Consider the following 109,137-nt stretch of genomic DNA (forward strand, 5'->3'; position numbering starts at 1 on the left):
TGACTTTGTGTGTATTTATGCATGTATGTGACTGTGTGTGTATTTATGCATGCATGTGTGTGTGTATATATGTATGTATGTATGTGACTGTGTGTGTATTTATGCATGTATGTATGTATGTATGTGACTGTGTGTGTGTATGTATGTGACTGTGTGTGTATTTGTGCATGTATGTATGTATGTGTGTGTGTATGTATGTATGTGACTGTGTGTGTATTTGTGCATGTATATATGTATGTGACTTTGTGTGTATTTATGCATGTATGTGACTGTGTGTGTATTTATGCATGCATGTGTGTGACTGTGTGTGTATTTATGCATGTATGTGTGTATGTATGTGACTGTGTGTGTATTTATGCATGTATGTATGTGTATGTATGTATGTATGTGACTGTGTGTGTGTATGTATGTGACTGTGTGTGTATTTGTGCATGTATGTATGTGTGTGTGTATGTATGTGACTGTGTGTGTATTTGTGCATGTATGTATGTGTGTGTGTATGTATGTATGTGACTGTGTGTGTATTTATGCATGTATGTATGTATGTGTGTGTATGTATGTGACTGTGTGTTTATTTATGCATGTATGTATGTGTGTGTGTGTGTGTATGTATGTTACTGTGTGTGTATTTATGCATGCATGTATGTATGTGTGTATGTATGTATGTGTGTGACTGTGTGTGTATTTATGCATGCATGTGTGAATGTGTATGTATGTGACTTTGTGTGTATTTATGCATGTATGTATGTATGTGTGTGTGTATGTATGTGACTGTGTGTGTGTATGTATGTGACTGTGTGTGTATTTGTGCATGTATGTATGTGTGTGTGTGTGTGTGTGTGTGTGTATGTGACTGTGCGTGTATTTATGCATGTGGTGTGTGTGTATGTGACTGTGTGTGTATGTATGTATGTGTGTGTGTGTGTATGTGACTGTATTTATGCATGTGTGTATGTGACTGTGTGTGTATTTATGCATGTATGTGTGTGTATGTATGTATGTGACTGTATGTGTATTTATGCATGTATGTGTGTGTGTGTATGTATGTATGTATGTGAATGTGTGTGTATTTATGCATGTTAGTGTGTATGTTTGTAGAACCAGCAAATTACAGACCTTGTTACTACAGCATGGGGGGAGGGGGTAAACAGTGTCAGTATACAGTACCACTATATACAGTACGGGGGGTCTGGACCATGTCACAGACTGCTGTGGTCACTTTATAAAGTACTGGGGCGGGTAGGGTCAGCCCAGCCATCTCACCGGAAGATTACAGACTGTCATTGACTCACTATATACAGTACTGGTGGGTTAAACGGTGTCACTATATACAGTAATAGGGGGTCAGACCATCTCACAGAATGTGGGCACAGGGTACATCCTTTTGCAGACATGTAATCTGATTCACATTTTTTTGTGTGTTAAATGTTAAAAAGAAAAAAAAAAGGTATGTATCAAATTCACTTTTTGGGGGGGGAGCGGGGGGGCCCTTCTTAGATTCTTGCACTTGGGCCCTGTGGTTTCTAGTTACGCCTCTGGGAGTAAGGAGGGTATTGCCGGATTCTGGAGGGCACAATCACCCCAGAGCCTGTAGTCAGCGATTATGCAGAAGGTAGGAAACTCCAACATTCATAGGTGATCAAAGTAACATGAATGATCTTAGTAACCCCTTGTAAACAGAGCTCTGGGAGGCAAAGGGTTGTGGCGGGAGTGGGCGTGGACACTGACTTGGAATCTGAGGACAGAGTGTTTGGTTGGACAGTGCTTATATCTGACAGTGCTGTATAGCAATATACAGTGTAGATGAAAACAGCACCACTGAATGAGTGCCCGGTGTATAGGGTAAACTGCAATAGCCCTTCAATATACCATGAAAATACAACGTTTCACCAGCACTTCTTATGGAATAATATTATCTTTATTTAAGACACATTAAAAGTAGCGACGTTTCGGGGATTAACCCCTTAGTCATGCTATCTGTTACATGCAATTAGTTCATCACTTTTAAACACTTTCTTGTTCGCGCCAAACCCTTCCTTGGGAGGTGCCTTAGCCCCATCTAGTGGCTGTTTATTTTCATTACACTTTGTAAAATTCACCATGACTCTGCTATGTAACCAATTTAAAACAATGTATCACCATGTATGTCAGTCAGGCAGTATGGCAGCTTTCCTCTTGTAACACTAAATTATTTTTGCGCCTGATGTTAGAGCGATGTTGGCTCATGCGCTCTCTTGTCTTTTGTGTGGCAAGAGAGTGCATGAGCCAACATCGCTCTAACATCAGGCGCAAAAATTTAGAAGCCCCTTTATCAAAACATTTCATAGAACAGGGTCATAACATTAGCCAGCTTCGTTGGCAAGTGATTGAACAAATTAAGGTTCAAAGAAATGGAGCAGACAGAGAGAAACTGCTAAAACAGAGGGAAATGTGGTGGATATACCACATGGACACATTAGCTCCCAAGGGGTTAAATCGAGACTTTGATCCCTCTTGTTTTCATTAAACAAACAATAATTTGGCATCACGTAATTAATTGGTATCATAGTAAATAAAGTAATAATTCTCTGTATAAATTGTATATATAAAAAATGTAAATAAGAGTTATAAAACAGGTATAAGTCCGCAACAATTTAGTGTTACAAGAGGAAAGCTGCCATACTGCCTGACTGACATACATGGTGATACATTGTTTTAAATTGGTTACATAGCAGAGTCATGGTGAATTTTACAAAGTGTAATGAAAATAAACAGCCACTAGATGGGGCTAAGGCACCTCCCAAGGAAGGGTTTTGTGGCGAACAAGAAAGTGTTTAAAAGTGATGAACTAATTGCATGTAACAGATAGCATGACTAAGGGGTTAATCCCCGAAACGTCGCTACTTTTAATGTGTCTTAAATAAAGATAATATTATTCCATAAGAAGTGCTGGTGAAACGTTGTATTTTCATAGTGCTGTATAGCAGATGGACATAAGCAGATTCTATGTAAAGTTGGATCTGCTAATGTTCGTCTGCTATACAGCACTGTCAGATTCACACTTTAAGACCACACACTCCTCAGATAGAATTCCAAGTCAGTGTCCACACCCACTCCCGGTTTAGCTGCTTGTTCACTGCTGGTATTGTAGGTGAGACTTACACACTGTACAAAGCGATCATAAAAGACCACAATGTTTGCAATAGTTTTGTGCCCTCTCCTCAAGTTTGGGAAAAGTGTCACAGTGCTAAAATGATAAAAGACTTTTAATAAGACATCTGTAATTCCTAGATAAGTATAAACTTTGAGTATTGATGTAATGTGGAGTAAAGGGAGCCATGAAAGGAAAGGGAGGGACTGAAGGCAGCTACAAGTGCGGTGAATGGATCGCAAAATTAATTACATTTGAGCTTTCTATGTTCACTATATTTGAACTCTGTGTTCACTCCAATTTGGTATTTGTTTGCATTATTGTTTACCTGCCAGGTGGCTGGCTCAGCTCAGGCCTCTCAGGCAGCTGGCGTGTGACTGGGGTCAGACAGTGACCTGTTTATACTGATGTTATTTATTTAGGAGAGCGGGGCTGACTTTCTCAGCCTTAATTGCTAGGTTCACACTAGCTCTCCCCCCTGATTTAGGTGCCTATACTAGGGTCCCACATAGGTAGACTACTTCCACCAATCCCCCTCCCACTCACACACCCCTCCCCTTGTTATACCCCACCCCTATCCTTATCTGAGTATCTACACTCAACAACCCCACTTTGGTATACGTTTTCTCTTCCCCAGGGTTGTGACCTTCCGGAGAGCATATGGCTCACCTCAGATTCCTCACACACAATGTTAGGGGACTAAACACCATCTCTAATGAGAAAGTATGGGTTTTTCGATATTTGGCGGTCACTCCATCCCTCGGAGAGAGATTATACCCACTTCTCTAATCCGCATGCCACTTATTCGAGACTTGAATACATTTTCTCCCACGTGGATACCCTTGATATGGTAATTCGAGCCTCCATCTCTATCTTGCCCTGATCGGATCATGACCAACTACTAATTGATATACATTCCTGTGAAGTAGCCAAGACCAGGCCTTCCTGGAGACTCCTCCACCACATCCTCTCAGACATCCCTTTTAGGGAAGAACTGAGAAAGGAAATTATGTTTACTATTAAATCGAATAGGGACCCCCAAATCAGGGATGATATCATTTGGGGGGCATTTAAGGCCACCATAAGAGCGGAAGGTCTATCTCTATAACAAGCTCACTGCAAACTAAGGGAACTGGAACAGCGCACAACTGACACGCTAGGTCTGAGTGACAAAATTAAAGAAATTAGGCTCCATATAGGTCAGATTGAATTCAAAAAGACCAAAGCCAATCTCCTTAAACTTAAACAAACTATGTATACCAAGGGCAATAAAGCCGATACTGTCCTAGCCAATAGACTTAGGCAGCGGGCAGGCGCCTCTCGAATCCATGTTATTAAGAAAGGAGATAAAAGCTTCAGACTTCCATCCCAAATAGGTCAGCAATTTGGTGATTACTATTCGTCGCTGTATAATATTCGGGATAAGGAGTCAACTACCCCTGCCTCATCTGAGGCGATAAGCTCCTTTCTAACCTCTCTACAACTTCCCTCCCTTAACACAGACCAAAAAGAGGCCCTTGATACTCCCTTCTCGCTCCAAGAGATATAGCATGTCATCAAGTATTTAAAGCTCCCAGACCTGACGGGTATACGGCAATCTTTTATAAAACTTACACCCAGGAACTATCACCGCTGCTGCTCCGTTTCTTTAATCTAGCAAACACTGAAGGCATATTTCGTAAAGAGTTCCTCGAGGCGACCATAATTACGATCCCTAAACCTGATAAAGACCATGCACTTTGCACAAACTACAGACCGATCTCTTTGATTAACTCGGATATCAAGATTTACTCAAAATTGCTCGCAAACAGAATTTCTAAATTACTACCAGACCTCATCGATCCCGATCAGGTGGGTTTTATCCCAAGTAGGGAGGGCCCGGATAATACTAGGAGATTGTTAAATATTGTTACGGAATCCAACAGATTAAATAGGCCCATAGCAGTAATTTCCCTCAACGCTGAGAAGGCATTCGACTGGGTTTGCTGGGTGTACTTATGAAAGGTCTTAGATACCTTTCAATTCCCGGCACAAACGATCCTGGCCATCAAAGCACTTTACTCTCACCCTATAGCCTCGGTTAGAGGACTTGGATTCAGTTCAATCCCTTTCCCCCATTACTAACGGGACGCGCCAGGGGTGCCCCCTTTCTCCGCTGCTATTTGTTCTAGCAATAGAGCCTTTGGCAACTCAAATTAGAAAAGACCATACGCATGAGGGAGTAACTATCCATGGAAAGACCTATAAGGTGGCACTTTTTGCCGATGACACCACAGTCTTTTCCTCCAAACCCTTACAAACCATACCCAGACTCTTAGAGACCTTAAGTAGTCTTTCCCACTTTAAGCTTAACCAACACAAAATAGAGATATTCCTGAGGGGTTTTTCTGAGGAAGTGACCAAATATATACAAGATAAATATGTTTGTCATTAGGACCTCCCATTTCACACACTTAGGAGTTAAGCTATCGCATGATGTCCCTACAGTTGTTAAAGCTAATTATCAACCCCTTTTGTCGGAACTTAGATCCCTAAAACATAAATGGAATTACAAATCAATATCATGGCTAGGGAGAGTGGCAGCCCTTAAAATGAGCTTTCTGCCTGAGTTGACTTATTTATTTAGGTGCCTCCCGATCCGAGTCCCTAAACACACTTTAATTAAGTTCCAAAGCAAATTCACCAGATTTATATGGCAGGGCAAGCCCTCAAGAATAGCACACAAAACCCTTCAATACTTAAGAGATCATGGGGGAGCGGCCTCTCCATCCATAACCCGATATTTTGAGGCGGCGATGCTCACGCACATCTAAAAATGGGGCGTCAATGACTCCAACAGTAAGTGGAGGTCACTAAAACAAGCCTCGTTACCTCACCAAGTTTTCTTGAAAGAACTTATATGGACCCCCCCACACACTAGCAATCAACAATATTGTCATAAAAGAATGCCTAGCCATATGGGAACAGCTTAGGCACTATAAACACATTGCGCCTCATCCTTTCCCCATCACCTCTATACCTGGTCTCCTGACCAGACTACCTGATTCGCACGCAGCCACATGGGTAAGACTGGGTATTGTAAGAGTTGCAGACATGTGGTCACCCTCCCAAGCAGACTTATTTACTACACTTGACCAACTTAGAGCCATAGCAACGATCCCACCTTACTTAACCTTCGAACACACCAGGGTAACCAGCTTATTGTCCAGTTGGGGGTTTCAACCCTCTTCAAATCGTCAACTCACTCTCTGGGAAATCAGGTGGAAGCAGGGGCTCCGACTAGGGAAACCTATGTCCGACCATTATAATTTAATGGATGGCGCAACACCAGATGATAAAGCCCCTCACATTTTAAAATGGGAACAAAAACTCAACATATCCATATCTAGTAAAGACTGGCAGCGCACGTTCACACTATCAGGCCTTACATTGTGTCACCATATATGAGATGTACTTTAAACTCCTCACCCATTGGTACTACGTCCCAACAAGATTAGCCAAACTGTTCCCCTCCACCACACCCCTCTGTTGGAGGAACTGTGGTCAGACAGGCGATATGACTCACATTTGGTGGGACTGCCCCAAGATTAAACCGATCTGGAGTGCGTGTTTTTCCCTACTAGCTAGTATAGGGATAACATTAACTAGAACCCCGGAGATAGCCTTACTCCATATAGATACTTGTGGTTTGTCTAGGCATCAAGGATATCTATGTATCTACCTTTCCTCTGCAGTGAAGCTCTCAATAGCCAGATCCTAGAAAAGGATAAACCCCCCGGCATGGTCTGACATAATCAAGCTTATGGAATTCTTGTACTCAATGGAGAGGAATATTTTCTTCTCCGGTGGAAAAATAGACCTATTTGAATTGATATGGGCTGCATGGAAATCCAGGCATGACACCCAATGGCTCCCGAGCCTGGATGCTTAGGGTCCACCACATCCAGATTTGAGAGACCTCCCCATTCCCCTACGTTTACACTTGTCAAGAGTTTTACTACAATCAATCTACACCCCCCCCCCAGATTAACCTAAACAGTATGTTGGACGATAAATATCGGTTTTCCCGATCCCTCCCCCTACCCCCTTCCCCCCTCCTCTTTTACCCCTCACCTTTTATCTCCACCCCCAACTGGATCACATTCACATGTTATATCATATTCCTACAGTTTGTAGCCTGCGTCTATGGATATAGCCATGTAATTTTAAGATTGATTTAATGACCTAACCCAAAAGTGGGTTACATGTCTATTCTTCTTCTTGTCCTATTTCTTATCATTTTACTAAGTTTATGTACTGAGTGGAGCACCGAAAGGTGCAATGTTACTTATTTACTTTCGCCTAGATTTAGAGTTCTGCGTTAGCCGTCCAAACCAGCGTTAAGGGCTCCTAAGACTGGTTTTGGCCGCCCGCTGGTATTTAGAGTCAGTCAGGAAAGGGTCTAACGCTCACTTTCCAGCCGCGACTTTTCCATACCGCAGATCCCCTTACGTCAATTGCGTATCCTATCTTTTCAATGGGATCTTTCTAACGCTGGTATTTAGAGTCTTGGCTGAAGTGAGCGTTAGAACGACAAAACTCCAGCCGCAGAAAAAAGTCAGGAGTTAAGAGCTTTATGGGCTAACGCCGGTTCATAAAGCTCTTAACTACTGTGCTCTAAAGTACACTAACACCCATAAACTACCTATGTACCCCTAAACCGAGGTCCCCCCACATCGCCGCCACTCTTATAAAAATTTTTAACCCTTAATCTGCCGACCGCACACTGCCGCAACCTACATTATCCCTATGTACCCCTAATCTGCTGCCCCTAACATCGCCGACACCTACATAATATTTATTAACCCCTAATCTGCCCCCCCCCCCAACGTCCCCGCTACCTTACCTACACTTATTAACCCCTAATCTGCCGACCGGACCTCGCCGCTACTCTAATAAATGTATTAACCCCTAAAGCTAAGTCTAACACTAACACCCCCCTAAGTTAAATATAATTTAAATCTAACGAAATAAAATAAATTTTATTAAATAAATTAATCCTATTTAAAGCTAAATACTTACCTGTAAAATAAACCTTAATATAGCTACAATATAACGAATAATTATATTGTAGCTATTTTAGGATTTATATTTATTTTACAGGCAACTTTGTATTTATTTTAACTAGGTACAATAGCTTTTAAATAGTTATTTACTATTTAATATCTGCCTAGTTAAAATAATTACAAAATTACCTGTAAAATAAATCCTAATCTAAGTTACTATTAAACCTAACACTACACTATCAATAAATTAATTAATTAACTACCTACAATTATCTACAATTAAATCAACTAAACTAAATTACAAAAAAAACAAACACTAAATTACAAAAAATAAAAAAAGATTACTTGAATTTTAAACTAATTACACCTACTCTAAGCCCCCTAAAAAAATAACAAAGCTCCCAAAATAAAAAAATGCCCTACCCTATTCTAAAATAAAAAGTTAACAGCTCTTTTACCTTACCAGCCCTTAAAAGGGCCTTTTGCGGGGCATGACCCAAAGAAAACAGCTCTTTTGCATTTAAAAAAAACATACAATACCCCCCCCAACATTACAACCCACCACCCACATACCCCTAATCTAACCCAAACACCCCTTAAAAAACCTAACACTAAGCCCCTGAAGATCTCCCTACCTTATCTTCACCACGCCGGGTATCACCGATCCGTCCAGAAGAGGGTCCGAAGTCTTCATCCTATCCGGCAAGAAGAGGTCCAGAAGAGGGTCCTAAGTCTTCATCCTATCCAGCAAGAAGAGGATATCCGGACCGGTAGACATGTTCATCCAGGCGGCGTCTTCTATCGTCATCCATCCGGCACGGAGCGGGACCATCTTGAAGCAGCTGACGCGGATCCATCCTCTTCTTCCGGCGACTCCCGACGAATGAAGGTTCCTTTAAGTGACGTCATCCAAGATGGCGTCCCTCGAATTCCGATTGGCTGATAGGATTCTATCTGCCAATCGGAATTAAGGTAGGAAAAATCTGATTGGCTGATTGAATTAGCCAATCAGATTCAAGTTCAATCCGATTGGCTGATTGGATCAGCCAATCAGATTGAGCTCGCATTCTATTGGCGGATCGAATAAATTCATTTCTTTCATATTGGCAAGAGTCCATGAGCTAGTGATATATGGGATATACAATCCTACCAGGAGGGGCAAAGTTTCCCAAACCTCAAAATGCCTATAAATACACCCCTCACCACACCCACAATTCAGTTTAACGAATAGCCAAGCAGTGGGGTGATAAAGAAAGGAGTAGAAAGCATTTTTTTATACAAAAAAATCATAACCACCATAAAAAGGGTGGGCCTCATGGACTCTTGCCAATATGAAAGAAATGAATTTATCAGGTAAGTTCTTACATAAATTATGTTTTCTCCCTATGACATATGGGATATCAATACCCAAGATGTGGAGTCTTCCACTCAAGAGTCACTAGAGAGGGAGGGAATAAAATAAAAACAGCCATATTCCGCTGAAAAAATAATCCACAACCCAAAAAAATAAGTTTATTTTCACTTTTGAAAGAAAAAACTTAAATCAAAAGCAGAAGAATCAAACTGAAACAGCTGCCTGAAGAACTTTTCTACCAAAGACTGCTTCCGAAGAAGCAAATACATCAAAATGGTAGAATTTAGTAAATGTATGCAAAGAGGACCAAGTTGCTGCTTTGCAAATCTGATCAACTGAAGCTTCATTCTTAAAAGCCCACGAAGTGGAGACTGATCTAGTAGAATGAGCTGTAATTCTCTGAGGCGGGGTTTGACCCGACTCCAAATAAGCTTGATGAATCAAAAGTTTCAACCAAGAAGCCAAGGAAATAGCAGAAGCTTTCTGACCTTTCCTAGGACCAGAAAATAAAACAAATAGACTAGAAGTCTTCCTGAAATTTTTAGTAGCTTCCACATAATATTTCAAAGCTCTTACCACATCCAAAGAATGTAAGGATCTCTCCAAAGGATTCTTAGGATTAGGACATAAAGAAGGGATAACAATTTCTCTACTAATGTTGTTAGAATTCACAACCTTAGGTAAAAATTGAAAAGAAGTCCACAAAACTGCCTTATCCTGATGAAAAATCAGAAAAGGAGACTCACAAGAAAGAGCAGATAGCTCAGAAACTCTTCTAGAAGAAGAGATAGCCAAAAGAAACAACACTTTCCAAGAAAGTAGTTTAATGTCCAAAGAATGCATAGGTTCAAATGGAGGAGCCTGTAAAGCCCTCAGAACCAAATTAAGACTCCAAGGAGGAGAAATTGACTTAATGACAGGCTTAATATGAACTAAAGCCTGTACAAAACAGTGTATATCAGGAAGTATAGCAATCTTTCTGTGAAATAAAACAGAAAGAGCAGAGATTTGTCCTTTCAAGGAACTTGCAGACAAACCCTTATCCAAACCATCCTGAAGAAACTGCAAAATTCTAGGAATTCTAAAAGAATGCCAGGAAAATTTATGAGAAGAACACCATGAAATGTAAGTCTTCCAAACTCTATAATAAATCTTTCTAGAGACAGATTTACGAGCTTGTAACATAGTATTAATCACTGAATCAGAGAAACCTCTATGACTTAGAACTAAGCATTCAATTTCCATACCTTCAAATTTAATGATTTGAGATCCTGATGGAAAAACGGACCATGAGACAGTATGTCCGGCCGTAACGGAAGTGGCCAAGGCGGGCAACTGGACATCCAAACCAGATCCGCATACCAAAACCTGTGTGGCCATGCTGGAGCCCCCAGCAACACAAAAGACTGTTCCATGATGATTTTGGAGATCACTCTTGGAAGGAGAACTAGAGGCGGGAAGATATAAGCAGGTTGATAACACCAAGGAAGTGTCAGCGCATCCACTGCTTCCGCCTGAACATCCCTGGACCTGGACAGGTATCTGGGAAGTTTCTTGTTTAGATGAGAGGCCATGAGATCTATCTCTGGAAGCCCCCACATCTGAACAATCTGAGAAAACACATCTGGATGGAGAGACCACTCCCCTGGATGTAAAGTCTGGCGGCTGAGATAATCCGCCTCCCAATTGTCTACACCTGGGATATGTACCGCAGAGATTAGACAGGAGCTGGATTCCGCCCAAGCAAGTATCCGAGATACTTCTTTCATAGCTTGGGGACTGTGAGTCCCACCCTGATGATTGACATAAGCCACAGTTGTGATATTGTCTGTCTGAAAACAAATGAATGGTTCTCTTTTTAGTAGAGGCCAGAACTGAAGAGCCCTGAGAATTGCACGGAGTTCTAAAATATTTATTGGTAATCTCGCCTCTTGAGATTTCCAAACCCCTTGTGCTGTCAGAGACCCCCAAACAGCTCCCCAACCTGAAAGACTCGCATCTGTTGTGATCACAGTCCAGGTTGGGCAAACAAAAGAAGCCTCTTGAACCAAATGATGGTGATCTATCCACCATGTCAGAGAGTGTCGTACATTGGGATTCAAGGATATTAATTGTGATATCTTTGTATAATCCCTGCACCATTGATTCAGCATACAAAGCTGTAGAGGTCTCATGTGAAAACGAGCAAAGGGGATCGCGTCCGATGCTGCAGTCATGAGACCTAAAACTTCCATGCACATAGCCACTGAAGGGAATGACTGAGACTGAAGGAGCCGACATGCTGCAACCAATTTTAAACGTCTCTTGTCTGTTAGAGACAGAGTCATGGACACTGAATCTATCTGGAAGCCTAAAAAGGTGACCCTTGTCTGAGGAATCAAGAAACTTTTTGGTAAATTGATCCTCCAACCATGTTTCCGAAGAAACAACACTAGTTGATTCGTGTGAGATTCTGCAGTATGTAAAGACTGAGCTAGTACCAAGATATCGTCCAAATAAGGAAACACCGCAATACCCTGTTCTCTGATTACAGATAGTAGGGCACCCAGAACCTTTGAAAATATTCTTGGAGCTGTTGCTAGGCCAAATGGAAGAGCAACAAATTGGTAATGCTTGTCTAGAAAAGAGAATCTCAGAAACTGATAGTGTTCTGGATGAATCGGAATATGAAGGTATGCATCCTGCAAGTCTATTGTGGACATATAATGTCCTTGCTGAACAAAAGGCAGAATAGTCCTTATAGTCACCATCTTGAAAGTTGGTACTCTTACATAACGATTCAAAATTTTCAGATCCAGAACTGGTCTGAACAAATTTTCTTTCTTTGGTACAATGAATAGGTTTGAATAAAACCCCAAGCCTTGTTCCTGAGGAGGAACTGGCATGATTACCCCTGAAGACTCCAGGTCTGAAACACACTTCAGAAAAGCCTGAGCTTTTACTGGATTTACAGGAATGTGTGAGAGAAAAAATCTTCTCACAGGAGGTCTTACTTTGAATCCTATTCGATACCCTTGAGAGACAATGCTCTGACTCCAATGATTTTGGACAGATTTTATCCAAAAATCCTTGAAAAACCTTAATCTGCCCCCTACCAGCTGAGCTGGAATGAGGGCCGCACCTTCATGCGGACTTAGGGGCAGACTTTGGTTTCCTAAATGGCTTGGATTTATTCCAATTTGAGGAAGGCTTCCAACTGGAAGCAGATTCCTTGGGAGGAGGATTGAGTTTTTGTTCCTTATTCTGACGAAAGGAACGAAAACGGTTAGAAGCCTTAGATTTACCCTTAGGTTTTTTTATCCTGAGGCAAAAAAACTCATTTTCCTCCAGTGATAGTTGAAATAATAGAATCCAACTGAGAACCAAATAAATTATTACCTTGGAAAGAAAGAGATAGTAATCTAGATTTAGATGTCATATCAGCATTCCAAGATTTAAGCCACAAAGCTCTTCTAGCTAATACAGCTAAAGACATGGATCTAACATCAATTTTGATAATATCAAAAATGGCATCACAAATAAAATGATTAGCATGTTGCAGTAAGCGAATAATGCTAGATATGTCAGAATCCAATTCATGTTGCGCTAAATTTTCCAACCAGAAAGTTGATGCAGCCGCAACATCACCCAAAGAAATAGCAGGTCTGAGAAGATGACCTGAATATAAATAGGCCTTCCTTAGATAAGATTCAAGCTTCCTATCTAAAGGATCCTTAAAGGAAGTGCTATCTTCCATAGGAATAGTGGTACGTTTAGCAAGAGTAGAAATAGCCCCATCAACTTTGGGGATCTTTTCCCAAAACTCTATAGATTTTTCTGGTAAAGGATACAATCTCTTAAACCTTGAAGAAGGAATAAAGGAAGTACCTATCTTATTCCATTCCCTAGAAATCATATCAGAAATAGCCTCAGGAATGGGAAAAACACCTGGTGAAACCACAGGAGGTTTAAAAACAGCATTTAAACGTTTATTAGACTGAACGTCAATAGGACTGGTTACCTCAATATCCAAAGTAATTAACACTTCTTTTAATAAAGAACGCATATACTCTATTTTAAATAAATAAGTAGATTTGTCAGTGTCAATATCTGAGGAAGGATATTCTGTTTCAGATAGATCCTCATCAGAAGAGGATGAATTATTATGTTGTTGGTCATTTGAAATTTCATCAGCTAAATGAGATGTTTTAAAAGACCTTTTACGTTTATTAGAAGGTGGAAATGCAGACAAAGCCTTCATAATAGAATCAGAAACAAATTCTTTAAAATTTACAGGTATATCAAGCACATTAGAAGTTGAAGGAACTGCAACTGGCAATGTACTATTACTGATGGATACACTATCTGCATGTAAAAGTTTATCATGGCAACTATTACAAATGACATTCGGTGGAATAATTTCTACAATTTTACAACAAATGCACTTAGCTTTGGTAGAACCGATGTCAGGCAGCAATGTTCCAGCAGAAACTTCAGAGTCAGGATCAGATTGGGACATCTTGCTCAATGTAAGAGAAAAAACAACATATAAAGCAAAATGATCTATTTCCTTAAATGACAGTTTCAGGAATGGGAAAAAATGCAAAAGCATAGGCCTCTTGATAGAGAAGAAAGCAGGAGGCAAACATCAATGGGGTATTGAAATAATGAAAAAAATTTGGCGCCAAGTATGACGCACAACGTAACATAAACTTTTTTGGCGCCAAAAATGACCGGAAATGACACACTTGCGTCACTAATGACGCCGCCGTGTGAAAGGTCTCGGCGTCACGTATGATGCCGGAAATGACAAAGTTGCGTCATAAACGTATATTTTCGCACCCAAAAAGTTTGCGCCAAAAATGACGCAATAAAGTCTAGCATTTGACGCACCCGCAGGCCTAACACCCGCAATTGCAAAAAGTAGTCAAATTGAAAAAAGACTAAACCCCAGGTAAGAAATAAATTTCTTAAAGTGTTTACATTCCCAAATATGAAACTGACAGTCTGCAGAAGGAAATACATGAACCTGACTCATGGCAAATATAAGTACAATACATATATTTAGAACTTTATATAAATGCATAAAGTGCCAAACCATAGCTGAGAGTGTCTTAAGTAATGAAAACATACTTACCTGAAGACACCCATCCACATATAGCAGATAGCCAAACCAGTACTGAAACGGTTATCAGTAGAGGTAATGGAATAACATAATTTATGTAAGAACTTACCTGATAAATTCATTTCTTTCATATTAACAAGAGTCCATGAGCTAGTGACGTATGGGATATACATTCCTACCAGGAGGGGCAAAGTTTCCCAAACCTTAAAATGCCTATAAATACACCCCTCACCACACCCACAAATCAGTTTAACGAATAGCCAAGAAGTGGGGTGATAAGAAAAAAGTGCGAAGCATATAAAATAAGGAATTGGAATAATTGTGCTTTATACAAAAAAATCATAACCACCACAAAAAAGGGTGGGCCTCATGGACTCTTGTTAATATGAAAGAAATGAATTTATCAGGTAAGTTCTTACATAAATTATGTTTTCTTTCATGTAATTAACAAGAGTCCATGAGCTAGTGACGTATGGGATAATGACTACCCAAGATGTGGATCTTTCCACACAAGAGTCACTAGAGAGGGAGGGATAAAATAAAGACAGCCAATTCCTGCTGAAAATAATCCACACCCAAAATAAAGTTTAATAAAAAACATAAGCAGAAGATTCAAACCGAAACCACTGCCTGAAGTACCTTTCTACCAAAAACTGCTTCAGAAGAAGAGAATACATCAAAATGGTAGAATTTAGTAAAAGTATGCAAAGAGGACCAAGTCGCTGCTTTGCAAATCTGATCAACTGAAGCTTCATTCCTAAACGCCCAGGAAGTAGAAACTGACCTAGTAGAATGAGCTGTAATCCTCTGAGGCGGAGTCTTACCCGATTTAACATAGGCAAGATGAATTAAAGATTTCAACCAGGATGCCAAAGAAATGGCAGAAGCTTTCTGGCCTTTTCTAGAACCAGAAAAGATGACAAATAGACTAGAAGTCTTTCGGAAAGATTTAGTAGCTTCAACATAATATTTCAAAGCTCTAACAACATCCAAAGAATGTAACGATTTCTCCTTAGAATTCTTAGGATTAGGACATAATGAAGGAACCACGATTTCTCTACTAATGTTGTTGGAATTCACAACCTTAGGTAAAAATTCAAAAGAAGTTCGCAACACCGCCTTATCCTGATGAAAAATCAGAAAAGGAGACTCACAAGAAAGAGCAGATAATTCAGAAACTCTTCTGGCAGAAGAGATGGCCAAAAGGAACAAAACTTTCCAAGAAAGCAATTTAATGTCCAATGAATGCATAGGTTCAAACGGAGGAGCTTGAAGAGCTCCCAGAACCAAATTCAAACTCCATGGAGGAGAAATTGACTTAATGACAGGTTTTATACGAACCAAAGCTTGTACAAAACAATGAATATCAGGAAGAATAGCAATCTTTCTGTGAAAAAGAACAGAAAGAGCAGAGATTTGTCCTTTCAAGGAACTTGCGGACAAACCCTTATCTAAACCATCCTGAAGAAATTGTAATATTCTCGGAATTCTAAAAGAATACCAAGAAAAATGATGAGTAAGACACCAAGAAATATAAGTCTTCCAGACTCTATAATATATCTCTCTAGATACAGATTTACGAGCCTGTAACATAGTATCAATCACAGAGTCAGAGAAACCTCTTTGACTAAGAATCAAGCGTTCAATCTCCATACCTTTAAATTTAAGGATTTCAGATCCGGATGGAAAAAAGGACCTTGCGACAGAAGGTCTGGTCTTAACGGAAGAGTCCATGGTTGGCAAGATGCCATCCGGACAAGATCCGCATACCAAAACCTGTGAGGCCATGCCGGAGCTATTAGCAGAACAAACGAGCATTCCCTCAGAATCTTGGAGATTACTCTTGGAAGGAGAACTAGAGGCGGAAAGATATAGGCAGGATGATACTTCCAAGGAAGTGATAATGCATCCACTGCCTCCGCCTGAGGATCCCGGGATCTGGACAGATACCTGGGAAGTTTCTTGTTTAGATGAGAGGCCATCAGATCTATCTCTGGAAGCCCCCACATTTGAACAATCTGAAGAAATACCTCTGGGTGAAGAGACCATTCGCCCGGATGCAACGTTTGGCGACTGAGATAATCCGCTTCCCAATTGTCTACACCTGGGATATGAACCGCAGAGATTAGACAGGAGCTGGATTCCGCCCAAACCAAAATTCGAGATACTTCTTTCATAGCCAGAGGACTGTGAGTCCCTCCTTGATGATTGATGTATGCCACAGTTGTGACATTGTCTGTCTGAAAACAAATGAACGATTCTCTCTTCAGAAGAGGCCAAAACTGAAGAGCTCTGAAAATTGCACGGAGTTCCAAAATATTGATCGGTAATCTCACCTCCTGAGATTCCCAAACTCCCTGTGCCGTCAGAGATCCCCACACAGCTCCCCAACCTGTGAGACTTGCATCTGTTGAAATTACAGTCCAGGTCGGAAGAACAAAAGAAGCCCCCTGAATTAAACGATGGTGATCTGTCCACCACGTTAGAGAGTGTCGAACAATTGGTTTTAAAGATATTAATTGAGATATCTTCGTGTAATCCCTGCACCATTGGTTCAGCATACAGAGCTGAAGAGGTCGCATGTGAAAACGAGCAAAGGGGATCGCGTCCGATGCAGCAGTCATAAGACCTAGAATTTCCATGCATAAGGCTACCGAAGGGAATGATTGAGACTGAAGGTTTCGACAAGCTGTAATCAATTTAGACGTCTCTTGTCTGTTAAAGACAGAGTCATGGACACTGGAAACCCAGAAAGGTTACCCTTGTTTGAGGAATCAAAGAACTTTTTGGTAAATTGATCCTCCAACCATGATCTTGAAGAAACAACACAAGTCGATTCGTATGAGACTCTGCTAAATGTAAAGACTGAGCAAGTACCAAGATATCGTCCAAATAAGGAAATACCACAATACCCTGTTCTCTGATTACAGACAGAAGGGCACCGAGAATCTTTGTGAAAATTCTTGGAGCTGTAGCAAGGCCAAACGGTAGAGCCACAAATTGGTAATGCTTGTCTAGAAAAGAGAATCTCAGGAACTGAAAATGATCTGGATGAATCGGAATATGCAGATATGCATCCTGTAAATCTATTGTGGACATATAATTCCCTTGCTGAACAAAAGGCAATATAGTCCTTACAGTTACCATCTTGAACGTTGGTATCCTTACATAACGATTCAATAATTTTAGATCCAGAACTGGTCTGAAGGAATTCTCCTTCTTTGGTACAATGAAGAGATTTGAATAAAACCCCATCCCCTGTTCCGGAACTGGAACTGGCATAATTACTCCAGCCAACTCTAGATCTGAAACACAATTCAGAAATGCTTGAGCTTTCACTGGATTTACTGGGACACGGGAAAGAAAAAATCTCTTTGCAGGAGGTCTCATCTTGAAACCAATTCTGTACCCTTCTGAAACAATGCTCTGAATCCAAAGATTGTGAACAGAATTGATCCAAATTTCTTTGAAAAAACGTAACCTGCCCCCTACCAGCTGAACTGGAATGAGGGCCGTACCTTCATGTGAACTTAGAAGCAGGCTTTGCCTTTCTAGCAGGCTTGGATTTATTCCAGACTGGAGATGGTTTCCAAACTGAAACTGCTCCTGAGGACGAAGGATCAGGCTTTTGTTCTTTGTTGAAACGAAAGGAACGAAAACGATTGTTAGCCCTGTTTTTACCTTTAGATTTTTTATCCTGTGGTAAAAAAGTTCCTTTCCCACCAGTAACAGTTGAAATAATAGAATCCAACTGAGAACCAAATAATTTGTTTCCCTGGAAAGAAATGGAAAGTAGAGTTGATTTAGAAGCCATATCAGCATTCCAAGTCTTAAGCCATAAAGCTCTTCTGGCTAAGATAGCTAGAGACATAAACCTAACATCAACTCTAATAATATCAAAAATGGCATCACAGATAAAATTATTAGCATGCTGAAGAAGAATAATAATATCATGAGAATCACGATTTGCTACTTGTTGCGCTAGGGTTTCCAACCAAAAAGTTGAAGCTGCAGCAACATCAGCCAATGATATAGCAGGTCTAAGAAGATTACCTGAACACAGATAAGCTTTTCTTAGAAAGGATTCAATCTTTCTATCTAAAGGATCCTTAAACGAGGTACCATCTGACGTAGGAATGGTAGTACGTTTAGCAAGGGTAGAAATAGCCCCATCAACTTTAGGGATTTTGTCCCAAAATTCTAACCTGTCAGGCGGAACAGGATATAATTGCTTAAAACGTTTAGAAGGAGTAAATGAATTACCCAATTTATCCCATTCTTTGGAAATCACTGCAGAAATAGCATTAGGAACAGGAAAAACTTCTGGAATAACCGCAGGAGCTTTAAAAACCTTATCCAAACGTATAGAATTAGTATCAAGAGGACTAGAATCCTCTATTTCTAAAGCAATTAGTACTTCTTTAAGTAAAGAGCGAATAAATTCCATCTTAAATAAATATGAAGATTTATCAGTATCAATCTCTGAGATAGAATCCTCTGAACCAGAAGAGTCCAAAGAATCAGAATGATGGTGTTCATTTAAAAATTCATCTGTAGAGAGAGAAGATTTAAAAGACTTTTTACGTTTACTAGAAGGAGAAATAACAGACAAAGCCTTCTTTATGGATTCAGAAACAAAATCTCTTATGTTATCAGGAACATTCTGCACCTTAGATGTTGAGGGAACTGCAACAGGCAATGGTACATTACTAAAGGAAATATTATCTGCTTTAACAAGTTTGTCATGACAATTATTACAAACAACAGCTGGAGGAATAGCTACCAAAAATTTACAGCAGATGCACTTAGCTTTGGTAGATCCAGCAGGCAGTGATTTTCCTGTAGTATCTTCTGGCTCAGATGCAACGTGAGACATCTTGCAATATGTAAGAGAAAAAACAACATATAAAGCAAAATTGATCAAATTCCTTATAAGACAGTTTCAGGAATGGGAAAAAATGCCAAAGAACAAGCTTCTAGCAACCAGAAGCAAGATAAAATGAGGCTTAAATAATGTGGAGACAAAAGTGACGCCCATATTTTTTCGCGCCAAATAAGACGCCCACACTATCTGGCGCCTAAATGCTTTTTGGTGCCAAAAATGACGCCACATCCGGAACGCCGACATTTTTGGCGCAAAATAACGTCAAAAAATGACGCAACTTCCGGCGACACGTATGACGCCGGAAACGGAAAAAGAATTTTTGCGCCAAAAAAGTCCGCACCAAGAATGACGCAATAAAATGAAGCATTTTCAGCCCCCGCGAGCCTAACAGCCCACAGGGAAAAAGTCAAATTTTAAGGTAAGAAAAAATGTTAAATTAAAATGCATTATCCCAAATATGAAACTGACTGTCTGAAAATAAGGAAAGTTGAACATTCTGAGTCAAGGCAAATAAATGTTTGAATACATATATTTAGAACTTTATAAACAAAGTGCCCAACCATAGCTAGGAGTGTCACAGAAAATAAGACTTACTTACCCCAGGACACTCATCTACATATAGCAGATAGCCAAACCAGTACTGAAACGAGAATCAGCAGAGGTAATGGTATATATAAGAGTATATCGTCGATCTGAAAAGGGAGGTAAGAGATGAATCTCTACGACCGATAACAGAGAACCTATGAAATAGACCCCTTAGAAGGAGATCACTGCATTCAAATAGGCAATACTCTCCTCACATCCCTCTGACATTCACTGCACGCTGAGAGGAAAACCGGGCTCCAACTTGCTGCGGAGCGCATATCAACGTAGAATCTAGCACAAACTTACTTCACCACCTCCATCGGAGGCAAAGTTTGTAAAACTGATTTGTGGGTGTGGTGAGGGGTGTATTTATAGGCATTTTAAGGTTTGGGAAACTTTGCCCCTCCTGGTAGGAATGTATATCCCATACGTCACTAGCTCATGGACTCTTGTTAATTACATGAAAGAAATAAGAGTATATCGTCGATCTGAAAAGGGAGGTAGGAGATGAATCTCTACGACCGATAACAGAGAACCTATGAAATAGACCCCCGTTAGGGAAATCATCGTATTCAAATAAGTGATACTCCCTTCACGTCCCTCTGACATTCGCTGTACTCTGAGAGGAATCGGGCTTCAACAATGCTGAGAAGCGCATATCAACGTAGAAATCTTAGCACAAACTTACTTCACCACCTCCATAGGAGGCAAAGTTTGTAAAACTGAATTGTGGGTGTGGTGAGGGCTGTATTTATTTTTTATTTTTTAAAATTCTTTATTTCTATCCAACAGTGTGCACAGAGAAACCAAATTACATAACTTTGCACCACGCAGGGCTAGATATTATACATTTGAATACAGACCATCTATTGACAATAAACAAAACTTGCTACTACCATGCGTCCATAATATATCTGTACATGCCTATGGGCTTTTTATAATTATATTTTAAACAAAAACACCCTAAACATACTAAACAATAATATAAATAAAAATCCTCTCTTAATGTGTGAATATCATCCTTTTCATATCCTTTGGATAAACATGTGTTATCAGTAAGTTAAACAAGAGAGAAAAAAAAAAAAAATTAATTCTCTCTCTCTCCTTACCCCTCATCCCCCCCGCCCGCCTAGCCCTGGAGACCCCTGATTAACTGACCCTGAATTTCCATTATCAATATGGGATGGGCTTGAATAGTTATTCCCTGATTATCTACCCTCCTATCTACTCCACTGTTGGGGAAGGATGCTTTTTAGAATAAGTAATGTGAACTCCGGGGAGTTTTGAATTGGAGATATAAATTGAATTTGTGCAGTTAGTGGCCAGTCCCTGATAAACTTTAGCCATTTGTAGAAAAAGCTTTTCAGTCTATGTTCCGTGCAAGTCTTCATGTTGAAAAGCTCCATTGTCATTTGCAGCTTTATAGTATCTATAAATTCTTTAAAACTAAGGGGTCTTGTAGATTTCCAATATTTAAATATAATGTTACGTGCTACCAGTATTGCTGTATTTATAAGCAATTTATCTGCTTTTGGGGCCACTTCATTGCAGAGGAAGAATACATTAACAGGCGCCAAAGAGAATCTGGTCTGTAAGTATGGCATAGCCACAGACAATGAACAATATCTGCTTTTTCAGCCCTACATTTATAACATTTACACTTACACTCTGTTTTTGCCCATTTATTTATTCTATCCGGCGTCAGATAGTAGTTATTCAACAATTTAAATTGTGATTCCCTGAAACTGGTAACCGACGTAGCTGCTTCTACAATGGAAATGCTATTTTTAATATCCTGTATCTCTATATGTGGAAACAATATATTTACGTATCTTTTGATGGATTCAAGGTGAATCGCCCCCGCTTTTGCACGTAATAGGTTATACCATACTGAGATAGACCTTTTTCCAGCTTTGTACAATTTAAGAGCTGATTCTATTTCCTGCCATCCCCTATCTGTACCAGCTAATTGACATAGCTGATAATAATAGCTTCTGCATTGAAGGTATGCGTAATTTTTTTTTGACACTAGCTGATATTTATACGCCAATTCTGCAAATGTCAGTATAGATGATGAACCATCTTGTCTAAGTTGGAACCAGTTTATTAAACCTCTCTCTCCAGACTTTAAAGATCGGATCATATATGCCCGGAATAAAATCAGGCATGCCCACAATGGGGCTGTATTTAGAGATTTGGAATTGCTCATTCAGGGTTGAACAATATTTCTGCCAAGCCCTGATGATATTCTGAATCGTTATTAACCCAATGACATTACTTGGCATTTTTTTTCTATCGATATGTAGAACTGCCTTGAGATCAAATGGTGATATTAGTTCTGACTCAAGCTTATAGTATGTAACGTAGTCTCCCTCCACTAACCAATCCGCCGTAAATTTAACCATTGCCGCTAGGTTATAATCTTTCAAGCAAGGAAGCGTGAGGCCGCCTTCTTGTCTTCGTTGCACCATCCTGCTCATTGCCAAGCGAGGTTTGGCCTTATTCCATAAAAAATAAGCTATTGATTTATTATATTTTTGGAGGTCTGTCTTTGTTATAAATAGTGGGAGATTCTGTAGTAAAAATAGAATTTTAGAAAATACAATTGTTTTGATTACCATTATCTTTGCTGATAGTGATAGATTGTATCTATTCCATTTTGCTAGAGCCTCCGGCAGTCTCTCAAAAACATTTTCATAATTTAGTCTGTACCAATCATGTGGATTCTTGCTAATATACAGACCTAGATATTTTAACTGCTCTACCTCTTGAAATCCATGGTTAGAGAAGCTGCGATTATTTTTTTGTATCCAGAGTAGTTCTGATTTATTTCGATTTACCTTATATCCAGAGAATTTGCTATATGCATCTATTATATTTAAACATTTTGGTATACTTTCTGGTGTATTATATAGAAACAAGATCAAATCATCAGCGTATAGTGATATTTTTACGCATTGTTTACCAATTCTGGCGCCTACTAATTCCTGTCTCAGGAGAATTGCCAAGGGCTCGAGAGAGATATTAAATAAAAGTGGTGACAGTGGGCAGCCCTGCCTTGTCCTCTTTTGAAGTGTTATATATTGAGATAGTTCAGAATTTACTAAAAGTTGTGACCGGGGTTTATTATAGATTAACTTAACCAGGTTAAGGAAATTTCTGTGCAAGCCAAATTTATCTATTGCCGTAAATAAATGATCCCAGGTAATAGCATAAAATGCTTCCTCTGCATCTAAACCCGAGGGCCAAATCACCTTCACACTTTTTCTTATATCTGTAGTTTTTATTGTAATAATAGTCTAAAGCTACAAGGATACGTCTAATGTTTCTTACTACATTTCTGCCAGGCATGAAACCTGCCTGGTCCTGATGTATAACTTCTCCAAGCACTTTTTTAAGTCTTTCTGCAATTATGGCCATCAGTAGCTTGTAGTCTACATTCAGTAGAGAGATCGGCCTATATGACCCAAGTTCATCATGGCTCTTACCTTGTGAATCAGTGTAATAATCGAGTCTGTGAAGTAATTGGACTGTTTATTATTGTTTATAAAGTATTCATTGAATAATTTTTCTAATGTGCCAATTATGTTTATTTTCATACTTTTGTAAAATTCGGCTGGTAACCCGTCCGGCCCTGGTGCCTTATTATTTTTCAGATTTTTGATGGCATTGTAAATTTCAACTTCCGTTATTCTTTGATTAATTTTATTGAGAGATTCACTCGAGATCTTAGGTATTTTAATTGTTTGCCAAAATTCTACTTTTGCAGGTCCGTCTATTTTTTCACCGGTGTATAGTTTTTGATAGTACTTAAAAAATGCCTGTCTAATTTCAGATGCCTGGGTGCAATGTCTGTCTCCTTCTCTTACACTTGGGATTATGTTTCTGTTATTTTTTATTTTTCCCATTTTAGCCAGGTGTCCCGCAGAAATGCCAAAAGGGTCTTGAAATGTGGATTTGGTTTTCAAGTCTGCAGAAGCCCAGCACTGTTTTAGGAAAATTTCTCTTTCGGCTTTTGCCTTGTTATACTTGTCCCATGTTGTCGATTGGGGATTATTCAAGTACGCATTATTTGCATTCTTCAGATGATTGGCTAGCTGTAACTCACGAGCCTTGTTTTTTTTTTTAATCTTGGACATATATGCTATGATCTCTCCGCGAATTACAGCCTTCCCTGATTCCCATAAAATCTCAGTTTTTTCAATAGATGTAACATTATCTTTTACAAAGTTTTTCCATGACATGGCTAACCAGTTACAAAATTTGCTATTATTACTCATGTATTTTGGGAAAAAAAATCTATTGTTATGTGGTGTCTTTCTAAGTTTTATTTCCATACCTATAATAGCATGATCTGATAGAATGATTTCATTGATTGTAGATACTACATCATATTTAAGGGCAGACTTATCGACCAGAAATAAATCTAGACGAGAATTTTTTTTTAAATGCTCTGGATTCGCATGTATAATTACACTCGTCTGGATGTTGTATTCTCCATATATCGTGTACCTCTAATACTTTTATAAATTTTCTAAATAACTTGGCTTCCTGTCTATATACTTGCATATTTTTCTGCCTATATCTATCTATGGCGGGGTTCAGTGTCATATTAAAATCTCCTACAATTATCAGGTTTTGTCCTCGTTATGGAAAAAGTTTTTTTTCCAAGTTATCCCAGAATTCTTTATCATGTTTGTTTGGGCCGTACACATTACAGAATGACCATGTAATTTTATTTATTCTTATCTGAATTATAATATAGCGCCCTTCTGTATCAATGTCGCTATTAATTGTCTCATATTCTAGATTTCTGTGGAACAGAATTGCCACCCCTCTACTACGTTTTTCACATGGTGTTGCTATAATTTCCTTTACCCAATTAACCTTAAGTTTTTCTATCTCTGGTTTCTTTAGATGTAGTTCATGTAAGAACATGATACCTGCTTTTTGTTTTTTAAGAAATTTAAGGATGTTTTTCCTTTTAATTGGGGAGGTAACCCCTCCCACGTTCCATGAGGCTAAATTCACTCTATCCATATACCTTTAAAATCCATATCTTGACTGATCAAACCATGCAGCAATAAAACCCCTAAAAAGAAAAAGCATGGGGGACCAGGGAAGATTCATAAAAACAAAATGTGGGGGAGAGGGAGAGGGGAGAGGACAAAGGAGAGAGAGAGAGAGAAAAAAAAAAAATTACCCCTACAAATAACACAACCTGGGGTCTGGGGTACGTTCTCCCACAGAACTCCCAAGGAAAAAAACAAAACAACATTATTTATTCCAATTCCTTATTTTTGATGCTTTCGCTCCTTTCTCATCACCCCACTTCTTGGCTATTCGTTAAACTGAATTGTGGGTGTGGTGAGGGGTGTATTTATAGGCATTTTGAGGTTTGGGAAACTTTGCCCCTCCTGGTAGGATTGTATATCCCATATGTCACTAGCTCATGGACTCTTGCCAATTACATGAAAGAAATTAGGGTTTATTTTACAGGTAAGTATTTAGCTTTAAATAGGATTCATTTATTTAATAAGATTTATTTTATTTCGTTAGATTTAAATTAAATTTAATTTAGGGGGGTGTTAGGGTTAGACTTAGCTTTAGGGGTTAATAAATTTATTAGAGTAGCGGCGAGGTCCGGTCGGCAGATTAGGGGTTAATAAGTGTAGTTATGTAGCGGCGATGTTGGGGGGGCAGATTAGGGGTTAATAAATATAATATAGGGGTCGGCGATGTTAGGGGCAGCAGATTAGGGGTACATAGCTATAATGTAGGTTGCGGCAGTGTACGGAGCGGCAGATTAGGGGTTAATAATAATATGCAGGGGTCAGCGATAGCAGGGACGGCAGATTAGGGGTTAATAAGTGTAAGGTTAGGGGTGTTTAGACTAGGGGTTCATGTTAGGGTGTTAGGTGCAGGCTTAGGAAGTGTTTCCCCATAGGAAACAATGGGGCTGCGTTAGGAGCTGAACGCTGCTTTTTTGCAGGTGTTAGGTTTTTTTTCAGCTCAAACTGCCCCATTGTTTCCTATGGGGATATCGTGCACGAGCACGTTTTTGAAGCTGGCCGCATCCGTAAGCAACGCTGGTATTTAGAGTTGCAGTGGCGGTAAATTATGCTCTACGCTCCCTTTTTGGAGCCTAACGCAGCCCTTCAGAGAACTCTAAATACCAGCGTTATTTAAAAGGTGCGGGGGGAAAAAAGACACGCGTAGCTAACGCACCCCTTCTAACGCAAAACTCTAAATCTAGGTGAATGAAAATCAAATAAAAAATATTTATATAAAAAAAAGGTAACCACTGTGATTGTCACTTATAAGGTAATCACTGTGACTGTCATTTATAAGGTAATCACTGTGACTGTCATTTATAAAATAATCACTGTGACTGTCATTTATAAGGTAACCACTGCAACTATCATTTATAAAGTAATCACTGTGACTGTCATTTATTAGGTAACCACTGTGACTATCATTTATAAAGTAATCACTGTGACTGTCATTTATAAGGTAACCACTGTGACTGTCATTTATAAGGTAACCACTGTAACTGTCATTTATAAGGTAATCACTGTGACTGTCATTTATAAGGTAACCCCTGTGACTGTCATTTATAAAGTAATCACTGTGAGTGTAATTTATAAGGTAACCACTGTGACTGTCACGTATAAGGTAATCATTGTGACCGTCATTTATAAGGTAACCACTGTGACCATCACTTATAAGGTAATCACTGTGATTGTCATTTATAAGATAACTACTGTGACCGTCATTTGTAAGATAACTGCTGTGACTGTCATTTGTAAGGTAACCGCTGTGAATGAACATTAAGAATAAGAAAGCTGTGAGTGTCATTTATAAGGTAATCACTGTGACTGTCATTTATAAGGTAATCACTGTGACTGTCACTTATAAGGTAACCACTGTGACTGTCACTTATAAGGTAACCACTGTGACTGTCACGTATAAGGTAATCATTGTGACCGTCATTTATAAGGTAACCACTGTGACCATCACTTATAAGGTAATCACTGTGATTGTCATTTATAAGATAACTACTGTGACCGTCATTTGTAAGATAACTGCTGTGACTGTCATTTGTAAGGTAACCGCTGTGAGTGTCATTTATAAGGTAACCGCTGTGACTGTCATTTATAAGATAACTGTGACTGTCATTTGTAAGGTAACCGCTGTGACTGTCACTTATAAGGTAATCACTGTGACTGTCATTTATAAGGTAACCACTGTGACTGTCACTTATAAGGTAATCACTGTGACTGTCATTTATAAGGTAACTACTGTGAGTGTCATTTATAAGGTAATCACTATGAATGAACATTAAGAACAAGAAAGCTGGAAAATGTACAAGGCTGAAGTTGTCTTCTTATTTAGTCAGCTTCTTATTCTGCAACTGATTGCAATTTGCAAAAAGAAAATTTATGCTTACCTGATAAATGTATTTCTTTTTAGACATGATGAGTCCACAGATTTCATCCTTACTTATGGGATATTCACCTCCTGGTCAGCAGGAGGAGGCAAAGAGCACCACAGCTGAGCTGTATATATAGCTCCTCCCTTCCCTCCCACTCCAGTCATTCGATCGAAGTTAGGAAGAGAAAGGAAAAGCCAAGGTGCAGAGGTGTCTGAAGCTTACAAAAATTAATAACCTGTCTCAGAGAACAGGGCGGGCAGTGGACTCATCGTGTCTAAAAAGAAATAAATTTATCAGGTAAGTATAAATTTTATTTTTAAAGACACGATGAGTCCACGGATTTCATCCTTACTTGTGGGATACAATACCAAAGCTATAGGACACGGATGATAAGGGACAAGACAGGAAACCTAAACAGAAGGCACCACTGCTTGAAGAACCTTTCTCTCAAAAACAGCCTCAGCTGAGGCAAAAGTATCAAATTTGTAAAATTTAGAAAAAGTATGAAAAGAGGACCAAGTTGCAGCCTTGCAAACCTGTTCCACATAAGCTTCATTTTTGAATGCCCATGAGGAAGCTACAGCCCTTGTGGAATGAGTCGTAACTCTCTCTGGAGACTGCTGTCCAGCAGTTTCATATGCAAAACGTATGATACTCTTCAGTCAGAAAGAAAGAGAAGTAGCCGTAGCCTTCTGTCCCTTACATTTTTTCTGAGAAAACCACAAACAAAGAAAAGACTGACGAAAATCCTTAGTCGCCTGCAGTAGAAAAAGCACGGACCACGTCCAAATTGTACAGAGTCGTTCCTTCTAAGAAGGATTAGGACACAAGGAAAGAACAACAATCTCCTGATTAATGTTCTGATCAGAAACAACCGTAGGAAGAAATCCTAATGTAGCACAAAAAAACTACCTTATCGGAATGGAAAGGTAAGGAGACTCATACTGCAATGCCGAGAGCTCTGACACTATACAAGCAGAGGAAATAGCAACAAGAAATAAAATTTTCCAAGATAACTTAATATCGAAGGAATGCATAGGCTCAAACGGAACCCCTTGAAGAAGTTTAAGAACTAAATTCAGACTCCATGGAGGAGAAACTGGCCTGATCCTGACCAAGGCCTGACAACATGAATGTACATCCGAAACATCCGCCAGATGCTTCTGAAACAAAATAGATATTGCCGAGATTTGACCCTTTAGGGAATCAGACAATAAGCCTTTCTCCAAACCCACTTGGAGAAAAGACAACATTCTAGGAATCCTAACTCTACTCTATGAGTAGCTCTTGGATACACACCAAAGAGATATTTACGCCATATCTTATGGAAAATCTTTCTAGTTACAGGCTTGCTAGCCTGAATCATGGTCTCTATGACCGAGTCAGAAAAACCCCGCTTAGACAAAAATAAGCGTTCACTCTCCAAGCAGTAAGTCTCAGAGAAACTAAATTAGGGTGAAAGAAAGACCCTTGAATTAGAAGGTCCTTCTTCAACGGAAGTCTCCACAGTGGCAGAGATGACATATCCACCAGATCCACATACCAAATCCCGCGAAGCCAAGCAGGAACAATGAGGATCACTGATGCACTCTCCTGCTTGATCCGAGCAATGATCCTAGGAAGATGCACAAACGGAAGAATTTGGTATGCTAGACTGAAGGTCCAAGGAACTGCCACAACATCTATCAGTTTCGCCTGGGAATCCCTGGACCTTGACCCGTATCTCGGGAGCTTGGCAGTCTGTCGGGATGCCAAGAGGTCTAATTCCGGCTGACCCCACCTGAGAATCAGACTTGAGAACACTTCCAGTTGGAGTTTCCACTCCCCCGGAAGAAAAGTCTGCCTGTTCAGAAAATTCGCCTCCCAGTTGTCCACCCCTGGGATATGGATCGTCGACAGACAACAAGAATGGGCACTGCATGTGTGAGCTACAAAATCTTTTGAACACTTGAGGGAAAAAATTCTCAATCCCCTTATGAAAGTTCTCTTTACAACATAGATGAACAAGGAAAGAGATTGGTAGTTGCAATAACATAAAGGAGACACTTTGTATGGTCTATTGATTCACATATGGATGAGAGCCAAATAAAAAAATGTAACATCTTTAACCGTTACTGTTTCTTTAAATTCTAAAGAGTAACTTCTTTATTTAAATTGGCTGCATAGGAAAAACAAGAGGCAGATAAATGTAAACCCCCTCTGCAACTCGGCTGAACCCAGCTGTGGCGTCTGACAATCCTTCTATGCAAATTTGTGACTCAGCTGAAGCACTTTCATTTTAATCGCAAACACTGACATAAATTCTGAGGTCCTTCCGATAACTGGAAGCATTAAGAAAAAAGGGTGCTGTTCCCCTGTTCCTTCCGATAACCGGAAGCTTAGGAAGGAATGCGCAACTAAACTGCCGCCAAATAAGCTCCGCCCCTCGTGGGCGTTTAAAAGGTTATCTCAAGGTCGCCATTATTGTCTTTGCTAAGTTACCGGGATAAATAACAAACCGGGCAATCTTTCTCCCTTCTTAGGTAGTTTAACTATTGCCATGGAGCTTAATATGTTAAATTAGTAGAACAGTACCGTTGCATGTAATTCGCATCCTGCAATAGAGTACAGACAAGCTCCGCCCTCCGTGGGCGTTTCAATAGTCAACTCCCGGTCTTTTAGCCATTGATATGGGAGAAATAACTGACTGAGCCGTTACAGATTAGGAAGCTGCATGGTCCGTTATCTAACAGAAAAAACACCCTAACACTGAGTCTCTGGATTACAGTACATCGAACTCCTTTGATAAATGTTAAAAGGGAATCCCCCTCACACAGAGCTTGTGCATTACAGCTCATATGAAATCTCCCGGTCGGTTACCTATTAGTGAGAACCGCCAGAAAAGAAGAGTCACAATTACCCCAGTGCCTTCCATACTGCCCAAGTAACCCCTAGCACGCTAGGAGAATATATTTCTGCAACCCCTAGAAGGAGCCCATTATTACATGAGGTCTGAATATAGAAAGTAAAGTGCTCCAACTTATTCTGAGTTTTCTTACCCCCAGAAATAAAGTTAGCACTTACCTCATCTTCTGCCTGGCAGCACGGCAGTTTCCAGGTGTGAGAGGTCCTCTCCCTCCCATGGACCTGCAATTAAACAAGATTCCTGAGTAAATACACCTCAGGTTTTCATCAGTATAAGGGGAGCAACAGAATATGGGAGGCGCAGTGAGAATTATGTCCCACAAGTTCCCATTGCTTTAAAGCCACCAAAAGCTCTACTGTAGAGACTGATATGGACTACGGCTACACCCTAGAACAAAGCAGTACATCTTGCACTACTTTAAAAATAATAAACTCTTGATTGAAGAATCTAATCTAACACCTCACTTTACCTCTTCCGATCACCAACGTAGGCAAAGAGAATGACTGGAGTGGGAGGGAAGGGAGGAGCTATTTAACAGCTCTGCTGTGGTGCTCTTTGCCTCCTCCTGCTGACCAGGAGGTCAATATCCCACAAGTAAGGATGAAATCCGTGGACTCATCGTGTCTTTAAAAAGAAATAAAGATTTATAAACAAAATATCTAGCATTATTTTTAGTTTAAATAAATAATACACTTTCCAAAAACCTAAACAAACTTACATTTTATAAAAAAAAATCATCTTATATTGCAATAAACAGATGGCAAACATGGCACAATTTTGAGTAACTGATATTTTAAAAGGGTTAAAATCCTGTGGGCCACTCATTTTTATGTGGATATATACAGGGCAAGAGCCCCATCATACAACAGACATGTTAACAGCCTGGTCCAACGCTCTTTATGGCAAACAAATTGGTGACAACCTTGTCACTTCATATTTTTTGTAATCCCCCAAAAAAAGAAAACCCCTATTTGGCACACACTTAAACACATAGGTAGAACCGCAGAAAGGGAGCAAAAAAATAAAATAAAACTTAACTTTTACTGTCAAATCGTTGAGGCTCTAAGAAAGCCCAGGAGAAACGTGCGTTAGGCGTTCGCCTGTCTGTGAGTAATCTGGACATGGTTATACTTTATTTGTGTGCGCTCTGTGATTGATATACAGGTAATTCTGGTCATTCCTTAGTCACTGCAAGCCGTATCTTTTTCACAATAATTGTAAGCAGCTGCCTACCAAGAGATTGTCTGATAAGCTCCACCTTTCACCCACATATGTGGGTAGCACCAAATCATAGTCAGTAGTTTATTAGGGATCTTTTTCTATCTCGGTGGACATCTTACAATGGGCCTCTGACAGTGTTGGAATCTGCTTAATTTTGCAAACTTAGAGCCTCAACGATTGTTGTCTTATCTTGAAATAGACAATTGTAGTGTGTTTAATCCAGATGCTCCAATATTTGTATTTTAATATTTGACAGTAAAAGTTGTTTTTTTGTAAGGAATATGAGTGTATGGGTTATAGATGGAACCATAATTTGATGAATAAGGCAGTTCTATACCTATCTCATTGATATACACTTCATATATTTTACCTTTTCTGAATTAGTAACTGATATTTTAAAAGGGTTAAAATTCTTTGGGCCATTAATTTCTGCATGGATACATACACGGCGTCAGAGCCGGATTGGTCAGCCGGGATACCGGGAAAAATCCCGGTGGGCCGCCGGCTGACAGCTCAGCTGGGCTGGCCTGGACTCCAGGGCTCAGAGTCATCTGCAGCTGCTGCAGAAGAGCAGCAATTTTGATGTGCAGTGTAACTAATATATTTGGGTTGTTACGTTACTGACTGACTCTCAGATCCCTGCTCACTCTTACTGTGTGTAATTAAACCAGTCTAAAAACAATCCAATATTAACCCCCTCTCTGGCCAAGGCCGGTCCGCAGCGCTACGCTACCTTACTAAGTTACCGCAATGCATGAACGCAAGCCAAGCAATCAGACTGATCTGTCTGACTGTCAACCACACAGGCAGATCAGTCTGTCACTGTATGAGGGCGGCCAGGGAGGGACTCAGAGAGTAAGGAATGCGGAGGTGGGCCGGGTCGGCCCGGCTGCAGCTTACGTGACCCACGTGACATATTGTGGAGGGAGCCTCAGCCTGGGAGTCTGGGGCGCTACCAGCCAGGCTGGGGAGCGTGAGCATCAGCAACAAGCCTATTTGAGCTTCAGACAGTAGTTGGAGGAGGCAGCCTGGAGGCCATGTATGGTGTGGGGTCACACACGCAGAGGCAGGCAGGCAGGCAGGCAGCCAGCCAATCCATTCCAGCCAGAGAAGTGAGTATAGATTCGGAATCAGTACTGTCAGTCTGTCTCAGACTCTCTGTGAAGTATTCAGTGTCACTGTCAGACAATGAGTGAATAATAGAAATACCACCACCAGCTCGTGCAGACGGTGCAGCATAATTATAAATGTATGTAAAATTTAAATTATTAAAATTAAATTACCCTTGCTGTTTAAAAATAAAAAAAATTAATAGTAGTATTAACTGCTCAAATGTTATGTACTTAGTTTTGGCATTAATGGCATTGATTATAATACTACTACACCATCATTGCTGTGTGTGTGTATATATATATATATATGACTCATTGATCTTGTTTTTAGCCCCCATGATTTCATAATCCCCCCACTATATATATATATATATATATATATATATATATATATATATATATATATATAAAGACTAAGTGAATATAATGCAAGGAAACTGATGAACAGCCAGCAGTGAGTACTATGTTACCTTATAAGGTAATCACTGTGACTGTCACTTATAAGGTAACCACTGTGACTGTCATTTATAAGGTAACCCCTGTGACTGTCACTTATAAGGTAACTACTGTGACTGTCATTTATAAGGTAACCACTGTGACTGTCATTTATAAGCTAACCACTGTGACTGTCATTTATCAGTGACAGTCACAGTGGTTAAATTATAAATGACAGTCACAGTAGTTACCTTATAAATGACAGTCACAGTGATTACCTTATAAATGACAGTCACAGTGGTTACCTTATAAGTGACAGTCACAGTGGTTACCTTATAAATGACAGTCACAGTGATTACCTTATAAATGACAGTCACAGTGGTTACCTTATAAATGACAGTCACAGTAGTTAACTTATAAATGACAGTCACAGTGATTACCTTATAAATGACAGTCACAGTGGTTACCTTATAAGTGACAGTCACAGTGGTTACCTTATAAATGACAGTCACAGTGATTACCTTATAAGTGACAGTCACAGTGATTACTTTATAAATGACAGTAACAGTGATTACCCTATAAATGACAGTCACAGTGGTTACCTTATAAGTGACAGTCAGTGGTTACCTTACACATGACAGTCACAGTGATTACCTTACAAATGACAGTCACAGTGATTACCCTATAAATGACAGTCACAGTGGTTACCTTATAAGTGACAGTCACAGTGGTTACCTTACAAATGACAGTCACAGTGATTACCTTATAAATGACAGTCACAGTAGTTACCTTATAAGTGACAGTCACAGTGATTACCTTATAAATGACAGTAACAGTGATTACCTTATAAATGACAATCACAGTGGTTACCGTATAAGTGTCAGTCACAGTGATTGCCTTATAAATGACAGTCACAGTGATTACCTTATAAATGACAGTCACAGTGGTTACCTTATAAATTACAGTCACAGTAGTTACCTTATAAGTGACAGTCACAGTAGTTACCTTATAAATGACAGTCACAGTGATTACCTTATAAATGAGTCACAGTGATTACCTTATAAATGACAGTCACAGTGGTTACCTTATAAATGACAGTCACAATGATTACCTTATAAATGAGTCACAGTGATTACCTTATAAATGACAATCACAGTGATTACCTTATAAATGAGTCACAGTGATTACCTTATAAATGACAATCACAGTGATTACCTTATAAATGACAGTCACAGTGATTACCTTATAAATGACAGTCACAGTGATTACCTTATAAATGAGTCACAGTGATTACCTTATAAATGACAATCACAGTGATTACCTTATAAATGACAGTCACAATGATTACCTTATAAATGACAGTCACAGTGGTTACCGTATAAGTGACAGTCACAGTGATTACCTTATAAGTGACAGTCACAGTGGTTACCTTATAAATGACAGTCACAGTGATTACTTTATAAATGACAGTCACAGTGATTACCTTATAAATGACAGTCACAGTGGTTACCGTATAAGTGACAGTCACAGTGGTTACCGTATAAGTGACAGTCACAGTGATTACCTTATAAATGACAGTCACAGTTTTACCTTATAAATTACAGTCACAGTAGTTACCTTATAAGTGACAGTCACAGTAGTTACCTTATAAATGACAGTCACAGTGGTTACCTTATAAATTACAGTCACAGTAGTTACCTTATAAATGACAGTCACAGTGATTACCTTATAAATGAGTCACAGTGGTTACCTTATAAATGACAGTCACATTGATTACCTTATAAATGACAGTCACAGTGGTTACCTTATAAATGACAGTTACAGTGATTACCTTATAAGTGACAGTCAGTGGTTACCTTATAAATGACAGTCACAGTGATTACCTTACAAATGACAGTCACAGTGGTTACCTTATAAATGACAGTCACAGTGATTACCTTACAAATGACAGTCACAGTGATTACCCTATAAATGACAGTCACAGTGGTTACCTTATAAGTGACAGTCACAGTAGTTACCTTATAAATGACAGTCACAGTGATTACCTTATAAATTACAGTCACAGTAGTTACCTTATAAGTGACAGTCACAGTGATTACTTTATAAATGACAGTAACAGTGATTACCTTATAAGTGACAGTCAGTGGTTACCTTATAAATGACAGTCACAGTGATTACCTTACAAATGACAGTCACAGTGATTACCCTATAAATGACAGTCACAGTGGTTACCCTATAAATGACAGTCACAGTGGTTACCCTATAAGTGACAGTCACAGTGGTTACCTTATAAATGACAGTCACAGTGATTACCTTATAAATGACAGTCACAGTAGTTACCTTATAAGTGACAGTCACAGTGATTACCTTATAAGTGACAGTCACAGTGATTACCTTATAAATGACAGTAACAGTGATTACCTTATAAATGACAATCACAGTGGTTACCGTATAAGTGACAGTCACAGTGATTGCCTTATAAATGACAGTCACAGTGATTACCTTATAAATGACAGTCACAGTGGTTACCTTTTAAATTACAGTCACAGTAGTTACCTTATAAGTGACAGTCACAGTAGTTACCTTATAAGTGACAGTCACAGTAGTTACCTTATAAATGACAGTCACAGTGATTACCTTATAAATGAGTCACAGTGATTACCTTATAAATGACAGTCACAGTGGTTACCTTTTAAATTACAGTCACAGTAGTTACCTTATAAGTGACAGTCACAGTAGTTACCTTATAAATGACAGTCACAGTGATTACCTTATAAATGAGTCACAGTGATTACCTTATAAATGACAGTCACAGTGGTTACCTTTTAAATTACAGTCACAGTAGTTACCTTATAAGTGACAGTCACAGTGGTTACCTTATAAATGACAGTCACAGTGATTACCTTATAAATGACAGTCACAGTGATTACCTTATAAGTGACAGTCACAGTGGTTACCTTATAAATGACAGTCACAGTGATAACTTTATAAATGACAGTCACAGTGATTACCTTATAAATGATAGTCACAGTGGTTACCGTATAAGTGACAGTCACAGTGATTACCTTATAAATGACAGTCACAGTGGTTACCTTATAAATTAGTCACAGTAGTTCCCTTATAAGTGACAGTCACAGTAGTTACCTTATAAATGACAGTCACAGTAGTTACCTTATAAATGACAGTCACAGTGATTACCTTATAAATGAGTCACAGTGGTTACCTTATAAATGACAGTCACATTGATTACCTTATAAATGACAGTCACAGTGGTTACCTTATAAATGACAGTTACAGTGATTACCTTATAAGTGACAGTCAGTGGTTACCTTATAAATGACAGTCACAGTGATTACCTTACAAATGACAGTCACAGTGATTACCCTATAAATGACAGTCACAGTGGTTACCTTATAAGTGACAGTCACAGTGATTACCTTATAAATTACAGTCACAGTAGTTACCTTATAAGTGACAGTCACAGTGATTACTTTATAAATGACAGTAACAGTGATTACCTTATAAGTGACAGTCAGTGGTTACCTTATAAATGACAGTCACAGTGATTACCTTACAAATGACAGTCACAGTGATTACCCTATAAATGACAGTCACAGTGATTACCTTATAAGTGACAGTCACAGTGATTACTTTATAAATGACAGTCACAGTGGTTACCTTATAAATGACAGTAACAGTGATTACCTTATAAATGACAGTCACAGTGGTTACCTTATAAATGACAGTCACAGTAGTTACCTTATAAGTGACAGTCACAGTGATTACTTTATAAATGACAATCACAGTGATTACCTTATAAATGACAGTCACAGTGATTACCTTATAAATAACAGTCACAGTGGTTACCTTATAAATGATAGTCACAGTGATTACCTTATAAATGACAGTCACAGTGATTACCTTATAAGTGACAGTCACAGTGGTTACCTTATAAATGACAGTCACAGTAGTTACCTTATAAGTGACAGTCACAGTGATTACTTTATAAATGACAATCACAGTGATTACCTTATAAATAACAGTCACAGTGGTTACCTTATAAATGACAATCACAGTGATTACCTTATAAATGACAGTCACAGTGATTACCTTATAAATGACAGTCACAGTGATTACCTTATAAGTGACAGTCACAGTGATTACCTTATAAGTGACAGTCACAGTGATTACCTTATAAGTGACAGTCACAGTGGTTACCTTACAAATGACAGTCACAGTGGTTACCTTATAAATGACAGTCACAGTAGTTACCTTATAAGTGACAGTCACAGTGATTACTTTATAAATGACAATCACAGTGATTACCTTATAAATGACAGTCACAGTGATTACCTTATAAATAACAGTCACAGTGGTTACCTTATAAATGACAGTCACAGTGATTACCTTATAAATGACAGTCACAGTGATTACCTTATAAGTGACAGTCACAGTGATTACCTTATAAGTGACAGTCACAGTGATTACCTTATAAGTGACAGTCACAGTGGTTACCTTATAAATGACAGTCACAGTGGTTACCATATAAATGACAATTAGCATAATCCACTGTGAATGAACATTAAGAACAAGAAAGCTGCAAAATGTTTCGTTTTCAGACGACAAGGAAGTTGGTTTCTTATTCAAATTTTTTTGTCAGACTGCTTTAAATTGACTTTAAAATAAAAATATAGGTTTTATTTAAATAATAATATGATTGCTATAATGTAGTTACACAGAGGTGGAATCCCTTTATACCACAATTGGATATACAAACTGGAAAAAAAGGCATACGTGGGCACCAATACCAATATTACTATTTTGATTAAGTAACTGATATTTTCAAAAGGGTTAATGACCATCGGGCCACTGATTTCACTATGAATATATACAGGGTAGACCCCCCCTCCATGACATGCAATTGTTTGTAGCCTGGCCCAATGGTGTTTTGGGTACAGAAATTGATGCCAACACTGGCATTGGTGCTGTAATTACCATTTTCGAATAAGTAACTGTTATTTTTGAAGGGTTAATATCCACTGAGCCACTTATTTCACTATGAATATATACAGGATAGATCCCCCTCCATGACATGCAACTGTTTTTAGCCTGGCCCAATAATGTTTTGGGCACAGAAATTGATGCCAACCCTGGCATAGGTGCTCTAATTCTCATTTTTGAATAAGTAACTGATATTTTCAAAGGGTTAATTAACCATTGGAACACTGATTTCACTATGAATATGTACAGAGTAGATCCCCCTCCATGACATGCAATTGTTTTTAGCCTGGCCAATGGTGTTTTGGGCACAGAAATTGATGCCAACACTGGCATTGGTGCTGTAATGACCATTTTTTAATAAGTAACTGATACAAAAAAAAAATCAAACCAAAAAATGCAGACATATAATATTGTGACTTACGGATGGGGAAACATGGTCATTTCTAATCATTTTTAAATTAATAAATTAATGAAAAAGTTTTGATTTTGTAATAATTCTAGTTTTTATTTGTATTTCTACCTGTACTGCAGTATCAGTTGTCACTGGCTGATCACAGCTCTATAAAAAGGAGAGAAACACACCAGAACAAGAACACATTGCTTTATTGAGTGCAGGAACAGGCATCATAAAATAAAAACAACTGTAATAGATTTAGAAATTGCACTTTTCGATAAAACCGTTACAGATGAACAGGGAAATCCTACCCCCTACAGACAGTTAGTGACAACGTGTTCAGCCTGTTAGTCACACCTATGTCATGTGATAACTCATGGGATCATTAAAGCCCTGTGTTTTAGGTTATGCTTAGCCGGCTTATATAACCAGAGGGTGCAGACACATCTACAACAGAGGTCCTATCATCCCTGAGCTCAGAATGCACCTCTCTGACTTGACAATAACAGTCATACTGATTTAGCGACATATGCAGGGACGCCGATACCACACAATCGTGACATTATTTAGTTTGAATAAAGCTGTAATTTGCTTCTGTACTTTTCTGTTGATGAGACATCAGTTTCCTCACATCCTGCACAATTATTTCTCTATTTCTATTAATTTGAAACCATATTTTGGGAATTTACCAGGTTCTGAGCCAACAGCTATATATTAGCACAGGTATATTGATGACATTCCTCACCGCACCACTCTGACACTACTACCTCCGTGATGAATCACCTGGCTGGTACTACATATAGCATGGGTCTGAGCTTCCTAAAATTACTGTCCTCTCACTCAGACATTCTCACACATTATTTGGCACTTATTCTGAGGCTCTGCAAATGTCAGGACAATTTGAGAGTAACTCTTTCCTACATGCTGGAACAATTGATACATCTATTCAGAATAGCTTTGTTCTGATATTTTTCTTGTTTATGTGCACAAACGAGTAAAACATGAGCTATTTTTATCTGAAATAAGTCCTGTGATAAGAACGAGAGTCTGACTGCAGCATGTGACGGACATGACTCACCCTCTATATCATTCTTTGGATCCTGCGTCACAATTTATTGTGGCCTTGCTTAGTTCCTTGTTGTGTCAGCCAACACTGAGCCAACACTCCATACTGGCATCAGGCGATGGTTATTATAGAGTCCAACCAGTTAAATCTCTAAAGGCTTAAGATCAGGTCACAGTTCATCTCTAGTGCTACCTTGATGTGGTCTCTCAAACGAGGCCACGTGACTTCTACTTTTGTAGTCCTCCATGAGGCCAGCCTCTATAGAAAGCAGTCTTAATTGCTCAGTGCCCGTCAGGCCTTGATCCCTGAGATATCCTTGCTGGCAGAAGATGGGCAGTTTCCGGTGTGTGAGGGCAAAAAGGAAACATGATTCTGTGAGAGAAGACCAGAACAGACATTTATCCATGGTCAGATTTAAGCAATTAGTCCTTCCTACTCCAAACCAAACTTTTTTTTCTCTTACATTCCCCATAATAAATGTTTGTATTATTAGCACAATAAGAAGAGAGGTGTCACACGCTAACCCATTTACCTCCCCGCTTTCACCCATCCACCCCTCTCACCAGCATAGAAAGCTCTCAGATCCATCTGCAGACAGTTTTCCAGAAACCGACGGAGTGGCAGAACATGAGCGTTTGGTCCAGTCCAGTCTGTCAAGAAGTCCTCAACCACATGGTGTATCCTGTCAGGTCGCGGTAGAGGCCAATGCTCTGGGCGCAGCTTCATCTGCTGCTCTGAGTGGTTGTGAGGAGGAAAGAAACAGACAAAGGGTTATGGAGCAAGTTCTAGATATGGGCATTAGTTGCTACACAAGATAATATCACAAATGATTCACTTCTAATGAACTTAAAATGTCTAAGAAATAAACACTGTTGTGCTTATCTGTAACATCTCTAAAAAGACACCACAATATAGTTGGGCTTAAAGTGACACTACATTAAAAATTAAACTTTCATGATTCAGAGAGAGCAAGTGATTTACAACAACAACCATTTACTTCTCTTTAACCTGCTTTGTGCTTTTGGTATACTTTGTTAAGAGTAAATCTAGGTAAGCTGATAATAGGTCAGAAGCGTGCACATGTCTTTAGTAGTCTATGACAGCAGCGTTTATAACTATGTATGATATTGCTATAAACATTGTTGTAAACAATGCTGCCAGATTGCTAGAGGCACATGCATGCTCCTGAGCTCACCTAGGATTATTCCTTAAAGGGACAGTCAAGTCCAAAAAAAACTTTCATGTTTCAAATAGGGCATGTAATTTTAAACAACTTTCAAATTTACTTTTATCACCAATTTTGCTTTGTACTCTTGGTATTCTTAGTTGAAAGCTAAACCTAGGAGGTTCATATGCTAATTTCTTAGACATTGAAGGCCGCCTCTAATCTAAATGCATTTTGATAGTTTTTCATCACTAGAGGGCATTAGTTCACGTGTTTCTGATTGGCTAAATGCAAATCTGTCAAAACAACTGAAATAAGGGGGCAGTTTGCAGAGGCTTAAATACAAGGTAATTACAGAGGTAAAACGTGTATAATTAGAACTGCGTTGTTTATGCAAAACTGGGGAATTGGTAATTAAGGGATTATCTATCGTTTAAAACAACAAAAATTCTGGTTTTGACTGTCCCTTTAAGAGGAGAAGTCAGGGTAACACTGGTACTTATTTTAAACAACCACTGGTCTAATACACATTACTTTTGCCAGGACTGGTTTCTGTACCTGTTGGCAGCTGCCGGTAATAATAGACCACAGGATGCAGGAAGTTCGATTGCCAAGCAGCCCTGGCCTCCCCAATGGCACGGTCATAGTAAAACACATCTTTATCCGGCCCGGAGAAGTTTTTTCCATATTCCATTGTGAGGACAAACAGGCCTGTGTCATGCACCTCCCTGCCTGTGCTCTGTTCAAAGTCTGGAAGGATTCCTGCTGGTACCTCCTCCAAGTACTGAAAGTGCTGTGAGTCCCTGAAAACACCACGTAGCACATTACATAAAGGGAACCCTAGAGAACCGAAAGGCTCTTATGTAGCACATTATGTGACGGGAACCCTAGAGAAACGCAAGGCTCTTATGTAGCACATTACATGAAGGGAACCCTAGAGAAACGCAAGGCTCTTATGTAGCACATTATGTGAAAGGAACCCTAGAGAACAGCAAGGCTCTTATGTAGCACATTATGTGAAGGGAACCCTAGAGAAACGCAAGGCTCTTATGTAGCACATTATGTGAAGGGAACCCTAGAGAACAGCAAGGCTCTTATGTAACACATTATGTAAAGGGAACCCTAGAGAACCGCAAGGCTCTTATGTAACACATTATGTGACGGGAACCTAAGAGAACAGCAAGGCTCTTATGTAGCACATTATGTGAAGGGAACTCTAGAGAACAGCAAGGCTCTTATGTAGCACATTATGTGAAGGGAACCCTAGAGAAACGCAAGGCTCTTATGTAGTACATTATGTGATGGGAACCCTAGAGAACCGCAAGGCTCTTATGTAGCACATAATGTGAAGGGAACCCTAGAGAACCGAAAGGCTCTTATGTAGCACATTATGTAAATGGAACCCTAGAGAACCGCAAGGCTCTTATGTAGCACATTATGTGAAGGTAACCCTAGAGAACAGCAAGGCTTTTATGTAGCACGTTATGTAAAGGGAACCCTAGAGAAACGCAAGGCTCTTATTTAGCACATTATGTGAAGGGAACCCTAGAGAAACGCAAGGCTCTTATGTAGCACATTATGTGACGGGAACCCTAGAGAAACGCAAGGCTCTTATGTAGCACATTATGTAAAGAAAACCCTAGAGAACAGCAAGGCTTTTATGTAGCACATTATGTGAAGGGGACCCTAGAGAAACGCAAGGCTCTTATGTAGCACATTACATGAAGGGAACCCTAGAGAAAGCAAGGCTCTTATGTAGCACATTACATGAAGGGAACCCTAGAGAACAGCAAGGCTCTTATGTAGCACATTACATGAAGGGAACCCTAGAGAACAGCAAGGCTCTTATGTAGCACATTATGTGAAGGGAATCCTAGAGAAACGCAAGGCTCTTATGTAGCACATTACATGAAGGGAACCCTAGAGAACAGCAAGGTTCTTATGTAACACATTATGTGAAGGGAATCCTAGAGAAACGCAAGGCTCTTATGTAGCACATTATGTGAAGGGAACCCTAGAGAATAGCAAGGCTCTTATGTAGCACATTATGTGTTGGGAACCCTAGAGAAATGCAAGGCTCTTATGTAACACATTATGTGAAGGGAACCCTAGAGAAACGCAAGGCTCTTATGTAGCACATTATGTGTTGGGAACCCTAGAGAACAGTAAGGCTCTTATGTAGCACATTATGTGTTGGGAACCCTAGAGAAACGCAAGGCTCTTATGTAGCACATTATGTGTTGGGAACCCTAGAGAACAGCAAGGCTCTTATGTAGCACACTATGTGTTGGGAACCCTAGAAAAACCCATGGCTCTTATGTAGCACATTATGTGAAGGGAACCCTAGAGAAACGCAAGGCTCTTATGTAACACATTATGTGAAGGGAACCCTAGAGAAACGCAAGGCTCTTATGTAACACATTATGTGAAGGGAACCCTAGAGAAACGCAAGTCTCTTATGTAGCACATTATGTGAAGGGAACCCTAGAGAACAGCAAGGCTCTTATGTAGCACATTATGTGAAAGGAACCCTAGAGAACAGCAAGGCTCTTATGTAACACATTATGTGAAGGGAACCCTAGAGAACAGCAAGGCTCTTATGTAACACATTATGTGAAGGGAACCCTAGAGAACCGCAAGGCTCTTATGTAGCACATTATGTGAAGGGAACCCTAGAGAACAGCAAGGCTCTTATGTAGCACATTACATGAAGGGAACCCTAGAGAACAGCAAGGCTCTTATGTAACACATTATGTGAAGGGAACCCTAGAGAAACACAAGGCTCTTATGTAGCACATTATGTGAAGGGAACCCTAGAGAACAGCAAGGCTCTTATGTAGCACATTACATGAAGGGAACCCTAGAGAACCAAAAGGCTCTTATGTAGCACATTATGTGAAGGGAACCCTAGAGAACAGCAAGGCTCTTATGTAGCACATTATGTGAAGGGAACCCTAGAGAACAGCAAGGCTCTTATGTAAGACATTATGTGAAGGGAACCCTAGAGAACAGCAAGGCTCTTATGTAGCACATTATGTGAAGGGAACCCTAGAGAACAGCAAGGCTCTTATGTAACACATTATGGGAAGGGAACCCTAGAGAAACGCAAGGCTCTTATGTAGCACATTATGCGAAGGGAACCCTAGAAAAACCCAAGGCTCTTATGTAGCACATTATGTGAAGGGAACCCTAGAGAAACGCAAGGCTCTTATGTAACACATTATGTGAAGGGAACCCTAGAGAAACGCAAGGCTCTTATGTAGCACATTATGTGAAGGGAACCCTAGAGAACAGCAAGGCTCTTATGTAGCACATTATGTGAAAGGAACCCTAGAGAACAGCAAGGCTCTTATGTAACACATTATGTGAAGGGAACCCTAGAGAACAGCAAGGCTCTTATGTAGCACATTATGTGAAGGGAACCCTAGAGAACAGCAAGGCTCTTATGTAGCACATTACATGAAGGGAACCCTAGAGAACCGAAAGGCTCTTATGTAGCACATTATGTGAAGGGAACCCTAGAGAACAGCAAGGCTCTTATGCAACACATTATGTGAAGGGAACCCTAGACAACAGCAAGGCTCTTATGTAACACATTATGGGAAGGGAACCCTAGAGAAACACAAGGCTCTTATGTAGCACATTATGTGAAGGGAACCATAGAGAACAGCAAGGCTCTTATGTAGCACATTACATGAAGGGAACCCTAGAGAACCGAAAGGCTCTTATGTAGCACATTATGTGAAGGGAACCCTAGAGAACAGCAAGGCTCTTATGTAGCACATTATGTGAAAGGAACCCTAGAGAACAGCAAGGCTCTTATGTAACACATTATGTGAAGGGAACCCTAGAGAACAGCAAGGCTCTTATGTAGCACATTATGTGAAGGGAACCCTAGAGAACAGCAAGGCTCTTATGTAGCACATTACATGAAGGGAACCCTAGAGAACCGAAAGGCTCTTATGTAGCACATTATGTGAAGGGAACCCTAGAGAACAGCAAGGCTCTTATGCAACACATTATGTGAAGGGAACCCTAGACAACAGCAAGGCTCTTATGTAACACATTATGGGAAGGGAACCCTAGAGAAACACAAGGCTCTTATGTAGCACATTATGTGAAGGGAACCATAGAGAACAGCAAGGCTCTTATGTAGCACATTACATGAAGGGAACCCTAGAGAACCGAAAGGCTCTTATGTAGCACATTATGTGAAGGGAACCCTAGAGAACAGCAAGGCTCTTATGTAGCACATTATGTGAAGGGAACCCTAGAGAACAGCAAGGCTCTTATGTAACATATTATGTGAAGGGAACCCTAGAGAAACACAAGGCTCTTATGTAGCACATTATGCGAAGGGAACCCTAGAGAACAGCAAGGCTCTTATGTAGCACATTACATGAAGGGAACCCTAGAGAAACGCAAGGCTCTTATGCAACACATTATGTGACGGGAACCCTAGAGAAACGCAAGGCTCTTATGTAGCACATTATGTGAAGGGAATCTTAGAGAACAGCAAGGCTCTTATGTAACACATTATGTGATGGGAACAATAGAGAACAGCAAGGCTCTTATGTAGCACGTTATGTGAAGGGAACCCTAGAGAACCGCAAGGCTCTTATGTAGCACATTACATGAAGGGAACCCTAGAGAAACGCAAGGCTCTTATGTAGCACATTATGTGAAGGGAACCCTAGAGAACAGCAAGGCTCTTATGTAGCACATTATGTGAAGGGAATCCTAGAGAAACGCAAGGCTCTTATGTAACACATTATGTGAAGGGAACCCTAGAGAACAGCAAGGCTCTTATGTAACACATTATGTGAAGGGAACCCTAGAGAAACGCAAGGCTCTTATGTAGCACATTATGTGAAGGGAACCCTAGAGAACAGCAAGGCTCTTATGTAGCACATTATGTGAAGGGAACCCTAGAGAACCGCAAGGCTCTTATAGAGCAAAGGCATTTAGGGTAGTATTGGGGCAGGTAAGGTAGAATACAGACACCTGGGGTAGTATAGGGGCAGATAAGGTAGAATGCAGGCATCTGGGGTAGTATAGGGGCAGATAAGGTAGAATACAGGCACCTGGGAAAGTATTGGGGCAGATAAGGTAGAATGCAGGTACCTGGGGTTGTATAGGGGCAGATAAGGTAGAATGCAGACACCTGGGGTAGTAGAGGGGCAGATAAGGTAGAATACAGGCACCTGGGGTATTATAGGGGCAGATAAGGTAGAATACAGGCACCTGGGAAAGTATAGGGGCAGATAAGGTAGAATACAGGCACCTGGGGTAGTATAGGGGCAGATAAGGTAGAATACAGGCACCTGGGGTATTATAGGGGCAGATAAGGTAGAATACAGGCACCTGGGGTAGTATAGGGGCAGATAAGGTAGAATACAGGCACCTGGGTTGGTATAGGGGCAGATAAGGTAGAATACAGGCACCTGGGGTAGTATAGGGGCAGATAAGGTAGAATACAGGCACCTGCGGTAGTATAGGGGCAGATAAGGTAAAATACAGGCACCTGGGGTAGTATAGGGGCAGATAAGGTAGAATACAGGCACCTGGGGTAGTATAGGGGCAGATAAGGTAGAATACAGGCACCTGGGGTAGTATAGGGGCAGATAAGGTAGAATACAGGCACCTGGGGTAGTATAGGGGCAGATAAGGTAGAATACAGGCACCTGGGGTAGTATAGGGGCAGATAAGGTAGAATGCAGACACCTGGGGTAGTATAGGGGCAGATAAGGTAGAATGCAGACACCTGGGGTAGTAGAGGGGCAGATAAGGTAGAATACAGGCACCTGGGGTATTATAGGGGCAGATAAGGTAGAATACAGGCACCTGGGAAAGTATAGGGGCAGATAAGGTAGAATACAGGCACCTGGGTTGGTATAGGGGCAGATAAGGTAGAATACAGGCACCTGGGGTAGTATAGGGGCAGATAAGGTAGAATACAGGCACCTGCGGTAGTATAGGGGCAGATAAGGTAAAATACAGGCACCTGGGGTAGTATAGGGGCAGATAAGGTAGAATACAGGCACCTGGGGTAGTATAGGGGCAGATAAGGTAGAATACAGGCACCTGGGGTAGAATAGGGGCAGATAAGGTAAAATACAGGCACCTGGGGTAGTATAGGGGCAGATAAGGTAGAATACAGGCACCTGGGGTAGTATAGGGGCAGATAAGGTAGAATACAGGCACCTGGGGTAGTATAGGGGCAGATAAGGTAGAATGCAGACACCTGGGGTAGTATAGGGGCAGGTTACGAGCATTTGAGAGAGATCAGGAGCACCTGAGGTGGAGCATAAGCAGAAAAGTAAGGGGAAGGGGAAATATATGGTATTCCTTTTCTAGTGGACGGTGAGAAGATGAGGTGGTGCACAAGCACATGAGATAGAGGACAGGCAGGTGGGGTGTGCACAAGCACATGAGATAGAGGAGAGGCAGGTGGGGTGCACAAGCACATGAGATAGAGGAGAGACAGGTGGGGTGCACAAGCACATAAGATAGCGGACAGGCAGGTGGGGTGTGCACAAGCACATGAGATAGAAGACAGGCAGGTGGGGGGTGCACAAGCAGACAGGTATTGTTTGTATGGAGCTGTATGCTGCGTCCTGTCTCTAGTTCTGTCACATACATGGGTATATCCCTTTAAGTCCTTACAGACATGCCTATTTAAGGCCCCTCCTCTCTTACCTCTTTGCTAGGTAATTTGATTCTGTCAGTCTACGGACTCTTTCAGTGTTCTCATCTAGCCTGTGTTATAGTATCGATTGTGCAACAAAACTCTTTTGCTTTCTCAAAGGCAATATAACGGAAACAGAATTTATGCTTACCTGATAAATTACTTTCTCCAACGGTGTGTCCGGTCCACGGCGTCATCCATTACTTGTGGGATATTCTCCTCCCTACAGGGAAAGGCAAGGAGAGCACACAGCAAGAGCTGTCCATATAGCTCCCCCTCTGGCTCCGCCCCCCAGTCATTCGACCGACGGTTAGGAGAAAAAGGAGAAACTATAGGGTGCCGTGGTGACTGTAGTGTATAAAGAAAAAGAAAAAATTTTCAAACCTGATTAAAAAACCAGGGCGGGCCGTGGACCGGACACACCGTTGGAGAAAGTAATTTATCAGGTAAGCATAAATTCTGTTTTCTCCAACATTGGTGTGTCCGGTCCACGGCGTCATCCTTACTTGTGGGAACCAATACCAAAGCTTTAGGACACGGATGAAGGGAGGGAGCAAATCAGGTTACCTAAACAGAAGGCACCACGGCATGCAAAACCTTTCTCCCAAAAACAGCCTCCGAAGAAGCAAAAATATCAAATTTGTAAAATTTGGCAAAAGTGTGCAGAGAAGACCAAGTCGCTGCCTTACATATCTGATTAACAGAAGCCTTGTTCTTGAAGGCCCATGTGGAAGCCACAGCCCTAGTGGAGTGAGCTGTGATTCGTTCAGGAGGCTGCCGTCCGGCAGTCTCATAAGCCAATCAGATAATGCTTTTCAGCCAGAAAGAAAGAGAGGTAGCAATAGCTTTTTGTCCTCTCCTCTTACCAGAGTAAACGACAAACAAGGATGAGGTTTGTCTAAAATTCTTTGTTGCTTCTAAATAGAACTTTAAAGCACGGACTACATCTAAATTGTGTAACAAACGTTCCTTCTTTGAAACTGGATTTGGGCACAGAGAAGGAACAACTATTTCCTGGTTAATATTCTTGTTGGAAACAACTTTTGGAAGAAAACCAGGCTTGGTACGCAAAATAACCTTATCTGAATGGAACACCAGATAGGGTGGATCACACTGCAAAGCAGATAATTCAGAAACTCTTCTAGCAGAAGAAATAGCAACCAAAAACAGAACTTTCCAAGATAGCAACTTGATATCTATGGAATGTAAGGGTTCAAACGGAACCCCCTGAAGAACTGAAAGAACTAAATTTAGACTCCAAGGAGGAGTCAAGGGTCTGTAAACAGGTTTGATTCTGACCAAAGCCTGTACAAAAGCTTGTACCTCTGGCACAGCTGCCAGTCGTTTGTATAACAAGACAGATAAAGCAGAAATCTGTCCTTTTAGAGAACTCGCTGACAATCCCTTATCCAAACCTTCTTGGAGAAAGGAGAGGATCTTAGGAATTTTAATCTTACTCCAGGACAATCCCTTGGATTCACACCAACAGATAAATCTTTTCCATATTTTATGGTAAATCTTTCTAGACACAGGTTTTCTGGCTTGGACCAGAGTATCTATCACTGAATCTGAAAACCCACGCTTGGATAAAATCAAACGTTCAATTTCCAAGCAGTCAGCTGCAGAGAAATTAGATTTGGATGTTCGAATGGACCTTGTACTAGAAGATCCTGTCTCAAAGGTAGCTTCCATGGTGGAGCCGATGACATATTCACCAGGTCTGCATACCAAGTCCTGCGTGGCCACGCAGGAGCTATCAGAATCACCGAGGCCTTCTCCTGTTTGATCCTGGCTACAAGCCTGGGAAGGAGAGGGAACGGTGGAAACGCATAAGCTAGGTTTAACGACCAAGGCGCCACTAATGCATCCACTAGAGTGGCCTTGGGATCCCTGGATCTGGACCCGTAGCAAGGAACCTTGAAGTTCTGACGAGACGCCATCAGATCCATGTCTGGAATGCCCCATAATTGAGTCAACTGGGCAAACACCTCCGGGTGGAGTTCCCACTCCCCCGGATAGAAAATCTGACGACTCAGATAATCCGCCTCCCAGTTGTCTACTCCTGGGATGTGGATTGCAGATAGGTGGCAGGAGTGATCCTCCGCCCATTTGATGATCTTGGATACCTCTCTCATCGCCAAGGAACTCCTTGTTCCTCCCTGATGGCTGATGTAAGCTACAGTCGTCATGTTATCTGACTGTAATCTTATGTATCCGGCCTTCGCTAGATGAGGCCAAGCCCGGAGAGCATTGAATATCGCTCTCAGTTCCAGGATGTTGATCGGGAGAAGAGACTCTTCCCGAGACCATAAACCCTGAGTTTTCAGGGAATCCCAGACCGCGCCCCAGCCTGATAGACTGGCGTCGGTCGTGACAATGACCCACTTTGGTCTGCAGAAACTCATTCCCTGAGACAGGTGATCCTGTCTACTGGAGAATGCACGGTTGTAATGGTCTTAGATGAATTTGAGCAAAAGGAACTATGTCCATTGCTGCAACCATCAACCCTACTATTTCCATGCACTGAGCTATGGAAGGCTGCAGAATAGAGAGAAGAACTTGACAAGCGTTTAGAAGCTTTGACTTTCTGACTTCTGTCAGGAAGATCTTCATTTCAAAAGAATCTATTATTGTTCCCAAAAAGGGAACTCTTGTTGACGGAGACAGGGAACTCTTTTCTACGTTCACCTTCCACCCGTGAGATCTGAGAAAGGCTAGAACAATGTCTGTATGAGCCTTTGCCTTGGAAAGAGACGACGCTTGAATTAGAATGTCGTCCAGATAAGGTGCCACTGCAATGCCCCTTGGTCTTAGAACCGCTAGAAGGGACCCGAGCACCTTTGTGAAAATTCTGGGAGCAGTGGCTAGTCCGAATGGGAGAGCCACGAACTGATAATGTTTGTCCAGAAAGGCGAACCTTAGGAACTGATGATGATCTTTGTGGATAGGAATATGTAGATACGCATCCTTTAAATCCACGGTAGTCATATATTGACCCTCCTGGATTGTAGGTAAAATTGTTCGAATGGTTTCCATTTTGAACGATGGAACTCTGAGAAATTTGTTTAAAATTTTTAAATCCAGAATTGGTCTGAAAGTTCCCTCTTTTTTGGGAACTACAAACAGATTTGAGTAAAAACCCCTGACCTTGTTCCACAGTTGGAACTGGGTGTATCACTCCCATCTTTAACAGGTCTTCTACACAATGTAAGAATGCCTGTCTACTTATTTGGTTTGAAGATAAGTGAGAAATGTGGAACCTTCCCCTTGGGGGTAGTTCCTTGAATTCTAGAAGATAACCCTGAGAGACTATTTCTAGTGTCCAGGGATCCTGAACATCTCTTGCCCAAGCCTGAGCAAAGAGAGTCTGCCCCCTACTAGATCCGGTCCCGGATCGGGGGCTACCCCTTCATGCTGTCTTGGTAGCAGCAGCAGGCTTCTTGGCCTGTTTACCCTTATTCCAGCCTTGCATTGGTTTCCAAGCTGGTTTAGTCTGGGAAGCGTTACCCTCTTATCTAGAGGCTGCCGAGTTAGAAGCCGGTCCGTTCCTGAAATTGCGAAAGGAACGAAAATTGGACTTATTCTTAGCCTTGAAAGGCCTATCCTGTGGGAGGGCATGGCCCTCTCCCCCAGTGATGTCTGAAATAATTTCTTTCAATTCTGGCCCAAAAAGGGTCTTACCTTTGAAAGGGATATTAAGCAATTTTGTCTTGGAAGATACATCCGCCGACCAAGACTTTAACCAGAGCGCTCTGCGCGCCACAATTGCAAACCCTGAATTTTTCGCCGCTAATCTCGCTAACTGCAAAGCGGCGTCTAAAATAAAGGAATTAGCTAACTTAAGTGCGTGAATTCTGTCCATGACTTCCTCATACGGAGTCTCCCTATTGAGCGACTTTCCAGTTCCTCGAACGAGAACCACGCCGCTGTAGTGACAGGAATAATGCACGAAATAGGTTGAAGGAGGTAACCTTGCTGTACAAAAATCTTTTTAAGCAAACCCTCCAATTTTTTATCCATAGGATCTTTGAAAGCACAATTGTCCTCAATGGGAATGGTTGTGCGTTTGGCTAGTGTAGAAACCGCCCCCTCGACCTTAGGGACTGTTTGCCATATGTCCTTCCTGGGGTCGACCATAGGGAACAATTTCTTAAATATAGGAGGAGGGACAAAAGGTATGCCTGGCTTCTCCCACTCCTTATTCACTATGTCCGCCACCCGTTTAGGTATCGGAAAGGCATCAGGGTGCACCGGGACCTCTAGGAACTTGTCCATCTTGCACAAGTTTTCTGGGATGACCAGATTGTCACAATCATCCAGAGTAGATAGCACCTCCTTAAGTAATGCGCGGAGATGCTCTGATTTAAATTTAAATGTCACAACATCAGGTTCTGCCTGCTGAGAAATTCTTCCTGTATCAGAAATTTCTCCATCTGACAAACCCTCCCTCACTGCCACTTCAGACTGGTGTGAGGGTATGACAGAAAAATTATCATCAGCGCCCTCCTGCTCTACAGTGTTTAAAACAGAGCAATCGCGCTTTCTCTGAAATGCTGGCATTTTGGATAAAATATTAGCTATGGAGTTATCCATTATTGCCGTCAATTGTTTTATAGTAACAAGCATTGGCGCGCTAGAAGTACTAGGGGTCGCCTGCGCGGGCATAACTGGTATAGACACAGAAGGAGAAGATGTAGAACTATCTCTACTTCCTTCATCTGAGGAATCATCCTGGGCAACCTTACTATTTGTGACAATACTGTCCTTACTGTGTTTGGACGCTATGGCACAATTATCACATATATTTGAAGGGGGAACCCCATTGGCTTCCATACATACAGAACATGATCTATCTGAAGGTACAGACATGTTAAACAGGCTTAAACTGGTTAATAAAGTACAAAAACCGTTTTAAAACGAAACCGTTACTGTCTCTTTAAATGTTAAACAGGGCACACTTTATTACTGAATATGTGAAAAACTATGAAGGAATTATCCAATCTTTACCAAATTTTCACCACAGTGTCTTAATGCATTCAAAGTATTGCACCCCAATTTTCAAGCCGTTAACCCTTAAAATGTGGAAACCGGAGCCGTTTGCAATTTTAACCCCACTACAGTCCCAGCCACAGCCTTTGTTGTGACTTCAACTATCCCAGGGGGGTATTTCAAGCCTTCTAGGAACGTTTTCAGTGGACACCAGACCCTCTCACATGCATCTGCATGCACTGTACCTAAAAGAAACTGTGCAATAATGGCGCGAAAATGAAGCTCTGCCTAATACAGTGAAAGGCCCTTCCTGACTGGGAAGGTGTCTTAACTAGTGCCTGGCGATAAAAAACGTTCCCCAAATAATAAAAGTGTGAAATCCACTTCAAACTTTAAATAAAAACTTAAATAAACAATCGATTTAGCCCTTAAGAGTGTCCACCAGTTAATAGCCCATAATAAGCCCTTTATTCTTTCTGAGTCTAAGAAAATGGCTTACCGATCCCCATGAGGGAAAAATGACAGCCTTCCAGCATTACACAGTCTTGTTAGAAAATGGCTAGTCATACCTTGAGCAGAAAAGTCTGCAAACTGTTCCCCCCAACTGAAGTTCTCTCATCTCAACAGTCCTGTGTGGGAACAGCAATCGATTTTAGTTACTGCTGCTAAAATCATACTCCTCTTTTAAACAGAACTCTTCATCCCTTTCTGTTTCAGAGTAAATAGTACATACCAGCACTATTTTAAAATAAACTCTTGATAGAAGAAATAAAAAACTACAACTAACACCACAAACTCCTCACAATACCCGTGGAGATGCTACTTGTTCAGAGCGGCAAGGAGAATGACTGGGGGGCGGAGCCAGAGGGGGAGCTATATGGACAGCTCTTGCTGTGTGCTCTCCTTGCCTTTCCCTGTAGGGAGGAGAATATCCCACAAGTAATGGATGACGCCGTGGACCGGACACACCAATGTTGGAGAAATATTTATTTCCTCCTTCAGATTTCTACCTAACCGCCTCCAGCAAGTCACCGCTGTTCCTGATGTACAAGCCAAGCTCACGCTGAGGATTTTTCACAGCAGCCGTGACCTCATTCAGCGTGCACAACTATGCCTGCCCTCTCACAGGATCCGACAGCGGCTCAGAAGCTCCGGTAAAGTATAAACCTAACTTGCTTTATAATGCTGTCTCAGACTTCCTCTACATTATCGGCATCCAGAGATTCTTAACTTGATCCTTGCTACTTAAACTAACCAGTAAGCCTGAGCACGCCATCGCTACTATCAGCTGACACGCTTGTACATAATTTTGTTTCCTCTCTCTGCCACTGCTTGATTCTTCTCCTCCAAAGATGTGTGCCGTATTAATGACCTCTTTGCTTGCTACATAATATATCTGGATATTATTGCTCATTTCTGGGCACTCACTAACCAAGTTAATACTAACAATACAAAATAAGGACTTTGTCAAAGTGGGTAAACGCTACCTAAGTGGATATAACTTTGCTATTCTAATACTTGTTTCGCTTGCTATGATAACACTCTCTGCTTGTACATATCATAAGGACTTGTAAATACATCACAAAGACTTTGGATATCAAAACTTGCTATAGCTGTGTTTGGAACTATTTGGTGGTATAATTATTCCTACATAATTGTCTTTAGTAACTAATCTCGCTAAGACCTTGCATATCCTACAGCTTTGTGCAGATATTAACTGTGATACATCCATATTGTGCATCCTGTGATTCAATTATCCTTTTGTCATATATCTCCTTTATTACTGTTAAAATGACTATATCGTCATCCCCCTGTCTGTGAGCATAACAGAACTCTTTAAAGAACTAAGAGTTTGCGGTTTGGTGTGAGACTGGGTGGTTTGTCAGGAATATCTGAGAGATATAGCAGGACGTATTAACATATTCTCACAAGTTCGTAGAGATAATTTGCAGCATATAAATACTATTGTTGTTGATCTTTATGTTATGGGTTTGGTAAGTTCCCCCTGAAACGCTAATGGACGGTAGATTTAGCAGTTACCCCCCCAGACTAAACAAGGGCCCCCGTCTAACATGGCACGGACACAGACGGCTTGTGAAGTACATACTCTCCAATGATGACAACATCAGCAAGAACTCCAAACATCTGGTAGAGACCCGAAGCTTCATTCAGACGTCTCAGGAGCACATTTAAGAGCTGGGATGTTGGGTGATGGGTCACTGGCCAGGGGACATGGTGGTATCGCTTCTCCATTAGCCGGTGAGCAGCTCGAGCTGACAACAGACAGGGTCACAGGTCAAATAGTGTCACTAACTACAGGCGCAAGTAACAGACACCAGCGTCACTGCAGAGTGAGTGACACACAGGAGGGCGAGTGTGATCCAGTAACAGACAGAGACACACAGGAGGGTGAGTGAGATCCAGTAACAGACAGTGACACACAGGAGGGTGAGTGTGATCCAGTAACAGACAGTGACACACAGGAGGGTGAGTGTGATCCAGTAACAGACAGTGACACACAGGAGGGTGAGTGTGATCCAGAAACAGACAGTGACACACAGGAGGGTGAGTGTGATCCAGAAAAAGACAGCGACACACAGGAGGGCGAATGTGATCCAGAAACAGACAGTGACACACAGGAGGGTGAGTGTGATCCAGTAACAGACAGTGACACACAGGAGGATGAGTGTGATCCACTAACAGACAGTGACACACAGGAGGGCGAGTGTGATCCACTAACAGACAGTGACACACAGGAGGGCGAGTGTGATCCACTAACAGACAGTGACACACAGGAGGGTAAGATGAGTGTGATCCAGAAACAGACAGTGACACACAGGAGGGTGAGTGTGATCCAGAAACAGACAGTGACACACAGAAGGGTGAGTGTGATCCAGTAACAGACAGTGACACACAGAAGGGTGAGTGTGATCCAGTAACAGACAGTGACACACAGGAGGATGAGTGTGATCCACTAACAGACAGTGACACACAGGAGGGCGAGTGTGATCCACTAACAGACAGTGACACACAGGAGGGCGAGTGTGATCCACTAACAGACAGTGACACACAAGAGGGTAAGATGAGTGTGATCCAGAAACAGACAGTGACACACAGGAGGGTGAGTGTGATCCAGAAACAGACAGTGACACACAGAAGGGTGAGTGTGATCCAGTAACAGACAGTGACACACAGAAGGGTGAGTGTGATCCAGTAACAGACAGTGACACACAGGAGGGTCGGTGTGATCCAGTAACAGACAGTGACACACAGGAGGGTCAGTGTGATCCAGAAACAGACAGTGACACACAGGAGGGTCGGTGTGATCCAGTAACAGACAGTGACACACAGGAGGGTCAGTGTGATCCAGAAACAGACAGTGACACACAGAAGGGTGAGTGTGATCCAGTAACAGACAGTGACACACAGGAGGGTCAGTGTGATCCAGTAACAGACAGTGACACACAGGAGGGTCAGTGTGATCCAGTAACAGACAGTGACACACAGGAGGGTGAGGCGAGTGTGATCCAGTAACAGACAGTGACACACAGGAGGGTGAGGTGAGTGTGATCCAGTAACAGACAGTGACACACAGGAGGGTGAGGTGAGTGTGATCCAGTAACAGACAGTGACACACAGGAGGGTAAGATGAGTGTGATCCAGTAACAGACAGTGACACACAGGAGGGTAAGATGAGTGTGATCCAGTAACAGACAGTGACACACAGGAGGGTGAGGTGAGTGTGATCCAGTAACAGACAGTGACACACAGGAGGGTGAGGTGAGTGTGATCCAGTAACAGACAGTGACACACAGGAGGGTGAGGTGAGTGTGATCCAGTAACACACAGTGACACACAGGAGGGTGAGGTGAGTGTGATCCAGTAACAGACAGTGACACACAGGAGGGTGAGGTGAGTGTGATCCAGTAACAGACAGTGACACACAGGAGGGTGAGATGAGTGTGATCCAGTAACTGTGACATAGAAACAAATGAAGCTGTAGCACATCGCAGGGTCTAAGCTTTCAGGACCAGGTCAGAGGAACTTACTCACCTGTATAGCGGAAGCCGTGTATGAATCCTCCAGCAGATTGGCGGAAATCAATAGCATGACTAGCAGTGCCCACCACAAACAGCCCCCGGGTGTACCTGGCTTCATAGCTCGCCGTTAGCCACGGGTATTTCCTGTTTTGTTTGGTCGCCGGCTTTAGCTTAACAGACCTGAAAAGTAACGGTGTAAGAGACAAGAAAGGATTTGTCACATTGTCTTCTTTGAGATTAAAACACCTTGTTCCTGTCAATGTACGGAGCAGTTATTAGAGAATAAACAGTCAAATCTATTTCCCCCTAACTTGGTTCCTATGACCATTTAAATGTGCTGAGCCCGCAGGAAGGGCAGAGCTGCTTATTGTATGTCTCTATGTGCACAAAACCTAATACTTAAGTACTAATATGGTCATTGTGGGCGGAGGTTTCAATAAGCAAAACCAGCGATTTCATTTGTACGAATAAACCTGAAGGAAGATTCAGGACACAGAAGTGCAGTTTGTCACTCTGTTACACATCAGCTTTACACCTTGTGCAATGCACTGTCGTAAGCAAGCGCCGCTCTCAGATTACCTATTATTATTAGCACTTCATAGATCTCACAATTCAAAAAGTATCTCAGCTCTAATTCTCACTTGCTGTTCCATAAAAACCAACTTGTGACAAGAAATAATTCTGTAGCAACAACACAACAGCCAGTAGGAACAAGTACAGTACATAGTGCGGGTGAGTACAGGCACATAACCAACCAAGTACAGTACCGGCATATAACCAACCAAGTATGGTACAGGCACATATATAACCAGGTACAGTACCGGCACATAACCAACCAAGTATGGTACAGGCACATATATAACCAGGTACAGTACAGGCACATAACCAACCAAGTATGGTACAGGCACATATATAACCAGGTACAGTACAGGCACATAACCAACCAAGTACGGTACAGGCACATATATAACCAAGTACAGTACAGGCACATATATAAACAAGTACAGTACAGGCACATAACCAACCAAGTACAGTACAGGCACATAACCAACCAAGTACGGTACAGGCACATATATAACCAAGTACAGTACAGGCACATATTTAACCAAGTACAGTACAGGCACATATATAACCAAGTACAGTACAGGCACATATATAACCAAGTACAGTACAGGCACATATATAACCAAGTACAGTACAGGCACATAACCAACCAAGTACGGTACAGGCACATATATAACCAAGTACAGTACAGGCACATAACCAACCAAGTACGGTACAGGCACATAACCAAGTACAGTACAGGCACATATATAACCAAGTACAGTACAGGCACATAACCAACCAAGTACGGTACAGGCACATATATAACCAAGTACAGTACAGGCACATAACCAACAACAGTACGGTACAGGCACATATATAACCAAGTACAGTACAGGCACATAACCAACCAAGTGCGGTACAGGCACATATATAACCAAGTACAGTACAGGCACATATATAACAAGTAAATACACATAAATAACAAGTACAGTACAGGCACATAACCAACCAAGTACAGTACAGGCACATATATAACCAAGTACAGTACAGGCACATACTGTATATAAAAAGTAAATACACATAAATAACAAGTACAGTACAGGCACATATATAACAAGTAAATACACAAAAATAACAAGTATGGTACAGGCACATATATAACAAGTAAATACACATAAACAACAAGTACAGGCACATATATAACAAGTACGGTACAGGCACATATATAACAAGTACAGTACAGGCACATATATAACAAGTACAGTGCAGGCATATAAATAACAAGTAAATACACATATATAACAAGTACAGAACAGGCACATATATAAAAAGTAAATACACATAAACAACAAGTACAGTACAGACACATATATAACAAGTACAGTACAGACACATAAACAACAAGTACGGTGCAGGCATATATATAACAAGTAAATACACATAAATAACAAGTACAGTACAGACACATATATAACAGGTACAGTACAGACACATATATAACAAGTACAGTACATGCACATAAATAGCAAGTAAATACACATAAATAACAAGTAAATACACATAAATAACAAGTACAGTACAGGCACATATATAACAAGTAAATACACATAAATAACAAGTACAGTACAGACACATATATAACAGGTACAGTACAGACACATATATAACAAGTACAGTACAGACACATATATAACAAGTACAGTAAATACACATATATAACAAGTACAGTACAGGCAAAAATAACAAGTACAATACACATATATAACAAGTACAGTACAGGCACAAATAACAAGTACAATAAATACACATATATAACAAGTACAGTACAGGCACAAATAACAAGTACAATAAATACACATATATAACAAGTACAGTATAGGCACATATCTAACAAGTACAGTACAGGCACATAAATAACAAGTACAGTAAATACACATAACATAACAAGTACAGTACAGGCACATATATAACAAGTACAATAAATACACATATATAACAAGTACAGTACAGGCACATATCTAACAAGTACAGTACAGGCACATAAATAACAAGTACAGTAAATACACATATATAACAAGTACAGTACAGGCACATATATAACAAGTACAGTATAGGCACATATCTAACAAGTACAGTACAGGCACATAAATAACAAGTACAGTAAATACACATAATATAACAAGTACAGTACAGGCACATATATAACAAGTACAATAAAACATAATTTATGTAAGAACTTACCTGATAAATTCATTTCTTTCATATTAGCAAGAGTCCATGAGCTAGTGACGTATGGGATATACATTCCTACCAGGAGGGGCAAAGTTTCCCAAACCTCAAAATGCCTATAAATACACCCCTCACCACACCCACAAATCAGTTTAACGAATAGCCAAGAAGTGGGGTGATAAGAAAAAAAGTGCGAAAGCATATAAAATAAGGAATTGGAATAATTGTGCTTTATACAAAAAAATCATAACCACCACAAAAAGGGTGGGCCTCATGGACTCTTGCTAATATGAAAGAAATGAATTTATCAGGTAAGTTCTTAAATAAATTATGTTTTCTTTCATGTAATTAGCAAGAGTCCATGAGCTAGTGACGTATGGGATAATGACTACCCAAGATGTGGATCTTTCCACGCAAGAGTCACTAGAGAGGGAGGGATAAAATAAAGACAGCCAATTCCTGCTGAAAATAATCCACACCCAAAATAAAGTTTAATGAAAACATAAGCAGAAGATTCAAACTGAAACCACTGCCTGAAGTACTTTTCTACCAAAAACTGCTTCAGATGAAGAAAACACATCAAAATGGTAGAATTTAGTAAAAGTATGCAAAGAGGACCAAGTTGCTGCTTTGCAAATCTGATCAACCGAAGCTTCATTCCTAAACGCCCAGGAAGTAGAAACTGACCTAGTAGAATGAGCTGTAATCCTTTGAGGCGGAGTTTTACCCAACTCAACATAGGCATGATGAATTCAAGATTTCAACCAAGATGCCAAAGAAATGGCAGAAGCTTTCTGGCCTTTTCTAGAACCGGAAAAGATAACAAATAGACTAGAAGTCTTTCAGAAAGACTTAGTAGCTTCAACATAATATTTCAAAGCTCTAACAACATCCAAAGAATGCAACGATTTCTCCTTAGAATTCTTAGGATTAGGACATAATGAAGGAACCACAATTTCTCTACTAATGTTGTTGGAATTCACAACCTTAGGTAAAAATTCAAAAGAAGTTCGCAACACCGCCTTATCCTGATGAAAAATCAGAAAAGGAGACTCACAAGAAAGAGCAGATAATTCAGAGACTCTTCTGGCAGAAGAGATCGCCAAAAGGAACAAAACTTTCCAGGAAAGTAATTTAATGTCCAATGAATGCATGGGTTCAAAAGGAGGAGCTTGAAGAGCCCCCAGAACCAAATTCAAACTCCAAGGAGGAGAAATTGACTTAATGACAGGTTTTATACGAACCAAAGCTTGTACAAAACAATGAATGTCAGGAATATTAGCAATCTTTCTGTGAAAAAGAACAGAAAGAGCAGAGACTTGTCCTTTCAAGGAACTTGCGGACAAACCTTTATCTAAACCATCCTGAAGAAACTGTAAAATTCTCGGAATTCTAAAAGAATGCCAGGAAAAATGATGAGAAAGACACCAAGAAATATAAGTCTTCCAGACTCTATAATATATCTCTCTAGATACAGATTTACGAGCCTGTAACATAGTATTAATCACAGAGTCAGAGAAACCTCTTTGACCAAGAATCAAGCGTTCAATCTCCATACCTTTAAATTTAAGGATTTGAGATCCTGATGGAAAAAAGGACCTTGCGACAGAAGGTCTGGTCTTAACGGAAGAGTCCACGGTTGGCAAGAGGCCATCCGGACAAGATCCGCATACCAAAACCTGTGAGGCCATGCTGGAGCTACCAGCAGGACAAACGAGCATTCCTTCAGAATCTTGGAGATTCTGCCTCCGCCTGAAGATCCCGGGATCTGGACAGATACCTGGGAAGTTTCTTGTTTAGATGAGAAGCCATCAGATCTATTTCTGGAAGTTCCCACATTTGAACAATCTGAAGAAAAACCTCTGGGTGAAGAGACCATTCGCCCGGATGCAACGTTTGGCGACTGAGATAATCCGCTTCCCAATTGTCTATACCTGGGATATGAACCGCAGAGATTAGACAGGAGCTGGATTCCGCCCAAACCAGAATTCGAGATACTTCTTTCATAGCCAGAGGACTGTGAGTCCCCCCCCTGATGATTGATGTATGCCACAGTTGTGACATTGTCTGTCTGAAAACAAATGAACGATTCTCTCTTCAGAAGAGGCCAAGACTGAAGAGCTCTGAAAATTGCACGGAGTTCCAAAATATTGATCGGTAATCTCACCTCCTGAGATTCCCAAACCCCTTGTGCCGTCAGAGACCCCCACACAGCTCCCCAACCTGTAAGACTTGCATCTGTTGAAATTACAGTCCAGGTCGGAAGAACAAAAGAAGCCCCCTGAACTAAACGATGGTGATCTGTCCACCACGTTAGAGAGTGTCGTACAATCGGTTTTAAAGATATTAATTGAGATATCTTTGTGTAATCCCTGCACCATTGGTTCAGCATACAGAGCTGAAGAGGTCGCATGTGAAAACGAGCAAAGGGGATCGCGTCCGATGCAGCAGTCATAAGACCTAAAATTTCCATGCAAAAGGCTACCGAAGGGAATGATTGTGACTGAAGGTTTCGACAAGCTGAAATCAATTTTAGACGTCTCTTGTCTGTCAAAGACAGAGTCATGGACACTGAATCTATCTGGAAACCCAAAAAGGTTACCCTTGTCTGAGGAATCAATGAACTTTTTAGTGAATTGATCCTCCAACCGTGATCTTGAAGAAACAACACAAGTCGATTCGTATGAGATTCTGCTAAATGTGAAGACTTAGCAAGTACCAAGATATCGTCCAAATAAGGAAAAACCACAATACCCTGTTCTCTGATTACAGACAGAAGGGCACCGAGAACCTTTGTAAAAATTCTTGGAGCTGTTGCTAGGCCAAACGGCAGAGCCACAAACTGGTAATGCTTGTCCAGGAAAGAGAATCTCAGAAACTGATAGTGAGCTGGATGAATCGGAATATGCAGATATGCATCCTGTAAATCTATTGTAGACATATAATGCCCTTGCTGAACAAAAGGCAGGATAGTCCTTATAGTTACCATTTTGAATGTTGGTATCCTTACATAACTATTCAATATTTTTAGATCCAGAACTGGTCTGAAGGAATTCTCCTTCTTTGGTACAATGAAGAGATTCGAATAAAACCCCAGCCCCTGTTCCAGAACTGGAACTGGCATAATTACTCCAGCCAACTCTAGATCTGAAACACATTTCAGAAATGCTTGAGCTTTCGCTGGGTTTACTGGGACACGGGAAAGAAAAAATCTCTTTGCAGGAGGTCTTATCTTGAAACCAATTCTGTACCCTTCTGAAACAATGTTCTGAATCCAAAGATTGTGAACAGAATCGATCCAAATTTCTTTGAAAAAACGTAATCTGCCCCCTATCAGCTGAGCTGGAATGAGGGCCGCACCTTCATGTGGACTTAGAAGCTGGCTTTGCTTTTCTAGAAGGCTTGGATTTATTCCAGACTGGAGATGGTTTCCAAACTGAAACTGCTCCTGAGGATGAAGGATCAGGCTTTTGTCCTTTGTTGAAACGAAAGGAACGAAAACGATTATTAGCCCTGTTTTTACCCTTAGATTTTTTATCCTGCGGTAAAAAAGTTCCTATCCCACCAGTAACAGTTGAGATAATAGAATCCAACTGAGAACCAAATAATTTATTACCCTGGAAAGAAAGGGAAAGTAGAGTCGATTTAGAAGACATATCAGCATTCCAAGTTTTAAGCCATAAAGCTCTTCTAGCTAAAATAGCTAGAGACATAAACCTGACATCAACTCTGATAAAATCAAAAATGGCATCACAGATAAAATTATTAGCATGTTGAAGCAGAATAATAATGTTATGAGAATCATGATCTGTTACTTGTTGCGCTAAAGTTTCCAACCAAAAAGTTGAAGCTGCAGCAACATCCGCCAAAGATATAGCAGGTCTAAGAAGATTACCTGAACACAAATAAGCTTTTCTTAGAAAGGATTCAATTTTCCTATCTAGAGGATCCTTAAAGGAAGTACCATCTGCCGTAGGAATAGTAGTACGTTTGGCAAGGGTAGAAATAGCCCCATCAACTTTAGGGATTTTGTCCCAAAACTCTAATCTGTCGGACGGCACAGGATATAATTGCTTAAAACGTTTAGAAGAAGGAGTAAATGAATTACCCAAATTATTCCATTCTCTGGAAATTACTTCAGAAATAGCACCTGGAACAGGAAAAACTTCTGGAATAACTACAGGAGATTTAAAGACCTTGTCTAAACGTTTAGATTTAGTATCAAGAGGACCAGAATCCTCAATTTCTAATGCAATTAGGACTTCTTTAAGTAAAGAACGAATAAATTCCATTTTAAATAAATATGAAGATTTATCAGCATCAACCTCTGAGACAGAGTCCTCTGAACCAGAAGAATCATTAGAATCAGAATGATGATGTTCATTTAAAAATTCATCTGGATAAAGAGAAGTTTTAAAAGATTTTTTATATTTACTAGAAGGAGGAATAACAGACATAGCCTTCTTAATGGATTCAGAAACAAAATCTCTTATGTTATCAGGTACACTCTGAACATTAGATGTTGAGGGAACTGCAACAGGTAATGGTACTTTACTAAAGGAAATATTTTCTGCATTAACAAGTTTGTCATGACATTTAATACAAACAACAGCTGGAGGAACAACTACCAAAAGTTTACAGCAGATACACTTAGCTTTGGTAGTTCCAGCACCAGGCAGCGATTTTCCTGAAGTTTCTTCTGACTCAGATGCAACGTGAGACATCTTGCAATATGTAAGAGAAAAAACAACATATAAAGCAAAATTGATCAAATTCCTTCAGTTTCAGGAATGGGAAAAAATGCCAAAGAACAAGCTTCTAGCAACCAGAAGCAATGAAAAATGAGACTTAAATAATGTGGAGACAAAAGCGACGCCCAAATTTTTTTAGCGCCAAATAAGACGCCCACATTATTTGGCGCCTAAATGCTTTTGGCGCCAAAAATGATGCCACATCCGGAACGCCGACATTTTTGGCGCAAAAGAACGTCAAAAAATGACGCAACTTCCGGCGACACGTATGACGCCGGAAACGGAAGAGATTTTTTGCGCCAAAAAAGTCCGTGCCAAGAATGACGCAATAAAATGAAGCATTTTCAGCCCCCGCGAGCCTAACAGCCCACAGGGAAAAAGTCAAATTTTAAGGTAAGAAAAAATGATTGATTCAAATGCATTATCCCAAATATGAAACTGACTGTCTGAAAAAAGGAATGTTGAACATCCTGAGTCAAGGCAAATAAATGTTTGAATACATGTATTTAGAACTTTATAAAAAAGTGCCCAACCATAGCTTTAGAGTGTCACAGAAAATAAGACTTACTTACCCCAGGACACTCATCTACATGTTTGTAGAAAGCCAAACCAGTACTGAAACGAAAATCAGCAGAGGTAATGGTATATATATATATAAGAGTATATCGTCGATCTGAAAAGGGAGGTAAGAGATGAATCTCTACGACCGATAACAGAGAACCTATGAAATAGACCCCGTAGAAGGAGATCATTGAATTCAAACAGGCAATACTCTCTTCACATCCCTCTGACATTCACTGCACGCTGAGAGGAAAACCGGGCTCCAACCTGCTGCGGAGCGCATATCAACGTAGAATCTAGCACAAACTTACTTCACCACCTCCATAGGAGGCAAAGTTTGTAAAACTGATTTGTGGGTGTGGTGAGGGGTGTATTTATAGGCATTTTGAGGTTTGGGAAACTTTGCCCCTCCTGGTAGGAATGTATATCCCATACGTCACTAGCTCATGGACTCTTGCTAATTACATGAAAGAAATACACATATATAACAAGTACAGTACAGGCACATAAATAACAAGTACAGTAAATAAACATAATATAACAAGTACAGTAAAGACACATATATAACAAGTACAGTACAGGCACATAAATAACAAGTACAGTAAATACACATATATAACAAGTACAGTACAGACACATATATAACAAGTACAGTACAGGCACATAAATAACAAGTACAGTAAATACACATAATATAACAAGTACAGTACAGGCACATATATAACAAGTAAATACACATAAATAACAAGTAAATACACATATATAACAGGTACAGTACAGACACATATATAACAAGTACAGACACATATATAACAAGTACAGTAAATACACATAATATAACAAGTACAGTACAGGCACATAAATAACAAGTACAGTAAATACACATAATATAACAAGTACAGTAGAGGCACATATATAACAAGTAAATACACATAAATAACAAGTAAATACACATAAATAACAAGTACAGTACAGACACATATATAACAGGTACAGTACAGACACATATATAACAAGTAAATACACATATATAACAAGTACAGTACAGGCACATATATAACAAGTACAGTACAGACACATATATAACAAGTACAGTACAGGCACATATATAACAAGTAAATACACATACATAACAAGTACAGTACAGGCACATAAATAACAAGTACAGTAAATACACATATATAACAAGTACAGTACAGGCACATAAATAACAAGTACAGTAAATACACATATATAACAAGTAAATACACATATATAACAAGTAAATACACATACATAACAAGTACAGTGCAGACACATAAATAACAAGTACAGTACAGACACATATATAACAAGTACAGTACAGGCACATATATAACAAGTAAATACACAAATAAAAAGTACAGTAAATACACATATATAACAAGTACAGTACAGGCACATAAATAACAAGTACAGTAAATACACATATATAACAAGTACAGTACAGAAACATATATAACAAGTACAGTACAGGCACATAAATAATAAGTACAGTAAATACACATAATATAACAAGTACAGTACAAGTAAATACACATAAACAGTATCTCACAAAAGTGAGTACACTCACATTTTTATAAATATTTTATTATATCTTTTCATGTGACAACACTGAAGAAATGACACTACAACGTAAAGTAGTGAGTGTACAGCCTGTATAACAGTGTAAATTTGCTGTCCCCTCGAAATACCTCAACACACAGTCATTAATGTCTAAACCATTGGCAACAAAAGTGAGTACACCCCAAATTGGGCCCAATTAGCCATTTTACCTCCCCGGTGTCATGTGACTCGTTAGTGTTATAAGGTCTCAGGTGTGAATGGGGAACAGGTGTGTTAAATTTGGTGTTATCGCTCTCACACTCTCTCATATTGGTCACTGGAAGTTCAACATGGCACCTCATGGCAAAGAACTCTGAGGATCTGAAAAAAGAATTGTTGCTTTACATAAAGATGGCCTAGGCTATAAGAAGATTGCCAAGACCCTGAAACTGAGCTGCAGCACGGTGGGCTAAACCATACAGCGGTTTTAAAAGACAGGTTCCAATCACAACAGGCCTCGTCATGGTCGACCAAAGAAGTTGAGTGCACATGCTCAGCCTCATATCCAGAGGTTGTCTTTGGTAAATAGACGTATCAGCGCTGCCAGCATTGCTGCAGAGGTTGAAGTGGTGGGGGTTCAGTCTGTTAGTGCCCAGACCATATGCCGCACACTGCATCAATTTGGTCTGCATGGCTGTCGTCCCAGAAGGAAGACTCTTCTAAACATGATGCACAAGAAAGCCAGCAAACAGTTTGTTGAAGACAAGCAGACTAAGGACATGGATTACTGGAACTGTCCTGTGGTCCGATGAGACCAAGATAAACTTATTTGGTTCAGATGGTGTAAAGCATGTGTGGCGGCAACCAGGTGAGGACTACAAAGCAAGTGTGTCTTGCCTACAGTCAAGCAAGGTGGTGGGAGTGTCATGGTCTGGGCTTGCATGAGTTCTGCCGGCACTGGGGAGCTACAGTTCATTGAGAGAACCATGAATGCCAACATGTACTGTGACTTACTGAAGCAAAGCTTCAGAGACTGGGCCGCAGGGCAGTATTCCAACATGATAACCCCAAACACACCTCCAAGACGACCACTGTCTTGCTAAAGAAACGGAGGATAAAGGTGATGGACTGGCCAAGCATATCTCCAGACCTAAACCCTATTGAGCATCTGTGGGGCATCCTCAAATGGAAGGTGGGGGACTAACATCCACCAGCTCCGTGATGTCATAATGGAGGAGTGGAAGAGAACTCCAGTGGCAACCTGTGAAGCTCTGGTGAACTCGATGCCCAAGAGGGTTAAGGCAGTGCTGGAAAATAATGGTGGCCACACAAAATATTGACACTTTGGGCCCAATTTGGACATTTCCACTTAGGGGTGCACTCACTTTTGTTGCCAACAGTTTAGACATTAATGGCTGTGTGTTGAGGTATTTCGAGGGGACAGCAAATTTACACTGTTATACAGGCTGTACACTCACTACTTTACGTTGTAGCAAAGTATCATTTCTTCAGTGTTGTCACATGAAAATATATAATAAAATATTTACAAAAATGTGAGGGGTGTACTCACTTTTGTGAGATACTGTATAACAAGTAAATACACATAAATAACAAGTACAGTACAGGCACATATATAACAAGTACAGTACAAGGAGGGCTTCAGAAATACAAAATGTATAAACTGTGAAGTGACTTTGCTTGGTGGGACATACAAATGTCACAGGGTCAGGGACCTTACTGGGTTCATGTATAAGAAGCGCACACAGAATCACTACTGACAAGCCTTGGCGCTAACTTATTTATCTTCATCTCACCAGTTACTGAAGAAGCTAATACCACTAGATGCTGACAGTAATAATTTGTATGTCTGTGTGTATGTGACTGTAAGCATGTGTGTGTAAGCATATGTGCACGTTTGTGTGAGCTCATGTGTGTAGGTACGTGTGCATATGTGTATATATGTGTGATTATGTGTGTAGGTATGTGTGCTCATGTGTTCACGTTTGTACATACGTGTAATTATGTGCGTACATGTGTGTACATAGGTTTGTACATGTGTAATTATGCGCGTGCATGTGTGTACATAGGTTTGTACATGCGCGTGATTATGCGCGTGCATGTGTGTACATAGGTTTGTACATGTGTGTGATTATGCGCGTGCATGTGTGTACATAGGTTTGTACATGTGTGTGATTATGTGATTGCATGTGTGCACAGAGGTTTGTACATGTGTGTGATTATGTGATTGCATGTGTGCACAGAGGTTTGGACGTATATGTGTGATTATGTGATTGCATGTGTGCACAGAGGTTTGGACGTATGTGTGTGATTATGTGCGGCGTGCATGTGTGTACATATATGTGTGATTATGTGATTGCATGTGTGTACATAGGTTTGTATATATGTGTGCGATTATGTGCATGCATAGGTTTGTACATATGTATGCAATTATGTGTGTGCATGTGTGTACATATGTGTGTGATTATGTGCGTGCATGTGTGCACAGAGGTTTGTACATGGGTGCGATTATGTGATTGCATGTGTGTACATGTGTGTAATTATGCAATTGCATGTGTGTGATTATGTGATTGCATGTGTGTACATAGGTTTGTACATGTGTGTGATTATGTGATTGCATGTGTGTACCTAGGTTTGTACATGTGTGTGATTATGTGATTGCATGTGTGTACATAGGTTTGTACATGTGTGTAATTATGTGATTGCATGTGTGTACATAGGTTTGTACAGGTGTGTAATTATGTGATTGCATGTGTGTACATAGGTTTGTACATGTGTGTGATTATGTGATTGCATGTGTGTACATAGGTTTGTACATGTGTGTGATTATGTGATTGCATGTGTGTACATAGGTTTGTACATGTGTGTAATTATGTGCGCGCATGTGTGTACAGAGGTTTGGACGCATGTGTGTGATTATGTGCGTGCATGTGTGTGATTATGTGCGTGCATGTGTGTACATGTGTGTGATTATGTGCATGCATGTGTGTGATTATGTGCGTGCATGTGTGTACAGAGGTTTGGACGTATGTGTGTGATTATGTGCGTGCATGTGTGTAGGTATGTGTGCACATATTTGCCATTGCGTGATATGTATGCTTATGTGTGTGCAAGTGATACTTATTTGTCATCACGTGCATAGGTATATTTACACGTGTATGCGCTTGTGTTATTACGCGTGTAGGTATTGTCTTGTTATGTACGCAAATATGTGTGGACATGTGTAGGAATGTTTGATTATGTAAGTATGTGTGCACATGTTTTGGTGTATGGGCATGTTTGGGCATGTTTGATTATGTGCACAAGTATGATTATGTGGGGGTGTATGTATATATATATATATATATATATATATATATATATATATATATATATATATATATATATATATATATATATATATATATATATATATCTTTTACAAGATATGACGATTCCACGGATTTCATCCTTACTTATGGGATATCGCCTCCTGGTCAGCAGGAGGAGGCAAAGAGCTCCACAGCAGAGCTGTATATATAGCTCCTCCCTTCCCTCCCACTCCAGTCATTCTCTTTGCCTGTGTTAGTGATAGGAAGAGGTAAAGTGAGGTGTTAGTTTAGATTCTTCAATCAAGTGTTTATTATTTTTTAAGTAGTGCCTCTGAGTGCTACTTTTGTGCTGGGGTGTAGCCTAGACCAAATCAGTCTCTTCCCTACAAAAAGAGAAGCATTTGGTGGCTTTAAGGCAATAGGTGGGACATAATTCTCACTGCGCCACCTATACCTGTTGCTGCCCTATTTCAGCTAGCCTAAGCACTTTTAACTCAGGCTGTTGTTCGTCCATAGGGCTATGAGAGGGAGAGGACCTCTGGAAACCTGCTGGACTGCCATGCTGTCGCACTGCTTTAGAGGTAAGTGCTAACTTTATTTTTCTGGGGCACACTCTCTCAGATGGAAGTGAGCACTATATTTGCGGGCCAACACATACAGGATAGACATCTTTATGTGATAGCAGAGCCCAGCATAAGAGTAATTAGCAACATCCCTGCCGTGCAGTTTGGATTTACTCTGGTCTGAGGCAGTATGGCTAGTCACACAACGTTCTGGGTTCCCAGTGGTCTGGACATAACATATACTGTCAGGGAGGGGACTTTATTTATTTGTGTGTGCAGTGATTGTGCTACCTGACGTACGGTCAGACTGGGAGACCGAGTCCGTTACGCCCACAAGGGGCGGAGCCACGTCACTTTTACACTCTAAGCCTCCATTATAGAATTGGAGCATAGAGTTTTTATACTTAATGATTTTACGGCTCAGAAGGTACTGTTAGCACTGAGTTACACTGACAGTAACTACTACATTGTACTTTCAACTAATGTGTCAAACACTCACATAAATAAGGTGGGAAAGGCCAGCAACGCTGCTGTTTTGTTCCATTCATTTCTTAGGAGCGCATACCATGGGAAGTTACTTGTAATATTTAAAGATGTCACCATCCATGTGTGGTGGTCCTTAGAAAACACGCCCTATTTTCCTTTCTATGTGGCTCAGTTTATGTTAGGTCCAAGGAGATATGCTGTCAGTTAAGCATAATTGGACTGTAGCACTATGTTTTTCCCTGTCATGGTTTGCTGCATAGTGTGATAACCTAGCGGTTTCCTACTAAGGGGTAAAATGAATTTTAACTCACAGCCTGGCAAATTTATTTACGGTTTTGCCATAGTATGGGGGTCTTGTGGTACAAGTCACTCTGCCTCCCATCTCACAGATTGGACCTGGCTACTGTTGATATTTTTGTACAGTAAATTAAAAAAAAAAGTTCTCTTTTAAAATTTAAAGGGACAGTACCATGTTTTTCCTGTACTAACATGATCCTAAAGTGGTGGCTGTTAAGAGTCTGGGACACCAGTCAATTCCTGCCACAGTTTTATTATTACAGTGTCCAAATTAATTTCTGACCCACAGGCAGTGCTCTGCGGTTCTTTGCAGAGACTTTGCTTTTAATGTTCATAGCAACGTCTAGTTACAGACGTCTTTGTATGGTTATTGGATGTTTCTGTATGTCAAACATAAAACGCTCTTTAAACATTTAAAGAGACAGTATTAAGTGTGTTTCAGCTGTTCTTTGTTAGTTCATTCTGTATGACTGAAGATGAACAAACGCACTCGAGAATAGGGTTACTTTTCATATTTAAAAGAATGGTTTTGTGTTCTATGTTTAAATCTGACTACGATTTGTTCAAATTTATTTTTCTTTGGACCCTACTCCCTCTTCGGCGCTTGCTGTTGGGGAGTCTGTTAACTATTGGCCACAATTTTCTCCTATGGGTTTTAATCGAAATGTTATGGCCTTCATACAGTGACCACATTACTGAGAATTTCAGTTTCAAATGGAATGGGTGCCTTTAGCATTCCTTATATTTACAATACTGTTTTCCATGACCGTACCGGCTAAAAGGCTGGACGATAGTCCTTTGGGGTGAAGGAGTAGTTTTCATCACTACGTGAACTTCTATACCCCTAGCAGATAACATTCGTTATGGGCCTCACGACAGGGTTTCCAATGGTGACCGTCTGTGTACTTTACTGCTGTTTCCAAGACAGCATGAAGGGTCGGCCCCCGATCTGAGACCGGTCCTAGTAGGAAGCAGACTTCTCTCTTTCTCCAGACTTGGATAAGAGATGTTCAGGATCCCTGGACACTAGCAACTGTGTCTCAGGGCTTTCAGTTGGAGTTCAAAAATTCCTTCCCAAGGGGACGGTTTGTTCTTTCTTGATTGTCTGTAGACCAGATAAAAAGAGAGGCGTTCTTACGTTGTGTAACCTCCACACTATGGGAGTAATTTGTCCCGTTCCAATACAAGAACAGGGACAGGGGTTTTACTAAAAAAAAAATTGTGGTTCCCAAAAAAGACGGAACGTTCCGACCCATTTTAGATCTCAAAAGTCTAAACGAGTTTCTCAGAGACCCATCCTTCAAGATGGAGACTATTCGGACAATTCTTCCATTGATCCAGGAGGGTCAATATATGACTACCGTGGACTTAAAGGATGCATATCTTCATATTCCTATCCACAGAGATCATCACCAATTCCTAAGGTTTGCCTTCCTGGACAAACATTTTCAGTTCGTGGCTCTTCCTTTCGACCTGGCCATGGCACCCAGGATCTTCACGAAGGTTCTAGGGTCTCTGCTGGCGGTTCTCAGACTGCGGGGCATTGCAGTGGCGCCTTATCTAGACGATATTCTGATCCAGGCGTCGTCTTATCAACTGACAAAGTCTCATACCGACGTGGTTCTGTCCTTTCTAAGGACTCACGGGTGAAAAGTGAATCTAGAAAAGAGTTCACTAATTCCTGACAAGGGTTCCTTTCCTGGGAACTCTAATAGACTCTATATTCATGAAAATCTTCTTGACGAATCTCAGAAAGATTCTGAATACTTGCCGAGCCCTTCAGTCCAATCCTCGGCCATCAGTGGCTCAGTGCATGGAGGTAATTGGATTGATGGTGGCGGCAATGGACATCATTCCGCTTGCTCGTTTTTATCTCAGACCTCTACAACTGAGCATGCTCAGACAATGCAATGGAGATTATGCAAATCTGTCTCCTCAGACAGATCTGGATCAGAAGACAAGAGACTCTCTTCTTTGGTGGTTGTCGCTAGATCATCTGTCCCAAGGGACGTGCTTCCGCAGACCTTCATGGGTGACAGTGACAACGGACGCCAGTCTACTAGGATGGGGCGCAGTCTGGAATTCCCTGAAGGCTCAGGGTGTGTGGACTCGGTCGGAGTCTCTACTTCCCATCAATATTCTGGAGTTAAGAGCAATATTCAATGCACTTCAGGCTTGGCCTCAGTTGGCTTCGGCCGAACTGATAGATGCCTTGGCAGTGCCTTGGTCATTCAACCTAGCTTATGTGTTCCCGCTGTTTGCTCTCCTTCCCCGAGTGATTGCTCGAGGCAAACAGGAGAGGGGTTCGGTGATCCTCATCGCTCCTGTGTGGCCTCGCAGGACGTGGTATGCCGATCTGGTGGACATGTCCTCTCTGCTACCAAGGAAGCTTCCATTGAGGCAGGACCTTCTCATTCAGGGACCCTTCCATCATCCGAATCTAATTTCTCTGCAGCTGACTGCTTGGAGATTTAACGCTTGATTTTATCTAAGCGAGGGTTCTCTGATTCGTCATTGATATCTTGATTCAGGCACGCAAGCCTGTTACTAGAAAAATTTACCATAAGATATGGCGTAAATATCTTTATTGGTGCGAATTCAAGGGCTACTCATGGAGTAGGGTTAGGATTCCTAGGATTTTATCTTTTCTCCAAGAAGGATTGGAGAAAGGGTTATCAGCAAGTTCCTTAAAGGGACAGATTTCTGTTTTGTCTATTTTGCTTCACAAGCGTCTGGCAGATGTTCCAGATGTTCAATCCTTTTGTCAGGCTCTGACTAGATTCAGGCCTGTGTTTAGACCAATTGCCCCTCCTTGGAGTTTGAATTTAGTTCTTAATGTTCTTCAAGGGGTTCCGTTTGAACCTATGAATTCCATAGATATTAAGTTATTATCTTGGAAAGTTTTATTTTTGGTTGCTATTTCGTCTGCTCGCAGAGTTTCTGAGCTTTTGGCATTACAATGTGATTCTCCTTATCTTGTTTTCCATGCAGATAAGGTAGTGTTGCGTACCAAACATGGTTTTCTTCCTAAGGTTGTTTCTAACAAAAATATTAATCAGGAAATTGTTGTTCCTTCCTTGTGTCCTAATCCTTCTTCTAAAAAGAGCGTCTGTTACATAATTTGGACGTAGTCCGTGCTCTGAAGTTTTACTTGCAGGCGACTAAGGAATTTTGTCAATCATCTTCATTATTTGTTGTCTTTTCTGGGAAATGTAGGGGTCAGAAAGCTACGGCTACCTCTCTTTCTTTTTGGCTGAAGAGTATCATCCGTTTGGCCGCTGGACAGCAGCCTCCTGAACGAATTATGGCTCATTCCACTAGGGCTGTGGCTTCCTCATGGGCATTTAAAAATGATGCTTCTGTTAAACAGATTTGCAAGGCTGCAACTTGGTCGTCTTTTCACACTTTTTCCAAATTTTCCAAATTTGATACTTTTGCTTCTTCTGAGGCTGGTTTTGGGAGAAAGGTTCTTCAAGCAGTGGTGCCTTCCATTTAGGTTCCTGTCTTGTCCCTCCCTTTCATCCGTGTCCTATAGCTTTGGTATTGTATCCCATAAGTAAGGATGAAATCCGTGGATTTGTCATATCTTGTAAAAGAAAAGTAAATTTATGCTTACCTGATAAATTTATTTCTTTTACGATACGACGAGTCCACGGCCCTCCCTGTCGTTTTTTCTAAAGACAGGTTTTATTTTTATAAAAAGAAATTCCTGAGGAGGAAAAACCTAAGAGGATGCGCTAGGAACACAGGTTATCAAAGTAGGACCTAACACTTTATGATTGGGTTTGTACCCGTATGCATAAATAAATATAAACAGCACAGTGTTTGGTATGTGTGAAAAATTAATAATAATGAGGAAAAAAAATTGTGAGTAAAACAAGTGCTCAGGACAATTTGTGTATATTAGTGATACATTAAAATAATCAGATATCACAGATAAACAATTATATTTGTGGCGATGAGTAAAATATATAAAAAGTACTTATCAATGTCCCAAAAAATGCTGTGATGTAAAAAAATAAGTGTCCAATCCTAATATGTGAACGGTGATGTGTTCAGGTGTTTGGCGTGCTCCTCTTGTGTCCCGCGGTGCGATGGGTCAGGGTGTCTAGAATGGAAGATAAACAAGGGGCGCCAACATAGTGTGAATCGTTAAAACAACAAATATAAAAGTGATGTGCAAAAAACTACTCACAAGGAAAGTGGCACCTTAAATGAATAAGGTGCGATAAAGCAGGCTGACATTCAAATTCCAGCAGTCAGTACGCTGGAGGTCTCACCCAGAGGACCTGTGGAATCCAGATAGGCGTCTAGAAAGTAGCACCCACGTTTTTTAGGACCAATGGCCGGACCAAGTGGGCTGCAAGCTGATAGGTGTTCTCCTGCTGCACTCACGCCACCGAGACTTTTCTCCAAAACTGACAGTGTCAGTGTATGAAAGGTTCCGTGGTAAAAGTCCTGTTTCAAAAACAAGTGGATCGTGGAAAGAAGCAAAAATACCGGGTCGTGGTATAAAACAAACAGTATTTATTTTGCAACGCGTTTCTCAGTCTATTCCAGACCGTTTCATCAGGCATAATCATAGTTAACAATAGAGATCTATTTAAACCCACAGTGACCCGGAATTGAAACAAAAGGTCAACTCTATTAACAATGTTGCAATTGCAAAAACATTTAACTTTTGATACATTGTATAAATCGGTTTGAACAATTGTGACCGCACAGATAACACTTAAATAAAAAGTATATAAAAAAATCCTATTCGCAATTACCAAATACATCTGGAAAAAAATATATCATAGTAAACTGGACATATATTAACATGTGTGTATATGTATATCTCATCTCCTGGTTGGATTCGAACCCAGGACCTAATGTGTGCTAGGCAATGGATAAATCAAAAGGCTACCTTTATGTCTTATTTAAATTTCTTGCAAAAAGGATTAGTATTGATACAAAATGTATAAATTGATCTACATGTCTCACAATGTCTAGAAGATAATCTTATTTGGTCTTTTTAATAAATGACTCTAATTTTTAAAACCAAACTAAAAGGAATTTTCTTATAAATATAAAACTAAAAAAGAAATGTTCGTGACAAATGCTTACTATAAATAAGTGACATATAAAAATTATAAAAAATATATGTGTATATATATATATATATATATATATATATATATATTATGGCTCCACTGGACTCGAACTTGGGACCTTCTGTATGTTAAGCGAGCATGAAATTGATATGGCTATCTTGAAGGCCTATTTTTATGTTATATATTGGAGCAGAAATATGTTAGGAATTATGTTATTAATAATATGTATATATATATTTGGGACTCCACTGGACTCGAACTTGGGACCTTCTGTATGTTAGGCGAACATGAAATTGGTAAGGCTATCTTGAAAGTTTATGTTATATATTGGGGCAAAAATATATTAGGAATTATGTTATTGTTTCCAATCATATACAACAACCAAATAGACTAAAAAGTGTATCCAGAATGTATATAAACAATTGTAGGTGTATGTGTTGATGTATAATCAAACATAAAATATAAGTGTATGGAAATATAACATATTCTATATGTGTCTAAATTGCATTAATGCAATATATTATTGAAGACTGACAAAGAAGAGAAAAAGAAATAAGAGAGATATAATGTAGTGGTATCGACGTATGGTAGTGTTTGTTAATGTATATCAAAAAATATAAGAAAATATGATGTACTAGACCCTAAAAGCTAAATCTCATGTTAGATACAAATGTAACCTGTATAAAAGTAATAATTTATGTGAAGGCTGCCAAATCTACATTGGCATTTAAGCCTAATGGATACAAGGTTTTGAGTTTATGTATCCAATATGTTTCTAATTGCCTGAGTTTAATCAGACGATCATAATCTGTGGAAGGTGGTACATGATCAATATGGATAATTTTATAGATATCTGAACTCCCGTCGTGTATCGTTTCACAATGGTTGGGGACACTATGGTTGGTTTTAGTTTTTTTACAATTTTTACAATTTCGATGATGTTCACCCCAACGGGTACAGAGATTTCTAATAGTGCGCCCTACATACTGGACGCCACAAATACAATTAAGGAGATACACTATATATTTAGATTCGCAATTGAGACGATGTGTGATTTGATAAGTTAAACCAGTAATATTGGATTTAAAAGATTTTTGTGAAATTGTATATTTGCACATGTTGCAACCTCTTTTGCCACATTTAAATGATCCATGGGAAGCTAAAAAGTTTAAAGTTTTGGTTTGTTTATTGGACAGAAATTGGCAATGTTTTACTTTTTACTGGGGGCTAATTAATTCCTTAAAGTGGAAGCTCGTCTATATCCAATTTTGGGTTTTTCCCCGACTATATCTTTAAGGAAAGGATCCTTTTGGATAATGTTCCAATGTTTATGTAGTATGTTTCGAATTTTGTAGTGGTTGTTATTGTATTGTGTAATGAAAAGTGGTTCACAAACAACGTTGTTTGTGGATTTCTTTTTGGTTTGATTGTTGGTGCTATTTTGGACTTTTTCAAAGATTAATTCTCTATCTAGATTGCGTGCTTTTTTAAGACATTGATTTAGTAGATCTATAGGATAACCTTTGTCTACAAAGCGTTGGTAAAGAACCTTGCTTTCAATGTCAAAAGATTCTAAATTGGAGCAATTCCTGCGGATTTGGCAGCCTTCACATAAATTATTACTTTTATACAGGTTACATTTGTATCTAACATGAGATTTAGCTTTTAGGGTCTAGTACATCATATTTTCTTATATTTTTTGATATACATTAACAAACACTACCATACGTCGATACCACTACATTATATCTCTCTTATTTCTTTTTCTCTTCTTTGTCAGTCTTTAATAATATATTGCATTAATGCAATTTAGACACATATAGAATATGTTATATTTCCATACACTTATATTTATGTGTATATGCCCATGACGAGCATGTCCACATAGTTGTGTATATGTATGCACTTGTCTATCCGGTTCTAAACCTAATAGTCCAAGCACCTATATAGTTTCATATTATATTATATTTTACATACCTGATTTATATTATTTTTTATGATACACCATTTTGCACATTTCATCTTTTTGAATGTTTGATTATTCATCAACACATACACCTACAATTGTTTATATACATTCTGGATACACTTTTTAGTCTATTTGGTTGTTGTATATGATTGGAAACAATTAATAACATAATTCCTAATATATTTTTGCCCCAATATATAACATAAACTTTCAAGATAGCCTTACCAATTTCATGTTCGCCTAACATACAGAAGGTCCCAAGTTCGAGTCCAGTGGAGTCCCAAACATATATATATACATATTATTAATAACATAATTCCTAACATATTTCTGCTCCAATATATAACATAAAAATAGGCCTTCAAGATAGCCATATCAATTTCATGCTCGCTTAACATACAGAAGGTCCCAAGTTCGAGTCCAGTGGAGCCATAAAATATATATATATATATATATATATATACACATATATTTTTTATAATTTTTATATGTCACTTATTTATAGTAAGCGTTTGTCACGAACATTTCTTTTTTAGTTTTATATTTATAAGAAAATTCCTTTTAGTTTGGTTTTAAAAATTAGAGTCATTTATTAAAAAGACCAAATAAGATTATCTTCTAGACATTGTGAGACATGTAGATCAATTTATACATTTTGTATCAATACTAATCCTTTTTGAAAGAAATTTAAATAAGACATAAAGGTAGCCTTTTGATTTATCCATTGCCTAGCACACATTAGGTCCTGGGTTCGAATCCAACCAGGAGATGAGATATACATATACACACACATGTTAATATATGTCCAGTTTACTATGATATATTTTTTTCCAGATGTATTTGGTAATTGCGAATAGGATTTTTTTTATATACTTTTTATTTAAGTGTTATCTGTGCGGTCACAATTCAAACCGATTTATACAATGTATCAAAAGTTAAATGTTTTTGCAATTGCAACATTGTTAATAGAGTTGACCTTTTGTTTCAATTCCGGGTCACTGTGGGTTTAAATAGATCTCTATTGTTAACTATGATTATGCCTGATGAAACGGTCTGGAATAGACTGAGAAACGCGTTGCAAAATAAATACTGTTTGTTTTATACCACGACCCAGTATTTTTGCTTCTTTCCACGATCCACTTGTTTTTGAAACAGGACTTTTACCACGGAACCTTTCATACACTGACACTGTCAGTTTTGGAGAAAAGTCTTGGTGGCGTGAGTGCAGCAGGAGAACACCTATCAGCTTGCAGCTCACCTGGTCCGGCCATTGGTCCTAAAAAACGTGGGTGCTACTTTCTAGACGTCTATCTGGATTCCACAGGTCCTCTGGGTGAGACCTCCAGCGTACTGACTGCTGGAATTTGAATGTCAGCCTGCTTTATCGCACCTTATTCATTTAAGGTGCCACTTTCCTTGTGAGTAGTTTTTTGCACATCACTTTTATATTTGTTGTTTTAACGATTCACACTATGTTGGCGCCCCTTGTTTATCTTCCATTCTAGGTTTTATTTTTATTAAACTTCAGTCACCTCTGTTCCTTAGCTTTTCCTTTCTCTTCCTAACTTCGGTCGAATGACTGGAGTGGGAGGGAAGGGAGGAGCTATATATATATGCAGCTCTGCTGTGGAGCTCTTTGCCTCCTCCTGCTGACCAGGAGGCGATATCCCATAAGTAAGGATGAAATCCGTGGACTCGTCATATTGTAAAAGAAACAAATTTATCAGGTAAGCATAAATTTCCTTTTATATATATATATATATATATATATATTACACACACACCCACATATACATACTTATACGTGCACAGATGTGTACAGATAATTATCCATCCTTTGGGGTACCAGGAAGTCCGACAGTCGTTTCTGCATAAATTAGTCACAGATAGCACTTTCCTCTATGACAAAGAAACATCCTATCACGGGGTAAAGCATCAGGCACTGTAACCTAGCGCTCCCCAAATAATATCACAGCTTTTGTTTTATCCCAACCAATCACCACCCCCACGCTAATGGCTTGACTGGAATTCCTCCCTGAAAGCACAAACCAACTCTCAACTGTTTGGTTTAATCCAATGTCACCGGTACACCGGCTCATCGACTCACCTGTCAAAGATGGAGAAATCAAAAGACCACCCCAAGCAGCGAATTACACGGTCATATGGCTCCCGAGCTGCAAAATTATCCAAGTCGTCCTGCGGTAGAGTAGACAGAGTTATGCCTGTCTTGTTTCCTGCAGGCTCTGTGTCCCTCCTCAGATAATGCCTGTGACTAACGTACACTTTCCCTGCTTCATCACGGACTAGCGCCAGGTCCGAGAGGTCCCCTTCCAAAAGCCCATCCAGAGACTTCAGCTGATAAGTGTCCAGGAGACCATTGTTAATCGCTCTACAGGAAAATGAGTAACAAAAAGAAAACCTGAATATTATGTGTGTAAAACATGTCACTGTCATTAGTACACTGTGACACTAGCAGGTACTGAGCACATAAACATGTCACTGTCATTAATTAGTACACTGTGACACTAGCAGGTACTGAGCACATAAGCATGTCACTGTCATTAGTACACTGTGACACTAGCAGGGACTGAGCACATAAACATGTCACTGTCATTAGTACACTGTGACACTAGCAGGGACTGAGCACATAAACATGTCACTGTCATTAGTACACTGTGACACTAGCAGGGACTGAGCACATAAACATGTCACTGTCATTAGTACACTGTGACACTAGCAGGTACTGAGCACATAAACATGTCACTGTCATTAATTAGTACACTGTGACACTAGCAGGGACTGAGCACATAAACTGTCACTGTCATTAGTACACTGTGACACTAGCAGGTACTGAGCACATAAACATGTCACTGTCATTAGTACACTGTGACACTAGCAGGTACTGAGCACATAAACATGTCACTGTCATTAGTACACTGTGACACTAGCAGGTACTGAGCACATAAACATGTCACTGTCATTAGTACACTGTGACACTAGCAGGTACTGAGCACATAAACATGTCACTGTCATTAATTAGTACACTGTGACACTAGCAGGTACTGAGCACATAAACATGTCACTGTCATTAGTACACTGTGACACTAGCAGGGACTGAGCACATAAACCTGTCACTGTCATTAGTACACTGTGACACTAGCAGGGACTGAGCACATAAACATAGGCAGCTCTAGTGTTAGGCCAAATAGGCGACTGCCTAAGGTCTCACTCATGATGGGGCCTTGCAGAGGGGCATAGAAAAAAAAGTGCTTTGTTTGTTTTCATTTTCTGCCCCTGGGATGTTTGTAGTACAGTGGCCCTTCCCATGAGCTTTCTCCTTGCACAGCTGGATATTTTAACCCTCAAGTTCCCTGTCAAGTGCAGTTTCCTCACTTCCCTCCACCTTCTTCCTGTCCCAGTGCGGAATGGGGTACTGCATTTTAACCCCTGAAACCAGAGGTGAGAAGTGCTATTAACATTTATTTTCTCTCTCATCTGTCTCTTCTCTCACTCCATTCTTTCTATACTCTTATCTCTCACTCCCCTCCTTTCTTTCTTTCCCTCTCTTCTCTATTGCCCCCTCATTTGTCTCTCTCTCTCCTTCTTGTCTCCCCCTCCTGTCACTTCAGTCTCAGTCTCTCCTTTCTCCCGCTCTTCCTCTTGGCTCCCCCTCCTCTCACTTCAGTCTCCCGCTCTTCCTCTCGTCTCCCCCTCCTGTCACTTCAGTCTCCCTCTCTTCTTTCTCCCGCTCTTCCTCTTGTCTCCCCCTCCTCTCACTTCAGTCTCCCTCTCTCCTTTTTCCCTCTTGTCTCCCCCTCCTCTCACTTCAGTCTCCCTCTCTTCTTCCTCTCGTCTCCCCCTCCTCTCACTTCAGTCTCCCTCTCTCCTTTCTCCCGCTCTTCCTCGTCTCCCCCTCCTCTCACTTCAGTCTCCCTCTCTCCTTTCTCCCGCTCTTCCTCGTCTCCCCCTCCTCTCACTTCAGTCTCCCTCTCTCCTTTCTCCCACTCTCCCTCTTGTCTCCCCCTCCTCTCACTTCAGTCTCCCTCGCTCTTTTCACCCTCTCTCCCTCTTGTCTCCCCCTCCTCTCACTTCAGTCTCCCTCTCTCCCACTCTCCCTCCTGTCTCCCCCTCCTCTCACTTCAGTCTTCCTCTCTCCTTTCTCCCACTCTTCCTCTTGTCTCCCTCTCTCCTTTCTCCCACTCTCCCTCCTGTCTCCCCCTCCTCTCACTTCAGTCTCCCTCTCTCCTCTCTCCCTCTTGTCTCCTCCTCTCACTTCAGTCTCCCTCTCTCCCACTCTCCCTCTTGTCTCCCCATCTTCTCACTTCAGTCTCCCTCTCTCCCACTCTCCCCCTCCTCTCACTTCAGTCTCCCTCTCTCCTCTCTCCCACTCTCCCTCTTGTCTCCCCCTCCTCTCACTTCAGTCTCCCTCTCTCCCACTCTCCCTCCTGTCTCCCCCTCCTCTCACTTCAGTCTTCCTCTCTCCTTTCTCCCACTCTTCCTCTTGTCTCCCTCTCTCCTTTCTCCCACTCTCCCTCCTGTCTCCCCATCTTCTCACTTCAGTCTCCCTCTCTCCCCCTCCTCTCACTTCAGTCTCCCTCTCTCCTCTCTCCCACTCTCCCTCTTGTCTCCCCCTCCTCTCACTTCAGTCTCCCTCTCTACTTTCTCCCGCTCTTCTTCTCGTCTCCCCCTCCTCTCACTTCAGTCTCCCTCCCTCCTTTCTCCCGCTCTTCCTCTTGTCTCCCCCCTCCTCTCACTTCAGTCTCCCTCTCTCCTTTCTCCCACTCTCCCTCCTCTCACTTCAGTCTCCCTCTCTCCTATCTCCCACTCTCCCTCGTCTCCCTCTCTCCTTTCTCCCACTCTCCCTCCTGTCTCCCCCTCCTCTCACTTCAGTCTTCCTCTCTCCTTTCTCCCACTCTCCCTCCTGTCTCCCCCTCCTCTCACTTCAGTCTCCCTCTCTACTTTCTCCCGCTCTTCCTCTTGTCTCCCCCTCCTCTCACTTCAGTCTGTCTCTCCTTTCTCCCACTCTCCCTCTTGTCTCCCCCTCCTCTCACTTCAGTCTCCCTCTCTACTTTCTCCCGCTCTTCCTCTTGTCTCCCCCTCCTCTCACTTCAGTCTCCCTCTCTCCTTTCTCCCGCTCTCCCTCTTGTATCCCCCTCCTCTCACTTCAGTCTCCCTCTCTCCTTTCTCCCGCTCTCCCTCTTGTATCCCCCTCCTCTCACTTCAGTCTCCCTCTCTCCTTTCTCCCACTCTCCCTCCTCTCACTTCAGTCTCCCTCTCTCCTTTCTCCCACTCTCCCTCGTCTCCCCCTCCTCCCACTTCAGTCTCCCTCTCTCCCTCCTGTCTCCCCCTCCTCTCACTTCAGTCTTCCTCTCTCCTTTCTCCCACTCTCCCTCCTGTCTCCCCCTCCTCTCACTTCAGTCTCCCTCTCTACTTTCTCCCGCTCTTCCTCGTCTCCCCCTCCTCTCACTTCAGTCTCCCTCTCTCCTTTCTCCCGCTCTCTCTCTTGTATCCCCCTCCTCTCACTTCAGTCTCCCTCTCTCCTTTCTCCCACTCCCCCTCTTGTCTCTCCCTCCTCTCACTTCAGTCTCCGTCTCTCCTTTCTCCCACTCTCCCTCTTGTCTCCCCCTCCTCTCACTTCAGTCTCCCTCTCTCCAACTCTCCCTCTTGTTTCCTCTCTCTTATATTTCTTCTTCCTCTCTCTTTCTCCCATTCTTGTTCTTCCCACTCTCTGCATTCTCTTGTCTGTCTTCTCTTGTTGTCCTCTCTCACTCTCCTCTTTTTCTCTCCCCACTCTGTCTTCTCTTTCACAACCTCTATCGCCTTTCCATCTCTCTTTTCAAGTGTTCCTTCTGTCTCTTTCTGTTTATCCCTCCACTCTCTCTCCATGCTCTCTTTTTTTCTCCGCTCCTGCCCATAAACATGTCACTGCAGGTCACCATTATTAGACAATTACAGTAAAGTAGTTACTTTTGTTTGTGGTCCTACAGGACGGATATTCCCCTGTAGCGTTACCCTCTCACCTGAGATCTCCCACATAATGAGTTGCCCAGGATAAACGGACCCTGGAACGTCCTAACATGTGTATGAAGTTGGTGACCCCCAAGATATTTTCAGCTGTTTCAAATGCAGAGTTTCCACGTCCCAGGATCAAGACGCTTTGTCCCATGAAGTTGTGCGGATCTGTGGATACTGTCTCGTAGCCCTCTGCATATTCTGATCCAGGAAAGTCCACAAGGTGAGGAAGAGATAAGCCAGTGGCTACCAGCAGTACGCTGGAATACAGAAGATGGCTAGTAAAGCAGTGATAGGATATTGTGAAGGCGGCTACGGTTGAATTATTTTGAGTAGTGAGATGAACAAACATTGGTAATATACACCCTGTGTGAGGTTATGTGCATTATACACAGGGCAGTGACCACAGTGAGTGCAATTACATACATCAGCATGTGTGAGTATATACACCAGTCTATGGGGCCAGGTACTGCTGGTTACAATTACATACATCAGCATGTATGAGTATATACACCAGTCTATGGGGCCAGGTACTGCTGGTTACAATTACATACATCAGCATGTGTGAGTATATACACCAGTCTATGGGGCCAGGTACTGCTTGTTACAATTATATACATCAGCATGTGAGTATATACACCAGTCTATGGGGCCAGGTACTGCTTGTTACAATTATATACATCAGCATGTGAGTATATACACCAGTCTATGGGGCCAGGTATTGCTGGTTACAATTACATACATCAGCATGTGTGAGTATATACACCAGTATATGGGGCCAGGTACTGCTGGTTACAATTACATACATCAGCATGTGTGAGTATATACACACCAGTCTATGGGGCCAGGTACTGCTGGTTACAATTACATACATCAGCATGTGAGTATATACACACCAGTCTATGGGGCCAGGTACTGCTGGTTACAATTACATACATCAGCATGTGAGTATATACACCAGTATATGGGGCCAGGTACTGCTGGTTACAATTACATACATCAGCATGTGAGTATATATACACACCAGTCTATGGGGCCAGGTACTGCTGGCTGCAATTACATACATCAGCATGTATGAGTATATACACACCAGTCTATGGGGCCAGGTACTGCTGGTTACAATTACATACATCAGCATGTGAGTATATACACCAGTATATGGGGCCAGGTACTGCTGGTTACAATTACATACATCAGCATGTGAGTATATATACACACCAGTCTATGGGGCCAGGTACTGCTGGCTGCAATTACATACATCAGCATGTATGAGTATATACACACCAGTCTATGGGGCCAGGTACTGCTGGCTGCAATTACATACATCAGCATGTGTGAGTATATACACCAGTATATGGGGCCAGGTACTGCTGGCTACAATTACATACATCAGCATGTATGAGTATATACACACCAGTCTATGGGGCCAGGTACTGCTGGCTGCAATTACATACATCAGCATGTGAGTATATACACCAGTCTATGGGGCCAGGTACTGCTGGTTACAATTACATACATCAGCATGTGAGAGTATATACACCAGGCTATAGGGCCAGGTACTGCTTGTTACAATTACATACATCAGCATGTCAGTATATACACACCAGTCTATGGGGCCAGGTACTGCTGGTTACAATTACATACATCAGCATGTGAGTATATACACCAGTATATGGGGCCAGGTACTGCTGGCTGCAATTACATACATCAGCATGTGAGAGTATATACACACCAGTATATGGGGCCAGGTACTGCTGGTTACAATTACATACATCAGCATGTATGAGTATATACACCAGTCTATGGGGCCAGGTACTGCTGGTTACAATTACATACATCAGCATGTGAGTATATACACCAGTCTATGGGGCCAGGTACTGCTGGTTACAATTACATACATCAGCATGTGAGAGTATATACACCAGGCTATAGGGCCAGGTACTGCTTGTTACAATTACATACATCAGCATGTCAGTATATACACACCAGTCTATGGGGCCAGGTACTGCTGGTTACAATTACATACATCAGCATGTGAGAGTATATACACCAGTCTATGGGGCCAGTTACTGCTTGTTAGAATTACATACATCAGCATGTGAGTATATACACACCAGTCTATGGGGCCAGGTACTGCTGGTTACAATTACATACATCAGCATGTGAGTATATACACACCAGTCTATGGGGCCAGGTACTGCTGGTTACAATTACATACATCAGCATGTGAGTATATACACACCAGTCTATGGGGCCAGGTACTGCTGGTTACAATTACATACATCAGCATGTGAGAGTATATACACACCAGTATATGGAGCCAGGTACTGCTGGTTACAATTACATACATCAGCATGTGAGTATATACACCAGTCTATGGGGCCAGGTACTGCTGGTTACAATGACATACATCAGCATGTGAGTATATACACACCAGTCTATGGGGCCAGGTACTGCTGGTTACAATTACATACATCAGTATGTGAGAGTATATACACCAGGCTATAGGGCCAGGTACTGCTTGTTACAATTACATACATCGGCATGTCAGTATATACACACCAGTCTATGGGGCCAGGTACTGCTTGTTACAATTACATACATCAGCATGTGAGTATATACACCAGTATATGGGGCCAGGTACTGCTGGTTACAATGACATACATCAGCATGTGAGTATATACATCAGTCTATGGGGCCAGGTACTGCTGGTTACAATTACATACATCAGCATGTGAGTATATACACACCAGTCTATGGGGCCAGGTACTGCTGGTTACAATTACATACATCAGCATGTGTGAGTATATACACCAGTCTATGGGGCCAGGTACTGCTGGTTACAATTACATACATCAGCATGTGAGTATATACACCAGTCTATGGGGCCAGGTACTGCTGGTTACAATGACATACATCAGCATGTGAGTATATACACCAGTCTATGGGGCCAGGTACTGCTGGTTACAATTACATACATCAGCATGTGAGTATATACACCAGTCTATGGGGCCAGGTACTGCTGGTTACAATTACATACATCAGCATGTGAGTATATACACCAGTCTATGGGGCCAGGTACTGCTGGTTACAATTACATACATCAGCATGTATGAGTATATACACCAGTATATGGGGCCAGGTACTGCTGGTTACAATTACATACATCAGCATGTGAGTATATACACCAGTCTATGGGGCCAGGTACTGCTGGTTACAATTACATACATCAGCATGTGAGTATATACACCAGTCTATGGGGCCAGGTACTGCTGGTTACAATTACATACATCAGCATGTCAGTATATACACACCAGTCTATGGGGCCAGGTACTGCTGGTTACAATGACATACATCAGCATGTGAGTATATACACCAGTCTATGGGGCCAGGTACTGCTGGTTACAATTACATACATCAGCATGTATGAGCATATACACCAGTCTATGGGGCCAGGTACTGCTGGTTACAATTACATACATCAGCATGTGAGAATATATACACACCAGTCTATGGGGCCAGGTACTGCTGGCTGCAATTACATACATCAGCATGTGTGAGTATATACACCAGTCTATGGGGCCAGGTACTGCTGGTTACAATGACATACATCAGCATGTATGAGTATATACACCAGTCTATGGGGCCAGGTACTGCTGGTTACAATGACATACATCAGCATGTGTGAGTATATACACCAGTCTATGGGGCCAGGTACTGCTGGTTGCAATGACATACATCAGCATGTGAGTATATACACACCAGTCTATGGGGCCAGGTACTGCTGGTTACAATGACATACATCAGCATGTTAGTATATACACCAGTATATGGGGCCAGGTACTGCTGGTTACAATTACATACATCAGCATGTGTGAGTATATACACCAGTCTATGGGGCCAGGTACTGCTTGTTACAATTACATACATCAGCATGTGAGTATATACACACCAGTCTATGTGGCTAGGTACTGCTTGTTACAATTACATACATCAGCATGTGTGAGTATATACCCCAGTCTATGGGGCCAAGTACTGCTGGTTACAATTACATACATCAGCATGTGTGAGTATATACACCAGTCTATGGGGCCAAGTACTGCTGGTTACAATTACATACATCAGCATGTGAGTATATACACCAGTCTATGGGGTCAGGTACTGCTTGTTACAATTACATACATCAGCATGTGAGTATATACACACCAGTCTATGGGGCCAGGTACTGCTGGTTACAATGACATACATCAGCATGTGTGAGTATATACACCAGTATATGGGGCCAGGTATTGCTGGTTACAATTACATACATCAGCATGTGAGTATATACACACCAGTCTATGGGGCCAAGTACTGCTGGTTACAATTACATACATCAGCATGTGAGTATATACACACCAGTCTATGGGGTCAAGTACTGCTTGTTACAATTACATACATCAGCATGTATGAGTATACACACCAGTCTATGGGGTCAGGTACTGCTTGTTACAATTACATACATCAGCATGTATGAGTAACACACCAGTCTATGGGGTCAGGTACTGCTGGTTACAATTACATACATCAGCATGTCAGTATATACACACCAGTCTATGGGGTCAAGTACTGCTTGTTACAATTACATACATCAGCATGTATGAGTATACACACCAGTCTATGGGGTCAGGTACTGCTTGTTACAATTACATACATCAGCATGTATGAGTAACACACCAGTCTATGGGGTCAGGTACTGCTGGTTACAATGACATACATCAGCATGTATGAGTATATACACCAGTCTATGGGGCCAGGTACTGCTGGCTGCAATTACATACATCAGCATGTGAGTATATACACACCAGTCTATAGGGCCAGGTACTGCTGGTTACAATTACATACATCAGCATGTGAGTATATACACCAGTCTATGGGGCCAGGTACTGCTGGTTACAATTACATACATCAGCATGTGAGTATATACACACCAGTCTATGGGGTCAGGTACTGCTTGTTACAATTACATACATCAGCATGTATGAGTATACACACCAGTCTATGGGGCCAGGTACTGCTGGTTACAATGACATACATCAGCATGTATGAGTATACACACCAGTCTATGGGGTCAGGTACTGCTTGTTACAATTACATACATCAGCATGTGAGAGTATACACACCAGTCTATGGGGCCAAGTACTGCTGGTTACAATTACATACATCAGAATGTGAGTATATACACCAGTCTATGGGGCCAGGTACTGCTGGTTACAATGACATACATCAGCATGTGTGAGTATATACACACCAGTCTATGGGGCCAGGTACTGCTTGTTACAATTACATACATCAGCATGTGAGTATATACACACCAGTCTATGGGGCCAGGTACTGCTGGTTACAATTACATACATCAGCATGTGAGTATATACACACCAGTCTATAGGGCCAGGTACTGCTGGTTACAATTACATACATCAGCATGTGAGTATATACACACCAGTCTATAGGGCCAGGTACTGCTGGTTACAATTACATACATCAGCATGTGAGTATATACACACCAGTCTATAGGGCCAGGTACTGCTGGTTACAATTACATACATCAGCATGTGAGTATATACACCAGTCTATGGGGCCAGGTACTGCTGGTTACAATTACATACATCAGCATGTGAGTATATACACACCAGTCTATGGGGCCAGGTACTGCTTGTTACAATTACATACATCAGCATGTGAGTATATACACCATGTGTGAGTATATACACCAGTCTACGGGGCCCGGGTACTGCTGTTACCCCTGTATAGTTACAGTCAGGAATTGTAGCCTTTAGAGACCAAGGCTGTAGGATAAGGGCTGGAAACTGAACCACCACAATGGAGAAACTTAGGGCACTACAGTTAATCACCTTTACATTAACCCAATGTAACACAGTGAATTGGTGCTCTGTATTAGACTCCCACAGAATACATATATAATACTTGTATATTCCTAACGTTTGCAAATTATGGATAAAATAACATTTCTTATAACCTGAATAGGGTTATGTTAATCAAATAATGAATTGAAATATGTTAGATTAATACTCAGTATGTCTCTGAGAGCACAGTAGGTTTACTTGCGTCACAATCAGAGTATAAATAGCTTGTTTAGTAGCAATACCCCCATCACTGTGACAAACAGCCATGTCTTCTTGCGGTGAAGTGTTATCTGGTAGAAAGATCACCTGTCATTTAACTGAATGAGTGGGGTAAATAATAACAATAACTTATATAGAGTGTTACACAAGGTACATTTACATACGAGGGTTAGAAGATAGGTTGTGAATCTTTGTTACAAATGTCTAGACAAGTGGCTTTTGTGTTTCATAGCGATGGGGCGACAGGGCTAAATAACTCACACATGACATTTTTGGTGACTTCTTGACTTATTTATCTTCTGGGCATGTGGTGACTGAAGAGTGCAAGTTGGGACATGGGGCACCAGTGTGTATTATGGTAAATTACTATGTTTTAATACAGTTGTTACCACCATCTCTTACAAGCAAACACTGGTAAAACTACCAACCTGCCGGTATTTGCACAAGCTTTCGTGGGTATTATTACTCTGTGACTTGGTTATGCTCTGATCAATATGTACCTAGACCTGACACGCTAATGGCTGACTTCACATGAACACTGTAACAAGAGCTATTTATATACTGTGGGTGTCCATCACCTGCACTGGTACGCCCGCCCTGCCTGGTCTAATAGGAAGAAGAAGTGACCGTTCCATGCCACTGAACTGGATTTCAGCTGGATACGGCTGATATTAACTCCATAATGCACATGGATTCCAGCACTAAAATTCTGGAGGTATCGCAGCATGTCGTCTGCATGGGGGAAGAAATCACTGGAGTAACGGCCAAAAAGCAAATTCCTATCCTGGCTTAAAAGCGAGTTCCAGTCGTGTCGCAGGTTGAATTCACGATTCTTGCGTCCAGTAAACTTTTTGTTGATGCTGATTAATTTCCTGTGCCGAGGGAATCGGAGAAAGAAGCTGCCTGGACTCTGGTTACGTTCTAGTACTACGTAATCCCTCCCAGAATCCTTCAAGAACCTAGCAGCTTGTAGACCCCCCGGGCCAGCACCCAGTATACAGTAATCATGGTAGACGGGATGAAAGGAGACAGCGGGAATCAGGAGGAGGGTGAATACGATATACTTTGTCTGCTGCATCCTGTAGGCAATCAGCCAAGTGAAGGAGCGATTACACAACCTGTGGGGAAAAACGGTAATTACATGTTATAGACATGTGTTATACAGGCTGCACACAGAGAGTACATACCAGACCACACGTGTAGGAATCACATGTTACAGACATGTTCTAACAAGCTGCACACAGAGTACATACCAGACTACACATGTAGGAATCTTGTGTTACTGACATACTAATACACACAGAGTACATACCAGACTACACATGTAGGAATCTTGTGTTACTGACATACTCATACACACCACACAGAGTACATACCAGACTACACATGTAGGAATCTTGTGTTACTGACATACTCATACACACCACACAGAGTACATACCAGACTAGACATGTAGGAATCACGTGTTACAGACATGTTCTAACAAGCTGCACACAGAGTACATACCAGACTAGACGTGTAGGAATCTTGTGTTACTGACATACTCATACACACCACACAGAGTACATACCAGACTACACATGTAGGAATCTTGTGTTACTGACATACTCATACACACCACACAGAGTACATACCAGACTACACATGTAGGAATCTTGTGTTACTGACATACTCATACACACCACACAGAGTACATACCAGACTAGACATGTAGGAATCACGTGTTACAGACATGTTCTAACAAGCTGCACACAGAGTACATACCAGACTAGACTTGTAGGAATCTTGTGTTACTGACATACTCATACACACAGAGTACATACCAGACTACACATGTAGGAATCTTGTGTTACTGACATACTCATACACACCACACAGAGTACATACCAGACCACACTTGTAGGAATCATGTGTTACAGACATGTTCTATACACGCTGCACACACAGTACATACCAGACTAGACGTGTAGGAATATTGTGTTACTGCTCTACTCATACACACCACACAGAGTACATACCAGACTAGACGTGTAGGAATCTTGTGTTACTGCTATACTCATACACAGAGTACATACCAGACTAGAAGTGTAGGAATCTTGTGTTACTGACAAACTCACACACACCACACAGAGTACATACCAGACCACACTTGTAGGAATCATGTGTTACAGACATGTTCTATACACGCTGCACACACAGTACATACCAGACTAGACGTGTAGGAATATTGTGTTACTGCTATACTCATACACACCACACAGAGTACATACCAGACTAGACGTGTAGGAATCTTGTGTTACTGACATACTCATACACACCACACAGAGTACATACCAGACTACACATGTAGGAATCTTGTGTTACTGACATACTCATACACACCACACAGTACATACCAGACTACACATGTAGGAATCTTGTGTTACTGACACTCTCATACACACAGAGTACATACCAGACTAGACGTGTAGGAATCTTGTGTTACTGACATACTCATACACACCACACAGAGTACATACCAGACTACATGTGTAGGAATCTTGTGTTACTGACATACTCATACACACCACACAGAGTACATACCAGACTACACGTGTAGGAATCTTGTGTTACTGACATACTCATACACACCACACAGAGTACATACCAGACTAGACGTGTAGGAATCACGTGTTACAGACATGTTCTAACAAGCTGCACACAGAGTACATATCAGACTAGACGTGTAGGAATCTTGTGTTACTGACATACTCATATACACCACACAGAGTACATACCAGACTAGAAGTGTAGGAATCTTGTGTTACTGCTATACTCATATACACCACACAGAGTACATACCAGACTAGAAGTGTAGGAATCTTGTGTTACTGACATACTCATACACACCACACAGAGTACATACCAGACTAGACGTGTAGGAATCTTGTGTTACTGACATACTCATACACACCACACAGAGTACATACCAGACTAGACATGTAGGAATCACGTGTTACTGCTATACTCATACACACCACACAGAGTACATACCAGACTAGACGTGTAGGAATCTTGTGTTACTGACATACTCATACACACCACACAGAGTACATACCAGACTACACATGTAGGAATCTTGTGTTACTGCTATACTCATACACACCACACAGAGTACATACAAGACTAGACGTGTAGGAATCTTGTGTTACTGACATACTCATACACACCACACAGAGTACATACCAGACTACACATGTAGGAATCACGTGTTACAGACATGTTCTATACACGCTGCACACAGAGTACATACCAGACTAGACGTGTAGGAATCTTGTGTTACTGCTATACTCATATACACCACACAGAGTACATACCAGACTAGAAGTGTAGGAATCTTGTGTTACTGACATACTCATACACACCACACAGAGTACATACCAGACTACACATGTAGGAATCACGTGTTACAGACATGTTCTATACACGCTGCACACAGAGTACATACCAGACTAGACGTGTAGGAATCTTGTGTTACTGCTATACTCATATACACCACACAGAGTACATACCAGACTAGAAGTGTAGGAATCTTGTGTTACTGACATACTCATACACACCACACAGAGTACATACCAGACTAGACGTGTAGGAATCTTGTGTTACTGACATACTCATACACACCACACAGAGTACATACCAGACTAGACGTGTAGGAATCTTGTGTTACTGCTATACTCATACACACCACACAGAGTACATACAAGACTAGACGTGTAGGAATCTTGTGTTACTGACATACTCATACACACCACACAGAGTACATACCAGACTACACGTGTAGGAATCTTGTGCTACTGCTATACTCATACACACCACACAGAGTACATACCAGACTAGACGTGTAGGAATCTTGTGTTACCGACATACTCATACACACAGAGTACATACCAGACTACACATGTAGGAATCTTGTGTTACTGACATACTCATACACACCACACAGAGTACATACCAGACTACACATGTAGGAATCTTGTGTTACTGACATACTCATACACACCACACAGAGTACATACCAGACTACACGTGTAGGAATCTTGTGTTACTGACATACTCATACACACCACACAGAGTACATACCAGACTAGACGTGTAGGAATCTTGTGTTACTGCTATACTCATACACACCACACAGAGTACATACCAGACTAGACGTGTAGGAATCTTGTGTTACTGACATACTCATACACACCACACAGAGTACATACCAGACTACACATGTAGGAATCTTGTGTTACTGCTATACTCATACACACCACACAGAGTACATACAAGACTAGACGTGTAGGAATCTTGTGTTACTGACATACTCATACACACCACACAGAGTACATACCAGACTAGACATGTAGGAATCACGTGTTACTGCTATACTCATACACACCACACAGAGTACATACCAGACTAGACGTGTAGGAATCTTGTGTTACTGACATACTCATACACACCACACAGAGTTCATACCAGACTACACATGTAGGAATCTTGTGTTACTGCTATACTCATACACACCACACAGAGTACATACAGGACTAGACGTGTAGGAATCTTGTGTTACTGACATACTCATACACACCACACAGAGTACATACCAGACTACACATGTAGGAATCACATGTTACAGACATGTTCTATACACGCTGCACACAGAGTACATACCAGACTAGACGTGTAGGAATCTTGTGTTACTGCTATACTCATATACACCACACAGAGTACATACCAGACTAGAAGTGTAGGAATCTTGTGTTACTGACATAGTCATACACACCACACAGAGTACATACCAGACTAGACGTGTAGGAATCTTGTGTTACTGACATACTCATACACACCACACAGAGTACATACCAGACTAGACGTGTAGGAATCTTGTGTTACTGACATACTCATACACACCACACAGAGTACATACCAGACTAGACGTGTAGGAATCACGTGTTACAGACATGTTCTAACAAGCTGCACACAGAGTACATACCAGACTAGACGTGTAGGAATCTTGTGTTACTGCTATACTCATACACACCACACAGAGTACATAACAGACTAGACTAGACGTGTAGGAATCTTGTGTTACTGACATACTCATACACACCACACAGAGTACATACCAGACTACACATGTAGGAATCTTGTGTTACTGCTATACTCATACACACCACACAGAGTACATACAAGACTAGACGTGTAGGAATCTTGTGTTACTGACATACTCATACACACCACACAGAGTACATACCAGACTACATATGTAGGAATCACGTGTTACAGACATGTTCTATACACGCTGCACACAGAGTACATACCAGACTAGACGTGTAGGAATCTTGTGTTACTGCTATACTCATACACACCACACAGAGTACATACCAGACTAGAAGTGTAGGAATCTTGTGTTACTGACATACTCATACACACCACACAGAGTACATACCAGACTAGACGTGTAGGAATCTTGTGTTACTGCTATACTCGTACACATCACACAGAGAGTACATACCAGACCACACATGTAGGAATCACGTGTTACAGACATGTTCTATACACCCTGCACACAGAGAGCACATACAAGACTACACGTGTAGAAATCAAGTGTTACTGACATACACACCACACGTGTAGGAATTGCGTGTCACAGATATGTTCTATACACGCCGCACACAGAGAGTAAATACCAGACTACACGTGTAGGAATTGCGTGTTACAGATATGTTCTATACACACCGAACACAGAGAATAAATACCAGACTACACGTGTAGGAATTGCGTGTTACAGACATGTTCTCTACACGCCGCACACAAATACCTAGCATGCATAAGAAAAAGATCAAATCAATCATCTTAACATTGTTTGATTTAAAAAAAAAAATAATCTGTTTATTCTGATGTGTAAAAAGCTGGTCTATTAGACAGAAGCTCACTGGCTGAAATAGACCAATCGCACAGCTCTATTGGCTGACAGTAACAGTTTTATGTCTCACATGCAGAGGGGACGTACTGCTTGTTTCACAAAATTGTTTTCACAAAATTCCAATTTAGTATTATCTAATTTGCTTCATTCTCTTGGTATCCTTTGTATAAAAGAATACCTAGGTATGCACTACTGAGAGCTAGCTGCTGATTGGTAGCATCATATATATGCCTCGTCATTAGCTCACCTGAGGTGCTCAGCTAGCTCCCAGTACTCCACTGTTGCTCCTTCAACAAAGAATACCAAGAGAATGAAGCAAATTGTAAAGAATTTTTAAACAAACAAAGTATAAAAAATGTGGGTTTCATTTTCCATGACATGAATCTAGGTCAGTGCAGCTTGTGTATAGCACCGTGTCTCATACAGTGATATAATATAAAGATACAGCACTGGCTACAGTGTCATATTCTGCAGCAGTTACATAGGGACACAATGCACTGAGCGCAGCTACCCCCCCTGCAGAACAATGCGCAGAGCGCAGCTACCCCCCCCTGCAGAACAATGCACCTACCCCCCACAGCCCAGTACTCAGCACCTACCCCCCACAGCCCAGTACTCAGCACCTACCCCCCACAGCCCAGTACTCAGCACCTACCCCCCACAGCCCAGTACTCAGCACCTACCCCCCACAGCCCAGTACTCAGCACCTACCCCCCACAGCCCAGTACTCAGCACCTACCCCCCACAGCCCAGTACTCAGCACCTACCCTCCACAGCCCAGTACTCAGCACCTACCCTCCACAGCCCAGTACTCAGCACCTACCCTCCACAGCCCAGTACTCAGCACCTACCCTCCACTGCCCAGTACTCAGCACCTACCCTCCACTGCCCAGTACTCAGCACCTACCCTCCACTGCCCAGTACTCAGCACCTACCCTCCACTGCCCAGTACTCAGCACCTACCCTCCACTGCCCAGTACTCAGCACCTACCCTCCACTGCCCAGTACTCAGCACATACCCCCCACAGCCCAGTACTCAGCACCTACCCCCCACAGCCCAGTACTCAGCACCTACCCCCCACAGCCCAGTACTCAGCACCTACCCCCCACAGCCCAGTACTCAGCACCTACCCCCCACAGCCCAGTACTCAGCACCTACCCCCCACAGCCCAGTACTCAGCACCTACCCTCCACTGCCCAGTACTCAGCACCTACCCTCCACTGCCCAGTATTCAGCACCTACCCCCCCACAGCCCAGTACTCAGCACCTACCCCCCACAGCCCAGTACTCAGCACCTACCCTCCACTGCCCAGTACTCAGCACCTACCCTCCACTGCCCAGTACTCAGCACCTACCCTCCACAGCCAAGTACTCAGCACCTACCCTCCACTGCCCAGTACTCAGCACCTACCCTCCACTGCCCTGTACTCAGCACCTACCCCCCACAGTCCTGTACTCAGCACCTACCCCTCAGCCCTTTACTCAGCACCTACCCCTCAGCCCTGTACTCAGCACCTACCCCTCAGCCCTGTACTCAGCACCTACCCCTCAGCCCTGTACTCAGCACCTACCCCTCAGCCCTGTACTCAGCACCTACCCCTCAGTCCTGTACTCAGCACCTACACATACCTCCCGCTCTGGGTCTGTACTAATAAGCCTGCAGAGCTAAGTTAAGACATTTATGCACATGTAATCACAGAACTCACGTATAGCAGCAGAACCAACCTGCACAGGCTGATAATAAAGTCACGCACATCTGCAACATCCCTGACCCAGCAGCTCCTGTCACTCACTGCAAAACCATAGAGAAAAGGGCTAGACATGCCCCAGTATACCATAGAGAGAGAAGCGGTAGACAAACATCAGGATACCATAGAGAACAAAACGGCTACACAGTCTTCAGTATATCATAGAGATGAATCAAAGTAGTCTAGCTGCAGACTGGAGCTCCACTCTAGACAGGAAACATGTGACCTCCACTGACTCTAGACAGGAAACATGTGACCTACACTCAAAGTTTTTTTTTTTTTTAATCAACTTTAATGTAACAAACTACCTATAGACAATCATTCTGAAAACGAAACATTTTGCAGCTTTCTTGTTCTTCTTAATGTGCACTCACAGTGGTTTTTGCTGATTGTCATTTATAAGGTAACCACTGTGAGTGCACATTAAGAACAAGAAAGCTGCAAAATGTTTCGTTTTCTGAATGATTGCCTATAGGTTGTTTGTTACATTAAAGTTGATTTAAAAAAAAAAAAAGCTTTGAGTGGAGGTCACATGTTTCCTGTCTACAGTGGAGCTCCAGTCTGCAGCTAGACCCTTCTCAGAAGAGATAGCAAGTCACAGTAGTAAAGTGTTTCTCACCCTATTTATAGCTAACAGCACCATCTAAATACTATAAGGTTAAATAATAAGAGATCATTGCCTAACCCATATATATATATATATATACACACACACATATATATATATATACACACACACACACACACATATATATATATATATACACACACACACACATATATATATATATATACACACACACACACACATATATATATATACACACACACACACATATATATATATATACACACACACACACATAAATATATATATACACACACACACACACATACACATATACAGTGGGGCAAAAAAGTATTTAGTCAGCCACCAATTGTGCAAGTTCTACCACTTAAGAAGATGAGAGTGTCCTGTAATTTTCAACATAGGTATACCTCAACTATGAGAGGCAAAATGTGGAAACAAATCCAGACAATCACATAGTCTGATTTGGAAAGAATTTATTTGCATATTATGGTGGGAAATAAGTATTTGGTCACCTACAAACAAGCAAGATTTCTGGCTCTCACAGACCTGTATCTTCTTCTTTAAGAGGCTCCTCTGTCCTCCACTCATTACCTGTATTAATGGCACCTGTTTGAACTTGTTATCAGTATAAAAGACACCTGTCCACAACCTCAAACAGTCACACTCCAAACTCCACTATGGTGAAGACCAAAGAGCTGTTGAAGGACACCAGAAACAAAATTGTAGACCTGCACCAGGCTGGGAAGACTGAATCTGCAATAGGCAAGCAGCTTGGTGTGAAGAAATCAACTGTGGGAGCAATAATTAGAAAATGAAAGACATACAAGACCAGTGATAATCTCCCTCGATCTGGGGCTCCACGCAAGATCTCACCCCGTGGGGTCAAAATGATCACAAGAACGGTGAGCAAACATCCCAGAACCACACAGGGGGACCTAGTGAATGACCTGCAGAGAGCAAACATCCCAGAACCACACAGGGGGACCTAGTGAATGACCTGCAGAGAGCTGGGACCAACGTAACAAAGGCTACCATCAGTGACACACTACGCCGCCAGGGACTCAGATCCTGCAGTGCCAGACGTGTCCCCCTGCTTAAGCCAGTACATGTCCGGGCCCGTCTGAAGTATGCTAGAGAGCATTTGGATGATCCAGAAGCGGATTGGGAGAATGTCATATGGTCAGATGAAACCAAAGTAGAACTGTTTGGTAGAAACACAACTCGTTGTGTTTGGAGGAGAGAGAATGCTGAGTTGCAACCAAAGAACACCATACCTACTGTGAAGCATGGGGGTGGCAGCATCATGCTTTGGGGCTGTTTCTCTGCAAAGGGGACAGGACGATGATCCGTGTACATAAAAGGAGCAAACCTCCTTCCATCAGCAAGAGCATTGAAGATGAAACGTGGCTGGGTCTTTCAGCATGACAATGATCCCAAACACACCGCCCGGACAACGAAGGAGTGGCTTCGTAAGAAGCATTTCAAGGTCCTGGAGTGACCTAGCCAGTCTCCAGATCTCAACCCCATAGAAAACCTTTGGAGGGAATTGAAAGTCTGTGTTGCCCAGTGACAGCCCCAAAACATCTCTGCTCTAGAGGAGATCTGCATGCAGGAATGGGCCAACATACCAGCAACAGTGTGTGACAACCTTGTGAAGACTTACAGAAAACGTTTGACCTCTGTCATTGCCAACAAAGGATATATAACAAAGTATTGAGATGAACTTTTTATATTGACCAAATACTTATTTTCCACCATAATTTGCAAATAAATTCTTTCCAAATCAGACAATGTGATTGTCTGGATTTGTTTCCACATTTTGTCTCTCATAGTTGAGGTATACCTATGATGAAAATTACAGGCCTCTCTCATCTTCTTAAGTGGGAGAACTTGCACAATTGGTGGCTGACTAAATACTTTTTTGCCCCACTGTGTATATATATATATATATATATATATATATATATACACATATACATATATATATATATATATATATATATATATATATATATATACACACACACATATATATATATATATATATATACATACCTCCCAACATTTCAAAATTCAAAAGAGAAAAGTAATATAAATAAAATTCTAAATAAAGTCATATCTTTTAACCCTTTCGTGACAGGGTTAAAGTGCCTACATCGGAACACCTGTTCCGATGTAGACAAATTGAAACTACGCGATCGTGCGAGATTTCAATTATTGGATCGCATCTGGGGGGCGTCCCTACAACCCTAGGAAAGCCCTCCAGACCGCGATCAAGTCCTAGAAGCACAGAAGGCTTCAGGACAGCCGTTAGTTATGACGTTCTATTCCGTCATAACGGCTTTAAATCCCAGTGTAATTATGACGGAATAGAACGGCATAACGGCATTAAAAGGTTAATACAGTACTCTTAGGCAGCAAATCAAACACAAGCTCAAACCACTGGTATAGCTATTTAATTAGCCTTTGCAGAGACAGTGCTAAATATTTTTATCTTAATTGGACATTTAATAATAGATTATTTAAAACTGCTCTCTGCTTTCCTCATTAATATTCTAGATGCTGGCCTTTAAAGTTAGCAAAAATGCACAGTAACACACTACATAGCATACACTTACACATGCACATACACACACACTACATAGCATACACTTACACATGCAGATACACACACACTACATATCATACACTTACACATGCAGATACACACACACTACATAGCATATACTTACACATGCACATACACACACACTACATAGCATACACTTACACATGCAGATACACACACACTACATAACATACACTTTCACATGCACATACACACTCACTACATAGCATACACTTACACATGCAGATACACACACACTATATACCATACACTTACACATGCAGATACAAACACACTACATAGCATACACTTACACATGCAGATACACACACAGTACATAGCATACACTTACACATGCACATACACACACACTACATAGCATATACTTATACATGCAGATACACACACACTACATAGCATACACTTATACAGGCAGATACACACACACTACATAGCATACACTTATACATACAGATACACACACACACTACATAGCATACACTTATACATACAGATACACACACACTACATAGCATACACTTATACATACAGATACACACACACTACATAGCATACACTTACACATGCAGATACACACACACTATATACTATACACTTACACATGCAGATACACACAAACTACATAGCATACACTTACACATGCAGATACACACACACTACATAGCATACACTTACACATGCACATATACACACACTACATAGCATATACTTATACATGCAGATACACACACACACACACACTACATAGCATACACTTATACAGGCAGATACACACACACACTACATAGCATACACTTATAAAGGCAGATACACACACTACATATCATACACTTATACATACAGACACACACTACATAGCATACACTTATACATACAGATATACACACACACTACATAGCATACACTTACACATGCAGATACACACACACACTACATAGCATACACTAATACACGCAGATACACACACACACTACATAGCATACACTTATACATACAGATACACACACACAGTTCATAGCATACACTTACACATGCAGATACACACACACTACATAGCATACACTTACACATGCAGATACACATGCACACTACATAGCATACACCTATACAAGCATATAAACACACACTACATAGCATACACTTACACATGCAGATACACACACACTACATAGCATACACTTACACATGCAGATACACTTACACACTACATAGCATACACTTATACAGGCATATAAACACACACTACATAGCATACACTTATACATACAGATACACACAGACACTACATAGCTGTCAGGGGTTTTACCCTGCTTTGTTTGCCATGTGCTGCTGGCAGCCATTTTACTCACCTCTCTTGCTGACTCTGGTGCATACTGTGTGATGCTGCTCATTTCCTGCACTTTCTTTTATGGCCAGACTGGTGTACATCATCCGTGTGAGACAGGATGCAGTCTCAGAATTGTGATGTCATCACGTATTATTTAAAGGGCCTCTGTTTAGTATGCTTTGCCCTTGCGTTGTCTCAGACCTGTTTGTGAGAGCTCCTGTGTATTACCTGGCGGTCTGATGTCCCTCCTGGTTCCTGATCCCTGGCTTGTTCCTGACTCTGCTGTTCTCCTTGTTCCTGATTCCGGCTCGTCTGACTACTCACTTTGGCTCCTGACTCGGCTCGTCTGACTATTCGATTTGGCTTCTGACTCGGCTCGTCTGACTACCAGCTCTGGTTTTGATTCGTGGCTTGTTATTTGACTTGTGGACTTTTTATTATTTTTTGTTATTAATAAAGGTGTTATTATTTTTGCACTTCTCTTCTCAGTCTGATTCCTGGCACCCTGACATGACGCAAGGGCCATGAATCCTGATGGTGGTAATAATCCACCTTTACCTGCCATAATTTCCAGGATGGAGGAACAGGATCACCGCTTGGATCAATTTGCACTAGCCCTGCAAACCCTGCTGACTCGCACTGCACATTTGGACCAAAGTGTCCCGCAAGTTATGGCTGCTGCACGTAGTCCTACCAGGAGCATGTCCGGTTCTGCACCTCTACCTCAGCGATATGGAGGCGATACTAATCAGTGCAGAGGGTTTTTGAACCAGGTGGGCATTTACTTTGAGATTTTACCTCAGGCGTTTCCCTCTGACAGAGCTAAGGTGGGATTTCTCATCTCGTTACTCTCTGACACAGCTCTTGCCTGGGCTAATCCCTTGTGGGAGACTAATAAACCTGTGATTTGAAATTACCCTGAATTTGTGGCCTCCTTTAGAAGGGTATTTGATGTTCCGGCTCGCTCCTCCTCTGCTGCTAAACGACTCATGTCCATTCAGCAAGGTGCAAGATCTGTTGCTCAGTATGCCATTGAGTTCCGTACGCTTTCCGCAGAGGTAGGTTGGAACAATGAAGCCCTTGTTGCCGCCTTCTTTCATGGGCTCTCTGATGCGATTAAAGATGAAGTTGCTGCCAGAGATTTACCAGAAGATCTCGAGGCATTGGTGTCTTTTTTTGATCCTAATTGACATCAGACTAAGTGAGAGGCCCTCTTTAAAGGAGCACTTGCGGAAGCTTCCTGTTCCGTTTTCTCCTACATGTTCGTTCCCACCCATGCCTCCCTCTCCTCCCATGCCTCCTGGTCCCGAGTCACCAGGTACTGCTGAGCCAATGCAGTTGGGATTCACGCGTCTCTCCGTGGCAGAGAGGGCCTATAGGAGGAGGGAGGGGCTCTGCCACTATTGTGGGTTACAGGGCCACCTTTTGAAGTCTTGTCCTACACGGCCCAGAAACGCTGATTATTTATCCTCATCCCCGGAACCGCTAAAGGAGAAACCTTTGGTCACGGTTGTCCTTTCCTGGGTGGACTCCTCCATAGTCACCCAGGCTCTTGTTGACTCCAGTGCTGCGGGCTATTTCATTGACAGTGCTATTGTATCAAAGCACTCCATTCCTGTTTTGCCTCGGTCCGTTCCGCTTGCTATTGAGGCCATTGATGGCAGGCCCCTTCAGCCTGCACTCATTACTCATGAAACTGCTCCGTTATCCATGGCTGTTGGGGCTCTCCATTTTAAAACCCTCCAGTTCCAGGTGATAAACTCTCCACATTTTCCAGTTGTTCTGGGTTATCCCTGGCTCCAAAAGCACAATCCCAGTCTCGACTGGCGCAGGTTCAAAATTTTGTTGTGGTCTCCGCAATGTATTTCCACTTGTCTTCGGAAACCAGTTAAAGTCTTATGCACTTCTTCGGTATCTCAATTGCCAGAGGAGTACCGAGAGTTCCTAGACGTTTTTGACAAGGTTCGTGCCGGTACGTTGCCTCCTCACTGGTCTTATGATTTTTCCATAGGACTGCAACCCAGAGCCATTCCTCCTCGGGCCCGGTTTACCCTCTGTCTGTTGCGGAGAATTGTGCTATGGAGGAGTATGTTGCCGATGCTCTGTCACTGGGGATCATCCGCAAATCCTGCTCTTCTGCAGGGGCTGGCTTCTTCTTTGTGAAGAAAAAGGGTGGCGAGTTAAGACCATGCATCGATTATAGGGGTCTTAATCGTCTTACCATTAAGAATGCTTACCCTATTCCGCTCATTACGGAACTCTTTGACCGCCTCAAGGGAGCTACGGTCTTTACTAAACTTGATTTGAGAGGAGCGTACAATCTCGTTAGGATCAAGGAGGGCCACGAATGGAAAACACCAGGAGCGGGCATTATGAGTATCTTGTAATGCCCTTTGGCCTATATAATGCTCCTGCTGTTTTCCAGGAATTTATTAATGATGTCCTACGAGATATGTTGCAACAGTGTGTTGTGGTGTACATAGACGACATTCTCATACAATCACCCACACTTGAGGCTCATCGTTCTGATGTTACACGGGTTCTTCAGAGACTAAATGAGAACGGCCTGTTTTGTAAACTCGAGAAATGTGAGTTCCATCAGACTCAAGTAACCTTCCTAGGTTATGTTATCTCCGTTGCAGGGTTCTCCATGGATCCTGACAAGTTATCTGCAGTGGCCTCGCCCATTTGGTCTTCGGTCTATTCAACGTTTTTTGGCGTTCGCCAATTACTATAGAAAGTTTATTAAAAACTTTTCTTCCTTGGTAAAACCTATCACAGACATGACCCGTAAAGAGAATGATCCACTCCATTGGTCACCTACTGCCATTAAGGCCTTTGATAGTGCTCCAGTTCTGGCTCATCCTAACCCTGTCCTGCCTTTCGTTCTTGAGGTCAATGCGTCTGATACTGGAGTAGGTGCCCTCTTGTCTCAACATCCGTGTGGTTTCTTTTCTAAGAAATTGTCTCCAGCGGAGTGCAATTATGAAATTGGCGACAGGGAATTACTGGCCATAATTTTGGCACTCAAGGAATGGAGGCATCTTCTTGAGGGTACTAGCGTGCCAGTGCTCATTCTTACTGACCACAAGAATTTAACTTATCTATCTGAAGCAAAACGTTTGTCGCCCGAGAGGCCAGATGGGCGTTATTTTTGTCTCGGTTTAATTATGTGGTCTCCTACCTGCCTGGTAGTAAGAATGTTAGGGCTGATGCCCTCTCTCGACAATTTTCCCCTCTGTCCAAGGAGGAGTTTGTACCTACTCCAGTTATACCTCCTGACCATATTTTGGCTACCATACGTACTAATTTGACTTCTCCCTTGGGGGAGGAGATCCTGGCTGCACAAACTAATGCACCGCCTGAGAAACCTAGTGGTAAGTGTTTTGTTCCTGAGAATCTTCGAACTAAATGTTTGCACACTTACCACTATCCTAAAGCCGCAGGTCACCCAGGCAAGAACCAAATGATTTGGTCTGTCACTCGACAATTCTGGTGACCAGGTCTTCGTTCTGATGTTGCTGCTTATGTTGCCTCCTGCTCAGTTTGTGCACAGAATAAGACTTCTTCACGTCTTCCTGTGGGTCTTCTTCAACCTATTGCTAATGGTGAGTGTCCTTGGACACATCTTTCTATGGACTTCATTGTCGAGCTCCCTGTTTCCAATGGCAATACTGTTATCCTTATGGTGGTTGACCGTTTTTCTAAAATGTTACATTGCATTCCCTTGAAGAAGTTGCCTACCGCTCAGGAGCTTGCTTCAATTTTTGCCCGGGAGGTTTTCTGTTTACATGGGTTACCCAAGGAGATAGTGTCGGACCGGGATAGCCAGTTTGTCTCCAGATTTTGGCGTTCCTTTTGTGCTCAAATGAGGGTCCAGCTTTCCTTCTCCTCGGCATATCACCCTAAATCCAATGGGGCTGCGGAATGGTCTAATAAAGTTCTGGAACAGTTCCTCCGTTACTATGTCTCAGATCACCACAATAATTGTTCTGAACTGTTACCTTAGGCAGAGTTTATAGTGCTATTAATGCTTCCTCCAAGTTATCCCCGTTCATGGCGAATTATGGGCTTCAACCATCCTTGTTGCCCGATTCATTCATGTCTCAGGGTATTCCGGCTTTGGAGGAACATCTCCGGCAACTCAGTTCCACGTGGGTGCAGATTCAGGATTGCCTTCATCGTTCTATGCAGCGCCAAAAGTTCCAGGCTGATCGTAGGCGTCTGCCCCCGCTTTCCTACTAGGTTGGTGAGAAAGTTTGGCTGTCCTCCCACAACTTGAACCTTTGTGTGCCTTCCAATAAACTGGCTCCCCATTATGTTGGTCCTTTTCGAATACTCCGACGGGTCAATCCTGTGGCCTACGCTCTTGACCTTCCTCCTGCAATGCCCATCTCCAAAGTTTTTCATGTCTCCCTTTTGAAACCATTAGTTTGTAATCGGTATACCACTGTGTTGCCTCGTCCCCATCCTATCTTTGTTGACAACCATGAGGAGTATGAGGTCAGCAGCATTATTGACTCTCGTATGTCCAGGGGCTGCGTACAGTATTTGGTTCACTGGAGGGGCTACGGTCCGGAGGAGCATTCATGGGTTCCCTCCTCTGATGTTCATGCTCCTGCCCCCCTCCGTGCCTTCCATGCCCGTTTCTCCAATAAGCCTTTTGTCCTCCCGCGGGGGAGGAGTCGCTGAGGGGAGGGTACTGTCAGGATTTTTTCCCTGCTTTGTTTGCCATGTGCTGCTGGCAACCATTTTACTCACCTCTCTTGCTTACTCGTGTGCATACTGTGTGATGCTGCTAATTTCCTGCACTTCCTTTTATGGCCAGACTGGTGTACATCATCCGTGTGAGACAGGATGCAGTCTCAGAATTGTGATGTCATCACTTATTATTTAAAGGGCCTCTGTTCAGTATGCTTTGCCCTTGCATTGTCTCAGACCTGTTTGTGAGAGCTCCTGTGTATTACCTGGCAGTCTGACGTCCCTCCTGGTTCCTGATCCCTGGCTTGTTCCTGACTCTGCTGTTCTCCTTGTTCCTGATTCTGGCTCGTCTGACTACTCACTTTGGCTCCTGACTCGGCTCATCTGACTATTCGCTTTGGCTCCTGACTCGGCTCGTCTGACTACCAGCTCTGATTTTGATTCCTGGCTTGTTATTTGACTTGTGGACTTTTTATTATGTTTTGCTATTAATAAAGGTGTGATTATTTTTGCACTTCTCGTCTCAGTCTGATTCCTGGCACCCTGACAATAGCAAACAGTCAAAAGTCCAGCACCCTTAAATGCCCAATGCTCGCTGCCAGGGTTCCTGCAAACCCCCAAACAGATGCACACAGAGATAGCAGCAACATAAATTATAACCAATTTTATTATGGCACAATAAAAAAGTCCACAACGTTTCAGGGTCTCACATGATTAAGGGGTAAGACCCCGAAACGTTGTGGACTTTTTTCTTGTGCCATAATAAAATTGGTTATAAGTTATGCTGCTGCTATCTCTGTGTGCACCCTGACAATAGCATACACTTATACATGCAGCTACACACACACACACACACACACTACATAGCTTACACTTATACATGCAGATACACACACTACATAGCATACACTTATACATGCAGCTACACACACACACACACACACTACATAGCTTACACTTATACATGCAGATACACACACTACATAGCATACACTTATACATGCAGCTACACACACACTACATAGCTTACACTTATACATGCAGATACACACACTACATAGCATACACTTATACATGCAGATACACACACACTACATAGTATACACTTACACATGCAGATACACACACACTACATAGCATAAACTTATACATGCAGATACACACACACACATATACATACCGATACACACACACACTACACAGCTTACACTTATACATGCAGATACACACACACTACACAGCTTACACTTATACATACAGATACACACACACACACTACATAGTATACACTTATACATGCAGATACACACACACTACATAGTATACACTTATACATGCAGATACACACACACTACATAGCATAAACTTATACATGCAGATACACACACATATACATACCGATACACACACACACACTACACAGCTTACACTTATACATGCAGATACACACACACTACACAGCTTACACTTATACATACAGATACACACACACACTACATAGCATGCACTTATACATGCAGATACACACACACACACACTTATAGATACGGATAGACACACATACTACATCATATATGGGTATCTGTAACTCATTGTATGGGGTCCTGGGGTTGGCAAACACATTAGCTGGCAGTCTGAGGCTGTCACTGTTCGTTACCCTGGTGTTAGCACTGCTCATTGTATAAAACTGAAGGCATGCTAGTATTATCACCAGGGGTTAGACGTCATCACTACCAGGGGTTAGAGGTCACCATTACCTGAGGTCAGAGGGTATACAGCCGTCCTACTCCTGCTTAACCCACACACCATTACTTTTCCACAAGGAATCTAACAGGTATATAACCCTGAGAGAGAAAAGCCAGCTGCTTCTGAGTATGTGCCCAATAAAATTAAAAAAAATATATATATATATATATATATATATATTTTTTTTTGTTTAATGCATGGGACAATGCAGGACAGATGGCTAGCAACCCAGGACAGCGGGACAGACCCCTAAAATCGGGACTGTCCCGTGAAAATCGGGACAGTTGTGGGGTATATATATATATATATATATAGGCAGAATGAGTCAGTTGCACTCTCACAAACAATTCTCCAAG

The 109,137-nt window shown here is 41.3% G+C and overlaps 1 protein-coding gene across 4 annotated transcripts; it reads right to left on the reverse strand.

Annotated features, from left to right (window-relative positions):
• Nucleotides 1–38,797: 38,797 nt before the first annotated feature.
• FOXRED2 (FAD dependent oxidoreductase domain containing 2) lies at nt 38,798–97,874 on the reverse strand. Of its 4 annotated transcripts, none has more exons than XM_053721377.1 (9): nt 97,764–97,874; nt 90,660–91,199; nt 83,965–84,216; nt 80,052–80,333; nt 56,568–56,734; nt 54,622–54,787; nt 41,396–41,640; nt 40,236–40,406; nt 38,798–40,044 (listed from the first exon to the last, which is right to left on the reverse strand). In XM_053721377.1, exons 1-9 carry the CDS (start codon nt 97,859–97,861, stop codon nt 39,842–39,844), a joined length of 2,124 nt encoding a protein of 707 aa, XP_053577352.1. In that variant the 5' UTR covers nt 97,862–97,874; the 3' UTR covers nt 38,798–39,841. The 4 variants fall into 4 exon arrangements, 3 of the variants coding, with proteins under 3 accessions (XP_053577352.1, XP_053577353.1, XP_053577354.1); XM_053721378.1 differs by having other exon boundaries at nt 97,745–97,864; XR_008403261.1 differs by having other exon boundaries at nt 39,907–40,044; nt 40,236–40,401.
• Nucleotides 97,875–109,137: the final 11,263 nt, after the last annotated feature.

Source organism: Bombina bombina, chromosome 7, assembly GCF_027579735.1.
Source record: "Bombina bombina isolate aBomBom1 chromosome 7, aBomBom1.pri, whole genome shotgun sequence".
Taxonomy (NCBI): Eukaryota; Metazoa; Chordata; class Amphibia; order Anura; family Bombinatoridae; genus Bombina; species Bombina bombina.

Coding starts and splice junctions, on each gene's coding strand:
- FOXRED2 (XM_053721377.1), bottom strand. CDS start 97,861: ATGTCTAGCCCTTTTCTCTATGGTTTTGCAGTGAGTGACAGGAGCTGC. Junction 84,217..90,659: donor GGGCGGGCGTACCAGTGCAG/GTGATGGACACC, acceptor TCTGTATTCCAG/CGTACTGCTGGTAGCCACTG. Junction 54,788..56,567: donor ACACGGCTTCCGCTATACAG/GTGAGTAAGTTC, acceptor GTCTGTTGTCAG/CTCGAGCTGCTCACCGGCTA.